Source organism: Phoca vitulina, unplaced genomic scaffold (assembly GCF_004348235.1).
Source record: "Phoca vitulina isolate PV1807 unplaced genomic scaffold, GSC_HSeal_1.0 scaffold2, whole genome shotgun sequence".
Classification (NCBI taxonomy): domain Eukaryota; kingdom Metazoa; phylum Chordata; class Mammalia; order Carnivora; family Phocidae; genus Phoca; species Phoca vitulina.
The window spans coordinates 83,942,168-84,045,631 of record NW_022589705.1 but is presented as its reverse complement, the minus strand read 5'-3'; the positions used below and the strand labels follow the sequence as shown (position 1 = coordinate 84,045,631).

Below are 103,464 nucleotides of genomic sequence, written 5' to 3'. Positions count from 1 at the left end.
CGCTGTGGGGCTGCAGCAAGGGGGTGACGCTGTGGGGCTGCAGCAAGCCCCTGACGCAGTCGCAGGGGATACAGCATGCCTCTGGCTCTCATTGTACTGTGACCGGAGGTGTGACCTCATGGGTGTGGCTGGTCAGGGACAGTGCACAAGTGCTTCTGTGGGGGAATTTGTGGGCCTGAGCACAAGGGAAAGGCTGTCCAGAGCCGTCTCTTGGGAGGGGATAACACCCCTAGCGGGCAGCCGGTCCACCATCTTGACGCCCACACGGGTGGAAGGGAGGGGTCGCCTCCGCAAAGGCTCCGAGGCTCAGTTTATAAAAATAACCCTCCCAGTCCCTGCTGGGGCCGAGGCAGCACCCCCACCCCCGGCTTGCTCCTGCACCTCACACCTCAAGTGAGATTAGACAAGCACAGTCATTAATTATCTCAGAAATAACCAAGGCAGCACTTGTCACCCCAGCAGCTGAGGCCGCAAATGCCCAGTTGGCTTTAATTATTTTTCAGGAAAAGAGTTGCATCCATCAATCACAGACCCATTGGGCCGAGCGCTCAGGGGTAGGTTGGGCTGGTGAGGGGACGGCGCCTAGTTCTGGCCTCTCCTCCGGGGCACCGACTCAGTGTGGGGGCTGGGCCTTTGAGCCGGGGAAGGGCTATGACAGCTGGGGGGGGAGGGGCAGGATTTGCAGCCAGGCCCCTCCCATCGTGGCCGTGTAACCTTGAGCAAGGTCATACATCTTGGCTCTATCTCCTCATCGTAGGCTACTGGTCAGGAATCTGGAAACATCGTTCTGTGGAAACAGTGGGAATATCTGGAAGAAGGCCCAGGGGAGTAGAGCGGTCACTGGCAAATGGGACTCTCCAGGGTCCCAACCCAGGTTTGTCACCTCCAGGCCCTCCTTCCCAGAGCCTCCTATGGTCCTCTCCTTTCTCCAGGCCATTTCCAGGGGCCACAGGTGCTTGGTGGCTGCTCTCTTCCTGCGATCGTGGAGACTGGCCCCTGCCCAGCTGACCGGGCGTCCCCATGAGCCTTCTCCCCTCCAGCGCTGTAGGCCCGGTAACTAACTTCCCTCCGCTTGTCAGCCCTGTCAGAGCAGGCCGGATGGTGGTGCAGCTGAGCAATGAGCAGGTGGACTAGATGAACCCCAGCCCTGGGGAACGAAGGATTCTCTTCTTAGGCCAGAGCCCCCCCTGAATCCTGGGAATTTCTGCTCTGAATTCCGGCCATTCCCAACCCTTCCATAGGGAAGTTTCCTAATTCCTGACCAATATCCCTGTCTAAAGTAGGTTCAAACAGGGGCGCCTGGGTGGCTCAGTCGGTTAAGCATCTGCATTCGGCTCAGGTCATGATCCCAGGGTTCTCGGATCGAGCCCCGCATCGGGCTCCCTGCTCGGCGGGAAGCCTGCTTCTCCCTCTCCCACTCCCCCTGTTTGTGTCCCCTCTCTCGATGTGCCTCTCTGTCAAATAAATAAATATAAATCTTTAAAAAAGAAAAATGGGGATAATGATATACCAATATAATGGGGTTGTTGTGAAGTTTAACTGAGATAATGTATGTCAGTGCTTAGCGTCGTGCCAGGCCCATAATAAGGGCTCAAGGACTGTCAGCTCAGAACAGAACCAGATAGGTCATTACCGCATATCTGTCCCCCCACTTAGAGTGCGAGCTTGTTGAGGGCAAGGGTCACATCTGTTTGATACCTTGTATGTGAAGGATACTAAAAAAAAAAAAAAATTAAATTTGCTGAATTCAGAAATGTGAGTAGGTGGGGCACCTGGGTGGCTCAGTCGGTTGAGCGTCTGCCTTCGGCCCGGGTCATGATCCCGGGGCCCTGGGATGGAGCCCCAAGTCGGGATCCCTGCTCAGCGGGAAGCCTGCTTCTCCCTCTCCCTCTGCCTGCAGCTCCCCCTGCTTGTGCTCTCTGTCAAATAAATAAATAAAATCTTAAAAAAAAAAAAAAGAAATGTGAGTAGGATTCTAATTCTTTTTTTTAATTTAAAAATTTTAAAAGATTTTATTTATTTACTTGAGACAGAGTGAGAGTGAGCCAGAGAGAGTGAGAGAGCACAAGCAGGGGGAGTGTCAGAAGAAGAGGGAAAAGCAGGCTCGCCACTGAGCAGGGAGCCCGACGTGGGGCTCAATCCCAGGACCCTGAGATCATGACCTGAGCCGAAGGCAGAGGCTCAACCGACTGAGCCACCCAGGCGCCCTCTAATTCTTTTTTTTTTAATAATTTTTTTTATCTCGGGGCACCTGGGTGGTTCAGTCAGTTGGGCTTCCGACTCTTGGTTTTGGCGCAGGTCATGATCTCGGGGTCGGTGGGGTTGAGCCCCCAGTTAGCCTCCACGCTTGGTGGAATCTGCTTCTCTCCCTCCCCTCCTGCCCCTCCCCATGCGCACTCTCTCTCTCTCTCAAATGAATAAATAAATCTTAAAAAATAATAATATTTTTTTTTACTTCCTTAAGTAATCTCTAAGACCAACGTGAGGCTCAGACTCACGACCCTGAGACCAAGAGTCGCATGCTCTACTGACTGACCAGGAAGTCACCCCAGGATTCCAATTTTTTTAAAAAGATTTATTTATTTATTTGGGAGAGAAAGTATGTGTGCACATGCATGCGTGAGTGGGGGTCGGGGGTGGGGGGCAGAGGCACAGGGAGAAGGAGAGGGAGAGTGAGAGAATCTCAAGCAGACTCCCCAATGAGTGCAGAGCCCGAGACGGGGCTCAATCCCAGGACCCTGAGATCCCATCCTGAGCCAAAATCAAGAGTAGGTCACTTAACTGACTGAGCCACCCAGGTGCCCCGCGCCAGGATTCTAATTCTTGATGTTCATGCTTTGGAGTTTTGGGATTTGTGTTCTGAATGAGTGATATTTTGTACTTGATTTTAGGCTCATACTTCTCTTATTCTGCTCACACAGAATTGCACATTGCTGAACTTGTCTTTTTAGCACTTAATTATGTAATTTTTCATTGAATGTTTGCCTCCCTCACTAGGCTATAAAATCCATGAGGGAGGGGACCCTGTTTTCTTTGACTATCTCCAGCTACCCCTTGGCCGAGCATGGGGCCTGGTGCCCATTAGACACTCAGTGAATATCTGTCAACTGACAGATGATTTGAAAGCTTAACATAAGGTATGGGCAGTGAATAGAGAAGCCTTGCTTTTTACTTTTTTTTTTTTTAAAGATTTATTTTTAAGTAATCTCTGCACCCAGTGTGGGGCTCAAACTCACAACCCTGAGACCAAGAGTCCCATGCTCCACCAACTGAGCCAGCCAGGTGCCCCGAGAAACAATTTTTAAAAGAACAATGAGGGGCACCTGGGTGGCTCAGTCGTTAAGCGTCTGCCTTCGGCTCAGGTCATGATCCCAGGGTCCTGGGATCAAGCCCCTCAGCAGGAAGCCTGCTTCTCCCTCTGCCACTCCCCCTGCTTGTGTTCCCTCTCTCGCTGTGTCTCTCTCTTCAAATAAATAAATAAAATCTTTAAAAAAAAAAAAAAAGAACAATGAAACACTAGCAAAATGTTCATGTTCTCTATAATAATATCTTAAAATATACGCAATTAGAGGAAGAATTAGTTCAATACAAGTAGCCAGGTATCACTAATCCTTCACTGGTATTTATTATGGCTAGGCTTAACCTTGGCTTAGGGCCCTGGTAGAAGAGAAAATATCTTCAACTCACTCTTCATCTCTTAACTGTCTAAAACTTCCTGAGGTGTATGTCCACATACTTTGTGGGGCTTACAAACACCCTAACTAGCCCTGACATGTGGTTTTTCTTACTGGCCAGTGGTGTCCTCATTGCCATAAACACTCCCTACTTTTAGTGGGGAATGCTAATTAGCTCGACTGTTTTCCCTTCTCTCTTTACTCCAATCCCCCTGCTCCCGCCATCTCAATCCATACACAGAAGAAAAAACGAGAGAAGAAATCTCCATGTCATCCGAATCATGAAGACTCCACCGAGTGATCCTAAGAATATAGCGACGGAATTTTTGTCCAAGCCTCAAATAATTTTCAAAAGCATTTTCTTTTCCCATATGAAAAAAAGAGAACACTGACACTTAAATTCTGAAGTTCTGAAATTACAGTATTTTTAAAAATTGCACTGCAATGTACACACATTAAGCAGGCCGTTTTCACCCAATGAAAAGGATGTTTTGCTTTAGCTTCAGTGATATAAAAGTACCATGCGAGATAAGTATATGTTATCTACCTTGTTATTAAATGTTCCTTGAAAAACAAATTATAATGGTTTAATAATAAAAAAAAAGAAAACTCGGGGCGCCTGGGTGGCTCAGTCGTTAAGCGTCTGCCTTCGGCTCAGGTCATGATCCCGGGATGCCGGGATCGAGTCCCACATCGGGCTCCCTGCTCGGCGGGAAGCCTGCTTCTCCCTCTTCCACTCCCCCTGCTTGTGTTCCTGCTCTCGCTATCTCTCTCTCTGTAAAATAAATAAAATCTTATTTTTTTTTTAAAGATTTTATTTATTTATTTGAGAGAGAGCATGAGAAGGGGGAGGGTCAGAGGGAGAAGCAGACTCCCCGCCGAGCAGGGAGTCCGATGCGGGACTCGATCCCGGGACTCCAGGACCATGACCTGAGCCGAAGGCAGTGGCTTAACCAACTGAGCCACCCAGGCGCCCCAGAAAATCTTAAAAAAAAAAAAAAAAAAAAGAAAGCTCCAAGTTATGCGGTCTCTGCCCTCACCAGCGGTATGACCCTTCTAACTTGTCTTTTTTCCTGAGCAGAAAAAGACTTCTCTTCATTCTCTTAGCCTTTCTTTAGATACTTTCACTCTTCTTTTTTGGAGGAAACTGCTTCTAGCTTCTCCCTTTCCCTCCTGACCAATTACTGAGCTGGGCATACCATAAAAGAAAGTTTACATTAAACCGTTTCCATGGCAACCTCACACAACAGATCTCTGATTCTAAAGCAATCATATCCCTTTTTCCAGTTACAAATTCAAGCTTGCCGAAAAAGTAGCTTTTTCTGTAAAGGACACACACAGAACTTAACACGGTTTGTAAAGAGAGATAAAGTGGTTGGACAAGATAGAAGTCCCTGGATAGAGAGCATGAGATGAATCTCTGAAAAAATCATCCATAAATCATGGTTATTTACATGGTGCTAAAGCCATTTTAAGTCTGCACAAGAAAGCTTGTGGAATTATAAATATCAGGGAGAGCGCTCGTGTTTGGAGCACCAACCCCGTACGTGCTAGACATCGAACTAAGTGCTCTGCATACATGAATTGCCTCCTTCAATTTTATCGTTACATCCTGCAGAGATTTTTGCCCACAGATTTTCATTAGAGCCACTGGGCATCTGCTCCCATGGAGAATGTTTCGGCCCCCAAATCAACTAGTTGGAATTGAAGCTTTCATACACACACTTCCTAATAAGAATAACGGCTGCCATTTACTGTGTCACGCTCATTGCCAGGAAATCTGGCCACATCCTCTCAGTCAATCATTAGAACAGGCTTAGCAGGTGGTGGTATCCCTCTGTGATAGATGGGGAAATCGAGGCTCAGGAAGGGAAAGCAACCTGCCCACACAGCTAGGACATTACAACGCTGGGATTTGAACCCAGGACGGTTTAGTCCCAAGGCACGTGCACTAGTCACACAGTCTCCCAGAAATTATTCCAGCCAGAGAGAATAACATCACTCTTGAGAAGACACAGGCTTCCAGGCTGGTATGAATATCCTGGGTAGATTCTGTACTAGGGGTGGGGAATCCTAGGGCATGGGCTTTGGGAGGGAGGAAGAAGAAGCAGTCACTCCTCCCCATTCCTTAAAATTGCTGAGCTTTAGGGGCGCCTGGGTGGCTCAGTCGTTAAGCGTCTGCCTTCGGCTCAGGTCATGATCCCAGGGTCCTGGGGTCAAGCCCCACATCGGGCTCCTTGCTCAGCGGGAAGCCTGCTTCTCCCTCTCCCACTCCCCCTGCTTGTGTTCCTGCTCTCGCTATGTCGCTCTCTGTCAAAAAAATAAATAAAATCTTTAAAAAAAAAAAAAATTGCTGAGCTTTAGTTGGTTCCTACCAACTGAAATGCAGTCTTCTTCCCTTACCCCTTCAACATTTCCCCTAACCATCTCCTGACTCACCCTCCAAGTCTTAATGTAAAAGCTGCCTCCTCTGTGAAGCCTCCCTGATTTCTCAAGCAGATTTCAGTCTGACAAATCTGGCTCAGAGCTGTGGAACCTTGAAGATTGCTTTACCTCTCTGAGCCTCAATTTGCTCATGTGCATAAGGGGCCTCATGTGAGGTTTCAAGGTGACAATATATAGTAAAGCACATAGAAGAGCTCCTGACCATAGTAAGTGCTCAGTAAATGTCAGCTCCTCTTATTGGCCTCCTATAGTATTTTGTTCCCAGTTCTGATATTGCAATGATGTTATTTGTAATTTGCATGACCCCCCAATAGTTGGTTAAGCCTTGAAGGCAGGACTCTCATTTTCTCCTCTGTATCCCTGACCCTGGCACCAGTGAATATTTGTTGACTGAACGTATGAAAGGTTATCTAGGACCATCTTCCAGAGCACTGGGCTCCTGGGAACCATAACCAGCAAGAACTAGGGTGCTGGGGTTTCCTTGCATTTGCTTTTCAAATGTAAACCCCTCTAAGAAAGGTCCTTGACCACTCAATCCTCAGCCAGGCTGAGGTGACATGCAGCTGAGAAGGGTCACAATCTAGGGGGCCTGGGGCAGGAACGTATATGTCCTGGGGGCAGGAAGATGGAAACACAGCTTTGCCAAGTGCCAGCCAAGACTAGGTCACTCTGAAAAACCTCATGGTGCTTCAAATCTATTTTTGGAAGAAAGTAGAGTATATAAAAATAAATAAGATAACAGAAACCTTCTTATAGGCCATACAAGTCATGTGTGTTTCTTGTTCTTCATCCACTGATACAAGTTCCAAGACTGGTCATTAGGGCAGAAAGAAATAAGGAACTTCAGCCTGTGGGCGAATGTGTGTGTAGCGGGGAGGTGGGTGGAGAGGTGGGAAGCAGGGAACTGTTCCATGACGACAGATTCAAGGCTTTGCCCTGCAAGGCTGCAGGCCCTTTTGGCCCAGCCTCCCTCCTCCTGCGTTACTCACCACTGTGGCCACCCAAGGAAATTGAGGAAAGAGCCTCTGCCAGCCTCCGGCCTGCCCAGGCTCGTGACAGCTTTCAGACAGTGGCCCTTCAGACAGCATCCAAAGGGGTGGCTGAGTCTGAAACGAGGAAGCAGAATCATTTCTGGGAAGACCTGGGATCACAGATGAAATGCTCAGCTGTGCTCCCTGCCAGACTCCGAGTCTGGAGGCACTCAGATCGCTGTCTCTTTCACTGCAGCTCCTGCCTAGCCTCTCCTGTTCCAACTGGTCGTTGACACAAAACTGGGACATATGGAGAACTGGGAAGAACGTGGAAGTCACCTGGCTCTGATCGACATTTCCACAAGCACCGCTGGGTGCCAGACCCAGAGGATCAAAGGATAACGCTCATCATCGGGACTAAATGTGCGCTTGCCTTACGTCAGGCGCTGTTCCAAGCACATTACAGATAATAGTTCAGTTAACTGTCACAGTCACGCTCGATGATAGATGCTATTATTACTGCTATTTTACAGATGAGGAAACGGAGGCATGCAAGGAATGGTCAGTAACTTGCCCAAGGCCATGGAGATAGTAAATGGCAGAGCCTGGATTGGGTGCCACCACATGGGTCACCGTGGCTGTCCTTGCAGCACACACAGTCTGGTGCGTCTGTGTGGACGATAGGCAAGGAAACAGACCATTTCAAGGATGCAGAAGAAGGGCTGCTAGCCTCACCCTGAGAGCTACGAAAAGGCTTTCTGGAAGAGAAACGTAAGCTGAGATTTGAGATAGAAGAGAGACAGTGGAAAGGAGGGAGATCCAAGGAGAGGGAACAGCACGCAGGCAAGAGTGAGGCTCAGAGAAGAGCGGTATCTTGCTCAAAGGTCCTGCAGGGCCGGTAGCAGAGGCAGGCCTAGGACCCCGGTCCCAAGCCCGATCCCTATGCCCCCGGTCCATCCAGATGCTACGTGGCAGCAAGCGCAGCCCGAGAGAACTGTGGTATTGTTGCCACGCGCATGGGCCTGGGAAGGCAGAATGCGGACACTTCGCTGGGAGTGTCATGAGATTTGCAGACTCACTGTGGAAACAGACAAGGCGGTAGAGGGCAATTGCTGGGCATTCTGGCACAGATGAGGGACCCTACAGTCCGCACCCATGACACCCCCCCCACCCTTCATCGACTCCCCTTTTCTAGCTCCTCTTACCCTGTGACAGGCTGAAAAGCACTCCCAAAGATATGTCCATATCCTAATTGCCAGAACCTCTGCATGTAACCTTGCTCTGAAAAAAGGGTATTTGCAGATGTAATTAAGTTTAGGATTTGGAGATCGACACGATTATCCTGGATTATCCCAGTGGGCCCTAAATGCAATCACAAGTGACCTTCTAAGAGACAGAGGCAGAATCGCGGTGTTATGCACAGTAACAAAAACACGGCAGCAACCCCAGTGTCCGCAGACCGAGGATCGGATAAGCAGAATATGGTGTATACGACCAGTGGAATGTTATTCGGCCTTAAAACATTAAGAAATTCTGACACCAGCTACAATATGGAAGAAACGTGAGGACATTATGCTACGTGAAATAAGCCAGCTACCAAAAGATGAATACTGTGTGGCTGGCTCCCCTTCTATGAGGGACTTGGAGCCATCAACATCACAGAGACGGAAAGGAGCATGGGGTGGCCAGGGGCGAATGGGAGTTGTTATCTAATGCGTACAGTTTCGGGTGTAGAAGATGAGGAGTTGGGTGCCTGGGTGGCTCAGTTGGTTGGGCGACTGCCTTCGGCTCAGGTCATGATCCTGGAGTCCCAGGATCGAGTCCCGCACTGGGCTCCCTGCTCAGCAGGGAGTCTGCTTCTCCCTCTGACCCTCCCCCCTCTCATGTGCTCTCTCTCTCATTCTCTCTCTCAAATAAATAAATAAAATCTTAAAAAAAAAAAAAAAGAAGATGAGGAGTTACAGGGATGGCCGGCGGTGTTGGCTGCACAACTTTATGAGCGTCGTTCATACCAGTGACCCGCACACTTAGGAATGGTTAATGTTTATGTTATGTGTATTTTTCTACAATTAAAAAAATTGGGGGTAAAAGGATCCCTAAGCAAAAGATACAGCAATCAGATGAACAATAAAGTCACAGGTGGCGCCCAGCTGGCTCAGTCCGTACGGCGTGTGAGTCGTGATCTCGGGGGTCGTTAGTTCGAGCCGCATGTTGGGCGTCAAGCCTACTTTAAAAAACGAACAAACAAAAACCCAACGAAGTCACAAATCATCAGTAAAAGCATAAATAGAAAGGCAGAGGGAGACTAGACAGACACACAGATGTGAAATGGAGCAGAGAGCAGCCGGCACCCCGGGAATGGCCACGGCCCCCGGAAGCTGGAGGTCAGGAGCCTTCTCCCCTGGCATCTCCTGAGGGTGCCCTGCCCTGCCGACACCTTCTGGCCTGTAGAATTGTGAGAGGCTGAGCTCCGCTGTGGCCCCCTTTCAAGTCTGTGGTGCTCTGTGTCCGTAGCAGTCCCAGGACACTAACCCGTCCTCCCTTTTCCTGGTCTTTCTCCTCCGGGAAGTGAGGAGACTGGGATAAGGGGCTTCCCTGGTTGAAGCGATGGGCCATCTCCGTCCTGGAGGCCCCCTGTCCTCCTGGGGAGTCAGAAGCTGCTGGATCACGTAAAGCTTCCTCTCCTGCTCTGTGCCAGACCCTCACCTCCTTATCCACGTCACTGGCCATGTCCCGGCCACAGCCTGAGAGAGCACGCAACCTCTCATTTATAGATGGGACTGGGCCCAGAGAGGGGCCGTGACTTGCCCGAGGGCACACAGGTAAGTCGCCTCACCTCTGTGAGCCTCAGTTTCATCATCCATAAAGTGGAAATAAATAATAGCACTTCCTTTTAGAGCACAAGCAGGGGGAGCAGCTGGGAGAGGGAGAAGCAGGCTCCCCGCTGAGCAGGGAGCCCGATGCGGGACTCGATCCCAGGACCCTGGGATCATGACCTGAGCCGAAGGCAGACGCTTAACTGACTGAGCTCCCCAGGCGCCCCAATGATAGCACTTCCTTCAGAGAGACAGTAGAGTACAGGGGCGCCCAGGTGGCTCAGTCGGTTGAGCGACTCCCTTTGGCTCAGGTCATGATCCTGGGGTCCTGGGATCGAGCCCCCCCATCGAGCTCCACGCTCGGCGGAGACCCTGCTTCTCCCTCTCCCTCTGACTGCTGCTCTCCCAGCTTGTGCTCACTCTCTCAAATAAATAAATAAAATCTTAAAAAAAAAAAAAGAAAGACAATAGAGTACAGAAGTTAAGAGCAAGGGCTCTGGAGCCCAGCTGCGACATGCATGAACTGCCCGACTCCGGCAACGGTGCCTCCGTTTCTCCATCTGTAAGATGGGGTGATATAGTGCCTATTGCATAGAGTTGTAAGGCTTGAAAGAGAGATTTTACATCAAATTCCCTTGATTGGGCCTGACGCACATGAAGTTCTCAATGAATGTTGTCATTAGGTATTACCATAGGGTTGTCGGGAGCGCTACACCAGATAATGCACAAAAGAAATCAGGGCTGGGCTGGGGTGCAGCAAGTGTCCTATGAATGGCACGTATTGGGACGCCCGGGTGGCTCAGCCAGTTAAGCGTCTGCCTTTGGCTCAGGTCGTGATCCCGGGGTCCTGGGATCGAGTCCCGCGTCGGGCTCCCTGCCTCTGCCTCTCTCTCTGCCCCTCCTCCCCCTGCTTGTACTCTCTCTCAAATAAATAAATAAAATCTTTAAAATAAATAAATAAATGACACGTGTTGTCTCTGCTGTCACTTCTCGCTGAGGGGCTGCGAGGACAGGGCTGCCGTTCCTGGGCCACACAGTTTTCCTGGCCAGGCTGACATTCTCCCCACCACCTGTAGGCCCCTCACTTCATTCCCTGAGAGCCTGACTTTCTAGAGCAACGTCTGATGCCCATTATAGATTGAGTTCTCCTAAGCCACCCAAATGCATTTACCAGTTCTCAGCCACTTATCAGCAATTAAGCTTCCATTTTAGATGTCAAGACAGAAATACATTTTGCTGCTGAGTGGGGAGGCGTTCAGACGGGCTGTCAGACTCAAGTTCTTAATGTTCTTTTCAGTTTGGCAAAGACTTTCATAGACTTTTATACACTATTAAAACCAGAGGGACCCTAGAGAGGTCCATTTTACGTAGTGGAAACTGAGGCCCAGGAGATTATGGTGAACCAAGGGCAGAGACAAGAGAGAACCATGCTGCATATATATTTTTTTAAGATTCGCTTACTTATTTTAGAGAGAGAGAGAGAGAGAGACTGAGCGCAAGCGGGGGACAGAGCAGAGGGAGAGAATCCTCCAGCAGACTACCCACTGAGCAGGGAGCACCAACATGGGGCTCAATCAGCTTGATCCCAGGACCCTGAGATCATGATCTGAGCTGAAATCAGGAGTGGGGCACTTTACTGACTGAGCCACCCAGGGGCCCCTGCATATTTGTTTTTCAAGCTTAAAAAAGTAGTAAAATATATCATACACAAAAAGGAAGTGTATATGATGTATCTTACTGTTTATTATTTTTTAAAGATTTTATTTTTAAGTAATCTCTACACCCAACGTGGGGCCTGAACTCACAACCCCGAGATCAAGAGTCACCCGCTCTCCCGACTGAGCCAGCTGGGTGTCCCTGTATCTTACTGTTTGAAGAATCATATTGAAATCCCTGAACCTGCCATCTGGTTTCAGAAGTAGAATTAATACCAATACCTGTGAAGCCCCTACTGCTGCATCTATTTAAATGGGGGTCTGCCAGGGGCACCTGGGTGGCTCAGTCGGTTGAGCATCCGACTCATGATTTGGGCTCAGGTCATGATCACAAGGTCCCGGGATCGAGCCCCGCATCCAACTCCCTGTTCTGCGGGAGTCTGCTTGTCTCCCTCTCCCTCTGCCCCTTCCCCACCTTGCTCTCTCTAAATAAATAGATGAATGAATGGGGGGATCTGCAGAGGAGTCAACTGCCCATAGAACACAGAGGGGATCCATCCAAAGAAGGGTGCTTCCTAGTAAGACACTCATGAAGGTAGATCTGGGTCCTCTGTTCTCTGTAGTTCTCTGTGGTGGAGTCCGGACACTGAGCTTGACACTAAGCCATCGTTGTCTTCAGAAAAAGACAGTTTCCTTGGTGGCACTTTTAGCAAATGTTTTAGCCCCTCGATGTCACCTACGTCTCCCACTGTGGGGAAGCTAGTAATGCTTCCCCTGACCCAAGCAGCCACCACATTTGATTCCCACCAATAGGAAAAGTGAACATGACCATCTCCATGACAGTTACCATTCGCTGGCTGTTCCCTTGTTCTGGGCAGGGGAGCTAAGGGGTTCACATGTGTTTGCCCAGTGTTCACAGGAATTTTAAGAGGAATCACCATTAATGAATTTTTCAAATGAGGAAACTGAGGCTCAAAGAGATTATAAAGTCTTGAATGGATTAGGATGGGGTTAGAGTCAGGATTTGAACCCAAAGTTGGCCAACTCCAGGGTCAGATCGAGTTTTGTGGAGCCTGAAGGTTATTTTGGGGGTGAAGGAAGGACAAGATTTTCCTCGATCGTCTTAGAGTCCCCGGCGGGGTCTGACGAAGATTAATAGAAGAGCACACAAGTTTATGTAACACACGTCTTAGAGGACATGGGAGCCTTCGCAGGGAAAGAGCGGCCCGAAGAAGCAGTCAGACCCGAGCGTGTGTATGATAGTTTGGATGAAGAGCAGGTAGTCGTGCAGAACCAGGACAAGTTAAGGAATACGAGGTAAGTCTGGTATAACCACAGGGCCAGTTTGTCAGGACTCTTCTCAGCATCCCTTTGTCTTGATCAGGACACCCCTTTCCTCCGGGTCTGGGGAGGGCACCTCCCACGCGCGGTGGGTTTGATGACCTGTTTCAGGGAAGAAGGGGGAGGGGGGAGGAGGTCGGAGTGACATTCCTGCTCTGCCATTTGCCAAACCCCTTCAGCTCAAAATAATACGTCAAAATGCTATATTTAGGCGGTAGCCTGTCCTGAACCCCATCAGGGGACCTTCTTTAAGAAAAGGATAAAAGGGGTGCCTGGGTGGCTCAGTCGTTAAGCGTCTGCCTTCAGCTCAGGTCATGATTCCAGGGTCCTGGGATCGAGCCCCACATCGGGCTCCCTGCTCCGCGGGAAGCCTGCTTCTCCCTCTCCCACTCCCCCTGCTTGTGTTCCCTCTCTCGCTGTCTCTCTCTGTCAAATAAATAAATAAAATCTTAAAAAAAAAAAAAGAAAGAAAAGGATAAAAAATTAAAAACAAATTTGGGGAGGAAAGTGTTAGAGGAAAAGGAGACAGGAAGTGGTGGTCTGAGCTAACCGCGGTTAAAATACCTCGTTTTTGCAAATTTTACAAGATGCTTGCCCTGTGAACACCTTGTGAGGGCCTCTCCCGGGCCTTTGGGAGGAACTAGTGCAAACCAGGGGCTCTGAGGTCGCAGCGTCGCTGGCCATCGGTGAAGGCCCCCGGGCCACCGCTGGAGCGGGGTGGGCGAGGACTTCCTCACCCAGCATGTCGGTAGTGCCCCCGCTGAGAGAAACGGTACCAGAGTGAGGGACCTGAGGGAAGAGCTAGCAAAGTCCTCCTGGCCGGGTGGTCTCTGGCCCTGCGGAAGGCAGTAGGGGAAGCAGGGAATGGGGCGCTCAGCTCTTAGATTACAAATGTGACCTGAGTGGCAAGAGAGGGCGTCCTGCACAGACACTCCCGTGCTCCCCAACTCCGTCCCTTCTCTCTTCTCCGGTCTCAGCTGTCTTTGGGCCATCCCTGCCCAGGGCAAAGGCTGGGCCCCGGTTCTGTGGACAGGGAGAGGGCCGCGGGGGCTTCTGCGGCAGTTGAAGTTCTGGTGTGGTAGCGTCTCTGAAAGCAAGCTCCCCTCCACCGTGGAACCGGGGTCCTCCTGCAGATCTCCGGGAGAGCCTGGCATTCCCCCATCGCCCTGGTGTTCATCCGATTCGCTGTGAAACAAGAACTCCGCTCTTGCTCTTCTCATGCCCGAGGCGCCTCTTCCCCTCCTTGCCTCGAACTGCATTACCCGGTGCCCTCGAATCAGGAAACCCGAAAAGGTGCCCTGCCCCAGCTTCTCCCCTCACCTGCAGCGGGGAGAGGATGTTTTAGTTCACTTTGCTCAGGCTGCCTTCCTCTGTGCATCGTCTCCCACGCACAACACTACGATGAAGCTTTTTATTCAGTCTTTGCTGCACTTGGGATGAATGAAGCGTGGAACCCCCAAACACTCTGCTCCTCGCCTGTGTCCTTCGGCAGGAGGTGGCTGAGGAACGTCAGAAACATTGAAAGCCGTAGCCCCTCGCTCTTGAGGGAAGCTTACAGTGAGTTAGGGAAGGAGAACATGTGCAAGATTTGGTACATACACCTCTGACTTCTATCAATGGGTGCAAATTAACCTAATTCCCAAGTCACTACCAAAGCCACAGTTGAGATGGAAATGATGTACTTGGCATAGTTAAGTGGGAATGGTGATACCTCCTTGATCTGCATGTTCAGAGTTGCCCAGATGGGGAATGATCCAGATAACTCAGTCTTTTTTTTTTTTTCCTCCAATTTAAAAAATTGTGGTAAAATACACATAAAATGTATCATCTTAACCATTTTTAAGTGTATGGTTCAGAGGAATTTAAGTACATTTATAATGTTGTGCAACCATCACCACCATCCACCTCTGTAACTTTTCATCTTGTAAAACTGAAACTGCCCCAGTAAACGACAATCCCCTGGTCTCCCCCACCCCCCAGCCCCTGGCAACCCCCTTCTCTCTGTCTCTAGGAATCCAACCACTCTACCTCCTATCAGTGGAATAGCGGACTCCTGTCATGCAACTCAGGGAGTCCGCTGGGCAGGGAGCTCGATGGCTCCATCCCAGGACCCGAGATCATGACCTGAGCCAAAGGCAGAGGCTTAACCAACTGACCTCCCCAGGCACCCCTATTATAATACAATATTTATCTTTGGGCTTGGCTTATTTCACTTAGTATCATGTGCCCAGCTTCCCACCATGTTGTAGCAGGTGTTAGAAAGTTCCTGCCTTTTTAACTGAATAATATTCAACGGTATGGATACACCACATTTTGCTTATCCATTCATCCATTGATGGACACTTGAGTTCCTTCCACACAGACAACTTTAAATTCTTTACAAGAATTTCCATTTTATTTTTATTATAATTTTTTAGAAAATTTTATTTATTTGTTTGAGAGCACGAGTGGTGGGGAGGGGCAGAAGGAGAGAGAGAGAGAGAGAGAGAGAAGCTGAGTCTTTCAGCTCAGGGAGTCCGCTGGGCAGGGAGCTCGATGTCTCCATCCCAGGACCCGAGATCATGACCTGAGCCGAAGGCAGAGGCTTAACCAACTGACCTCCCCAGGCACCCCTATTATAATTTTTTTGAGTTTTTATTTTTTAAGTAAGCTCTAGGCCCAACGTGGGGCTTGAGCTCTTGACCCCAAGATCAAGAGTGGAGGATGGAACTGCAGACCTCCCCGCAGTGCTTTGGGAGAGGATAATTGTAATGTAAATAGACTTCAGATACATTAATGCCTGTTGTTCATTGGGGTGGTGCACCAAAGGGTAAGCGCACTGAAGAGAACTCTTGGTTGCAAGTAACCCAATTAGCTGAAGCTCAAAACGGAGATGTCGGGGTCACTTGGCCCGGCTGTGGGAAGAGCAGGGCCACGTGGGCTGGCTCTGAGCCTCAAGTGCCAGCAGGGATCTTGCATTTCTGCCTGTTTCTGTTGCTGACATTATGGCTTTATTCTATCCCACCCATCACAATTTTTTCCATGTGTTCGGGACTATGGCCACAGGCAACTCGAGCTCTACCCTTCTAGTTTAGTACCCGGGAGAAAGAAAACTCTTCCAAGCTCCAGCTTTTTGAAAAAAGTCTGGGGAGGGCTACTGATGGACCTGGCCTGTCGCTGTGGCCAGGGCTGCCGTCATGAGTGACCCAGCTGGGGTCACAAGCTCCCTCTCATGATGGTTCAGGGGAGGAGACCTGTTTGGGAAGAAAGGGGGCATTGCAGACAAGGCTGCCGGGGACGTGTGAAACGGGGTGGCCGTGCTCCAGTTTGCGCCCACTGTAAGAGACAACAGAATGAACATGACACTTTTTAAAGACCACATGGAATAGAAGCCTTCTGAATGGTAAAGAAGGCTTCAGGTTATAGTTTGTGGCGTAGGGGCTGAGGGGATCAATGTCAAGGTGGGAAAGAAAGTGATCCAGAACTTGAATGGAAAGGGGTCTTGGAGGTCATCTAGCCCAAACTCCAAGCTTTGTAGAACACATAAACCCCATCTTCAGGGTTCTCCGGAGCTTGTACGGTCCCTGCTTGAATACGGTGTGTGACGGGGAACTCATGACCTCACATTCATCCTCACTGTCATGCAACAGCGTTGAGGTTAAAGTCTTTCCCGAAACCTACCCCTTGTCTCCGTGCCACTTCCACCAACTGGGGTTCACGCGGGCTTTTGGAGGCCCTCAGGTAAGGCCTGTCCGTTTCTCCCCGAGGCCGTACTTCATCAGCCCGCGATGTTCGATAGCAACAGTTCCTGTTTCTAGGGACGTCATGAGGACTGAGTGAGCACCTGCCTCATAGCAAGGACTCGGGAGACGTCACCGACGATTATTGCCGTTTGAAAATAGCATTCCTGTGTCTCATCAACCTCAGCTACTTGTTAGCTCCACTGGCGATGATATTTATTGATCGATATTTGTTGTTGGCCATGAGAGAGCCCTGGGACTGGGTGCAGTCTCCTTTCTGGAGTTCTCATAACAGCTCTGCAAGTCATTTGTATTATGCCCACCTTACAGAAGGAATGGGGTCAGGGAAGTTAATGCCTCTTGTCTAAGATCACATGATGGCAGAACTAGGGCAGGCACCAGGCCCAGGACGCCGAAGGCCATCTACTTTGCTACCATGTGAAATGCTTCCTTCCATGGCCTCATCTGTTGTGCACTTGGGTCCTCAGACTCTTGCTCCCCTCTGGGTAGGTTCTGGTCTGTACGTGCTGCTCTGTGTGGACTCCCGTGTACAGGTATTCGTTATATCACTACCTTGATAAGCCCCAAAGCAGAATGATTTCTGTGGTATCTCTGGAAGCTCTGGAAACGTCAGGGCTAATGCAGGTGCCAGGCAGAGCCTGCTTTTGGAGGTGCTGAGCCTGGGCCTCGTTCATCTTTGCATCCCTCCCTCACTGAATAGCCCATGTTAAAGGACCATTTTCAAAAATGGGTAAAATCATGGTCTACGCTCAGGGATAAAATGAACACACGTTAAAGATTCTATTTAACTCGCTATTAATGAGGGAATGGGCAGGATATTAAAATCCGTTCAAAGGAGGATCCAAAGAATAGACGTACTTATTGATCAGAAATATTGATAAGAGTGTGCAAAAGCAAGCAAAACCGGCTTCTCCGCAGTTGGGGAGTAAAGTCCACGAACCTCTGCCAGGCAGAATTTGGATGTCGACAGACAAGCACTATTTTACTTTTCTATCGGTTCTCTACAATTTACAGAGCTGTAAAATAGCTCAAAGCAAGGAAAAGCTAGATCTGGACAACCTGGAAGGTTGTGTGCAAGAGCAGGGCTCAGCAAACTGACCCTGAGGGGCCAGGTCGTGGGCCATGTTGTCTCTGTTCTGACTATTCAGCTCTGTCATTTGGGTGTGAACGTAGCCATAGGTAATACATAAATGAGCATGGCTACATTCAAAAAAACTTTATTTATAGGCACAAAAATTTGAATTTTATATGATTTTCACATCACAAGATGTTCTCCCTCTTTTAATTTTTGTCAACCCTTTGAAAATGTAAAATCCACTCCTAGGACTGCAAAACCAGGTGGCTGCTGGACTTGCTCCAGAGGGAGTAGTGGGCCAGCTCCTGCTCCAGAAAATGCAGTTTCCTACTGCAGCAAGGTCTCCTACGGCCTCAGCCTGTGGTGGGCAGAATGACCCCCCAAATATGTCCACGTCCTAATCCCTGGAAACTGTGAATAAATACGTCATGTTACATGGTGGGTGGAATTAAGGTTGCTCATCAGATGACCTTGAGATGGAAAAATCTCTGGGTTATGTGGGTGGGCCTCATGGGATCCCAAGAGTTCTTAAATGGGGAAGAGCTAGACAAGAGTCAGGACAGAGAGGGGCATCATCAGAAAGACTCAACACCCATTTCTGGCTTTGAAGATGGAAAGGGGCCATGAGCCAAAGAATGCAGGCAGTCTCTAGAAGCTGGTAAAGGCAAGGAAAGGCCTTCTCCCCTAGTCTCCAGAAGGAACACAGTCCTGCTAACACCTTGATTTTAGCCCAGCGAGACCCAGTTTGGACTTCCGCTCTCCAGAACTGTAAGATAATACATTTATGTTGTTTTAAGGTGCCAAGTTTGTGATCATTTGTTTTAGCAGCAATAGGAAACTAATATACTCCCTTTTATCAAAAAAATAACCTCGGAGCACCTGGGTGGCTCAGTCGGTAAAGGGTCTGCCTTCCGCTCGGTTGTGATCCCAGGGAGTCTGCTTCTCCCTCTCCCTCTGCCCATCCCCCTGCTTGTGCGTATATGCTCTCTCTCTCTCTCTCTCATGAAGAGATAAAATCTTTTTAAAAAATAACCTCAATGAAAGTTGATTCTTGGGGCACCTGGGTGGCTCAGTCATTGGGCGTCTGCCTTTGGCTCGGGTCATGATCCCGGGGTTCTGGGGTCAAGCCCCTCATTGGGCTCCCTGCTCGGTGGGAAGCCTGCTTCTCCCTCTCCCACTCCCCCCGCTTGTGTTCCCTCTCTTGCTGTGTCTCTCTCTGCCAAATAAATAAATAAAATCTTTAAAAAAATCAATAATATTTCAAACGATAATCATCTCCCATCAGTTCATTCAGTCCTATGTCATCTAGATCTTAGGTTAGCAATCTCAGGAAGCCGTTTGCTTCTCATCTCAAGAGTTCTGGAAACCCTAACTTGGCCCACTGGTATAGTGTGAAGGTTGTGTAAGTGGGGACGCCGGAAGCTTGTACCGAAGAGACTCTTCTCTAAAGTGTCAACAGTTTGAAGTGCCCTAGTACCATTCTTTTCCACTGGGTGGAAAGAGGAGACTCTGAGACACATGGTCCTTCTTTGCTGAAGACATAAACTCTTGGCTGGTACCTGATTGTTGAGCCTTCAGAGAAGCATCAGAGTAAAATAAAATCTATCTGTAGAGGACCTCATGGTGAAACAAATCATACTTCTATGTGTTCTAAGAATGTGAAAATCACACTCTTCTTTGATTACAAGGTTATGGGGGAGAAAATGAAGTTAATTGAGTAGACCTCAGATCCATGGATAAATTTCTGGACCCTTGGAATTTGTACCTAATATTGCATGTGCATTTTGAAGAGTAATGGTTCACAGCTTTCATCAGACCCTCAAAGGTGGCTGGCTACGTCCTCAAAGAGGTTAAGAACAGCTGAACCAGATGGGTTTTAAGATTCTTGCCAGCGCTGATTCTGATTTAATGAGTGGCCATCACTCCTCCTGCTGCATCCGTGCATCGTCCCCACAGCTCCAGGGCTGGAGTCTCCCACTCAAGCAGCACTTTTGTCTGTCTTCTCTCTAACGGGGACACACCCACCCTCACCCCCTAGACTACAACTGCTCTGAACAGTGTTGAGTGGCTATGCTATTTTTGGTGTTTTTGTGGCTGTGAATTGCATATAGGGTGTTTTTGTGGCTGTGAATTGCCCAAGGTGATTTTAGTTTACCCAATTATTTCTACCTTCCAGTAACCTAAATTCTGCCTTTTCTATTTGGACTACCATTTCCTCTTTAAAAACCCTAACTAGGGACTATGCTTTATGTAAAATTGTTTTCAAGGCAAATGGCTGGCCAGAAATCTGGGACCGTTTGAACAATAACATAATGAATGATAGTAATGGATATAAACCATCAAATAAAGTAAGAATCAGTGAGTCTACACTAACATAAATGAATAGAGGAGAAGGGAAAGTTCTTCCTTATAGTAGATTAATAAGTAATAAACACAAAAGGAATATGCTAAAACCAGTGGATGAAAGTTTGATGAGGAACATACTTTCAAAGGATATCCCCACAAATTACTTATTAGTAACTCTACAATAGACAAATCTGCAGACACCATCTTAACCAAATGATTAAAGCTAACATCAGCAATATTGGGACAAACCAGCAAATGTGCTTCCTGATATGATGCACTGAGGATATGAGATCACTCATGTGGTATTTCTGCTAAATATGCATGAATAACCTAAATCTAATTGTAAGGAAACATCAAGACCATCCCAAATTGAGAGATAATCTACAAAATAACTGGCTTTGGCGCGCCCAGGTGGTGCAGTCGGTTAAGCACCTGACTCGATTTCAGCTCGGGTCGTGATCTCAGGGTCATGAGATAGAGCCCCATGTCAGGCTCCCCGCTCAGCAAGAAGTCTGTGTAAGACTCTCTCTCCCTCTCCCTTTGCCCCTCCCCTCCCCGTGCACATACTCTCTCTCTCAAATAAAAATATTTTTTTAAAAGATTTTATTTATTTATTTGACAGAGAGAGACACAGCGAAAGGGAACACAAGCAGGGGGAGTGGGAGAGGGAGAAGCAGGGTTCCCGCAGAGCAGGGAGCCCGATGCGGGGCTCGATCCCAGGACCCTGGGATCATGACCTGAGCTGAAGGCAGACGCTTAACCAACTGAGCCACCCAGGCGCCCCTCAAATAAAAATCTTAAAAAAAAACACAAAAAAACAACAAAATAGCTGGCTTGGACACTTCAAAAACACCACACAAAAAAGGCTAAAGGACATTTTCAAATTAAAGGAGACTAATAACTAAATGTAATGTGTGATCCTGGCTCAGATCCAAGACTGGGGGGCGGGGGGAAGATAGCTGTAATGGGCATTTTGGGGACTGTTGATGAAATTTGAAAATGTGCTGTGGGTTAGACAATAGTATTCTATCAATGTTCAATTTCCTGATTTCAATAACTGCGCTGTGGTTAAGCAAGATATCTTTGCTCTTGAAAGATGCACATGAAATATTTATGGGTATAGGGACACAAGCGTTTCCAATTAACTCAGGTTGCGGAAACACACACACACAGAGGGAATGGTAAAGCAAATAGGGCAAAAGCAATTGATGAATGTGGATGAATGTTATAGGGAGTTCCTTGTACTATTTTTGCGACTTTTCGATAAGCTAGAAATTATGTAAAAGTAAATAATAGGGGCACCGGGGTGGCTCAGTCAGTTAAGTGTCTGCCTTTGGCTCAGGTCATGATCCCAGGGTCCTGGGATCGAGCCCCACATCAAGCTCTCTGCTCAGCAGGAAGTCTGCTTCTCCCTCTCCCTCTGCCACTCCCCCCTGCTTGTGATTTCTCTTTCTCTGTCAAATAAATAAAAAAAATTTTTTTTAAGTAAATAATAAAAAGTTAGCCCCAAGTCTTATTTCACCCTACAGCACTAAAAATATCCCTAAAACAGGAGTGTACCTTCTTGGTGTGGTAAACACCTTTACAGAACATAACTGAATCTCTCTGAAATAATTCAGAGGTTCTTCACTGTCCTAAATGTTCAATCACCAGTTATTGTTGATGAGGAAAAAAAAAAAACAATTAAATAAATTTAGCTAAATTTCCCACATAATCAAAACTTACTCCTTTAAGTCATTCTTTCAGCAAACAAATGGGAGCCTCCTTATATGCCAGACACATTCTAGGTGTTTGGTGAACCAAAGAGACAAAGCTCCCTGCCCTTAGGGAGTTCGTGTTCCAGCAGAGGGACACAGACAATGAACAGTGGACATAACTCCTAAGTAAATCATGTGTTATGGGTTAAAAGGTGATAAAGTGCTGGAGCAAGAGTAGGGCAGGGTAAGGGGGATCAGAAATGCAGGTGCAGGGGACGGTAGGCCAGGCTGCCGTTTTAAATGAGGCAGTCAGGAAAGGCTTACTGCGGAGAAGCACAGACTTCAAAGGGGTGAGGAGTGAGCTTTCCAGATCTCTGTGGAGCGGGCGATCCAGGCAGAAGGCACAGCCACCGTAAAGGCTCGGAGGTAGAAGCCGCCCAGCTTCAAGGAGCAGCATGGAAGCCACTGCGGCTGCAGCGAATGAGGAACTCTGATTTCTGTTCAAAATCCTCTACTGCTTCCCATTTCTCTCAGAAATCCTCGCAGCAGCCTTGAAGACCTTATCCTTGTTAGCTTCTTGATTTCATCTCCTACCTGTACCTTTAAGTTCAGGAGCATTTTTAACTACACTGGAACAAAAATATCTTCTGAAAAATGCGTTATCTTCTCAAATGCAAGCATCACATTTTTTGGACTGCTGGTTATTAGTAATTACACCATGGTGTAACGGCACTAGTCATAGACTATCCTGAGTACTGCATATAGATTAAGATGTTAGGGACCGCTGAAGTGCAGTGTGTGAATGTGTGAGCTGTATGAAAGGAAGACACGGTCAGGTCCAGGATTGTGTGTACAGACTTTCCCCTCACTGCTGAGTTCTCATTTATATGGTTTTTCCCACCAAAATGGGCAGGCATCATCTGTTTCAGAGAATCACACATCAGATTATCTCCAAGGTCCCTTTCAGCTCTGGACTGACACCCCATTTTCCAGAATAGACCATTGCGGCTCAGTAAGAATACATTACTTGTCTAAGGGACACAATCCAGGGACAACTAGGTATCTATCTTAGCCACCAGAAGCCACCTTCTCCCAACCCCCCCGCTTTCCTACTCAGCAGCTCATCACGGTCTCCCAGAAGTTCCCTCACCTAAGAATAAAACATTTTACCCTATTATTCTCCAGGGACAATTAGGGAGTGTTTCAGGGTGTGTCACTGATTACTCGCTATCATTTTGCAACTCCAAATAACTATGTTCCCATAGCAACTCTCTCTCTTCTGGAAACCGACATTGTTCTCTAATCCACGTGGGAAGAAATAAGAACTTCTCCCAGAAAACTCACAGCAGGTGGGAGAAGACACGTCCTGGAGTGTTAAGGGTGGGGATGGTTATTAAGGACTTTGTCCTGCCAAAGACAATGAACCTAACAGCAGTCACCACTGAATGACTAACAAATCCTTGACCATCTTGAATAGACTCCAAGGAGAGATCTCTGCCAAGAAAGAGTCTTCATGTTGCAAGAAGCATTATGATGGTTGGCCAAACCAAGACAAGAAATTAAGATCTTAAGCTCCATCAAGTGAAAGAAACTTCCACTAAACTTCACTAAAAGTACACAGTACATTGCAAACCCATAAAATTTATGTTGGCAGATAGACTGGAAGGCCTATCCTATGCTGAATTATTTGGGAGGTTGTGTACGGACGTCTGCAACTTACTTTGAAAGGGATCACAGAAATAAAACTGACTGATGGCAGGATGCATAGACATGTATAAAGCAAGTATAGTCAAATAATTGTACAATCCAGGTAGTTGGTATAGGGGCAGTCACTGTAAATTCTCTCCACTTTTCCCAAAGCTTGAAATTTTCATAATATGATGTTGGGAGTAAACTTACAGGTATATCTATCACATTATGAGAGAACAGGGAAGAAAAGGAAACAATTGAGAAAAAAGGTGGCAGGGAAAGGGATAAAAAGGAAGAAGAGAGATCTTTAGTGTCATCCTGAAGTTGATTCCTTTTCTTTCTCACCTCTGTCCTTGAGAACGGCTTAAAGCAGATGATTTTGATTGAACTCGGTTGAAATTATTGAAATATATCTTGTTGTCAAAAGGAACCCAAAGGAACTTTTTAAAAACACCAGTTACTGATGCCACTTGATATTCTGGAATTGGCTATGGTTGTCCTAACAGATGCTTGGTTAAATTAGCATCTATAAAGGGCAGGGTAGAATTAAACAAGGGTCTTTTCGCCAGGCAGTCCAAAATGGAAGCTAGAACGGAGAGATTTCGAACGTTAGTGCCTCTCATTCCCGTCTTGGGACTAGTGGAATACATAGTTGGAAAACTTCGAGGCTGATGCTCATTCTTTTACGCACAAAGTTCAAAACAGCGTGTCACGGTAAAAACAAAATAACACCAATCTTTGAAATCTGAAGGCAAGAATTTTCTGTGAGCTACTGAGTTTCAAAGCATACCCTACACACACAGCGAAGTAGCTCTAATCTAGAAGCAACCAAGACCTGGTAGCTGTGACAACAGTGCCACCTGGTGGCCAGAGCCAGGAACAGTCTGGCAATGCCTTCGAATGTCTACTAGCCCTTTATTTTTTCCACTGTTTTTAGTTATTCGACAAAAATGTGTAAGGAACCTCTGGAATACTAGAAAGCAGGACTTGCAGACAGAAGAACTTGTCTCCATACTACTGTTCTATAGCCCTTCTGTTCCTAGTAGTATTTTTGAACATAAGTTCTCAGAGGGGGCGCCTAGGTGGCTCAGTCGGTTAAGCGACTGCCTTCGGCTCAGGTCATGATCCCAGGGTCCTAGGATCGAGTCCTGCGTCGGGCTCCCTGCTCGGCGGGAAGCCTGCTTCTCCCTCTCCCACTCCCCCTGCTTGTGTTCCCTCTCTTGCTGTGTCTCTCTCTGTCAAATAAATAAATAAAATCTTAAAAAAAAAAATTAGTTCTCACAGGGACTTGCTCATTATAAGGCCCACAGAATGTTATGTGATGTGATGGAGGTGTTTGCTAACCCTATGATGGTAACCATTTTGCAATATATATGTGTATCAAAATCAAATCAACACATTGTATACCTTAAATCTACACAATGTTATATGTTAATTATATCTCAATAAAGCCAATGGTTGAGGGTCGGGGAGAAAAAGAGTCCCAGAGACCCAACTACCTTCCATTCATGCCTTCATAGAAGATGATTGTAGTTGACTCTTGAACAACATGGGTTTGAACTTCATGGGTCCACTTCTACGTGGATTTTTTTTTCCCGATAAATATAGTACAGAGCTGCCTGGCTGGCTCCCTCAGTAGAGCACGTGACTCGATCTCAGGTTGTGAGTTTGAGCCCCACGTTGGACGTAGAGCTTGCTTGCTTGCTTGCTTAAATAAATGTATTTCAAGGGGTGCCTGGGTGGCTCAGTTGGTTAAGCGACTGCTCAGGTCACGATCCCAGGGTCCTGGGATTGAGCCCCGCATCAGGCTCCCTGCTCTGAGGGAGGCCTGCTTCTCCCTCTCCCACTCCCCGTGCTTGTGTTCCCTCTCTCGCTAAGTATTAAAAAAAATGATAATAAAAGTATTTTAAAAATTAAGTATTGCAAATGTATTTTCTTATGATTTTTTTTTCTTCTTTATGATTTTAATAACATTTTTTTCTCTAGCTTACTTTATGGCAAACATATAGTATATAATATACAAAATGTGTTGTTTGTATTTTCAATAAGGCTTCTGGTCAACAGGAGGCTATTAGCTGTTAAGTTTTGGGGGAGTCAAACGTTACACACAGATTTTCAACTGTGCCAGGGTCGGCACCCCTAACCCCCTGTTGTTCAAGGTTCAACCGTAGTCCTCTTGGTTAGGTTATGGGAAATCCCACCTTTAAACAATTCCTTTCTTAGGGTAAGATTCTGCATTCTTACAGTTTTCTATTTAAAATAGGAATGCCCAGAGAGGAGTGGTACCTGAAATGAAAAGACCTGGGTTCTGAAACCTGTCATTTTATTAAGTGAGTGATTAGGAAATCAGTCCCTTTGAGTCAGCTTTGTTTAGAGTCAGCTTTGTTTGCCCATCCTACTTCATAGAGTTGTTGATCTTAAATCTTTCATGTCTTCTAGTTAACACCCATTTGTGGGTTCAGCAGCCTTGGCCTAGCTTGACTCTCCTCCTTTCTTCCCTGGGCAGAGGTCTCTGCTTCAGTTCCCTTCGGGGTACAGCAGCAGCTAGAACAGCAGGGAGTTAGGGAAGAAACACATGGAACCCGCCTTCAAAAGCTGAATAAAGATAAAAATGAAGGCAGGTCAAGTAAAACTGGTCAAAGTTATTAAAACTGTTGGGGCGCCTGGGTGGCTCAGATGGTTAAGCATCTGCCTTCGGCTCAGGTCATGACCCCAGGGCCCTGGGATCGAGCCCCGCATCGGGCTACCTGCTCAGCGGGAAGCCTGCTTCTCCCTCTCCCACTCTCCCTGCTTGTGTTCCCTCTCTTGCTGTGTCTCTGTCAAATAAATAAAATCTTAAAAAAAAAAAAAAAGCTATTAAAACTGTTGAATTCAAGTGAGTATATTATAAATTTTATAAAGAAAAGTTTGGGGGTAAAAGTAAATTTGGTGAGCTGGCCAGTAAGTGAATAGACCTGTTTGCTGAAAATCTCTCTGAGCCTTTTATTTATTAAAAAAAAAATAGAAAAATAATAGCATCAATTTCACAGGGATGTTTAAGGATTAAGTCCGATTATTTAAGGTGCTCAGCACAATGCCTGGTACGTGAAAAGATGCTGCTATCCTATTATTAGTAGCACTGTTAGGCATTGGGATAGGTTGGCTCAATAACCCAGTACTGCAAGGACATTAGTTTGCTCAAGATCACATAGTAAGTTTAGACACAGATCTGGCTCCAAAACCCATATATGTATTTTTTAAATCCATACATTTTTCGAAAAAAAACTTTGTGAAATATAACACCAGTACAAACAAGTACATTAAAAATAGATTAATAATTATAAAGCAAACCACCACGAAAGCACCACAGACCAAGAAACAGAATCTTCTGTAACGTTGTTGTACATGTATTCTGACACTTATGTGCATGAGCCTCTCTAGGCTGTAACTTTAAGGAGTGGCAATACTGGAAAATGGGGTATATGCATGTGTCTTCAAATTTACGGTAAAGACAAACTTTTTTTAAAAAATTCAATTAACATATGGTGTATTATTAGTTTCAGAGGTACAGTTTAGTGATTGATCAGTTGCATAGAACACCCAGTGCTCATTCCATCACGTGCCCTCCTTCATGCTCATCCTCCACCCACCTCCCCTCCAGCCACCCTCCGTGTGTGTTCCCTACAGTTAAGAGTCTCTTATTTGGGCGCCTGAGTGGCTCAGTTGTTAAGCGTCTGCCTTTGGCTCAGGTCATGATCCCGGCATCCTGGGATCAAGCCCCGCATCGGGCTCCCTGCTCTGTGGGAAGCCTGCTTCTCCCTCCCTCTCCCACTCCCCCTGCTTGTGTTCCCTCTCTCGCTGTGTCTGTCAAATAAATAAATAAAATCTTTTCAAAAAAAAGTCTCTTATTGTCTGTCTCCCTGATTTCAAAAAACAAACTTTTATAATGTGGTTGTTCTAATTTGCTCTGCCACGAGCTGGGTGTGAGTTCACGTTGCTCCATCACCAATACTTGCCATCATCAGACTTCTCTCCCCTGCAGGGTGGCATTTCATTGTGGTTTTGATATGATGTATTTCCCTGATTACAAATGAAATTGAGCACTTTCCTACGTTCAGTAATCACTGGGACAGCTGCTTTTATGATGTGCTGATTCATGATTCAAGTCTTTTACCCAGTTTTCTATTGAGTTATCCCATTCTTTCTACTCTGCCCCTCACGAGGGGCTCTAGAGACAGTCTAAACTGCACAGAGCAGAGCGAGGCCAGGTACCAAGGCTTATTCTCTGTTTGTAATACTCATAGTACTAGACAGTGCTGGTCACAGAGTAGGGCTTAACCTGCCAATTGATTGGCGCAGGTCCATAATCCTTATTGGCAATCCCCAAACCCAAAAGGTTAGGAAAACCAAGAGAACTTTTTTAAGTTTGGTATACAATTCACTTGGTGGCAAAACCTAAACTGACCTGAGGCTACTCATAGTTTTTATTGTATGTTTCCCTGCAGAAATAGTAATGTGTTTGACTATGGGATGCTATGGTTTAGGACTATGGCCTGGGATGCTGCCCAGACCCAAATGGAAGATAACACACAATATGAAGTACCTATGCCCCAGGGTAGCTTCCTAAAATCAGAAAATTTCTGAATTGCTGGAACACATCTGGCCACAAGGATACTGAATATGGGATTCTGGACCTATTGTTTATTGAATTTTTGCAGTGTTTCTAGCACTAGGAGGGTTTTACATATACAATAGACCTGTGGTCAAAATTAAATAAGGTAGGTATCAGCCCTTTCACATTTTACGTAGGAGACACCAGAGGCTCAGACAATTTAAATAATTTGCCTAGTCACAACAGCACTGCTGAGATTCATGTTTCTGGAAATGAGTCTGTCTTGCAAATCGCAAACATGGCACATTAGAGCATATGTGACCCTACGGAGTAATCTAAAGGTTATCACTGAAACATACTTACGAGCAGTTAGTGAGACAAGCTGGATGCCTGCACCATATTCACAGAGAAAGGTGATCAAGCTGGATTAGTCACAGTAACAAGGAGCACGGAGTGCACTCTTGTTTCTAGGGACGGACAGCACGGAGGTCCAGAGAGGGCAAGGGGCACGCCCCAGGCCTCACAGCCAGTCTGATGAGCTTGCAGACATTAATTTTAACTGTAACAGGGCTTTCTGACACAAGATCCCAACAATCAATAGTGCATTCCTTCTATGGACTTGTAAAACAAGGTGGAATCCTTATTTCTGAAAATTCCATTATTTAAAGCAAACAAGTTTCAAATAAGGTAAAGTCTCAAATCTCCCCTTATCTTGCAAACTTACATATTCTTACCTCCAGTGTCAGAGGTTGTGAGGTCTTTTTGTCCAAGGTCCACTGCTTCACCAGGGCCTCCCATTCCATGCACTCCCATCTTCTCTGGGGCCTTCGTGCAGTAGTCAGCACCCCCTCCTACACCTAACCTTCCTATTCTCAACAGGCCCTTCTAATCGTAAAAACAACAACAAAAAACCCAAAACCAAACCCACACAAAACCTCATCCCTCCATCCCTTTCTAGCTACCCTGTTTCCTCTTTCCTTTTTCAACAAGCTTAAGAGTACTCCTCACTACTCCCCTCCCTCTCCTCCCACTTATTTCTCAATGCACCACTTGTCCTTCCCCCACTATTCCGGCATCATATTGCCCATTTCCGTGGATGCATCTCGTTCATCTTTCCCACATTCCCTGCTGTATTTGGCCCTGTCAGCCTTCTTCTCCTTGAAACTCCTCTTGGGCTGAGTGTTGCTCCTGTTTCCTAATTCTCCTGGAGGTTTATTGCAGCCCTCAACTCTCACTTGAGCTTCAGATTACATGTACACAAATTTTCAGATTCGTTTCTGGTATCTCCAAACACCCATCAAACTAACTGTGATCAAATTCCTACGTCACTCCCTCTTGAGCCTAGGCATGCTCCTGCATTTCCTATCTCAGTAGAGCTATGACCTACTATATAGTATCACTAGAAACCTAGTAGTCACACCTGAGTCCCGCTCTCCTCAAATTCCTGCCTTTACCTAATCAAATAAGCCCAAAGGGGAAAGAAAATTCTCATTCTTCCTGTCAGCTCAGATGAGCAAACTTTTTAGAGGGCCTGATGTACACTTAGAATGCATCTCAGTGTAGATATTAAGCAGCCTCTAGATCTTAGAAAAATGTCTGCCAACCCAGTTGGTCAAAGATGCTATACACATATTAAACATTTACTTTTAGGTCAAAATACTTTTGGAGAACTCACTGTGGAGTATTAAGATGTACTGGGGGCGTCATTAACAGACATTTCTGGGGCGCCTGGGTGGCTCAGATGGTTAAGCTTCTGCCTTCGGCTCAGGTCATGATCCCAGGGTCCTGGGATCGAGCCCCGCATTGGGCTCCTGGCTCAGCAGGGAGCCTGCTTCTCCCTCTCCCTCTGCTTCTCTCCCTGCTCATGCTCTCTACCTCTGTGTCTCAGATGAATAAATAAAAAATCTTAAAACAAAAAACCCCCAAAGTTTGCATGTCAAGGGCCAGCTTTAGGAACTTGTTTTAATAGAACAGCAAATATCCTCAAATGCATCTCAAGTTGTGGCAACCAGCTCCCAAGATGGTCCCAGTGATTCTCACCTCCTGGTACTCTTGCCTTTCTGTAGTCCCTTCCCAGACTGAATGGGGTTGACCGGTGCGATCAATGGAATATTATGAAAGTGAAGGAGGCTTGCTTGTTACATTATTCACTCCAATAGGGGTGGGGGGTGGGGTGCTAGCTCTGCATGTCATGAGAACACTCAGTCCAATGAAGAGGTCCACTTGACTGGGAACTGAGATCTTCTGCCAACAACGAGCACTGACTGCCAGGCACGTGTGAGCGAGCCACACTGGAAGCAAAATCTCCAACCCATCAAGCCTTCAGGTGATTGCAACCTCCTGAGACCCAGAGCCAGATCACTCAGCTAAGCCACTCTTGGATTCTTGACCCAGTGTAACTGTATGAAATAGTAAAGTTTGTTTTGAACTAAGTTTGGCACTTACATAAGGAATGGAGAAAACCCTACAGCACAAGCGTTATTACTTGAGCAAATGATGGTAAAATACTCTGAATGTAGTAACTGTGGAAAAGCCTTATATGTTTTCTCAATTTTTAAGAAACATGAGAATTCATTCTGGAGAGCCAGTCCTATTGAATGTCATCAGTATTAGAAAGTCTTCCATTTTCCCACATCCCTTAAACTTGTCAGAACTCCTGCTGCAAGTTAACTTATGAATATAAAGAATGAGGGAATGCCTTTAATGGTGTCTCTTACATTAGGAAAATTCTCCCTGGATGCAAAACCAATGAGGATATTAATTCTGAAAAATTTTTCAGTGATTCCTGTCTTTACTGACAAGCAAGAATTCATACTGGAGGGAAATCCTAGGAATGTAATAAATAGGAGGATGCCTCAGGTTCAGCTCTGCACTCCATGGCCACAAAATCATTTATACCGGCATCAAAAAGCATAAATGTTAGGAATATGGGATTACCTTTATCAATACCCCTTTCTTAGATCGGGCCACTAGCTCATTAATTTTAGGTTTCTTGAAGTATAAACATTGATGTCTATAGCTATCCCGTAAAATTAACCTTAAATTACATTTCAATGAACAAACAAGCTGCTAAATTTTGGGGGTAGTCTGCAATGCAGCAATACACAAAGAGCCCCCAAGACACGAGAAAACCTATTCAATACAACTCATGATCTACTGGAACGGAGAGAGCAATCAGACTCTTGGTTGTGAACAGCCAAGAGGTTGAAGTATCTGTCAAAGGAAGTTATTTTAAGTACCCCATTAATCAATCTTTGTGGGACAATCTCCAACTATGGGGTGTAGAAGTTGGGCCCTAGAGTATATTAGGTAATTCATTTTTTAAAAAAACTGAGGACCAGACCAAGTTACCCTGCATCTCCACTTAAGCCATCAATTTATGATCATAGTTGAGAGCCACACAGCCACTAAAGGAAAAGAACCCCAAACCCAGATTGCTACTGTCTCCCCTTACTACTAGCCACATGCTCAGACTTTTAGACCACTTCTTCAAAGCAGAAGGCAGTAAATAACGTTCATTTTTTTTTACATCTGTATTTCCTACTCCTTTCACTTCAGGCACCACTGAGTCAAGCTAAACAGAACTAATGGCCAATCTCAAGAATTATACCTTTTTAAAACTTCTGAAATCTTAACATGCTATCTTTATACAGATCACATTGTATTACACCTGAAATCTCCTACTTGATCAGTAATTATGAGAGCAGAGGTGTTGTTTTGTTCCTTTATAGTATACCCAAGGCTCAGCACAGCACGAGGTTGGGCACATGGCAGATGTTCAGTAGGAGAGCTGGCACACAGGCTACCAGGGAGGCCCTCAATAGTTTAGTACCTTCTGCTGTAGCATCTTAGGACACACCTTTCTCACACACCTCTTTCTAAAATCCTGGCTTACTTCAAGTGTCATCTCCAAGAAATCTTTTCTAATTCCTACCATCTCCAGCATCACTCTACCTCACCTGAACTCCTACAGATCTTTAAATGATCCTTGGCTCCCTTTCCGGCATTGTACTTGCCTTTTTTGCCCATCTAGTCGTACCTATCAAACCGCAAACCAAAGCCCAGAATCCAAATCTCTCACAATATGTCAAATCTTAGTTGTGTGAATAAAGGAACTGCGTTTAGGGAGCTCAACTGGAAGGGAATGTACACACCCTCGCATTCTGTTCATTCATCTCTTTTCCCCCAAATGAAGAGCCACCCAGAGATTTTGTAGGACATCATCAAAGATCTTTATAAATATTCTGCCAGTTATATGGGCATTTTCAACTTAGAGCTGTCTTTAAACTAAAAATGAATATTCTCTTCCCTCTTAGAGATCAGATGTACCAATTTACATGAAGAGTTCAAAGACTAGAGGAGTAAGCCCAGGGGCAGTGAGACTGATGTCCGAAGAAACGAGGCAGTGAGGCACAAAGGCCTCGTGAAAGCCAAAACACCTTCTTTGCTGCTGGCCAGACATTACCAGTACAACTAAGTTCATGTCCCTGTTTACTTGATAGGAGCCCAAATGTGACCTAGAGCTTGCAATTCAGCATCACCTGGAAGCTTACCAGAAATGCAGACACTCCAATGGTACAGTCACTTTAGAAAACAGTTTAGCACTTCCTCAAAATTTTAAAGTTAACTTATGACTGAGATCTGCTGTACAACATTGTGCTGAAGTTAACAATACTGCAGTGTGCACTTAAAAATGAAGAGTTGGAGCACCTGGCTAGCTGGGTCAGTAAAGTATGCGACTTTTGATCTCGGGGTTGTGAGTTAAGCCCCACGCTGGGTGTGGAGATTACTTGAAAAATAAAATCTTAAAAAAATTTAAGAGGGTAAATCTCGTAAGTGTCCTTACCACAATTCTTTTTTAAGTTACCATATGACCCAACAATTCCACTCCTAAGGTCTACTCCTTATAGAAACAAAAACACATGTCCACACAAAATCTTACACACAAATGTTCACAGCAGCAGGGTTCATGATAGCCAAAAGGTAGGAACAACCCAAATGTCCATCAACTGATGAATACACAAAATGTGGTATGTCCCTGCAATGGAAAATTATTCAGCCATAAAAGGAATTAAAGACCTGATACGTTACTGGGATGAACCCTAAACATACACTCAATGAAAGAAGCCAGTTACAGAAGTCCATGTAACATATGATTCCTTTATGTGAAATGTAAATAGAGACAGAAAGTAGATCAGTGGTTGCCAGAGATTTTTGGCAGCAGGTGTGGTGGTGAATGGGGGTAGCTGCTAACGGGTACAGGATCTCTATTTTGGCATGAAGAAAATGTCCTGAAATTAGGACAGTGGTGATGGTTTGCATAACTGCATGCTTAAAAAAAAAACAGAAACAAAAAAACCCACCAAATTGTACATTTTTAAGGAGTGAATTTTGCATGAATTTTATTTCAATAAATCTGTTTTTTGAGAAAAGAAATGCAGATTCTCAGGCTGACCTGACCCCAGACGTACCGAATCAAAATCTGCATTTTAACAGTATTTACAGGTGATTCACATACACATTGGATTGAGAAGCACTGATTTAGAATACGATCGAATTTGTTTCTCCGACTAATCATGGAATAGTTAACTTGATTTCACCAGGATAGATTTTTCTTGTCAAATTGCTTCAGATATTCAACCACTGTTCACATTCATTTTATAACATCCGGTTTCTCCTCTATAAATTTGCCAAGTTTAAGTACTGGGTGGCACTTGCATTGAGCTAAGAGCAAAACCTTGGCATACAGATTTATTAACTCTCACCAGGACTGGGTATAGAGTAGCTCTTACTTTAATTAAACCACCGCTTTTGAAACAGGTGCAGTAACATACAGCAGGTGACCAAAGGAGATACACAGCCAAATGGGAAATGAGACCAAAAAAACACTCACTTCAGAAAACACTTTATTCAAGGTCAAATCAGGTTTACAGGAGTATAAAAACAACAGGGGGTAGAGGTGCAGAAGCTTCAAATAAACTGTGCATACAACAGGACGTAAATTACCTACCTGGGGTTCTCAGAGCAGTTTTCTACTTCTGCACTGGAGCCTAATCTCTTTTTTAAAGAATCCTAGGAAAAGTCTCAGCAGTCATATTTTCTCATGATTTAGCAGCTAGAGAAAATGTCCACATTCCAAAAAGAAAGGGGTAAACCCGAGGGACAATAGGTATTGAATATAAAATAAAACTGAGATAAGCTCCGCTTCTCTGTTTCAGTTCTTTCAATTTTGTGTGTGCACACACTCTGTTGAGGGAGGGGGAAATGCTATTAGAACTTTCCTTTTCAGGGGCACCTGGGTGGCTCAGATGGTTAAGCGTCTGCCTTCGGCTCAGGTCATGATCCCAGGGTCCTGGGATCGAGCCCCACATCAGGCTCCTGGCTCAGCAGGGAGTCTGCTTCTCCCTCTTCCTCTGCTTCTCCCACTGCTCATGCTCTCTCTCTATATATATCTCTGTGTCTCAAATGAATAAATAAAATCTTTAAAAAAAAAAAAAAAAAAAAGAACTTTCCTTTTCAAAAATTTCATGAAGAATTTGGAATGTTTTGGGGCACCTGCCTGCCTCAGTTGGTAGAGCATGCAACTTTGGATCTCAGGGTCATGAGTCTGAGCCCCATGTTGGGTGTAGAGATTACTTAAAAAACAAACAAAAAAAAACAAAACAAAAAACCCTGGAATGTTCTATGGGTACTCACAGCCAGCTACTGCATATAAGTATCACACCCCAATTAAGAGTGCAAGTTCTGCAATCTGCCTGTTTGGGTTCAAATATTGGGTCCTAGATCACAGTTGTGCCAACTTAGGCAAGTTAATTAACCTCTCTGCCTTAATGATTTAGAAAATGGGCTTTAGTAGCATTTATCTCATAGGATAGTTGTGAGGATTTAAAAAAATATATGTGAAGAGCTTAGAGCAGTCCTTAACACATATGAAGTGTTTTTGCAAATCTCTCTCTCATACACACACACACACACACACACACACACTCAAGTGCACGCACGCATAGGATCTTTCAAATACAATCTGTCATATCCAGATTCACAAGCTAGAGTGGACTGTTGATGGGGAAATGAAATTAGCCTCATTTTGTTAGATTTTTATTTCCTAAACTAGAATTCCATCTCTATCAAATCAGTAAAAAGTGAGCTTCTAAAGACATGAACTGTGTGCTAGTCCCTTTTGTATTCCAGGGTCTGACAGAATGCCAGACACATAGGTGTATAATGAATGTGAAATAATTTAATCCTAGTAATTTAAAAAATTATCTACAAAACCAATATAGGTGAATGTTAATGGAGACCTATAAAAACCCATAATTTCACTCTTACTTCACTGCATACGATGCAAATGTAGTTCTCATAGTAACTCTGAAGCACTTAAAAAGTTTTCTATAGATACAGTGAGGGATAAAATTAAAACTACAGTACAACAATTCAAGAAGGAATGTGAGCACAAAACAACAAAAAGCAGCACTCTGTACATTTCAATGCCAAGTTCCAGCTTCGCTGCTGAGAAGCAGGGGAGAAGCTCCATGTTGGCTGAACACCCCTCCATCTCCACAATACTGAGAACCAAACGAAACGGGAGCAAGACCTTCTGAAGCTCGGAATTAAGCTGTCTATCTTTACTGATATGAAACAATTAGCTTAAAAATACCTAAAGGAGTCTTTCTTCAAAACAGGCATCTCACTTACCTTTTCAGAATATTTCCTAAAAACATTAAAGAAGATGTAAGGCTTAGCTGGTAATTTCCATGAACTCAGTTCTTTTCCTCTGACTGCAGTGATGTTGACACGACAAAGCAGGTTTGGGAATGCTAGAAATGAATTCCTACTTCCCTTTGCATTCTTCAGGTTCATTTTCCCCCAAATTTCTGCACTGGTTGGCTTCCATTTCAGCATCAGCCACGAAATCTTGAAGGTCAGACACAGTAAACAGGGAAGGACATAAAATTAAGTGATTCGGGCGTAGTTTTGAGTCTCACAACTTCAACAGGGATGAGTCATACCTTAAAGTATGTAGAAATGAATTACATGTTCTATTTCCTAATGAAATTCAGCTTAGTCAAGCTAAAGGGAATTAGTTCGCAACAGCCTAAAATTTTGTTTGTTCCTTTAATAAATGTTGAGTGAAAAAAGATGTAACTCCCAAGAAGGGGTGCCTGGCTGGCTCAGTCAGTAAAGCATGCGACTCTTGATCTCGGGGTCATGGGTTCAAGTACATGTTGGGCATAGAGCTTACTTTAAAAACATGAATAAAAAAACCCTAATTCCCATGCAGACCAAATACAAGTTGATCATTTTAGTACAAGTCCGTGTCCTTGATTTATTTTGTAGTATAAATGTAAAGGAAAAACAGTTCTAACAACAGGAATAAAAAATAATGCCAAATTGTTCTAAGTGATTTTCTAATTTGCCAAATTTGAAATTGGTATTTACATACCACTTAAATCAGAAAAAAGGTGAACTTTCTCTATCATTAGTACAAGCTTTAAATTAAAAGGCTTATTCCATTCAATTGCTTTCTTAGTTATAGGAAATTAGCATTAAAATTAACTAGGTAAGAGAAGTTTTGAATAATTCATGTGGAATTAATTAACAACGAAGAAATGTCTTTATGCTTTGTAAAATCATAAACTGAAAATTAAAACTTTCTACGCTTCAAGTAGTTCACGATCAATTTTTTTTATTTGCTTCCTATAAACCATTAAATATGTTTGCTTTACTCACACACTGACACTTCAACCCCAAAATGACAGAACTAGGTCACTACTTTGGAAATGGAAATGAGAATAGCTACATTAGGGGAACTCAGGCCAACAAAACTTGCTTTTAGGGGAACGGAAGAGAAAGCCATCAATATGCCATAAGAGTTTGAGCATTCTGACCATATATCAGGCAGTTATTCTTGCTGAATGGTCCTGGATTCCAAATGACACATTCTTCCTCAACGTACTCATCCCATCACTGGCTCAGCAGTCGACACTGGAGACCATTTAAAAACGTGCACTTTGCAATAACCATTATCTATCTTAGCAGCTAGAAAGGCAAAACAAAAGTTAGCATATAAAACTACCTTTGGGGACTAGGGCAGAATACTAATTCACGAATGATAAACATAATAAGCAATTAAAAAAAAAAAGTATAATGAACACATCTGGCCCTGAAGAATCAGGTTTGTTTTTAAGAAAACAAACAAACAAACCTCAAAATGTCTGTTTATCAGACATGATCAAAGTGCCCTCCTTTCCTGACCACAACTTCTACTTCTGGACTGGCATTCCAGAAGCGTAAGGAATATAAAATGGTTAGGGGTTCACTAGACAGGAAGGAAAGCCAGTGAATTTGCTCATGCTGTCCTATTAAACACTGGATTTGATAGGCTTTCCATCCCAGAAAAATCCATGCATGAAAATCAGACATGGCAACAGCTGCTCCTGATGTCAGATTCTGGTAGAAAAGCACAAGAGGGACTCATGTTTTCACTTTATAAAGAGAAACAAAAAGCAAAAATCAGTTTCAGGGGAAAAAAAAAAAGGAATCACCATTTCAAATAACCTGAGAAATTAAGTAAAAACAGTCTGAGAACAAGCTATGTTAATGCTGGGCTTAATGCTTCTTAGTTTGCAGTTAAAAAAATATTCAAAGGGAAGACATTCACATGTTAAAAGTTTCTGAAGCAAGACTGTTCAAAGCTATTCAACAGTGGCAAAGCACCAGTGTTAAACTCCTATCTGGAAATAAGGCAAAAATAAAATACTGCTGTTTGCTATAGGGCTAAGATGCACACTGGATTAGATCGGCTAAACCAACAGGCGGGAGTCAACAACAGACCTCTGCTCTTAGATACCCTGGTTTCTAGTATTTTGTTACTGTTGTAATAGCCAACAATTCTTAAGTTTCAAGGTTTGTATTTTGAAATTGATCATTCTTCAGTCTTTCATTATGAATTTTCATGGTAAATCTTACCTTCAAGGTCAGTCGTAAATCCTACCCTACTAAACACTTCTGTATTTAAAATCCTCTACTATAACCTAAAAGACTTAATCAGAGCCTGACTGACCTCTCAACTGTCCCTATAGACTCAAAAGGTGGTTGGGGTGGGGAGGGAAGACTCTGAGAAATGTAATTATACCTGTTTCATTCTACTGGTTTTACAGAATAAACCTCATGATCTGCAGAATTATTTTTTGTTTCTCTTCACGCCTGGTTTATAGAAGTTGACACTGGGTATGAGAAAAAGTGTAAGTCCTCGTGCCAAGTTTTCACAGGTATTATCATCATTCATTTGAAGTTAAGTCCAAGAATATCAGCTAGCCCTCATAAAAAGGTGCATATAATGTCACTTCAAATTACCTTGAGCTATTCGTATTTGTGTTGTCCTCTATCATGTAAATAATCAAGAATCACATAATAGCCTTATTTCTCTGGCTACATTTTAAAGTGTTTGCATGGTTCTTTGAAACATTAATTTCAAAATATAAAATGAATAACATTATTTATTTAAACCCAACATTCAGTGTCCCTGAGGTGGGCTCAATAACCTTTCAAAAAAATAAATAAATAACACTTGACTTACATGTATTTTAAGTACAGCTGCTGGCTTTGTCCCAACACTTCCATTGGTTCTCAATTCAGGCTCACGGCCAAAGAGAAAAATCGAACCTGCAGGCTAAGTTTTGTTGACACTGAGGCAAAACAGCCACCAAGTCTAAAAGAGCCAATCTCTCCCAGTTTGGGGATGCTCTGATCGTTAACAGTAAACAAAGTATCACATATAAACTGTGCCCACAAAATGGGAGATCTCTGCAGCCTTAGCTCATGAAAATGCGTTTTAAAAGATTATGCTAAAGTGTTGAGATTATTTTAGTTGTGAAATGTTAACTGTATCAGGAGAATAAGGAGCCAGAAAAAAAGAAATCTTGAGCATAATTTCTTTTTCTGTATATACTTTCCTGACAATCTAAGAGCCATCAGAATATCCCTCGTGAAACCTTATCCGATCTGTTAGCGGATGATGGTGAAGGTGATCAGACTCGTGATTACTTATAGATGTTTTCCTTTGGAGAGGCTGTTGCCCTTGGACTGAATGCCACTAGAAGCATTTCTGCTACCTGGATACAGATTATCTGCTGCAAATCTGTGCCTCCAGGCTGGCTTCCCATTCTTCCCCAACTGCACACTTAGGGAAGGAAACACTCATTTCATGTTAGTTCTAAGTAAACCATACAGAAAGCAAAATCAGACTACAAATTATTTGATTCTTATTTGTATCACCCCCTACATCCCTAATGTTGACCTCACTCCATTCCCTGCAACTTTTTTTTTTCTTTTGAGAAAAATATTTTCCTTGCATTATTATCTTCTAACATCTGTGGGCTTTTTCCCTCTACTTTCTTTGAAAGACATTGAGCTAAGCTCCTGGAAATTTCAGGAAAAAAAATCAGTGTTGAAACCAGAGGCATATCTATAGTAAAAGCAAACATTACTTTTCACGTACATCACCCAAAGGGTTAAATAAGAGGCTGCGAACAGTTTATGGGATTAGCACTCTCTCCCCTTTCTTCTTGCCTTTGGTTCTGAGAACCTTAGAAATCAAGGTCACTGGCAGATTGTAAGGGACAAGGTGAATAGAAGCTACTTTTGGGAGTGACCCTTCCCCCTAAGGTGGAAATGTAGGAGCAGGGACAGAAGCTGCTGCAGTTTCATGAGCCAAAGGCTATAAACTTCTAGCCCAAACTTCAAAGGAAAAGAAATCCTAAATGTATGACTATCTTTTAATCGTTGACAAGTCAGTTATTTCACCGCCTCTTTCATGGAAACACCAACATACTAACACATAGCTCCATTTTTCAAGCCCTCATTTTCCAATTAAATTGAATCTTCAGGTAACTTCAAAAAACAGTGCTAAAGCAAAGATGCAGTTAGAAAATCTGGATTCGAATGAATTTTGCCAACAATTGTTATGTAACCTGGAATGTCACTTTTAGAAATAAAAGGACATAGTATTTCCAAATGTCAATAGCCACACTTGCATTATGAACACTGTTTCTCCTTGCTTTATGAAATAGGTTAATTCTGAAAAATCCACTGAACATAAAATTTTTACATACCAGGTGGATTTCCTACTGATGACAAACTACCTTCAAAGATGCCTTAACAATCTTTATTTGATTGCTCTCCACTAGTTTTTGTCTTGTTCTGAAGTAAATTCTTCAATGGACTAATGGTTCTACCAGATACTTCGGGTGAATTTCCCCATTTGACTTCGCTAAAAGATTACTATAAATGAGATGTAGAACATGGTGTATTTTTTACATAGGTCTTGTTCTAAATTTTTTCTAGATTGCCATCAGCCTTGTTCCTAAAAGATTTGATTATCAAGACAAAGTAGGAAAAGAGAGAATACATACTACGCATATGTGGAAACTCATTTTCTCTCTGACTCTGCAGAAGAACCTAGTCCTTTTCAGTCATTCACTATAAAGTTCTACAAATAAATGGAGTAACTCCAAGTAAAAAAAACACTGCAGGTATCTAATTTTCAAAGAACACCTGACAGAAAAATTAGTGTGTTAAAATTTTTGGTGTCACTAAATTAACTTTAAAATTTTAAAATGTGTGGCGTATCTGGGTATTAAAACAAAGGATGCTTTAAACAACTTTATGAAGCCACTTCCAAAGTTTTTTGGTCTTCTACAACTTCTAGTCCTAGAAAAGAACTTACAAGGATATGCAGGACTCACCTTGGCATAGCTGGCTCAGAAACGTGAGACACGATATGGGATTTATAATCCAGTGAGGGTGCTGGGGATGTAAGAAAGCATTTGGGACAAAGCAGCAGAAGGCCTGATTCCAATAAATCTAAAATGTGTTTTAATGTTTGCTATTCATTTTGTAAGTAATTGAAGTCCTGCATAAAATTTCACACAAAGGGGAAATACTTCCAAGTGGTAACTATTTCCTAATGTAACACGAGACCGCCTTTCTTGACCTTAAGGATTAAGAAAATTGATGTTATGTTTATAAAAACGAATCAAAATACCCATAATCATTTTGGCAAAATCTATACCACTTAAATTGTTTTGTAAATAATTTTCATATTGAATATGGCAGGTATGCAACTAAAGGAGATTTCATAACCCTAATTTGTAGAAAATGTTCCATATTATATTTTTTACCTATGTCCTTCTTCAAGTCTGAGTGCTCCAATACATGCTAGTGAAAAAAAAGATCAAAATTAGCATTAGCACAAGGATTTTCAGTTAACACTACAAATAGAATCACCAGGGGAAAAAAGGCCAAAATAATGGAAACTCAAATATGTGACTAAATGAGAAACCCTTGAGACATACAAAATCAAACTGTATTACTTACCAAACCTCTACACCATCTCCTGATAAATATCCAAGAAAAAATGTGGGAGATCTAAAATGTATCATACACGGGCAAAGAGAACACTTTAATAGCCCTCCCCCTAAATAACATAATTCAAAATGAAAAATTTTAAGACACAAGTCAATTAAGCATAATTACTTTGAAGTCTTTTATAAAATCTCTAAACTTATGAATAAATTCCCAGTTTTCTGAGGATGCTAAAATCCTTTGAAAAAGAATAAAAGCAAAACAAAACACAAAAATCACTTAAATAAAGGGGGGGGGAATCCAACACAGAACATGGGGTAGAGGGAAGTTGAGGTGAAGAGAGAGAAACACCAAACTTAAAACAGAAACAAAACAAAACAGGAGCTCTCTACAATACTCTGGCATTCTAGTTTTGAACAAACCAGTTACTGGGTATCTGAATCATAGCTCTACTACAAAATGTTCCTGCATCCCGGTGTCCTCATCTGTGAAGTTGTGAAGATTAAAGCAGACCACCCAAAAACACTTGGCACAAGTACTTGACATGTAGTAGACACTTAACAAATGCTATTAGCACTAAGCACATATTCACCTAAGTATTTTTTATTGGCTATTATTTTTAATTTTGCAAGAGCAAAAGCAGGGAGGGATCTCCCTGACTGGCTGGAATTTGAGTCCAGATTTTAAGAATGTATCTAATGGTAACTAACTTTCAGAATTGCTTTAGGTAAATGCTTTAAAATCTCACAGACCTACACAGAAGGTATCACTCCTCTTCTTGCCTGGCACCAATTACTGCTATTGGTATCAGAAGGAGATGGTAGACAGTGTGCCCTTACATTTACAGTGTGTCCGCACGCTAAATGAAGGGTGAACTGAATGTTCAAGATTGCTCTAGGGATAATCAAAGCAACCAGGCTATACTTGCAAGTACAGGATCACCTTCTTTCCTCTGAAGCTTCTGTATATATACAGAAGCATACATGAATCAATCACAAAATGTGGAAAAGGAAATATTCTATGATGCTGAGGGCAGGGTAAGGGAAGCACACAACAGCAAATTAATTTCTACAAATTCAAACCTTATATTCTAGAATAAACCTTTTGCTCTTTTAAGCCTGTCATTCAACCTCCCCCCACAATAAATCTAACATAAGAAAAGGTTTTGTCTCTAGCTCTAAAAAGCTAAGTAAGTATGTAGAGAAAGATAAAAATGATAGGAAGTGTAATTCTCCTACTTGCTTTATCACAAACTAGCTGCACAACCCTGGCCAAGCCTGTTTTCCCATTGGTAAAATAGGGATACTACTGATACTAACTTAACTTAGGAGTTACTGCGAATATTAAATAGAAAGCACCTAGGTTCGTGTGTCTGGTACACAGGAACTCAATGAATGGGAGCTATTCCTTGACTAATGTGAGGGGTGTTGGGTTAGGTATCAAGTCAAAGTCGGAATATCAAGAAGCCTTTCTTTTGCACTTTCCCCAGGAAGAGACAGCTGGAGCACAGATGTCATGAGGCAAGTCTAACGGATTTTATCTAAAGTAGTTTATCACCATGACTAGAGAAAAACACTCTTATAAAAGCAATCTCACCTGTAGTTTGGACGACTACTGCAATAACATCACAGTACGTTTACTTTCAGAAAACACAAAAGCATGTGAAAATCTACGTACTCGCCTGTGCAATTTTTAGGCCAGGACTGGCCAACTAGGCTGTTTTTCTACTGTTTGGTCTATGTACTCTACCAGAGCAGGCACTCCCTCTGAGTCACTAGGTTCACCTCAAAACCTGACCGCAAACTCTCATATCCCAATGATTAATTCTGACCCTTCTGCATTTTCTTGCATATTGTTACCCACAGCACCTAGATAACAAGATTCAATACAACGTTGTCAAACTGCCATTTAATTAATTCTAAATACTCCTTGGAGTTCTGGTTGGAGTCTAGAAATCATTTAGCATATGACAATTTTGATAGTTCTACCATGTATTCCTATTATTTCATGAATGATAACCCATTTCAATCCAAGTCTCTTAAAATGGAATAATCTCCAAAATGATTGCTAGGAATAAATTTAAGTGAGGTGGACAAAGGCAGTATAACTTTCCTTAAGCTAACAGTGAAGGTTTAAGTAGAATCACAGTCAGATTAGGAAAGGAATAAAAGGTCTGAAAGGGAAGACAAGAAGTATATGAAAGGCCTCAAATTTCAAGAATTTAAATTTGTTACCGTGATGTAATGGGAATGCTGGCATTTGTGAGAATTATGGCAATTGTATAGGACAAAGACAGTAGTAGGAAAGACTGAGTAGGACAGTTAGGAAGAGGTGAAACAATATAGGACCTGACTTTTAAATCAGAGCAATGCTTCCTCACCTTTAAGTCTTGGACTTGGGGGTCTGTCAAGCCAGACTCAAGATGAATTTTTTTTCCCTTAATAGAACACTAGCTCCAAAAGGGGAGAAGACTATCTTACACCCACTGCTATATTTTTAGTACCTAAAATATTATCTAACATAAAGGTGGCTCTCCCAAATTACCATCTAGATCTGAATGTAAATGCTGTTGTAATTAGTAAAATATAATTCATTTGAGGTACTGCTGAATTCCTAGAATGTTTTAACACAAGTTTTCCAATTAACTGAAGTATTACAGTATAACTGTTAGTTATGATTGGTCTGATACCTTTTCCTACATTGGTTCCAAGTCATTCTCATAGAAGACTAAGAACTGCCACCCTAGGATAGTAGATTAATGACTAGAGAAATTAAGGAAAAAACATCATAGAAGAATAAGCATGACTTGATTAAAGGAAAATCTAATATAAGGAACCATTATGACTGCAACCTGTAAGATCAAGAGGTGCTGCCCAAACCCATTAATTCTTCCATGGCTAGGTCTGTAAAGCTTTGCTCCCTATGCCGATGCTCCGCCTTTACCCCCGGTGCCAGTACAGGGCAGGAATGTATGTGCTCATTAAGCATCTACTGAATGAACAAACTGGTAATTATTTTTCAACATTATCAAGTTTCATGTGACTTGGAGGTACGTATGAGAGTGAAAGACTGGGGTGAGAGATATAAAATCCAGCAGTTCTAACAGTGGTTCCAGTTCCTAAAGATGGACAAAAGACACAGGAAGGGGACATTACAGAGGACAAGGAAATTCAGGGAAGTGTGGATCAAACCAAGCCAGCAAAAGCCAGAGAAGTTTTGAGGTCTGTCACAAAAATAACAAGATCAAGGACAGTGATGGCGAGAAAAAAGGCAACTCAAATGACATGAAGGTCACTACTGCCATCCTGGTTTGGACTGAAAAGCAACAAAAATGATCTGTGATTACAAATCTTCTAGGCAGAACATAGCTGGATGGAGCCCCAAAGCAACCAAAGGCACTTTAGTTCATTAGATGTCTATTTGGAAAGAAGTTGGTCTTAGTGCTAAGTTTAACTTAGAGCCAGCCCGACTTTGATGACTACCTTCCATGTCATTAAATAAATCCCAGTTCTGAGATATTGCTGAATTGTTTATTCACCAGCCATGTGCATGTATATATATACTACACATACATACATAAGCTGTTACTATTAGAGAACAGATTTTTCCAAAGTTAACAGGCAATCAATCAGGATGCCACTGAACTTTGTTTAGGTATACTCACAGGCTTCTTTCTCCAGGAATCAAAGTGAGAGGAAAACTATCAGGACATAAGTTCTGGTTCTGCACTAGCTTTATTCTATAACCCTAGCGTAGGCAAATCCTGTGAGTTATGAAGTGAAATGGAAACAGTAATGCCCCAGTTCTAAAACGCACACACACAAATGGAAAGAGAACTGCAAGTAATCAGAAAGGTGTTTAAAAAAAAAAAAAAAAAAAAAAAAAGGATAATCAACACTACACAAAGCCATGGTTATGTATGCACCCAGCATACTTCATGACCTTCTGGTAGCCACTTCAAAAGACATAAAAGAAAGCCAGGGAAGGTACAAAACAGGGCAACTAAGAAGTGTTTACAAAAATAAAGTGGCTTTTACCTTCAAAGAGTAAGAACTCCAATCTGGAAAGAAAGTTAAGACAATAAAATTGAATTCCATGTAAAATCATAATGATTGCAGATAAAATACCAACAAGCCTGGCTCCATTTTATTAAAAGTAATTTAAAACAAATCCTGAACACTCTAACTAGGAGATGTTTAAAACTGGTAAAAGGAAATTTCAAATCACAAGATGTTTGTGGCTTTTGTCACAAGTACAAAAAAAGAGCAGTTTGAAAAATCACACACAGGTTCAAGAAGCATTGTTCGATTAATGGAGGCTACACAGTTAGCATTTATTTCCAAAGGGAAGTTTCACAGCTATTCAGTGGCAATCAGTAGTTTTACTATCATAATACAAAGTAGTTCTTATGCTCTTATTCCTAAAACTAGTTTTTGGCCCCATCTTTAGTTCTGAGCTGGGGAAACCACCAGTCTAACAAACTAGTTAGCAGTATCCCATTTATTCTATATTCCAAAGAAGCCTAATGACATTTACCTGTAAGACAGCAAAGAGCAAGTAAAATCCAGAAGGTAGTACAGAGTGGTGGTTAGAATGTAAGCTCTGCTATCAGCCCCACCTGGGTCCAATACCAGATTGGCTACTTCTGCTTAGGAGGTCTTAGACCAAACTATCTCTGGACCTCCGTTTCCACACTTATACTTTAAGTTCAAATAACTTAAAACAATGACAGCTCACTGGAAATATTCAGTATTAGCTCTTCTGCCAAGTTTCTTTTTGACTGAAATTACGAAACATGTTAACTTCAGTTCTCTCTTGCTGAAGTTCCAGCTGGCAGCTACAGGTCTTAGAGAACTCTGTAAAAAGGAATAGGTTCAGGAGTGAAAAATAAGAGGCTGCAAGCTATAAAGGCTGGTAAGCTGGTGGGTTAAACCATATAGTCTTATGAGACATGTAGTCTGGAGTCTTTGTTGAAAAGGAACCATCATATCTTTTCTTTCTCAAGCACCTCAGCAGTCGCTCCTGTCAAGTGTATTAAAGTGTTGTAATACTGTGACAAAAAATGTATTACCAGACACTAGATTAATCAGTTTCAAAAAACAATAATGAAGTATGAAAACAGCTTGACCTCATAAGGAACTTTATGAGTTACAGGAAATGGAGAAAAGTTATTTTTAGTAAATCTACTCTATTTGCACGAAGCAGTATCTGTATGTCTGTTTATCTTCAGGGAGGGAAGAAATGTTTCAAAGAACTGTTTATTAGTTCAGCCATGACCAGAGATTTCTCATTTAAAGGTTTAAAGTTTTCAGTAATGGAAAAATAAAAATATAAGGAAACCTACCTTCACATTTGTTCTTTCAAATTCAGAAAGTCACCTCATCTTTATATATTTATATGTTCTTTAATTAAAAATTGAACTGTATAGGTTAAAATTCTTAAAATCAAGTTACTTTGACCATATCCAGTGGGCACTATATTTTTAGTTAGCTAAACAAACAAAAAAAATGACACAATTTACAAACTTTTCTGCTTTCCAGGAATAACTGAAATCATACACACTATTCATGTATTCCAGTTATGAGCTGAAATAGGAGCACAAAATAGCTTTTAAGTTTCCAGTGGTGTTTCTGGAAGATTTGTTTTGATGACTGTCAATACTATTTATAAATCTATTATTGCCTCCTGTAATCTAATCTGAATTCTTTGAAGATAATGATCACGGATTACTAATATTATATTCCTCTTAACACACAGAACACTCAATGGTTGTGAAATGAATGGATCATGAATCAACTATCAATGTATAAACTAAACTTGACATTTTTAGTAAATGGCTGACTTTTAGCCAATTATCTAGATCTGGTCAATGATGTACAAGACTGATCCATTTAATATCCCTTCTTAAGCATTAACGGCTTGATGGAGATGTTACTGTACTTTCTGAAAAGAAAAACAAGTTAATTACTTTTATAATACCTTTCAAGGGCAAAATCCAGAATGGAAAATTCTGGTAGTTCCTACTATTATTGAGAGCTCACACTATGGAGAAATAAACTAGCAGCTATTGTACATATTTTTGCAATCTTCCTTTTAAGGTGAAAAACATGTTACATTAATAAGATTAAAGTTAAGAATTTTCAACACCAGATGATGCCTTAATTTGGGTCTGCTATCTCATTAGAATTAAACTTTTTTTCAAATGTTTACTGATTGAACAAGATCACATAAATTACATACTGAGAATTTACGTTCTGTGTTCAGCTGGTAGACTACAGTTACTCAAACTTCTTTCTTCAAGGCTACTACATCCATCTACAGACACTTAAATATATTCTGCCCTAGACAAAATCTCTGGGTAAATTTTAAGAAGCACATAATTATCGTTGCTTTGACCTATTGTCCAGATTAAAATAAAAACACTAAAATTAATACATAAATGTTGTTTTGAAAAAGCAATTAACACTGACTTTTCAGACATTGGCCAGATCATTATTAATGTAATATTTCACATTATTAATAACCCCCTCTGGCAGACATTTAGTCTACACCAAACAAAACTAACCTTGTGAAAATTTTGTTAAGAACTAGTTTTCTGGGGCGCCTGGGTGGCTCAGTCATTAAGCGTCTGCCTTCAGCTCAGGTCATGATCCCAGTGTCCTGGGATCGAGCCCCATATCGGGCTCCCTGCTCCGTGGGAGGCCTGCTTCTCCCTCTACCAGTCCCTCTGCTTGTGTTCCCTCTCTTGCTATGTCTCTCTCTGTCAAATAAAATAAAAATCTTAAAAAAAAAAAAAAAAAAGAACTAGTTTTCTTAGAACCAGGCCAACTGATCAGTTATAAACTCAAAGAAATGACTTGAGAACTTAGGCATAGTAAATGAGCTTTTAGGCTCCCCCCCCAATATAGTGTCACATGACTATCATGGTGACCCTTAAATTCAGGACTGATGAATAGAGAATCCCTGATTCTATTCTGAAATACCCATTATTTTAAGCAATGGCTCAAATTACACAGAATTCTACAAGCAAGATATTAAAGATTAAGAATTAACAGGCTTAACAAAACTACCAGTATCTACGGACCTATATATTTTCTATATGGCTCAGATTTTCATGAAGTAGAACAGCAGAAAAGAAAATACCTGGAATAATCTAAAGCCATTATTAATTTATCTAGAAAAATGTTCTAAGGCCACTTTTCTTTCTGTATCAGGGGAGAGAACATTTTCGTTAAGAGTGCATAAGTAGATTCTTCATACCACCATACTGGCTATTTTTATGCATAATTTTGTATTCTTTTTTTTTTTTTTAAAGATTTTATTTATTTATTTGACAGAGAGAGAGACAGCGAGAGCAGGAACACGAGCAGGGAGAGTGGGAGAGGGAGAAGCAGGCTCCCTGCCAAGCAGGGAGCCCGATGTGGGACTCGATCCCAGGACCCTGGGATCATGACCTGAGCCGAAGCAGACGCTTAACGACTGAGCCACCCAGGCGCCCCTAATTTTGTATTCTTGTGCATGCATGCACACACACACAGGTCAGATAAGTGAAGTTGTTCAACAAACTCTTTCACTAAGTCCTTGAAAAATGGAGAAGGGCTGAAATCAAATATTAGATGACGGCTTAATATACCAATACTTTAAAAATGCTTAAATGCTAGTACAGATATGGAGGTGCCTGGCTGGCTCAGTCAGTAGAGCATGTGACTCTTGATCTCAGGGTCGTGAGTTCAAGCCCCACACTGGGCGTGAAGCCTATGAAAGAAAGGAAAAGGGAAAAGGGAAGGAAAGGAAAGGAAGGAAGGAAGGAAAAAGAAAGGAGGAAAGAAATAGTACAGACAGAACTCAAGAATAAAAATAAATTTGGATTTTGTGAATAAAATATGTTGAAGTGAAATTTAAAAATTTTAAGTCATTTGGAAAGTGGCACCCCTTTCTAAATCAAGTATAATCTTGCCTAGGTGAAAACTGGCTTTCTCAGAGAGCAAAATTCAATGATATTTTGGCCTAAATTTTTATAGATGAATGAAGGATGAGAAAACAAATGATTGAAATATCAACGTAACACATACATAAAAAGACACTTCAACAATCCACTTTAATCTAGGACAAAATCATTTTAAATGCAAACCAGGTTGGCTTTATTTTAGGCTTAAAGGGCTTTAAACATAAACTTTCTTGTAAAAGTAAAAATTTTAAAGTAAACATAAAATTTAACATTTAATTCTGAACTCACATTATCAGGCCTATTTCTAACCCAGTAGTTAAGAGTGTACACTTGTCAGGAAGAAAAGGGTTGGAATCCTAGCTTTGCCACTTCACAGACAGGTGAACCACCAGCTATATATAACAAATTATATAATCTCGATCTCTGAATTCCTCATATGTAAAGCAGGGACAATACCACCTACCTTAAAGGGTTGTTGATTACATAATAATACACAATTGTAAGGCAATTCTTTAGCACAGTGCCTGGTACGTAATACTCACACCATAGTATTACTAACCTACCATTAAAAAAAGCTTGGCTAAGGAAAGGAAACAGCAGAGTATTTGTTTTCCATACTTCATCTGTTTTTATTTTTCAAAATAAAGTTTTAGAGTTGAAAATCAGATATTCTGCTACATTTATCAGGGACTACCTATCTTCTAGCCCCTCTATATAAAAATTTATACATACACCTGCCATTTCTATTCTCCATGGAGCATTTCCCATCTGTTGATCTTAATCCATAGAAGTTGTTTTTAAGTCACCTTTAGTGATTTTCTTCCTTAATCTGCTTTAGCTTTTCACCACCCACTCAAGGTTTACTTTGATCTAATTAGTGAATATTAACCATGGTTTTTCTTTCAGAGTTCGAGATTTCAAGAAAAATAAAAACACACAGGTATTTTTTAGTAACCTATCAACTTTCCTTTTCTGAGCTTTCAGAAGTTATTTTATCTTCCAATGACTCTTGTAACCTGCTTTCTGATCTAATTCCTAAATAAACATGCCATGACATTTCCTCAGCGACCTGATCTTTTTTGCTTTTTCCTTCCTGTTGCTATTTTCCACCAATTTCCTAAAACTTTAATATTAAAGCTTGTTTTTCTAAACTCATTTCATTTTCTTGAAGATGATACTCCTAACCTTTCTTTTGGATCCCGAACACTATTAATATTTGTGGTGGCCTTTGCCTAAATTTTTAATCTCCAACTAGATCCAACTAGACCAACCAGATCCCGCAAACCACTGCACACATCTAATGCTGATACCTTTTCTACTAAGGTCTACTCTGAATCTCCCAGGGAGTGTGAGATAATCTATCACTCAAAGTATAGTCAGGGACACTGGCATCACCTAGAAGCATGTTAGAAATGCAAATTTTTGCCCCCACCTCAAATCCACTGAATTATAATCTGCATTTTTAAAAAATCCCCAGGGATTTCTACCGACACTGAAGTTTGAAAAATATTGTCAAATAATGAACTGTGACCTAAACAGGTTTTAACTAGAAAATTAAAATAATCATCAGAAGTTCTTTCAAAATTATTTTGACAAATGTAACAAATGGTCTCATTTACCTTTTTTTTCACATTTTGGAAAGTCAAACAGAAATGACATTACAACTAACAAACTTGCATTACTCTTCATTATTTAAAAAGAATTTTTAATAACAGTATTAATTATTGGTTGTATTTAGACAGATCAAATTTCTCCACACCAACTCTACATAAATACAATTGCTCTGTTAAGGTTCTGCTTCTTAACAGGAAGCATGGAAAGTTTCAATATGACCAGCCAATGCTAAACATGGACCACCTAACCAAAAAAATTTAGTTATATCATAACTTGCCAGAAGTATACCAAAGTTGCTCTGACCACACCAATTCAGCAAAAAACATAAACCTCTTTATAATCAACAGGTTCAAATGAAAACAATATTTTGATCAATATAAAACACAAAAATTTCAATAGTGATTTAGCTGATAAAAACAGTAATGGCTTTTTAAAACATATGAACTGCTGTCTGATCTACTTAAAAACCTAGACAACTGATATTTGAGTTTTAAAGGATTCTTGGCTGAAGTACTGAAAGTATAGGCATGCCTTTTGTCTCCAAATTCTATTAAAAAAGGTGCTTGATACATATATAAGTTCTTCAATAATGTAGTACTTTCATATTTAAGGAAATACTTTCCCTTTTACATTATCTGAAAACGGAGGTTGAGCTCCTGCCCCCACTCCCAATGTTACTATCCTTGCCAATACTGATCCTCACCCTTTACCCTTGCGGAAAATAATTTTAAAGTGATCAAACCTCATGTTATTTCAAAGGCATGACTTGAGATGTACAATTTTATGACTAATTTAACCTCCTGCTCTCTTAATAAATGGATAGCTGGGCCTAAAAATCACCCTTTGGGAATTTTAAGTAAATAGTTGAATAAAACACTACTCTTGCTTATTAATTTTTTTTGCATATTAGTTTTTGAGGAAATGCCTATAATGGTCTTGAGTTCAGCCACAAATTTCAGGTCTCAGTAAATAGAAATGTGGTGTTTTTTTTTTTTCATAGCTACAGGCAGAAAATATTCCCCTATGTGAATATAATACACTCCACTGAAAATATCTAATAAAATCTAATTGTTTCTAAAAACAAACTAAATAAATTCAGGGCTTCAGGTAGAGCCAAAGATACCAACAGAGCCTAAGCTTAAAATGATCATCAAAAGCAACCTGCTCTTATTTTTGGAAAAAACACACCACAAATCAGTAAGCTGCCCCACCCCATCCCCAGCTCTGTCAACACCTAAAGGGGCCCAAATTTAGATATTTTTTCCGTTAGAACATTCCTTCTTGTCTCTGTGAATGATCTGTTGATTTTGGACAAAAGGAAAACAACAAATAAAAATCTTTCTGGAAAATACTAACCTAGAGGAATTATTTTGTCTACTCCTTCTTACCTTAAAACAGTAGGGAAAAACAAAAAAACAAAAACAGTAGGGTAATCACTTTTTCTTCCCTATAAGCTCACATTTATTTAACAGTCTTCATTCAAAAGAAACAAGGCAGACTATATTGCTATTCCTTCTGAAGAGTTTCTTACTCAATTTGTTTATAGATTAGGTCCCTATCACGTTCCTCCTAGATCTTTTTTGCTATTAATGGTACAGTTTACAGAAAAATGAGCAAATTTCTTCAGGTAAATTTCCATTCTGAGTTGCAGAACTTCTACCTCTTTGACTGATGAAGAACTAAGTACTCAAGGGAAAGAACTCACAAGAAAAAGTATTGTATTAGGGCTCTCCTCAAGAGAATGGGATCAATAATGGAAACAAACGCTTAGAAAGTTTTAAGAAATCACTCTCAATATGGTACTTCTTGTATACTGGAGACATTTCCCAATGATGCATCTAAACCCTCCAACACAGCCTTCCTCAAATATTCCCTCACCACTTCTTCACTTGCTGGCATTTATGTCAAGGAGTCAAGAACACGGGGAATAAAATGCCTACTGAAAGCACTGTACAAGTGTTTCCCTTTGCCCACCTCTGCATGTTTTCTAGGATCATTTCCAAATGGATATGCCACAATTTCATCAGAAAAACTTTACTGGCAACCTTTTATGCCAAAAGCCAACATTCCCATCTTAAACCTGAAGACCCAGCTCTAACCCCCAGTAAAGCTACTTCCTGACACTTTAATAAACCCCCTCAAGTTCAGCTCTTTTATTTTTACTCCTTCCCACTCCTTCACTGTCTTCCTTCAAATCGGTACCCGATACCTAGTACTGAATTTGAAGACAGAACTCCATTTGACCACAAAAGTCTCAATTACAGAACTACTGAACCTGTTTTGCACAATCGAAACCATCACACCCCACCCAAAATCACCAACACAACATTTTGAACATGTTAGATTTTATTAAAAATATTTAACATTGTACAAATATTCCAATACAGTTATGGTACCTGGACACTGTACCAAAAGCACGATTTTTATTAAACTGCCGATTAAGTGGTCTTGCAAATGTACCTACTTTAATATTCTCATATTACTGTATGCATATAGCAATGTTAATGTTCATCACAGGAGCTTTCAGCTCAATCATAGAAATAGCCTTACAACATAGTACTAAAGATCTTAGTAGGATTTGTTAAAGTACAATTCTACCTATGTTACTGAACAGGCTAGAGAAGTTCCTTTTGCCCAACCATTATAAATGAGAAATCAAGAAAAGCAATGTTCATGGGATCCTGACAAAGTTACTACATAAAATGAAAGCCCCTGTTTGTATTTGAGGAATTTAAGCTGTCCCCCCACCCCACAATGTCTCCTCTCCTGATCCCATGAAATGCATTTTGTTGTCAGTATATCAAAGCCAGTAATCAGACTTTGTGCTGCAAAGATGAACCCGTCAGAATTACTTGAGTGTTCCTACTGCTTACTATCAAGCTTTCCAAAAAGCACATTATTAGTGCAATCTTTATCATCTTTTCTATCACTGGTACAGCATAGAATGTGTCAGAAGAGAAACAAGTACCTCAACAAAATGATGCAATCACTACAATTCTTAAAGTATAATTTCATCGTAACGACTTACAAGTAGTCTACAACAAAGCTTACAGACAAGATTTCAGGATACTGACTAGCACGGTTAACACCTAAGAGATTCTTCCCAGACTGATACATTCAACCAACAAAGGAGGTATAAGAATATTCAGGAGGTTCTTCAGGCATGAATATTCATAACTACCTTTAATCAGTGATTATGTCATATTACAACTATTTTTTTATATGTTATGGTCAGAAATGCTTAGTTATTAAATTTCCTTGATTTATACTTTACTATCATGGAATCCTCTACTGTGAGAGATTTTAATCTTTTAAATATCATCTAAAAATTGACTAATTCAACCAATACCCACTAATCCCAACAGCTGTCCTGGGTTTCAGACAAAACACAAGTTGTTTATAGATTTATGGTTTTGCTATGTTCAAGGTTCTAATATTTAGCTACGTAATGTCCTCTTGACCCAAAGTCGTCGTATCAAATGTATTTTTAAAACAAGCCCTCTCCTGTTTGTGAAATTACTCTAAGTTCCATTTTACAATGTTAAAATTTTTTGGAAGATTTAAAAAATAATTTCTCCTAGTGTTTAAATCCTCCATCCTATCAACACCTTCTACTTTTACTATCAGCGTGCAATAAACGTCTCTTAAGATGCATTATGTGCTAATCTACCCAATAAAAATGCAAACATAAAGATGTTAGAGGGATTGAAACCACAGTAAAATAAAGCAAATTTACTGTCTAAAAGACTTCAGAATCTATCTTGTAAAGTGTCTATTTCGATCACCTAAAATATACCCTGAGTATTTTATTACTTCATACTTGCAGACCTTTCCTGCTAAACTATAATTTGAGAATAAAAAGTATGAAGTAGTTATTATATGTTCCTATTAAGAACTAAATTATTTAATATTAAAGTCTTACTTGTCTACAAGGCCAACATAAATGCCCACTTATAAAAGATGGGCATTCTCCCACACTTAATGTCCCACTACTGATAAAAAAAAAAATAGGAAAAAAAAATTTCTTACCAACAATTCCACTGGTTATCGTCCCCAGCGAACCCCACCTAGCAAGTCGACATCATGACATGTCAGGTCAGGGCAGCCTCAACCTCGCTTCCCTGATAGTCAGGTGATAAAAGGAAGGAGTTAAAACAGGAAAAGTACACTTGCAGATTTCTGGATAACATCTGAAAATGGTTAAAAAACAAAAACAAAACAAAACAAAAAACCCAGAGCTTCTGGTAACCTCTAAATAAAAAATACGTAAGTATATATATTTAAAAAGAAAAAAACTATTCTAGAAAGATTAACAGTAACTATTTCAAATTAAGTATTTATATTAATTACCGTCCAATACATTAAATATGCAGTATTTTTAAGGCTTGGTGTTTGCATTTCAAAATTCAGAACTAATTCACAAACTTCTAGTGCAAAAGTAAACATGCTTGGTTAGTGGATTTGTCATTCTGAATTCTCTAATCAGTCACCCAATCCACGGGCTTACTGAGAACTAAGTTAACAGAAGCTCCCATTCTTAGAGAAACATAAACACACTTATAAATCCAGTGCACTCTTTCTATAAGGCTTTTTCTTAGCTGCTCACTTAAAAGAGATGCCACACAATAAGGGACAACACTAACATTATCATTTCTTCCACATACTTCAGTTGGTTTTAAGAATACCAGATAATTCAGTATAACAAAATTCTTTGGAAAAATCAAAACTGCAAATTTTAACATATGTAGAAGTCTTTATGATTGACAAATAATAGCCTTATAGCAAGTATTTACTGGAAGGGTTTTGGATTTTACAAATAATACACAATTAATAAAACGTAGGTATGATTATCCAAATGGGCAGGAGGCAAATGATGTAATGAGTTTCCAGAATATTATGTGGCTTTATGCTAGGAATGGAATTTTATGTCCCTTCTTTTGGAATTTAAAATAGAATTTATTTTGATGCATGCTGATCTTTTTAAAAAGAGGGTTCACCTCCTAAGTCAGATTTCAAATGAGAGAAAAATTGTCTACTAACAGAAAGCATTGGGCTTTCTTATGCAGAATAACCCTAGTAACTAAGAAAACTGAAAAACAATTATGCTGAACTCTTTGCTTAAAAAAACTAACTACAGAACCATATTAACTCAATTTCCGTATCAATTGATCAAATAAACTTGGATTTATTAGAAATCTGGCAACTTATTAGAACTTTTTTGCTTTTAAAAAATCAAAACACCGTCATTTAAATACATACATTTAAGCAACTGCTATAAATGAGTGATCAAATAAAAATTAGCATTCCATTATGGGAAAGGGGTGTATTTAGGTCAGTCTTAGGAGGGTACCTACAAAGAAGAGGTTGGCCTCAATATGAAGTAAATATACTTCCCAACACACATTACTGTAGCAGGCTCATAAGTAAAAGCAAATGAATTAGGTTGGGGAACAAAAAAGATGGCATAAGAGCAGGAAATGAAATTTCCCAGAACTCATTAAAAAAAATTCATTAAAATAAAACAGCTAACGAACATCTAAAATAAAGACATCCTAAATGGACATTTTTCAGGCTTATGTATTAGACTTTTAGATTTATTTCTGTGAAAGTTAAGCTCTGAATCTCTTTTCTCTGAATGCTGCTACAAAGTTTACAAGATACGAACAAGGGAGAAAGCTCTAAAGTGAGACTTAATGTTCAAAAAGTTGTGTTTTTCTGTGAAATAAAATAGCTACAAAAAACCTATAAAGCAGTATTAGAGGGCCATCTCTTAGACATATTTTAATAGGTGAGAGTAAAATATTATTTGCAATTAAAGGAAAGGATTTTGACATGGAACCCAAGTTTTAGTCTTATGTTTTTGCTAGGGTTTATATTTTAGGATGGGTAGGGGAAGCACAATCAGTTACTTTTTCAGAATCACTTCTTTACCCATTCCTAATTTTCTCCATTAACTTTGTATCTGGTAACATCTAATTTTAAAGAAATACAAACAAATCAAATTTTACTTGTAGATGCTTTCTTCTTTCCAAGAAAAATCAGAATTTAAGTCTAATTAAGGCTTATAGTTATAGTAACTACAAATTGTATTTTCAAAGTTTAAAAGCAGCATTTAAAGAATGTTTGGTGTCTTTACTTACATACATGGGCGTAAGAAAAACAACTGGATCTAAGCTTTACCAAATAGATACCCATGTTAATTTGGAACTACTATACAACAGACTATATATAATTCCTTTATGAGTTTCCAAAAACACAAGAGGAATATTAATAAGGCCTGTTAACTTACTGAACTATATAATAAAGTGTACTTTTAAAGAGAAATGAAATAGAGACTTTCATCAGTAAATATTAATTTTCTTACTTGAAATCAAAAGACAAGCCATGAAACCCAAAATATGATCTAAGCACGCTCATAAGGAATTAACTGGCTTATGATCCTGAGATCTACTACTGCTGTCATAAAAGACACCAAACAGGAACAAAACACAAAATAATGGTGTGCCCATTTTAATTATTCCCTAAGTGGCTTATTTTTATAATTTAAAAACATTTTAGACCCACCTAGGAGTAAAACGGAAGGGAAAATTTTATGGTAATTTGAATGTGATCCAGACTTTTCTGCACTGTAAAGTTTGGATTCTTTTGTTCCTCTTATTCTCAAACAAAACTGTCATTACAATATTTCAGAATTTCTAAAGGAAACAGGGAAATAGATGTTATAACTCCGGCCAACAAAAACTTTAGCCAGGAGGGTAGTAAAAAAATAAAAGGTATTAACAGAAAGTCAGAAGTATGACTAGTGGACATTTTTAAGCCTCTCTTATAAGGCATGAGTGCTTCTTACGTAGCAATAGGAAATTATACTCCTAAACCAGTAACTGAAGTGTAGTCACGATCACGTATGCTACAACTGAAGTTTAGTCCGCAGTGCAATTGACGCCACAGTACTAACATTTTTTCCTGTTATACATTCACTTATCCAGCAAATAAGGTCTCCAGTCAACAAATTATCCTTTATAGAAAGAATGTGGGTCAAAAATAAATTGCAGTCTGCTTCCCCAACCCCATTTTATTTAACGCAAATTATCCAATGCCTGCAAGAATGTTCAAAAGCCTTTGAACCTGTTTTTATAAAAATAAAGGATAAATTTTCAAAATCAGAAGAGACTATGAGAGAACACCAATCAATAAAGTGCTATTTGGAATAAATACTAGAATTTAGACTAATCCTCAGTCTGATAGCCACGATACATATTGGAATAGACAAGAAATTTTGCATGAATTTGATCACTCACATAGGCAGTTATAATTTGAAAACAATATTCCTTGCAAAGGATTACGAATAAAATAATGTTTTAGGACACAATTGAATTTGAAATAGGTAATGTTTTGAATAGATTTTTTAGTTTTATTGAAATCTTACATGAACAAGAAATTGGAAATACAATCACATCAAAGAACAAATTGTCACGGCTTTGACGTTTAAGCCAAACAAATTTTGTAGGGCAGATTTCAAAAAGGTGTGAAGTTATAACAATTTAAAAACACAGTTAACCTACTTCTAGGAATGCAAAACATACAATCATAGGTTATTTTCAATACAAGAAAACTTAAATTTGTTTGCTTTAACTTCTTAAAACTACTAAGACAAAGCACTAGCTTGTATTTTTATTTACAGCATACTCCATACTCCTGTGTAATCTATCCCAAATCCAAAAAAATGAAACTGTCCAAAACCAAAGGTTCTGCAAAATCATGATTTAACAGTGTGCTCAGCTTGTTTTTGAAGCTAAAATGAAGCCTGAAACGATAAAAGCATTGTAACCCCCAGAATAAGGGAACTCTGCAAGCCCAATAATGTCCAAGAGCATTTATGAAAAGAGGAAAAAAAAAATAAAAAGACTTGAGTATATATACAATAGTGATTTCTTCAGCCCAATACAAATGGCAGCAAATTGCTACTTAAAAGATGAAACAGTTAAGCCAATTTTTTTTGAAGAATGTAGATCTAGAGCCAATCGGATCTTGCCAATATCATTTTCAAGCCCTCACTTGTCTATTTCCACTGTTGCCCATAAGTATCCTGATAAAATTCCTGGTTGTCATTATTGTAACCATAGTTACCAGAATAGTCACCACCTTGCTGAAGCGGCTGCTGAGCGATGGGTTGGGAACCCCAGTTCTGTTGGTTGTTGGTCTGACGGCGCTTGGAATCAGGTTGGTTGTACCCATCTGCCTTTCTCTTGCCTCCTACATTGCCCCCACGATTGCCCCGAGATCCACGGGAACCACGGCCTCTCTGCTGTTGTGCAGGACCCCCTCTGCCACCCCTAGAGCCTCTTGGTGGTCCCAAAGGTGCCCCCCTCTGTGAATAGCCAGCTCTACCTCTTGGAGGTGGTGCTCCCCGCCCCCTTGGTGGTGGTGGAGCACCTCGCCCTCCCCTTCCTCCTCCTCTTCCTCTTACTGCATAGCCATCATCATAGCCGTAGTAGGGATCTTCATAGCCTCCACGATAGTCGTGATAATCATAACCATAGTAATCATCATAGTAATCTTCATAGCCATAGTAATCTGGAGGGTAGCCATATCCACCTCTCCCCCCACCACGACCCCGACCTCTAATTGGAGGTGGCATACGAGGAGGAGGGTGATAGTAATAATCTTCATACCTAGCAATGGAAGGAAGGGAGAAAAGAAAAAACAAATTAGCTTACTTCAAGACTATTCCTGAATTTTTTATTAAGTTGATCTCTATTACCAACTTATCCTTTGTTCAGAGATGTATTTACTAAAATGTAGACTCACGCAGTGCTTCTGGAAGCCTGTCTAGCAGCTTGGCGCTCTTTCCTTTTCTTGTCTGGTGGCTTGGCTAAGACTATTTCAATTTCTTCCCCTTCTATTTCCTTGCCATTCATTTCATCCATGGCCTATACAAAATTACAAAAATAAATTTATTTTGCAAGTAAAAATAATACTTTAAAACATAATTACATAGACATACCTGTGCCAATTAATAAAAAATTTACTTCACACCTATTTTAATTGGCAAAAGAATCTAGCCACGAAGAAAAAAATACAAAGTACTTATTTCCCTCAATCTTACCTTCTTACATGTAAATTATATTGAAAACAAAACTGATGTCCTACTCTTATATTTAAAAAAATAAAAGGGCTTCCAGAGCTGCCTATCACTGCTCCTTAATCCTGAATAACTAACCTCTCAAGGTTGAGCCATACCAAAGAAGCAAATCCCCATCTGGGAAAAGTGCCGTAATTAACACAAACTTTTCAGGACTCAAATTTTAAAATAAAAACATGACGTTCAACATCTGAAATCTGCTCTTCCATAAAAATCTTAAAGATCTGAAAGACAAATGAGGTTACTGAATGAGGTTATCAGTGAAACTGAACAAGAACCAAAAAATGCCTAGGTTTCCTCCACAACACTTCACCTAAACATACTTCACCTGAACAGTTAAGAGCAGAGCCCAGAACAGGCGTGGACTAATGAAGACTTGAGTATTCACCTGGAAAGCAGTAATCAAAAGCATCCTATGCTCTAGTCCCTTATCTATGTTGTTCGACCTAACAGCCTCTGCCATACATCCAAGTTCAAGTAACCCAGTAACAAAATATCACACCTCCTTGCCACAGCCTTTCTGCTTCCGTACACAAACCTTTTTCTCTCCGGACAAACAGAATAAAATGCTCTATCCATGAAGAACATTCACAGATTTACAAGCATCTAGACAAAGATTAAATCAGTCCTCCTCTACATGCTAACTGCTCCCCTTTACCACATTAGCTTTTGGCTACTTCACCTAAAGCAACTTTTGTAAGTCCACAGAAGCTTCCCAGTTGCTGACATATTTTGTAATTTCAGAGACTTCTTTGGCAAACCACCCTACCAGTTTTTATACTTTTCAATTAGAGACAACCAGTTATTTAATAACAACTGAATGAAAAGTATTTAGAAGGTACCAATTAGTTATCCGTGTTTCATACCACTGGCAATTTCAGAAACCAAGCATTAAATTCTGCACTAAGCTGTGAATTTTATAAGCAATGCTGTCTCACTAATTGGCTTTCATCAAAAAGCAAACCAATAAATTCTAACTAGTCCAAAGATTCTATGAGGCACAGTTTAAAGCAAATATCCTGGGCAGGAAACAGAAATCTGCTCGAATTAGAGGGGGCACCACTCCAACAGACAATGCAGAAAAAGGACCAGGCCTGAGTCACTGAGGATTTTGAACCTACCTCCCCAAATAAAAAACTTTTGTTAGTATTTTGTCTTCTCTCCCCCACTGGGAAAGGTAAGAGGAACAAGAAACTACAAATTTTACCCATGAAAGATGCTGCTGATCCATTATCAGCAGAAAACAGCACAGGTATTCAGGTTTTACCCTCTAGCCACCACATGAAAATACTTTTTTCACACTTTTTGTTACCATCATCAAATCGACTATTATATGCAAGAAATATGTATCTCTAACAACTACTGAAACCAGCAACACAGTTAATACTATTAGAATTCTGCAATGACTGAAGAAAGGCAAATCTATGAAGGACTAACCACTCTCTCAGAACCCATCTGCTGAATTCAATATGCTGTGCTGTGTGTAAAGTCATGTACACTACTCTGGGTCTTTCACAGGTCCACAAACTAAGGTAAACAAAGTAGTTACAATACGATTCATTACCTCTTTACCATTTACAGCAGCTAATTACTATACCTTGTAATATTTCCAGGGCATCATGCTATCAAATCTTAGGCTTACAAAAACAATACAGAGATTAAAAATAACTTGCCTGAAATCACAAACCCAGTTAGTAATAATCAGGCTTTGAAATATGAAATCTTACCTGTTACACTACTACCACTTCACAGATTATTAAAAGAAAGTTCCAGAGTTCGGGAAAAGCTGAAAACCAATTTTATTTCAGTTTTTAAGGTCATTTTATGTGTTTAGCGAGTATCAACAACAAAATTCAAGTATCAAGAAGCAAAATTTCAAAATCTCTACCTTAACAGCTGCTCCTCTGTCTTCAAAATGAACAAATGCATAATCTTTCAACTTCTTCACTCGCTCGAGTTTTCCAAATTCAGAAAATGACTTTTCCAGTATTTCTTCTGTCACTGTAGTAGCCAAGTTTCTCACAAATAAAACTTTCACCTAATACAACAAATACACAAAATTGGCAATGGCTACTTAATTTTAGCTGAAGTCTTATGTTAATGTATTTCTTCCTATCCTCACAGCAGGCTTTCCTTCTCAAAAACATTAAATAATAAAGCTGCATCATAGAAAGTATAAAAATTGACAAGAAAATTATTCTGTCAGTTACCAATTTATATAGATTATCGGTTCCTTCTCCTGCTCTGTCATTAAAGTAACTAACACTGAGGCGCCTGGGTGGCTCAGTCGGTTAAGTGTCTGCTTTCGGCTCAGGTCATGATCCCAAGGTGCTGGGATTCAGCCCCACATCGGGGTCTCTGCGCAGTGGGGAGCCTGCTTCTCCCTCTCCCTCTGCTGCTTCCCCCGCCTGTGCTCTCTCTCTCTCTGTCAAATAAATAAATAAAATCTTTAAAAATAAATTCTAAAAAAAATAAATAAGAATAAAGTACCTAACACTGAATAGAACCTTCAAGGAACCAACAGGAAATTACTAAGTTTATTCACAAATTTAACAGGTCCCTAAGTACCAACTGAAACAACATGTTTTGGGGTTTTGCTCCCCGCCGAACTAAGTTAATTCTAAAGTTCGTATGAAAAAAATAAACAAGAATAGTCAGGAAAAAAATTAACAAAATTCAGAGACTACCCCTACCAGATATAACAAACCATAATGCTTAAATCACTGAAACAGTATAGTGTTCACCTGGATAAGAATAAAAGTTGGGGGGTGCCTGGCTGGCTCAGTCAGAGGGGCATGGGACTCTTGATCTCAGGGTTGTGAGTTCGAGCCCCACACTGGGTGTAAAGATTACTTAAAAATAAAATCTTAAAAAAAAAAAAGTTGGATTCATACCTCAGACTATATACCAGGATAAACTCCAAATAGATCAAAAATTTTAAAAGGGGTGGACAGGGGCAGAGATGGGGAGAGACTGAAAAATATTAGAAGAAAATAAAGGTGGGGCGCCTAGGTGGCTCAGTTGGTTTAGCATCTGCCTTTGGCACAGGCCCTGATCCCAGGATCCTGGGATCGAGCCCGCGTCAGGCTCTCTGCTCAGCGGGGAGTCTGCTTCTCCTTCTCCCTCTCCCTCTGCCTGCCGCTCTCCCTGCTTGTGCTCTCGTTCTGTCAAATAAATAAATAAATAAACAAACAAACAAACAAATAAATAAATAAAATCTTAAAAAAAAGAAAGAAAGAAAATAAAGGTAATTCCTTTACATAACACTGCTCCAAGGAAGGCTTTGTGATTTAAAAAGAGTGATAAAATTCAACTACTAGAAATAAATGGCTTTCACATGGCAAAAAGTGCCGGAAGTGGAGCCAAAAGACAAATGACTTCTATCACAAAGAGTTAATCTCTATTTTTTTTCATATCAGAGCTCCAGAAAATAAGAAAAAGCTTAATGGAAAACTGAATAGAAAGATATGCAAAATTCATGAATACCAGGCTCATACAAAGAAACACAAATGGTCCTTCAACATATTAAAAACTTAAACCCAAATCATTATGGCTTTGAGATATATCATTTACCAAATGGGCAAAATCCAAAAATATGATCATACACTATTTTGACAAGGATGAGGAAAGTGGGCCTCTTGTACTTTGCTGGTGGGAGGGTAAATCGGTACAGGGGAAATATGGCAATATCTTAATAATTACAGATGCATGTACTCTGTGGCCCACAATTCTATCTCTGAGAATCTATCCTACAGATATATCTGTATTTTTATCAACTGACAAGATACAAGCTAATTCACCACAGTATTGTAGTAATAAAAGATCAGAAACAACCCAGTGCCCAGCCAGTTGAATATAGTATAGTATATCTACACAAGGGAATATTATATAGCCATAAAAATGAGGAAGTGCTCTAAGAGCGGATATGAAGAGACTGCCAAGATAAACTGTTGGTAAGACATTTCCCCCTTTTCTACATCTCTGAAATAGGGATCCAACTTACAGTCAATGTGACATGCAAGCACTGTGTCATAATTTAATTGGCAACATTAAATAATTTCTTAGTGGTACACATAATAACAGTATACTACCTTAGAGCTAATGAACTAGGACAGTGAATAAAGCAAATATAGATTAGTGAATGCAGTAGGTTACCTGTAACCATCATGTAAAAAGTCAGGAAAGTAAGAATAAATACTCGTATTTGCCCGTATCTGGTCTACTAAAACTGGGAGTGTACTGGGGACGAGGGAATGCAGGAGATGGAGCAAGGTCCAGGTGGGACTTCTTTGTCTTTACCTTTCTACATAATTTTGATTTTTGAACTAAGAAACTATATTACCTATTCAAAGAAAAAAATTAACATACCCACTGAATAAATTATTACCTCAGATAAAGGGGTATATGAATAAAAATTATTTGGGGGCAGGTATTAATTCAAGAGTGGGAAAATCTAACACTGTCCACCTCCACCTTCTTTATCTTTGCAGTCTTGTCACAGAGGTCAAACTCTACGTTATGCAGCCCTCAGTTGGTTTACTGACTGTTTTTTTAAACTCAACACAGATCTTTTTTTCTTTTTTGAGATGAAACCAAACACACTACATAAAAATTACTTGTTGAAGTTTGTTTAAAATATTCAATAGGAAAAAGTCCCTTTAAGAAAGATACATGTAGGGACGGCTGGGTGGCTCAGATGGTTAAGTGTCTGCCTTCGGCTCAGGTCATGATCCCAGGGTCCTGGATCGAGCCCCACATCAGGCTCCTGGCTCAGCGAGGAGCCTGCTTCTCCCTCTCCCTCTGCCTCTCTCCCTGCTCATGCTTTCTCTCTCTCTCTCTGTATGTGTGTCTCAAATGAATAAATAAAATCTTTAAAAAAAAAAAAAAAGAAAGATACATGTATGCTCTTAGGTTTTGGTTGATTATAAAACTGACCCAACTTGGCAAAAAATCTTCAGTGGATTACAACACTGATAATGTTAACAGCAGAAGGGTAGAACTCTAACCCACCCTCCAATTCAGAAAATAATAAAGGAATTAGTATTAGTCAATCAAATTTATTCAATCAGTATTACTCAAGTTTACAGAGGCCTCCTTTCCATTCTGAAAGTTGTTTATGATCTAGGAAGAATAGTTCTTAGAATAAAATGTTGAGGTTTTCTAATCCTATAAAAGTTTAGGATGCATTTCAATCTGAAAGGTTACAAGAGGTATGTGAAAAGTGTCGAAACAAATCACCAGTATACTACACTTTAGATTTTCTGGGGATTTTATTTGCCACTTATAATGTGTAACATATTTATACTGCTATTTTAAACATGTTTTTACAGAAAAAGCAATACAAACTCTATTCAGTTTCTACAAGGCAGTTCGAAATTTTAAGGGTTCTTAACAGATTCACCCAACTCCAACAGAGGACATCCAAGTTCAATAGGTTTGCCCAAAGTCACAATTGTATTAGAAGAAACAAATGGAATTAAAATCAAGTTAGTAAAAAATAAAAAAAAAAATCAGAGCTATTTAAATTCCCAGTCCCTTTCCTTAACACAAATCTATTCAAGGAACATGAGAAAAAGACACTGAGCAGCACATCTGAGAGCCTCTCTGGTTCATTCTCAGTGATCTTCTCTAAACTGAAGATGTCTCTGCCTACAAAACTTGATCACACTCCAAACTAATTAGAGTGAAGAGCACCTGCTCAGAACCTGGAATAAAAAGCTTCAGAGAAAGACTTCTCAGTCTAGGAGAATTCAACCACCAATTTATGGTCATCACAGAGTTGCTGCCTCACAAAGCAGGGAAGAGACACACCAAAATACTCAAAAATTCACTAAAAACAGCAGAGATGCAACTCTGATGAGTCCCTTCAATTCCAGGAATCACCCAAAGGAAAGCCTAACAATGAGGACTCATGGCACCATTATTTACCAGGCAGAGATCAAGGCAATGCAAACATAAGGCTTAGGAGGAAAGTGAGGGCCTGCCACAGGACATGCCATACATATTTTGCCAATATCACATAATAGCAAACATCATAACCCTTTGCCTTTCTTCATGGAGACGATAGTCTAAGGGAACTTAATCATGAATTTAAAAAAGAAACAAAAAAGAAAAAGAAAAATCAGTTATAAATCTAAATAAATTATCAATGGCCATGTAATAAAAGTCATAGTATGGTCAATGAAGATTACAATTCATAATCTCCAAAAAACATTACTTCTGTCTTTATTCAACAAGACCCTTTTTTTAAACCTCTGTATCCCTCCTAGTGCCTAGCACTAAACAAATTCTCAGTGTATATGGAAATACTTAAGGAATTTCATTTCAGTTCCTTTTGCACATTTAATCTCCAGGAAAAGGGATGATTAACAGAAATTTCTAGATACCAAGACAGACTACTAAGTTTGGTATTAAAGCAGATCCTAGAATTAAGATCAAGAACTATAATCTGTATTTATCATAAAACTTTTAAAAGTTGAGCTTTACTTTAAGTACAAAATTTAAATAATAATCTCACCCCCATCCCAAGCAACTGCATTTACCTTAGCCATGACTTCTGGATCTGGTTCTTCCACAGGGTCAGCCCATTCAACTGTAACTACATTTCCCCATACTTTTACTTTTCCACTCATCAGCCGGCGTCTGGCTTGTGCTGCTGACTTGTGATCCTCATATTCAAGGAAGCAGAACCCCCGATTCTTCTTTTTGTCATCGGGTTGATGATAGAGAATAACGTCCACCAAACCCTCTGTTAAACCAACAGCCAGATATATAAGCCAAAAGCATCCACCACACATCTAGCGATTAGGCAGACCTAAATCCATTTGCCGAAGAGCAAAAAATATTGAAGAAGCCTCAAAATGATTCCCTAATTACCTAGTAGACAATTAAATCAGCATTGTTAGATATGGATTGTGAAACAATATTTTACGTTTCTTTTTAATTTTTTCAGGGTCCTGAGGGTACAGCCATAAACAACAGGTCCAGTTACTGTATTCTGATGTATAACATTCTACCATATTTTAGAGTGTTTGATACAACATGACCTTGTAATTTATAAAAACACTTCCAAGGAATTAAAAATCAAATTACTAATATAAATTGAAAAGAACTTACATTCAACCAAGTAATCATGACCAAAAATCATCCTTGGATCTAACTTAAAAGTTACTGTTTTTACCAAGAATGAAAATGATTGCTGGGGCACCTGGGTGGCTCAGTTGGTTAAGCGTCTGCCTTCAGCTCAGGCCATGGTCCCGAGGTCCTGGGATCGAGCCCCACGTCGAGCTCCCCGCTCAGCAGGGAGTCTGCTTCTCTCTCTCCCTCTTCCTCTGCCCCCCACCCCCAGCTCATGCTGAATCTCTCGTGCTCTCTCTCTCAAATAAATAAATAAAATCTTTAAAAAAAAAAAGAAAATGATTGCTAAATATTGGTGCCCCCCTGGTCTTAGTCCTGTGTTCTCATCTTTCCACACATGTTCTTTCTAGGCAGTATCAGCTAGTTTGTATTTTTAAAAGCTATCTATATCCTTAAGAATGCTTACATTTTATTTCTAGTCCAGACTTAAAGACATTTCAAATTTAGCCATGTCCAAAATTGCAGTTACCGCTCCCCAAATCTGTCTTCTCTACTTCCCTAATAAATAGTACCATCTCCTGGTTCTCAAGCCAGAAACTGAAGACTCATTCTTGATTTCTTCCTTTACTTTCTTTCCTTTATTCCCCTACCCAATTCAGAGCCCATCTACTTCTTTCCACCTTCACAGCTATTACCCTAGTCCAATCTTCTATCCAAACTACTGTGATAGCCTCAACTAATTCATTAGCTTCTACTCTGAAGCCCCTCTAAACTATTATCCATATGGCAGTAGAGATAATATTCTGTAAACATGAAACAGATGTTACTCCCTGCTTGAGATCTTTAAATACCTTCTCATTCTACAAAAATTAAATCTAAACTCCTTACAAGGTCCACAAAAGCCTTGCCTACTTCATCTAATTCTACAGTAATTTTAACAACACTGGCTTTTTCTCAGTTCCTGTAATACACCAAGTTCTTTCTTGCCTCAGAGACTTAGCATGTGTTGCTCTCTTGGAATGCACATCCCTCTGCTCTTTGTTATGCTACATCCTCCTCATTCTTCAGGTCTTGCTTGAAATGTCATCTTATCAGAAAAGCCTTCCATAACCATCAAAAGAGGGCTAATAGCTATTCTCTAGCTAGTATCCTTTATTTCCCTCTTCTTAGGGCTCACCACAATGTGTAAATATTTCTTTAATTTTTTTTTGTCTTATCTGCTTTCCCAGAATGTAAGCTCTACAAGGGCAGAAAATAGATCTTATTCACCATTGTATCCCAGCCCATAACACAATGCCACCACTTTAATAGGCACTGGATAAACACCTGCTGAAGGAATGAATAAACGGGTAAGAAGTCAGAAAGGAGCTGATAGGTAATCAAGTGATGAGGTCAAAGAACTGCACCATCTGGAGCCTGTGACCAACACAACTGTGATGGATAGTGGCAGTGGTTACAAAGTAGAACGCTAGAAATCAAGATTTTGGAGTGGGTGGAATTTTTGGCAGCAAGATCCAGAATGTGATCTGGATGTGGGGGAGCTGAAGTAAAGAACTGGAGATGAGGTGGTCATAAAACTAGGAGGCTAGGGGATTGGACAGTCATCCATGTACATACATGTTAAAGGTACTACAAATAAGTCAATTTAGGACCGAAGAGAAAGACTATGAGCCAAAAGCAATCTTCAATTAATGAAAGACTGAATCCAGAAAGGCAATAGATGACAGCTTCAAGGAAGGAGAAAGGACAGTTTATCTGGAGGACAAAAACATGGCTTTTGGGCGCCTGGGTGGCTCAGTTGGTTAAGCGACTGCCTTCGGCTCAGGTCATGATCCTGGAGTCCCTGGATCGAGTCCCGCATCGGGCTCCCTGCTCGGCAGGGAGTCTGCTTCTCCCTCTGACCCTCCTCCCTCTCATGCTCTCTGTCTCTCATTCTCTCTCTCTCAAATAAATAAATAAAATCTTTAAAAAAAAAAACAAAACAAACAAACAAAAAAAACATGGCTTTTATGAGGGGAAGTAATGGTCTAAATCAGTGTTTTTTAGACCATAACTAGAATGAGTATATCTCTACCCACATTTAAAAAAGATGAAATGGAACAGGAAAGATCACACTAAATCATGTAAAATAAGTGCAAGTACAGTTCTGTTAAATTTTGTTTCAGTTATAAATGTATACAGACCTGTGATGTAAAATGTACTTCTCAATCAACTCCATGGATGTATAATTGGAAATTTTGAAAAATCTGATCTAGACAAGGCAACAGGAAGGAGGAGGAGAAGAACTCTCATCCTCTTGGCCCTAAAACACGCTGAATGTTGGCAAGCCTCCACTGGGGGCTACAAGGCAAAGACTCCGGCAAAAGCTAAGGATCAATTAAGGCACAGAAGTAAGGGGACATTCCAAGAAATTAAGGATATAAGGGAACATGCTTAGACCAAACCGCTGTAAAGCAGAAAGGAGGCAATTCAGACACTGAAGATTTCAATTTTTAGATTAATATACACTTCCTTTTTTTGTACTTATAAAATAGTACCACATATTTCCCAAAACTAACTTCTACTAAATACATTTTTGTTTTACCTGTGACTTTACTGAATTCTTCCAGAATGTTTTCCTTGGTCTTATTCTTCGGAATTGATCCAACAAAAAGCCTGTTGTTTGCCACAGAAATGCACACTCCAAGGTGTTTACCAGGGCGAATTTCATAGCTGTCACACTGCAAGGAAGAAAAGAACCAGATACCCCACAACCATCCCAAACTCGGGACAACTGATCTCAACCTAAAAAATTCAACAATATAAGGTCAAACACTTCCTGCTTCACAAACTCACCGAGTTCCCTCATGCTTACCATTATAAAAATGTGTATTTTAAAACTTGTTACGGTCTCTCACCTTAGTTTGGTTTTGTTAACTTTCACTGCTCTTCTGGATATAAATGACTCAGTTATTCACTTTATTTTTAAAAACACCTTATGCCATATTTCAATGTTATCTATCTGAAAAATTTTCCAGAGAATTTCAGAAAAAGTACCCAAGACTGATCATTCAGGATTCTTGGGAGATAAAATTAGATGCACATAAGCCAAAAGCAAAATAACAACAGTCAACAACTATGTGTAATCAATAAAAAGAAATTCAGAAGAATTTCACATGCTACACAAAACACAGTACTCTGAATGTATACATGAAAAGTTTTAAACAGCACATCAAACACAATACCTTCAAAATTATATGAAATGATAGGAAATAAAAAAGGCTTTATTTAAATCACTATGGTGATAGTTTCCTTGATAAACTTTAGCTTGTTAGACTTTCACATTACTTACCCATTAGCTTACTAAAAGATATGTGATTATTAAAAAATAAAAATCTCCATACATTGCCAAAAATGAGGAAATAAGGCTTTGAAAATTTCTCAGTAAAAACAAGTTGGAAGGAAAAGTTCTTAATAAAATCTAAAATCTGGGTCAAGCCAGAAGTGGAACTAATTTAGAAGTGATTAATGAAACCAAAAGCCCTGGTGAAAGGATACCCATTCTAGAAGGATTGGAACTAGACAAAGTGAAGCTTTTAAATGTCTGGAAAGAGTATGCAAAAACAACGACACGGTTATTTGAAGTTACTGAGATGGCTGTACCAACACAGGCATGAAGATATTTCTCACTTGCAGAACTCTGTTACGACTCCTACCACTACTAGCAGCAGTACTATTGTACTACTAAGTACAAAGGGTCAAAGGAAATTACTGGATTACAGAAGATGGGCTATAAAATAGTAAAAAAGGAGAGAAAGACTGAAGGCAGAGAAGACTGAAGGGCCTGAAAACAAAATAGAGAAAAGAACAGGCATATACTTAGAAAATAAACTGTATGATTAGGTTGTGACAAAAATAAGAGTCTCAATCATTTCCTGAATTGTGTCCTAAAAGTCACTGTCACCCAGTTATGTTCCCCAGAATCCATCCCAGCCTTCATTACACTTTTAAGAATCTTGTCCTAAAGTTTAACAGTAACAATTCACACTTTTGCCTAAAATCCAAAGAGAGAACTGCAGAAGCCAAATATTCAAATGAAACTTTAGATACTAACCAATCTAATAAATAACTTAATAGAATTATGGAAGACTTTCTCTAACACATTATTTCTTGGGTATTTTCATTCTTTTTTACTTTTATAATCAGAAAAAATAGAGCAAAGGTCACATATCAACTTTACCAACATCTAACCATGCAAAGAAAAAAACTAAAGAAAATGAAACAATGTTAACTGCAAACATTTTTAACTGAGGTGATTTGCCACTAGACAGTGGTATTTGTTTATCACATACCAGTTTAACAGCCTCCTGTGCAGCTTCCTTTCCACAGAAGGTGATAAATGCATACCCTCTGTTCTGACCAGACAGTGGATCCATCATAAGACGTAGATCCCAAATGGGACCAGCCTTTTCAAAAAGGGGTACCAACTCATCCTCATATAAATCTCTTGGTATTTTACCTACAAAGACCTGAAATAAAATCTCTGTATTAGAACCCCAATGTAAGCATTTTAGAGCCATAAAGCCTAACAACCTTTCTTCTAAGGGGTTACGGGCACAAAGATAAGGAGGAATGAGGACAATTTGAATCTTTAGGAGTTAACCCTAATGTTTATTATAATGACCTTAGGGTCATTAACACAGAACAATATTCTATACTGAAAAATGGAAAATGATTAAGAGTGTGCAAAATCTGTACAAACAACTCTAAATTTTTTATTTTTATAGTTTCACAAAAACACAGAATAAAGGATACATGTATGTATCTTTGGGAAATATGATATCTGCATTTTTATAAAAACAATAATTGAATAAAGACTGTAGTGGTCTTCCTCAAGTTTTCTCGATTCTAGGGGTGCCTGGGTGGCACAATCAGTTAAGTGTCTGACTCCTGATTCTGGCTCAGGTCATGATCTCAGGGTCGTGAGATTGAACCCTGTGGCAGGTTCCATGCTCAGCATGGAGCATGCTTAAGTTTCCCTTGCCCTCTGCCCCTCTGCCCCTCTGCCCCGCGTGCGTTCTCTCTCTCTTCCTCAAATATATAAATCTTAAAAAAAGTAATTACTAAAAAAAATTATGTAATAAGGATTAAATATACAATAAATTAAAACTAAACAATCAAAAATCTTCTCAGTATTTAATATCAGACCACAATTTCTTCAAGCTTCCACCACATCGGCAACATTAAAGACAATCTTTTACGTTAAAACATTTGCAATCCACATGCAGTCTTTTATTTAAAGATTTATTTATTTGAGAGGGAGAGAATCTCAAGCAGACTCCCCACTGAGTAGGGAGCCAGACACAGGGCTCGATCTCACGACCCTCAGATCATGACCCGAGCCAAAACCAAGAGTCAGACACTTAACTGACCGAGCCACCCAGGCGTCCCGACACGCAGCCTTAAAGAATGAAGTCAGTGTCTGCATTTGAGATGAATTTTTTTTTTTTTTTTAAGATTTCATTTATTTATTTGTTAGAGAGAGAGAGTGCACTCAAGCAGGGAGAGCAGCAGGCAGAGGGAGAAGCAGGCTCCCTCCTGAGCAAGGAGCCCAATGCGGGGCTCGATCCCAGGACCCTGCGATCATGACCTGAGCCGAAGGCAGACGCTTAACGACTGAGCCACCCAGGCGTCCCTAGAGATGAATTTTCTAGTGAAACTCATCTACATCAACATTTCATATTCTGAAAAATGACCTGGTTAATGAAACAGCAATCCAAAAGATGCCCAAATTATTACTGGATATTATGTTTCTGACGTTAAATTAAGCTCTATAACTGTGCTAAGACAATCCTTTTCAAAATAATTAGATTTACCTTCACTGCTGTCTGGTAAAACTCCTTTTGAATCCCTAGAATAATTTTCACATAACAGCTATTCAATCCTTCTGTCTCTAGTCTCCAATCCTCATTCACTAAGTCACTCCAAGGAGATCACGTGCGAAAGGCAGTGGTTTCCTCATATTCTTTCCTCTCAGCCTTAAAAACATTCTCAGAATCTGTTTCTATTTCTTTATACCGCAGAAAAAGAGATTTATTTCCTTTCCAAGGTTAACTCCTTAACTGTAATAACAAAGCCCATTTCTTCACACCACCTTCTCCTGGAAATAATTGCAAACTTTTATTTCTTCGACTCTCCAATTTTGCTAAGTACATCCTTCCAAACATGCCACATCTCCCATAACAAAACAAAACACAAACAAGAAATATTTACCCATTTATCTTTCCTTTCACTTTCAAATGCTTTGAACACATGGCCATGTCTTTTATTTCGCTCATGCAGTTATTCAACCCGTCTACCATATCCTCAGTACCGTGCAGCTACCAAGTATAAGACATCGAAGGCCGCGTCTGTGCAGTATCCCTACAGAACCGTTTTTCTAACAAAAACTCACTGTGGAGAGCCCTTGGCATCTATGCTCTCTCTTTAACTACAACACTGGCTTCTTCCACTAACACTAAGCTGCATACCCAAATGTCACTAATGGACTTCAAATGACTAAATTCAAGTCTTTTTTTCCTCAGTCTCATCTTGCCCTCTCGGTAAGCAATAACATTGGTGATGCTGCCTCCTACAAATTCTCTTCCCTTCAATTTTTACAATCCTCCACTAGCCTGGTCTTTTTACCTTTAATTATTTCCCTATCCTTTCCGTGGTGATTCTCCTACTCACCTAATAACAGTCTGCATGCTTCCCAAAGTTATGGCTCTATCTCATCTTCCCTGTATTTCCTTCACTTCCAAAGATCATATCCATTCCCCAAGTCTGTATCTATTTAGTCATCTCTCACATCTCCATCCTAAGACCTAATTTTGTAATTCCAACTGCATTTGGAAGCATTTCCTCTTGGTTGTCCTAATTTTACCTCAAATCATCAATAAATAGCAATGTCATTTTTTTGTTTTTTGAATATAGATGTATATATAGATATGAATGACTGTGTATGTGAATAGTACTAATAGTGATGTATCAATGCATGAAAAAACTGTTATAATTTTATTCTTTTTCTTTAATTTTATTTCCTGAGTATTCTACCATAGATATAATAGATTTGTAACAAATGTTTTTTTCCAAAAATCAAAATAAGTAAAACCCACCCTTGTCAACCAGTTCCTTTGATTTTCCTCATTTCTCTTGGGTAACATAATTTCCGCTGCTCCCTCCACCCCCCAAGATCACCAAGGAAATAATACTTTCATAAACTTAAATCTCAGCTATTTTGAATCCCTCCCATTCCTATCCATACCCAATTAATTTTTTTTTTTTTTTAAAGATTTTATTTATTTATTTGACAGAGACAGCGAGAGCAGGAACACAAGCAGGGGGAGTGGGAGAGGGAGAAGCAGGCTCCCCGCGGAGCAAGGAGCCCGATGTGGGACTCGATCCCAGGATCCTGGGATCATGACCTGAGCCGAAGGCAGACGCTTAACGACTGAGCCACCCAGGCGCCCTACCCAATTAATCTTCTAAGTATCAGCCTGAAGTTGTTCCAATAAATAATACCTAGCCTACATAGCAACTGACTTCCAACCTACTCATAGAACTTGTCCAAACTTTTCATGAGACATGGAATTCCATATACCTCGAACTCATATGCCATGTATTTTTCTAAGTTCTAGAGATACAGTGAATACCACAAACAAGGTCTAAGCATTCACGAAGCTTATATACTATTGATAGAGACAAAAGTTAAAAAAAATAAATACGATTTCAAGAGGTATTAAAGGCTAAGAAAAATAAAAGCAAGGAAAGGGAATAAATGAGGAGAAACAGGTTGTAGGAGGGTCTCCCTAAAGAGGTAAATTTGAACTGAGACCTAAGGTAGAAAATTAAGTAAAAATCTGAGGAAAGAGCATCCCAAGGTAAAGAACAACTAGGAAAAGATGGGAATACATTTGATGTATCTGATGAACAGCAAACAGGACAGTGACTGGAAGAAAAGACCCACATAGGAGACAGTGTTGGGAAAGAGAGAACAGGGGCCAGATTAAGTTAAACCATGTTAGGAGTTTCCATCTTATTCCAAATGTGTTGGGAAGATATCAGTGGGTTCTGAGCAGACAAGTGACTAGGTATGACATGTTCTAAAGGGCTGGCAAATAGGTAGAAGATGGACTGTATGGAGAAACAGGCTGCCCAGTCAGGTTCATAAGGCAATCTAGGCAAGGGATGACGGCGGCATGAAGTAATGGGTTGATAGCTTGAAGGTAGGGAGAATGTGAGAAATAGTTAAGTTTTAAGTTATACTGGGTTCAGATCTACATTTTAGTTACTTCGAGCAACTTAATTAGTGAGTTTCAGTATCTTCATCTGGGAATAACATCATCCAAAGGGTTCAATGTCCATGTGAGCAGAGCCCAAATCTTGTTCCTCATTTTATTCCCAACTTGAACACAGTGCCTGAAACATAATAGCTGCTTATCTTTGATTAATGTTCAAAAGATCATCTACCTCATGCTGTTAACTTATACACTAGATCCCATCCCTTCTCTTCCACTCAAGGACACATGGTCCAGCAACAATTTGATCATCGGCACACAAGTGATTTTAATTTCTCACTTAAAAAAAAAATGTTTGTTTTTTTTTTAAAGATTTTATTTATTTATTTGACAGAGAGAGACACAGCGAGAGAGGGAACACAAGCAGGGGGAGTGGGAGAGGGAGAAGCAGGCTTCCCGCTGAGCAGGGAGCCCGATGCGGGGCTCGATCCCAGGACGCTGGGATCATGACCTGAGCCGAAGGCAGACGCTTAACGACTGAGCCACCCAGGCGCCCCTTAAAAAAAATGTTTTTAAGGGGCCCCTGGGTGGCTCTGTCGGTTGGGCAGTGGACTTAAAATTTATTTTTTTAAGATTTTATTTATTTATTTGACAGAGAAACACAGCGAGAGAGGGAACACAAGCAGAGGGAGTGGGAGAGGGAGAAGCAGGCTTCCCTTGAGCAGAAAGCCAGATGCAGAGCTCGATCCCAGGACCCTGGGATCATGACCTAAGCTGAAGGCAGACACTTAATGACTGAGCCACCCAGGCGCCCCTGGACTTAAAATTTAAATGAAAACAAAAATATATCTTGACTATGACACACCTTCCAGTTATTATCCCATTTCTCTATTCTTTTTAGCAACATTGCTCAAAAGAGCTGTATGTACTTCTTATCTCAAATCCCTTGCCTCCCACTCTCTTGAATCCTCTCCAAATATGGCTTTCACCACCATTCTTGTCAAAGTCACTGATGACATCCATGTTGCCATACTGATTTACTGAGAATCAAATGTCAATTCACGGTCCTCTCTTACTTGGAAAGTTTGTTGTAACCAACCACCTTCCTTCTGTGAAAACTCCGTATTGACTGGACTTCTAGGATACCACATTCCTGATTTTTCTCTTACCTCATTGGTTCTTTCTGCTCAGTTCCCTTTGCTAGTTCCTTCTCATCTCTCCAATCTGTAAATGTAGAGGGCTGCAGGGATCAGATTTTAGACCTTTAGTCTATCTACACACACTTCCTTGGTGATCACATCCAAAACTCATGGTTTTTAAATACCAAGTAGATGCTTATGCCTCCCACACTTATAATCTCCAGCCAAAACTCTTCCCTGAACTCCAGGCTTATAGAAGTAACTGCTCATTCAACAGCTCCACTTAGAGGTCTAAGAGACATCTAATTCTTAACATGTCCAGAACTGAATTACGATCTTTCAATCCTGCTAATCTGCCCTTCTCTATAGCATTCTTCATTTCAATAAATGGCAACTCCATCCTTCTAGCTGCTCAGGTCATACACCTTGAAGTCATCCTTGGCTCCTTCCTCTCATACCCCATATCCAACTCATCAATAAATCCTGTTAGATGTGCCTTCAAAATATCCAGAATCTGACCACTTCTCACTAGCCTCAGCTTATCAATCCTATAAACGAACATTCGTAACAGGGCACAGCGTTAAAAAAACTACAGATAAAAGATGTCCTGAGACAAAATAAATATACAAGGATAATCGGTATTCATTTTGAAATGTACTTTTTGGTGTGGCTAAGCTCTCTGGCCCAGTCGGACAGTGTTTTTGTACTTGAGGGTATTTGTATTTGAACATTTAAAAACTGTTCTGGGAAGCAAATTCTGCTTCATACTACTTCCATTAACATAATGCAATGGTGCTTCATAATTACATTATTCACTATCCCTATTTCTTCCATACCCATTACAAAAACACATAAAGCAAAGAGCACATCAAGTGGCACTGTGAAAATACACGTGACACACAGCTAAGTGAGGAAGCTAAGTGCCAGGTTATTACACTACTTATGTAACACTTGTGCCTGTGTTTTTAGAACAGACAGGTTTGCCTCGTTAAGCAAACCTAACGTGAAAAACCTGTATTTTCAGAAAAAGTAATTTAATGATTGTTTAATCACTTTACATACAGGATTCATAAGAGCCAAGTTCCTTGTGTACTCCAAAGTATCATTTGAATGTTAGAAGTCCAACTTACAGATTTTCCATAAGAATACTGTTTTACTTTAGAAGAAACATCAACAAATCTGTGGTCAACAAAGTCCCCAATATGATAATCACTGGGATCCAAGAAGAAACAGGCTAAATATACTGATTTACTGAGAAGCTGGAGATGGCTTCATTTCAAGATCAGTTTAACCCAGGACATATAAGTAACTTAAAAAGGCTAAAAATAAACAGCATTCAAAACTAAGCATGATTCCTTTAAAAGTTTCTAAGCTCAATTTTTAATTAACTAAAATGAAATAAAACTGTTCTCCTTTTATGAACTCGTTGGTCCCTGAGCCATTCTGGCTCCATATGAACTGTGTGGAGTAAGCCCGCAGGCATACATGCAGGTGAGCCTCCCTGCCCCCGCCCCCGCCCCCGCCCCTATTAGACCCACAGAATCTAATGAATACCGTAACAACCAGTTCTTTCTTTACTCACTAAGCATCAAGGCTTGAAAAAGTTTTGGCTGTCTACTATCTAACCATCAAATACTTCAACAGTAACAGAGAAAGCCCTTTGAGGCTCTGGAAGGAAGAGAGTTAACAGGCAGTGCAACGTAGTCTTCTGAGCATCTACTAGGGCTCTTCCCTTGCCCAGCTCCTATTTGCTACTTTGCAAACACAGCAGCTTTTCCTCATACGTAAGTCCGTTCAGGTACTACTAAGTCATATACTTTTACATCTCTGTTAAATACACAGGTTCTCTAACACTTCCATTAGTTAAAATACCAAAGAATTAAATTTCAATCTACCATTTCCTTTGAATTCCTCTACAAAACACCAGTGCTGTGCTCTTTAAAAAGATAAGTGCTTATTATAATGGAAACAAATAAAAACAGAGGCTGCTTCCCCAAACAGTTTTACAATGCCAGCTGAAGAATACAAAGATACTATAAGCAGACTAGGGGGCGCCTGGGTGGCTCAGTTGGTTAAGCGACTGCCCTGCCTTCGGCTCAGGTCATGATCCTGGAGTCCCGGGATCGAGTCCCACATCGGGCTCCCTGCTCGGCAGGGAGTCTGCTTCTCCCTCTGACCCTCCTCCCTCTCATGCTCTGTCTCTCATTCTCTCTCGCAAATAAATAAAATCTTAAAAAAAAAAAAAAAAAAAGACTAGACCTGAGGGCCCAGACACACTAAAAAATACACTTCAAAATTAATACCTAGCTTTCTTATATATTTCTTATCTCAGGACAATGCTTAGAAACAATGCAAAGGAGTGCTCCTTTATAGGATTAATTTACAGTAGATTTTACCAAGATGAAACCTCGGTCTTCTCGTAACTTTAACATTGTCAGACTCAGGCACGGACCCTCACTTCAACTTCCTCAATCAAGACCTAAAATTTTTTAATGACTGTAGTGAAATATAAAAGAACAACTTAAACCTCACAGCATCAAAAATGACACCAACTAAAACCAATTTATTTATTAAATCAGCAACCCAATATATTAAAAACCTATTTTTCTGACTTTTTAAAAACTAATTTTAGGGGCACCTAGGCGGCTCAGCTGGTCAAGCGTCCCACTCTTGGTTTTGGCTCAGGTCATGATCTCATGGGTCGTGAAGTTGGCTTGAAGATTCTCTCCCTCTGCCCCTCCCCCACATGCTCTGGCTTTAAAATAAGTAAATCTTTAAAAAAAACAAAACAATACTTCAATTTTTAACAAATATAGGCCAAATCTCATGGAATTTAACTTTATGGGAAGAATCCAAACCTTTACACTAAGATTTTGTTGTAACGAACTGCTTGACAGGAGTGGCTTAGGCTCATATAGGGATTTCACGGCAAAGTTATTTGCTGTATGCGATGATATCTAATATATAGGAAAATGCATCTTTCTCCTAAAGACACAATGCAATGTAAGAGAATATGCATATTTTATAATTAGGATACCAACTTTGTTTCTAATTGGATAATCAAAATAGTTTATCCTATTAAATTGTTTAAATGCTTTCAGCGAAATGTGAAGAGTACCAACAAACTCCTTTCTTAACCTATATAAAACAAGTCTCCATTAATGAGCTCAATAAAACCAATCTAATGGGCTAAAAAAGTTCATTTTTATAATTATGAAATAGATACAACCAACTAATTTGATACTAGGCTATATTGGGCATTGGAAAGAACATTAACAATATTATACAGACTTAATTTTTATTCCTAAGAATTTTATAACTAAAGAAACAAGACTAAGATGAATGTAGTAACTGATAAATACTAATGAGGGTATCACATGCTGAATGGTATACTACAGATAACTTTTTCAAACATACATATTTCCCTGTTGAAGGTGTTGTAGGCTGCCTCTAAATAAGAAGTGAAAGAGTAATTACATTTATTTATTTTATATGAGGGTTTTAGGTAAGAAAATGTAAAACCATTCAGAAAAAAAAATACCTATGACGTAGCAGTTCAAGTAAGAAAGTTGAACTATATTTCTATATTGTTTAAAAGTTAATAAAATGTAAATGTAGATTTGAAAGGGTTCACAATCTAAGTAGAACATTAGAAATGAAGGACGGCTTGAGGCACCTGGCTGGCTCAGTCAGTAGAGTGCAACTCCTGATCTCAGGGTTGTGAGTATGAGCCCCACGCTGGTACAGAGATTACTTAAAAATAAAAAATCTTTTTTTTTTTTTTTTTTAACGATTTTATTTATTTGGGAGAGAGCGAGCGAGTGCACAAGCAGGGGGAGCAGCAGGGAGAGGGAGAGGGAGAAGCAGGCTCCCCACTGAGCAGGGACCCAACATGGGGCTCGATCCCAGGACCCTGAGATCATGACCTGAGCCGAAGGCAGACGCTTAACCGACTGAACCACCCAGGCGCCCCATTAATAAATAATCTTAAAAAAAAAAAAAAAAAGACCAAACTACTACTCACTTGTATACTATGTTTCAATGACATTTGCTCCTATAACAAACTTAGATGGCTCACAGTCCAATTCTAACTCTACAATAATTATGGAACATGAAATAATTTATAGTTTTTTTTAAGAGACTCAAAACAATAATACGTAGCTGATTTAGGTTATCATGAAAAATAAAAATGCTTAGAGTCCCTTTTAATACCACTAAATATTAAGAAATAGAATATTAACTATAATAATGCTTGAAGGAAGTTCAGGGCACAAAGACCAATGAATGTAAACTCTATTCTATACAGAGAATACACTGGAATTACTTCTGATATAAATTTAAAAAGTTAGTTAACTGGTGACGTCTTATTTCACAAACTAGAAATAATAATCTTTTCTTTTGGCTACCTGAAAGACACCAGAAAGAAAAGACCTTGCTGTACACTTATATTTTGGCACACAGTTTTTACCATTTAAAGGATCAGAACTGGTGGGGCGCCTGGGTGGTGCAGTGGGTTAAGAGCCCAACTCTTGGTTTTGGCTCAGGTCATAATCTCAGGGTTGTGACACCAAGCCCTCCATCAGGCTCCGCACTAGCACGGGAGTCTGCTTGGGACTTTCCCTCTCTCTACCTACCCTCCCCCATGTGTGCATGTGAGCGTGCACTCTCTCTCTAAAATAAATAAATCTTAAAATAAATAAATAAATAAAGGATTAGAATTGTCTAACACAAAGGTATATGAAGAAACCTTTATGAAGGCACAGATGGAGCAGAAATTGCTTCTTTGTTCAATGACAGACCAATGTATTCGACCTTTTATCTGATCCTACATCCTTTCCTTGTGTGACCCACTCCCATCAATAAATCTCTCAGCAAATATTGAGTACCTTTTATGTGGTGGGAGGAGGATCAAGGAGGGAGGAGGGTCAAGGAGGGAGGACAAGAGCTGTTCAGAATTACTGACATAAAACAAAAACAGAATAAAGCAACTGTTTCTTTTTAGGAACCTCAACCCAGGCACCTAAAATGGTGTGTTGCTGGTTGCATGATTTTAGCAACCAGTTCCAAGAACTCTACATTCCTTTACAGAGTGTTTGGATATCTACTAGTCACATGGTTCTCCTTGCTTAGGACTATAGTAAAATACAAATGGATATCCTAAGAAAATAATTATAGCTACACTTTAAAAAGAATCAACTACTCTTCCCCATCATACAATAGACAGAATAATTTACAAACTGGAAAGATTTCAGCAAACAGCCGAAGAACACTTACTTCTGTTCCAATTCCGGGTTGTACACCAGAGTACACACTGTCTGGTGGAGGACCACCATACTTCCTCTGTCCTGTGGTTACATCCAGAGTATAGCCAGTCCTCTCAAGCAATGCCTAAAGATAATTATACATCTGTTTATACTTGAATATTATATCACACATCAGTATATTATCTTTTCCAAAAGATACCCCAACATCCTAGGCTATGTATCTTAGGTAAAATAATGTCAAAATTCCCACTGGTATCACTCACACGTGTTGCTCCCACTTCATTTTACTGCTCCTTTCCATACATTTAATGGAAAGAATTGTAGACAAATTAAATCTCTAAGCACACAATTTTTTGGTATCAATGAGAACAGAAAAATGGGGCAGATTATTACAAATGTGACATAAGCTGACCCCAGGCTACCTATTCATATTTCTATACTGCAGTAGTCCTCGTTTTGCATTCTCCTCTACTTCAATGAGAGCTTTCCTTAACTTGTTCCCTTTACATACCAGCTACCTACCTATTCTTTTCAAATAAAATGTTCTCTAATCAGAAGTCCTACCTCCTTCATGCAGCTTTTCTCATTCACTATTCCTCACATCTTCCTGTGACTTTCTATTAGTCAAGTAATTTAACCTTTATTTTGTTTAATCCTTTTGTTTTGTACTTCTGCTAGATCATAAGCTCTATAAGAACTAGACCATTTCTCATACAGTACAAACTCAAAATATCTGGCAATTACCAAATGAGTATACTCAGGTTTCAAAAGACAAAACCTTACGTTTCCTGACTACCAACCTTCTTCACAACATTATATTAGGTATTAAAGAGGGACTGTAGAAAAGAAGGTAATGTTCTTGCCCTTAAGGGTTTGTATTTATATGAGAGGCCAACAGCGCAGACACAATGGAAAAAAAATGCAATCTACCTAAAAAGGGGAGAATTTTACACTTCATGTTTTAAAAATTAGATGGTCCCCAACTTGCGATGACTCAACTTACGATTTTTCGACTTCAGGATGGTATGAAAGTGATACGCATTCAGTAGAAACCACACTTCAAATTTTGATTTTTGATCTATTCCAGGGCTAGCAATATGCAGGACAATACTCTCATGATGCTGGGCTGCATCAGGGAGGCTCAGCTCCCAGTCAACCACTCAATCACAAGGGTAAACAACCAATACACTTACAACCATTCTGGATCCATACCAATCACTGTTTTTCACTGTCAGTACAGAACTCTGTAAATTACACGAGACATCCAACACTTCGCTATAAAATGTGCTTTGTGTTAGAGGTGATTTTACCCATCTATAGGCTAATATACGTTTTCTAAGCACATTTAAGGTAGACTAGGCTATAATGTCTGGCAGGTTAAGTGTCATTAGGTATACTTTCGACTAAGGATATTTTCAGCAATGTCCAGATAAACCCATCCTAAGTTGATGAAGATCTATACACAATGTCAAAACAACAAGAGATTTTAGACATCCTCAAGTTTAGTGGCTTCAAAAGTATCGCTGGAGGAACCCTGGGATTCCAGAGTTACCTTAGGGTCTCTATTTTTCTACCTTTGACTCAAAAAGAGCTGCTCTAATTTTAAGCACAGAAATACATGTAATATATAATATACATACAAAAAATGTATTACATAAACATTACTTGTCTAATATGTAATATACACATTATCACATATACAATATATACTTATCAAAAGCAAATATCCACTTTTGGGGAAATAACACAGGCCTATTCAATACACACTAGTAAATTTATGTCAAATAGAATTTTCACATATTTATTTTAAAAATACAATAGGTTATGCCATTTTACAGATGAGGGAAAAGGGTACAAAGGAGCTCTATGTAAACTATTATATGACAGGAACTACAAGTTCTACTTCCTGTCTAAAACAAAACTGTACAAACAACTTCATTAAATAAAATATTTCAATTTGAGAAGTCTATCACTGTGGCAAAACGTCAATATCCCCTTAACTAAGGAATGAGGTTCACTAGTCTTTCACCAAAAGCCCTATATTTATCTTGCAGAGTAGTTTATCTAAACAATAATAATAGTAATTGGTGCTAGTTACACAGTTCTTGCCACATTCCAGGCATTATTCTAAGCACTTGACATATCTTAATTCCTTTAATCCTCATAACTCTATGGGAATAGGTACTATTACTATGCCCAGTTTACAAATAATGAAACTGAGATAAACAAAAATTCAGGAGTAAAGCAGTTATAAAACACCTCTTCACCAAAAAAAAAAAAAAAAGAGAGAGAGAGAAAGTGCTTATTTAGAAAGAAACCAAACCAAGAGACATGACTGAGTCAATCTGAAAAGCTATTATCAGAAGCATCAATAAACATGTATCATTCACAGCCAGAACAAGTAATGAGGCAAGGGTCTGAATTAGGGTTTTTCACCAAACATACAACTGAATGTTTGCCCCCAAAATTCTTGTGTAATTTACCTTAAATTATTTCTAAACACTAGCTTAAAAAAAAAAAGTGGAACAATGAAAACTGTTTCTAGGAAATATGAAAAGAAACATTCAATCTCATCATTAAACTTACTACCATTACAAAGACCCGAGGTCAAGTTTTACCTTGATCTTTGCTTCATCAGGCCCCTTTGTGGACTCTTGCACCTTGCTCCCTTGTTTCTCCCTTTGCCTGTAGGTCTTCATAACTCCACATAAAAATGCACTCTTGTTCTAGAACAGACAAGTAATTCAATGAAAAGGACTCACCAGGAATCATCGAAGGGTCAAATACGTAATTTACAATTTCAAAAGACCAGAATTTTAACAAAATATTTACTCATTTATTCACTCAACAAATACTTGCTGAGTGGTGACTATGTGCCAGAGACTAGAGCAGACCACAATAAGACAGCCAAGACCTCAGGGAGCTTACCTTCCACACTGGCAAAACAGTCTTCCATTTGTTGATATTCAAATGCATCTGGACTATCTTTGCCAGACATTCCAAAACTATTCCTCCTACCTACATTATTTTCCTCCAAGATAATAAAACAGGATCAGATAACCCAAAAATGTTTAAAATCTGAGTAACCTAAACCCATAAAAGCCTAGTAATAACAATCAGCAAACCGTGACTTTGATTTTGAGTTTTTAAAGTAACTTACTGCAAAGAAGTGGGGAGAGATTTTACTTTACAGTTGTGTTTCTGAGAACTCTGCCAGAAAAGGTCTTTTTTTTTTTTTTTAACAGAAGCAGAGGTAGTCACAAAAAAACATCACTTCTCTTCAGGAAAAAAAGTAATGGTAAAGTAATGTCTGATCATCAGTTGTTCAAAGGCATTTCTAGTAAATGGCCTTACCTGAACATGTGATAAGTCACTTTCCTTGAACTGCTGTAGTACAGACAGAGCTCCTTCTTCATTAAATTCCCTGAGAGCATCAATTGCTCTTTCATCAAGATCGACATAAGCTACCAATCCTAAAAATTAAATTGAGAAGGGGTAATGTTATTGCAAGAAAAGGGATAACCTAACTGTGCTATCAATGTTTAATCAAGAATTGTTATATTCAATACTACTACTAACAAACTACATTTTCATTTAATATGCATATAGGAAGCTATACAAATACTACACAAAAAGGTCAAGAGTACAAATATGAAAATAAAAGATAAAATGTCAAACATGAATTTCAATCCCTATAAACATGAATTTCAATCCCCACATCCCACAAAAACCCCACAAAATTCCTAGCCCCACTTCCCCTCCCCTCCTTAAGGCTTGGAAATTAAATCTGATGTACACAGTGTACTACAGATTAAGCATTAATATAACAAATTCTGATTTATGTTAGAGTGGTAAGCATACACTGTATTCCCCAAGGATCAATCTTCAAATTATATGGACTGTTGTAGTTGTTGCTAACCACAAGAGGTGGGAGAAAAAAAAGAGAAACCATTTTTACTAAATAATTCTTTCCACTCTCCAAAAGGTATCAAAGGCTTTTCCTCCTTAGCACCAAAGAGAAAATGAAATGCATTTGTTTATCTGAGCATCTACTTTGCTGCAATCAGAATGTGGAAAGGCATAATTTTAAACTCTTCTACAAATGCAAGTGCAGCTTGATTAATCAATTCTGAAAGTCATATTTTAAGGCATTTTTTTGTTCTGATGTGTCAAGCTGAGGTTTAAAAGATGCTGTGGCATTCACAACATTGTCAATAATGACTATTTTTTTCAAATGGCATTAAGGACTTTACTATGGACGTACAAGTAAACTATACAGAAAATATCTGCACTGCATTCTATACATATAGTATATTAACTGCACACAGAACATCTACTCAGTTTGAAATGTAATTTCTTAAGTCTGTTAAGTTTGTGTTGTATTTCTCACTCTATAAGGAATATATTTCAGAATTGATCCAATGTAAAATGGAAATATTTGGCAGATTAAAACCCCAAGTCCATATGAACTAACATCAAAAGTGACTCCATTTTGATAAAGCAAAAAAGAACTTTATTCCATACAGTAAATATATTTTACGTAATGCCATTTGTAAAGTTACTTTAAGAAAATGTTGCCATGTTTATTTTAAAAGCTCAAAATGAGCATGACTAAATATTTGGAGTTTCCTTACTTCAAAATTCCATTACCACCACCCAAAGCCACAACTCAGGACACCCATCGATCCATTCTGTCAATCCAACCCTACACCCAAACCATCAGCCTCTTATCAATAACAAAACACTCTACAAGAGAGCATCTCTGAGCAAATCACTGCCAATTCTCTATGGCAGAATGTCACAGAAAGTTCCCGAGGACTGATTTTCAAATGGAACCATCACCCAGGAGTCATTTTTAGGAAGTCATTTTAACGTCTAAAATTATCCTAAGCGTCTCAGATTTGAAAAAAAAATTTAAGGACAAAAAAACAGATATTTGTTACTACAGTACTTAAGACACATTTGTGAGACAATTCAATTCTCTCTCCCAGAATCTGGATAGGCACACAAAACACAGAGGAAGAAAGTTTCCATCTATGGCCCCAAAGGGGGAGGACACATTTATTTATGAACAACACTCCCTAAGGGTAAATATTTCTCTCCCTCTTTAAAACTTCAAACCGCTTACAACCGACCATATTAAGATATTCAAATTTGCTTAAGCACTTATCCATGGGACTTCTAGATTTTTTTAAAAAGCAGCTGTTACAAACCGAACACTTCCAGATTACTGAGAGATGTGGATTTTTGTCTATTAGAAACTAGACAGGCCACAAACTCTCAAGGAGTCTGACATTTATTATCGTTTCAGACAATACAGTCTAACCAGTCCTCTTATTATGCCACCTAATCAGACCTAAGCTAATTTAACAATCACTTTAAGAAGCTAAAAGTAGAAAAGTAAAAGCAAAATGATGACTGATTTAGATTAAGAAAAAAATGTAAAATTTGGTATGCTGAAACATACATTTTAATTGGTGGTAAATCTAAGACAAATTGATGTACTGTTCTGAAACAACTAAGACTGCATATTCAACACTAAGAAGGCTTCAAAATAATGAAATAAGAATATCAAAGTCAAACCCAATATGCCCTCAATGAAGGGAAAGTAACAAACATTCAGCTCTACATAGATCAGAAACAATAAGTATTATTTAACCTTAAAAAAAAAAATCTATAAAATTCAAAGTGGTTTGCCCTCACTTTCATAACCAGTCAGAAACAAGAAATGCATATTATACCTGTCTGAAATATTTCATCAAGTCTTTCTGCCACCTTCTGTGGGAGGCCTGCCTCTATCAGTGTCTTGTAGTGTTCTGTGTGAGTTACACTGGAAGTATCCATTGGTTCTTCCTCTTCTTTTAACTGTACCGCATTACCATTCACCTGATTAGCCATTTTATTATGCTGCTGGAAAAAATTCAGGAGCTATATTACATTAAGCCAGAAATAACTAGTTTGTAGGACAATGCATGATTTATCTAAACTAATTTGTATACATGCTGCTAATAAACTCTATCAAAATAATATTATATGCCTTTTTGTGATGTATCTGACCTAAATTTGCAACAATAATCCTGTAAAACCATAGGAAATGTACATGGAAGCATTAGATCTTTAAGGAACTTCATGTACACAGGGTTAAAAAAAGGCTTGAATTTACTGAAGGAAGAATTGCTGATTAACAAAAGCAGCTGTTGTGTCCTGACAAGCATATCAACAAATCACCACAAAATCCTAAAAAGCCCATCAGCTCTCAATTCTTACACAGTTTTTAAAAAGTTTGATTTAGAAACAGAATGAACACCCACAGACCACTTAATCAAGGTTTAAGGACTTTCAAATTTTCCTAGTTCTGCTTCAAATCTAGGATAGGTGTGAGATAAATGCACTGCTGTCTCTACTTCAACATGCTGGTGGTTTGGGTTTTCTCCGCCTCACTTAAAAAAAAAAAAAAACACAACTTGACATTAATTTTTGTTCTAAAATTAATTTGCTATTCCCATTCACAGATTTAAAAGAAAAAATGACCAAGTTTAAAAGCTAAACGATTGTTTTAAGTCCACGTAAAATAAGAAGTGAGCTACAATTGAGGGTGCGTCTTTAAAAAAAAAAAAAATCATGAGTATATATTGAATTTTTCCTATCAGTAAAATAAAGCTGCAAAAACATATCGAAGAATAGACAGCTAACTTCTTCCAAATGGTTTCAACAAACATTACCCAATGAGGGTAAACTTCGGTCAGATGTCCCAGATTAACCTACCCAAATTATTTTGTATGTTCAACCTGTATATAACACTGAAATGGACCAACTCCCTGAAGAGAGAGATTAGATAATAAAACCATACAAGGCCAGTCTCTATACTGCCTCAAAAGACAGGGAATTAAAGTGCACTTGTCTGTGGTGAATGTGATGAAGATAATAAGCAGCAGAATAAAGACACTGCAACAAATACTGAAATAGAGGACATGAAGGTGATCTCAAGAAGAAGCCTACTTTTCTTGATGAACCTCAAGGTACCTAGTCAGCTATAAAGAAAATACAAGCTTCCTAAAAAGCACTAAAACCCGCAAGATAACCACACTTCCAGATTGCTTACAACCACTGTGCAAATGCACCAGGTGCAGTTTTCTGACCTAAAACAACTTCTTTTCATTTCAAAGTCCACTGATATTTGGTTGAAGTTAATGAAAAAGGAAGACCAAGGGGAACGAGGTAATAGAGAGCAGGAAGAGAGGAAAATGCAGAAAGGGTTATTCTGAAAATAAGGTAAGTATCATGACTTCTTATGATTACAAAACATTAAGACCTGATAGCCCACCAAGGTCTACACAGACGCAGACTCTCGTTAAACTTTGGGTGGAGAAATGTTTCTCAAGGCAAGCCTCAAATTCTGATGAATTGGCAAAAACGAAAACATTCAAAACTGGCACACTTTTCATCAAGAAACTACTTACAGTGTAAGATGGATACGTTTACTGATTAATACAACCTATTTCTATAAAGATGCACTCTAAAGTCCAAAATCTCTATAGTTCTGTTTTCCCACGCTCCCCCACCCCCAAATACAACCATAAGATCATAAGAACTCAAAAGTTCTCAGTATCACAAGACCCTTAACAGTATTGCACCTGGGAATACTATTAGTCACAGAAAGAAAGCAAATTTTTAACAGGAAAGTTCAATGAACATCTGCTAAGGTGGTATTTTTTTTTTAAGTATGTGTAAAGCAAAAAGACAAGTTGTGTATTAAGCACAAGACAGAAATATTTATGACTACCATTTCATTGCAAAGGCTCTCCTACAAGTTGATTCTAAAATTGGTTGATATTGTCAAAAAGTTTGTAAACTTTAACAAAAAAAAAGTAAAATAATTATTCCAGAAAATAAAACCTTTCAGATCAAGGAAAACCTCTCTCTTCGAGCCAAATACAATGTGCTCATTTTTTAAAAAAAGTCTTTTATGTCATATGAGACCGTTTAAAACTTGTGTCAATTCAACACAATGCCACACAGCCAAACCATATTTCTGGATGCAGCAAATACACTGTGACTGGAGTCATTTGATCTAAGCATTTTTGCAAAAAGTAGACATTTAAATAAGATTTTAAAGGGCTGCTGGGAGATTTGGGAAGTCAGCACTAGCCCCTCCCTGACTTTTTCTGAACATCTCTGTGCAAATTCTTCACATTAAGAGACGGGCTTTAAAAGAACCAACGAAATGAAAACTAACGGGTATCTCAGGGGTTAGGAGTGTCAAAGCCCTTATCCTACGACTGACTCATGAGACATAAACTCAGCCTCTTGAGGACAGCAAAAATCCAGTGTGAAAGGACTGAACCTTTCAAGAACCCCTTGGCCTTAAGTTTTACATTTTGGCAACACGGTTACTACCGTATAAGAAAAAGAATCGCCTTTCCAATTTAGTGCGCCTAAGACATTCTTAGAATTATGTATCTCAGGCGCCGCTTGAAGCCTAAGTTTCACGGCCTCTAGTAGTCATTTTTTCCTTCAAATCTCGGCTCGCAGCATGCAGAGTGGGGGAGGGGAGGGAGGCTTCCTACACAAATCGGCCCTCGGGCTCCAGCTCGCACAAAAGTTTTCTCCCGGCTCAGGTAACCCCGGGTTTGCATCCCGCCCTCGGCCCACCCCACCCCCTCATGCCCGTCCCGTTCAGCAACACATCCCACTCGTGGCTAGGCCGGCCGAGACGACAGCGAAGCGGCTCCAGAGAAGAGAAGCGAAGGGGGCCGCGGGCGTCTGAGGCCGCGGGCCGGGCCGGCCGCGTGGAGCAGCGGGCGGAGGCGGGAAAAACACGGCAGTCCCCGGCAGGCCGCGCGGACGGTGCCCGGCGGGCAGGACCGCGGACCGGGGGCTGGAAGGGCGGGGGGAGGATGAGCAAGGGCGAGGAGGCGCCTCGGCGGGGCTAGGCCCTCCGCTGCGCGGCCGGACGAGGCCGAAGCCGCCCCCAGCCCATCCCCACCCCCACCCTGGGGCCTCGGAGCGAAAACGAAACTGGGGCCAAGGCGCCGAGCCCGGGCTGGGCCCGGTCGGGTCGGATCGGGGCTCCCGGCCCCTCCCCCCACGGGCCGGCGCGAGACTCACCAGGGCAGAGCTGGGGCCGCCGGCCGGGCCCGTGAGAATCAGCGCGAGGCGCTTTGAAAACGACTAGAAATGGCGCGCGCGCCACCCCCTCCCCCCCTCATGGACAGAGATGCGATCCCGGCAGCACGCGGGGTTTCCCGGAACTGCTTCCAGGGACTCCGAGCGGCCGGGCAATCACCTCGCGCGGCGGCCTGAAAGGCGGCTCGGGCGTCCAATAGTAGCGAAAAGAAGCGGCTCACGCTGGACGACAAGGGAGCCAATCGATGAAGCCGTCGGCTGAGCCAATGAGGGAACTCAGCGCCGCCGGCTGGGGCGCCTCCGGGGCGGGGGCAGGAACACAAAGGGGTCTGTGGTGGAGCCCCGGGTAGAGGCGAGGCTGCGGGGCACCAGGCCTTGAGTGACCGAGGCTCTTCGCCCCTCGTCCGCCGCCCATACGAGACCGAAAAGCTAGGCCTCACGCCGCGTGGCTGCCTCCGGAACCCCGCCCCCCACGGCCCGCACCGGCCTCGCTCCTCCGCGGCCCTCCCGCCCCTTCGCCGGCGCCGCGGCGTCCCTAATCCCCTCTCGCGCCGGCGCCGCCGCCGCCGCCGCCGCCGGCGTTCGCCCCAGACACGCCCACCGCCACGCGGTCGGGCCTCCTTCTGGGTCATCTTTTGGGTTCGGGTTGGAACACGGTTTAAGAATGATTTGGCTGGCCGTCTGGATGGAGAATTTAACGGAGAAAGTCATCTCTTGGGAAGATCGGAAAACTGCCCCCTGGCTCCCTGCTACACATCGTTGGGGCAGCTCAGAACGTGAGGGAAATCGCAAAAGTTGGCACCATTCAAGAGCACGGTTAACTCAAAAATGCTAGAGCAGGGACCTTTCCCCACAGAGTTTGAAGCTACTTTTTATGAAGAAGTAAGGCAGATCTATGCATCTGCGAAGCCAAAAGAGCCGTGCAGGGAAAAGGGCTAAGTCCCAAAGGAGGCGAATTCCTGTTATTCCTAAACCGATTTTTCATCCTCCACCCTTACTGGTTTGTTTCCTGTCCTTGCCTTAGTCCAAACCTCTCTCCTCGCACAATCTTCCCAGCTCACTTCTGTAGAGCCAGCTCTTCCCTACCCCAACATCCAATGCCCTACCCCTCTTAGGGACTGGAGAAGGTCAAGCAGTGGTCTACAGAATTTCCAGATAACACTGGAGGATCATTTAAGTTTCCCAGAACCTATCAGCCCAAAATTAATTATTTAAAAGGTACTATGGGGGCGCCTGCATGGCGCAGTTGGTTAGGCATCTTGGTTTGGGCTCAGGTGGTGATCTAGGTGGTGGGATAGAACCCTGCCTTGGGCTCTGCGCTCAGCGGGGAGTCTGCTTGAGATGCTCTCTCTTACTCTCCCTCTGCCCCTCCTGTTCCTGCTCTCGCTCTCTCTTTCTCAAATAAATAAATGAATCTTTAAAAAAAATACAACCTACTATGTGCCCAGTACTGAGCTGAATGTCTCAATGGATCCAAGTTTTGTATCACAGGTTGTGAAACTTACACAAATGCTGGGATCTTTTCGAGAAGTAATATAAAATGATAAATACAAATTGAGGAACAGAATCTTAGAAGGGCATGGTAAAAGTGAGAGACCTCAAGCCTTAAACTTTATTAGCCTCTAGCTCAAGGGTTCTTAACATTTTTAGTGCTATTTGGTAAGGGCTATGGATCTCTTCTAGATTTTAAAATAAAATAGCATTGGGGCGCCTGGGTGGCTCAGTCGTTAAGCGTCTGCCTTCGGCTCAGGTCATGGTCCCAGGGTCCTGGGATCGAGCCCCGCATCGGGCCCTGCTCAGCAGGAAGCCTGCTTCTCCCTCTCCCACTCCCCTTGCTTGTGTTCCCTCTCTCGCTGTATCTCTCAAATAAAGAAATAAAATCTTTTTAAAAAATAAAATAAATAAAATAAAATAGCATTACAAAAGAAACTTTATATTGAAATACAACTAGGAAATATATATATAATTTTTGGCAGAGAGAACAAGCAGGGGGAGGCAGGCAGAGGGAGAAGCAGCCCCCCCCCACCAGGGGCAGGGAGCCCGACATGAGGCTTGATACCAGGACCCCTTGGTTAACAACCTGAGCCACCCAGGTGCCCCAGGAAATATATATATATATATTTAAAGATTTTATTTATTCATTTGAGAGAGAGACTTAGAGAACGAGTGGGAGGAGGGGCAGAGGGAGAAGCAGGCTCCCCACTGAGCAGGGAGCCAGAGCGGGACTTGATCCCAGGACCCTGGGATCATGACCTGAGCCAAAGGCAGACGCTTAACTGACTCAGCCACCCAGCCACCCAGGCACCCTAGGAAATATATTTTAAGAACAAATTTGTGATATAAATCTGTTTTTCTTTAAGACATTAAATATCAAGATCTTGCAGCAGGTCAAATAACTACTGAAAGTTTAAAGCGGTGATGAGAAGATATTCAAGAAATTCATGATAACTATAATGTGATATGAAAATGCTTTTGATTTCTATTGGTGACAGAATGAAAAGTACTGCTAATTCTACTGTGGTTTGTTGTTTGCATTCATAATGGGGGAAAATGCTAAGTTTCAGTTGGACATTTCCTGAAAATAAAGATGTTATTTGGCGGGTGGGCGCCTCAGCGGCTCAGTTAAGCCTCTGACTTTGGCTCAGGTCATGATCTTGGGGTCCTGGAATGGAGCCCTGCCTCAGACTCCTGGCTCAGCAGAGAGTCTGCTTCTCCCTCTCCCTCTGCCCCTCCCCCTGCTTATGCGCATGAGCACTCTCTCTCTCTCTCTCTCAAATATACAAATAAAATCTTTTAAAAAAATGTTGCTTTTTTCCATCCAACTTGAAGGACCATATACTTTCATCCGGAGACTCTTTTAAATCCACTGACCACAGGATTAGAAACCCTGGGCTGGATACCATAATTAAAGTGATTCCATCACCCAATATTTTCTGGGATGACATTTCAAGTATTTTGGCCATATAGTCCTCAGAAGTATACTCCACCTTTTCAAACCATTTATCGTGATTTTTTATATTATGGAAAATATGGTCATTGGAGCTTTGCATTTCCAAAAAAAAAATGTGTGTGTGTGTGCGTGTGAATTTGATATTCCACAAATATGTATCATGTGCCCTCTGCAGAAAAATCACTGTGTTAAAAGTAGGGAATAGCTGGGGCGCCTGGGTGGCTCAGTTGGTTAAGCAACTGCCTTCGGCTCAGGTCATGATCCTGGAGTCCCGGGATCGAGTCCCGCATCAGGCTCCCTGCTCGGCAGGGAGTCTGCTTCTCCCTCTGACCCTCCTCCCTCTCATGCTCTCTGTCTCTCATTCTCTCTCTCTCAAATAAATAAAATCTTTAAAAAAAAAAAAAAAGTAGGGAATAGGGGCGCCTGGGTGGCTCAGTTGTTAAGCATCTGCCTTTGGCTCGGGTCATGATTCCGGGGTCCTGGGATCGAGCCCCTCATCAGGCTCCCTGCTCGGCGGGAAGCCTGCTTCTCCCTCTCCCACTCCCCCTGCTTGTGTTCCCTCTCTCGCTGTCTCTCTCGCTGTCAAAATAAATAAATAAATAAAAATCTAAAAAAAAAGTAGGGAATATAAAATGAATGAAACAGTCTCCGTCCTCTAAGAGTTTACATTCAAGCTAAAAACTTAGACCAAATATATAAATAAACATAATAAAAATGAGCTGTTAGGGGGCACCTGGGTGGCTCAGTTGGCTAAGCGACTGCCTTTGGCTCAGGTCATGATCCTGGAGTCCCGGGATGGAGTCCCACATCGGGCTCCCTGCTTAGCAGGGAGTCTGCTTCTCCCTCTGACCCTCCCCCCTCTTGTGCTCTCTCTCTCTCTCTCTCTCTCTCTCTGTCTCTCATATAAATAAATAAAATGTTAAAAAAAAATAGCTGTTAGGGAGCATTCCAGCTATATCTCTAATCTTTTGAGATTAGGTAACAGTGCAGCCAGGACATTTTACAATCCTTACCTGTCACAGACCAAACCTGGGGTCTGAGCTGATATGTTAATGAACATGCTTTTGCCCTTTAAAATCCATTACAGGGCAGCAGAATATTCAAATTGAGGCTTTGACTTTTACTACTTAAAACCTGAAGTTAGCAGAGAATTTTTAATATTATCAACCCTTCTTACTGGATCCATAGATCGATCTTCATCATGCTTTTCCCTTTTATAACATTTAGTCTATCCTTCAGACTTCGAACATGATGACAATTCAACCTCTTCGAAGTGCCTTCACTTGCCACTAACCCAGCCACAGTTCAAAGGCACAGGCAGGGGAAAAGAATAGAAAGAAACAATATAGAAAGGAAGAAAGAGGAGAGAAAAATGGAAAACAAATACCACGTGAAGCATGTGTGGAAAGGATATCGCCAACCAACCCTTGCTAACATTAGATGCCACGAGTCCTCTACTCAGCTTTACTTGAAAACTTCAAACTTCATTTTCTTCATCAAACTTTACATTTTTTTATTATTTTAAGGTGCTTTCTAACACTGTGGTGCTCCAATCATACTGACCAGAGATGAAGGCTGTTTTTCATTTACACTTCCTAAGATTAGGCTTCTTTTAAAAAAGAATGTGCCAGGGGTGCCTGGGTGGGTCAGTTGGTTAAGCATCCGACTCTTGATTTCGGCTCAGGTCAGGATCTCAGGGTCATGAGATTGAGCCCTGCTCTCTCTAACATAAATAAATTAATCTTTAAAAAGAGAGAGAGGGGGGTGCCTGGGTGGCTCAGTCGTTAAGCGTCTGCCTTCGGCTCAGTCATGATCCCAGGGTCCTGGGATTGAGCCCTGCATTGGGCTCCCTACTCTGCAGGAAGCCTGCTTCTCCCTCTCCCACTCCCCCTGCTTGTGTTCCCTCTCTCGCTGTGTCTCTCTCTGTCAAATAAATAAAATCTTTAAAAAATAAAATAAAATAATAAAAAAGGGGGGGGCACATGAGTGGCTCTGTCGGTTAAGCGTCTGCCTTCGGCTCAGGTCATGATCCCAGGGTGCTGGGATCGAGTCCTGCATTGGGCTCCCTGCTCAGCGGGAAGCCTGCTTCTCCCTCTGCCTGCATCTCTCAGTGCTCACGCTCTCTCTCTCTCTCTCTCTCAAATAAATAAATAAAATCTTTTTAAAAAATAAAATAAAAAAAGAGAGAGAGAAAAATAATGCGTCATATGGCTGACTTACAATAGCTTTAGTCAATTTACCCCAAGACCTTCTTTCATGCCTCCTTTATCATTATTTTTGTAGCATTTTTTTTCTTTTGAAGATTATCCTTGCACTGGCCTGTTGAAGTCTCTTCTAATTCTCAAATTCATCAAAGCCACTTTAAAATGGAAAGCTTATCTCCATCTTAGCAGCAAGACATTTTACTGTGAGTTGAGCTCCTACAGTATACTGGGTGTTTTACATACACTGCAAACACTACTATCCTTAAATGAAACCTTAAAATAAGTAATATTTTCCCACTTCATTGAGGAAACAAGTCTCAGAGAGGTTAAAACATTTGCTCAAAGCCACACAGCTGAAACCAAGACTAAAACACAGCTGCATGTGACTACAAAAGCTACCTCGCCATGCTACTTTTCAATTAAAGTCTCAGCATCGACAGCTTCTTCGCTTGTAGAGGTACATATTTTTACCAAAAAATCATCAGCGTCAATCTGATAAGTCAGAAGATACTATTTAGAGTCCCAAGCAAATCATAATATAATGACATTTTCCTTATGTGTTTTGCACATTGGTTTCACAATGCAACTGGAACTTGTTCTGAGAAATGACAGTATCTAAGAACACAACTGTGGCCTCACAAGGTCTCAACGTCGGGAACCAACAGTCCTTTGGGTAGGTTTGTTAGAAAAGAAAATGACTCATGAAGATTGTACCTATATGGACTTCATAATATTAGTTAACATTTGTTAAGCGCTTACAGGTTATCTCATTAAGTGCTTGTAGTATGCGAGGCAAGTACCAAAATGTATCCTCTTCCTTTTGCAGATGAGGAAACTAAGGCTCATGCTAGAGCTGAGACCCAAACTCTGATGTAACGCCAAATTCTAGTCTTTTTTTTTTTTTTAAAGATTTTATTTATTTATTTGACAGAGAGAGACACAGCGAGAGAGGGAACACAAGCAGGGGGAATGGGAGAGGGAGAAGCAGGCTTCCCGCGGAGCAAGGAGCCCGATGCGGGGCTCGATCCCAGGACCCTGGGACCATGACCTGAGCCGAAGGCAGACGCTTAATGACTGAGCCACCCAGGCGCCCCTCTAGTCTCTCTTTTTTTAAGTAGGCTCCATACCCAGCGTGGAGCCATGTGGGGCTTGAGCTCACGACCTTGAGATCAAGACCTGAGCTGAGATCAAGAGTTGGACGCTTAATTGACTGAGCCACCAGGCACCAACAAATTCTAGTCTCTTAATCATTATGCTACACAGTCAGAAGAGACAAATCAAAACCAATAAAGTTGAACCTCCATCTTTTTAAGCCTTCATATTCCCAAACCTTATGTTGGAAGTCTCTGATTTTGAAGTTCTTTTTGTCCTTATTACTTTTTTTTCATAGGTTCTCTCTTCTCCTTGGGTTCTGTTGAGGGAATATGGAAAAATTGAAAAAGAGTGAGCTCTCCTTTCCAATCCCCCAGTCAAATCCAAAAAAGCAAGAATCAACTTTCAAGTCTAATTAGGATTATTAGATCCAATTTAAGAGCAATGAACACTTGGTCTCATGGAAGAATTTAACACTCAGCAACAAGATTCCCTGGCAATTCACCACCAGAAACTTGATGCAATCTACCCATTGGCACTGAACTCTGTATCCATTTTTAAAAATTTTTTTAAAGATTTTATTTATTTATTTGAGAGACAGAGAGCATGAGAGGGAGGAGGGTCAGAGGGAGAAGCAGACCCCCCGCTGAGCAGGGAGCCCGACATGGGACTCGATCCCAGGACTCCAGGATCATGACCTGAGCTGAAGGCAGTCGCCTAACCAACTGAGCCACCCAGGCGCCCCTCTGTAGCCATTTAGAGAGAGAGGCTCAGGCAGCAGCAGCACCTGCCTCCCAAAGTCCAGAAATCAAATTCTACGAGACTGTTGAACATAACATTTGAGTTCTAATTATTTTGAGGCTTCCCTGTAGGCAGACAGAAGAGCTCTATCTGCAAATCTTTTATGGAAGTGTTACTATAAGCTTTTAACCCAAATCAGGGGACTTCAAAGAATTCTAAGAATTATTACCCATATTCAAATATACAAGTTAAATACACTGTTAGCCAAATCGGATTCAACAGGGATCGTGAATCCTGCTGCTTCAGTGTAACTTACTTATGTCTTGCTTTTAAAACCCAATAAAACAGTAAGAATTGATTATAAATAGACTATGTGTATATAACTAAATTCTCATTACCCTTAAATTGAAATATCCATTAGAAGAGGGCAAGAACTCTCTATCATTAATAAGAAAAAGGCTGTAATACCTTCCACTCACAGTTTTTCCATTTACAAAGAGTTTCAAACACAGTATTTCACTAGACATCCTTGCTGTCTGGACATCTTGAAATGTGCCCCATCTTTGGCCCTGTGACTCTCCTCTCCTGATTTTCTGGGTTCTGTAGTACTTCCTTCTAGGTCCCCTCCCCTGCCCATCATTATCTACTGGTGTTCCCGGGATTTCATCCTTGATGCTGTTCTCATGCTTTATGAGGGCCACCCATTCACATGCATGGTTTACACTATCATCTCCACGCTAGCTCTTCCCGTTTCTTTATCTACAGCCCCGCTTTTGGTCCTGGGCTCTGGACTTGTATTTTCAACTACTTGCTGGGCATATGAATATATATATATGTTAAGTTTGGATGTAACAGTTTCTTCAAACTCAACACCTAGTCTCTAAAGATGGTTTTTCTCTCCCACCTTTTGCCCCCTTCCTCAATGAGCTCCACCCCCACCAACCTGGTGGTTGTTCCTCCAGCATGCCAATCACAGCCTCACTACCTTACATTTGCTCTTCAGTAAATGAAGTATTTAGAACATTTCCCCCAGATATCCTGATGACTCATTCAGGGCTCTGCTCTAACGTCACCTCTTTAGAGAGGGCTTTCCTTGACCACTCTCTCTAAAATAGTAGCCTCCTTCACTCTCTTTCCCTTACTTCTGTTTTTCTTGTTATCACCTGATGTTATATATGTCTTTGTTTATTGTCCATCTCCCCCCCACACCAGAATATAAGTTCTACAAGGGCAGAGTCTTCATCTCATTCAGTCTTATGCCAGGTACATAAACTGGCGCTCAGCAAATTTTTCTTTTTTTTTTTTTTTTAAAGATTTTATTTATTTGACAGAGAGAGACACAGCGAGAGGGGGAACACAAGCAGGTGGAGTGGGAGAGGGAGAAGCAGGCTTCCCGCAGAGCAGGGAGCCCGATGCAGGGCTCTATCCCAGGACCCTGGGACCATGACCTGAGCCGAAGGCACACGCTTAACGACTGAGCCACCCAGGCGCCCCTCAGCAAATTTTTCTTAAATGACTTAATTTGTAATCTTGATACCCATCCCAGACTCCTCCTCTTTTGTGTGTGGCTCCATTCATAGCATACTCATCCATTCAACAAATCACTTACCTCAGAAACCTGGATTTCATAGGTTCTGACTCCTCACAAGTCACTCACGGAAATAAAATTTTTTAAGTAACCTTTACATCCAACGCGGGTCCCGAACTCACAACCCCAAGATCAAGAGTTGCATGCTCTACTGACTGAGCCAGCCAGGCGCCCCCCAATTTTTTTTTATTTATTTTAGTAATGTCTACACCCAATGTGGGGCTCAAACTCATGACCTGGAGCTCAAGAGTCACGTGCTCTTCCTACTCAGCCAGCCAGATGCCCTGGAAATTTTTGATGGCACACCTGGAGCCAGGACTGGAAAAGAGTACAAACAGAGACCTGCCCCCTTCTTTTCCCATTCTGTCTCGGTCCCGTTCTAGGAGGGCCCTAATGTCCACGTGTGTGAGGCTACCCAACCTGCAGGTATAAGTCTATCCTCCCAAACCTAGGCCTAGGGGTATACACATGAAGGTTGATTTGCCCTCAAGAAAACAACCTGGGGAAGAAGCTTGCAAGTGGGCTATTTGGGCAAAGAATTCCAAGGTCCTAGATACTTGGAGTTTGTGAACTAGAGAAGTGGGGAGGGGTATGAGCTCTAGATGGGCATGTCCCCTTAGCCCCATGAGGAAATGTGCAAGTGGAGGAGATCCAAATCAGGCCCTTTAAAGAGCAGGGCTCAGGGGGTGGCCCTGTTGTCCTGGTCTAAAGGCAATACTATCTAGGCTAAAACCCAAACTCCACTAGAGTGGATGTAACTAAACAAGAATGAAGTCCAGAAAGCATGTTTCTGCCTTCCCTTGCTAAAAACCAAAGATTTAAGTGCTATGATTCAAGAGCTATCAATGTGGAGATCCAGAGAAGGAAACCTTGGTTAAAAATCCTATCAGAAAAGGAACATCAAAATTAAAAACCGGTTCCTTGAAAGACACTATTAAAAGAATGAAAAGACAAGCCAAAGACTGGGAGAAATATTTGCAAATCATATGTCTGATAAAGGACTTGTATCCAAAACATATAAAGAATTCTCAAAACTCAATAAAAGCAAATGTTGGCAAAACTTTCATTAGATTCTCAAAGGGATCTGGATTCTCCCTGTAAAAAATTAATCACCATTGGTTTATGTGTTCTGCTTGGAGAATTCAGAGATTGACCAAATGCCAAACTTAGAGCAGGGAGCTTAAAATCCTACTCATGCTCCCTGTATTGACAGCCTGCCATGCAACACAACTCCAAAGTTGCCTTAAAAAGTCTATTCCTAGATAACCCTCCAAAGATGACAACGTCTCATTAAACACAGGAACCATCAGGGGTGGGTGTCTTTATGATCCCCAGCTTTATCTGGGGGAGGGGAGAGGCATCGTCTTAGATGGGTCACATCACCTTGGGGAGCCTTCGTCCTCTTGCATAAGGCCCCACCAGCTATGCAATGACAGAATTTCTACAGTTCTTTCATGAGTAGCTTGTGTGATGACAAATCAGAACTGAAGCCACTGGCATTGCTGAGGGGAAGTTTACACATATTCTCCTCTCATTTGTCCAACAAATATCTGTTGCCTGCCTACTCTATACCTGAAGTCAAACATTTGCTGGCGGCTGAAGATACAATGGTGAGCAAGATACAATGACTTCTTCAAGGGTAACAAAGTCTAATGGAGGAGACAAAAAAGTAAACAGGCAATGATGGAACAGGGATAAAGTGCTTTGATTGGAATAAACCCATGGAACACTGACAAGGAACATCTGATCCAGTCTTGTGGGATCGGGAAAGGGTTCCTAGAGCAAGTGAGGTATGAGACCTGAAGAATGAGGAGGAGTTGGCCAGAAGAGTGGAGAGAAAGAGATGCAGCTTGGAGAGTGTAGATAGTGCAGAGAACTGAAACTGAGGGCAGCGGAAGACAGCAGAGGCCAGAGCAAGGATGACCTCCTCAAAAATTACACCAGAGGAGTTTCACTGTATGCCGCTGGCAGGGGGAGGCATGAGAAGGTTTTACACGGAACAGTGGCAAGAAAAGATTTGCCCTTCAGAAAGATCTAGCTCTAGCAAGGCAGAATTAGACCTAAGGGGGTTGAAAATAGCAGAGACTGGGGGCGCCTGGGTGGCTCAGTCGATTAAATGTCTGACTCTTGACCTTGGCTCAGATCATGATCTCAGGGTTGTGAGACTGAGCCTCGAGTCGGGCTCCCTGAGCTGGGCATGGAGCCTGCTTAAGCTTCTCTCTCTCCCTCTCTTAAAAAAAAAAAAAAATGAAAAGGGCTCCTGGGTGGCTCAGTCGGTTGAACATCTGCTTTCAGCTCAGGTCATGATCCCGGGGCCCTGGGATCGAGTCCCATGTCGGGCTCCCTGCTCAGTGGGGAGTTTTCTTCTCCCTCTGCCCCTCCCCCTGCTTGTGTGTGCTCAGTCTTGCAAAAATAAATTAAAAAAAATCTTAAAAAAAAATGAAAACTCATTAGGAGGTGGTTTCGGTAAGCAAGATGTGGGATGTCTAGCTGGCTCAGTCAGAGGAGCTTGCAACTCTTGATCTTTACACCCAAGTTGGGTGTAAAGATTACTTAAAAATATGATCTTTAGGGGCACCTGGGTGGCTCAGTTGGTTAAGCGCCAACTCAATTTCAGCTCAGGTCATGATCTCAGGTCCTGGGATGGAGCCTGCATTGGGCTCTGTGCTCAGCAAGCAGTCTGCTTCAGGATTCTCTCTCTCCCTCTGCTCCACCCCCAGCTTGCTCACTCTGTCTCTCTTAAATAAATCTTTAAAAATAAAATCAAATCTTTTTAAAAAAAGATTTTTATTTATTTATTTGAGAGAGAGTACAAGCTGGGGGGAGGAACAAGAGAAGCAGACTCCCCGCTGAGCAGGGAGCCCGACGTGGCGCTGGACTGCAGGACCATGACCCGAGCTGAAGGCAGATGCCCAACTGACTGAGCCACCCAGGCACCCCCCCCAAATAAAATCTTTAAAAGTATTTGCAATGACAGATGGAGCTAGAGTGTATTAATGCTAAGTGAAATAAGTCAGAGAAAGAAAAATACCATATGATCCATGATCTCACTCATATGTGGAATTTAAGACAGAAAACAGATGAACATGTGGGAAGGGGGAAAAGAAAAAAAAGGAGAGAGGGAAACAAGCCATAGGAGGCTCTTAAGGATAGCAAACAGACAAGGTTGTTGGAGGGAGGTGGGCAGGGGATGGGTTAAATGGGGGATGGGTATTAAGGAGGGCATTTGTTGCGATGAACACTGGGGTTGTATGTAAGTGATGAATCACTGAATTCTACCCCAGAAACCAATATTGTCCTGTATGTTAACTAAGGAAAATTTAAAAGACACTGCAAGCAAGGTGTGGCCTGGTGATGGTCTGAATAACTGCAGCTAATATTTCGAGCCCATTATCTCACTTATATCTCTGCAACTCTATGAGGTAGATATAATTACCCCCATTTTATGGATGGGAAATCCAACAGGAAAATTAATTAACTTGCCCAGGGTCACGTGGTAAGTGGTGAGAGAGCAAGTAGAGAAAGTAAGGTTGGTCATGTCTGAATGAGTATTCCACTAGTATTTATTGGTTTGGGGAGGATGCCAAAAGGAGCAGGAGCTGGTGAGTATGTTAAGCACGTTTCTAGCTTGGATAACTAGGCAGTGACTGAGTTAAGAAATACAGGAGGGGTGCCTGGGTGGTTCAGTCAGTTAAGCATTCTACTCTTAGTTTCGGCTCAGGTTGTGATCTCAAGGTGAGATGAGCCTCGTGTCCCTGCTCCCTGCTCAGCAGGGAGTCTGCTAGAAGAGTTTCTCCCTCTCTCTGCCCCTCCCCCCCATGCATGCCCTCTCTCTCTCTCTAAAATGGATAAATAAATCTAAAAGAAAGAAAGAAAGAAAGAAAGAAAGAAAGAAAGAAAGAAAGAAAGAAAGAAA

General features: G+C 40.8%; 1 protein-coding gene across 5 annotated transcripts; it reads right to left on the bottom strand.

Moving 5' to 3' along the window:
- Positions 1-50,168: 50,168 nt before the first annotated feature.
- Positions 50,169-91,080, bottom strand: HNRNPR (heterogeneous nuclear ribonucleoprotein R). Of its 5 annotated transcripts, none has more exons than XM_032391467.1 (11): positions 90,956-91,080; positions 87,589-87,754; positions 85,202-85,320; positions 84,466-84,573; positions 81,858-81,971; positions 71,518-71,694; positions 69,771-69,906; positions 66,652-66,866; positions 61,998-62,147; positions 59,776-59,897; positions 50,169-59,639 (listed from the first exon to the last, which is right to left on the bottom strand). In XM_032391467.1, the coding sequence occupies exons 2-11, from the start codon at positions 87,743-87,745 to the stop codon at positions 59,027-59,029; spliced, it is 1,911 nt and encodes a 636-aa protein (XP_032247358.1). In that variant the 5' UTR covers positions 87,746-87,754; positions 90,956-91,080; the 3' UTR covers positions 50,169-59,026. The 5 variants fall into 5 exon arrangements, with proteins under 5 accessions (XP_032247358.1, XP_032247367.1, XP_032247375.1 ...); XM_032391476.1 differs by having other exon boundaries at positions 58,365-59,639; positions 87,589-87,757; XM_032391484.1 differs by having other exon boundaries at positions 58,365-59,639; positions 66,652-66,857; positions 90,956-91,079.
- Between the last annotated feature and the right edge of the window lie 12,384 nt (positions 91,081-103,464).

Coding starts and splice junctions, on each gene's coding strand:
- HNRNPR (XM_032391467.1), bottom strand. CDS start 87,745: ATGGCTAATCAGGTGAATGGTAATGCGGTACAGTTAAAAGAAGAGGAA. Junction 69,907..71,517: donor CACAGGAGGCTGTTAAACTG/GTATGTGATAAA, acceptor TCTTCCTTGCAG/TGTGACAGCTATGAAATTCG. Junction 59,898..61,997: donor ACAGAGGAGCAGCTGTTAAG/GTAGAGATTTTG, acceptor AATTTTGTATAG/GCCATGGATGAAATGAATGG.